At 42.3% G+C, this 144179-nt stretch overlaps 5 protein-coding genes and 2 long non-coding RNA genes across 10 annotated transcripts; 3 read left to right on the top strand and 4 right to left on the bottom strand.

The window, feature by feature from the left end:
* Positions 1-35051: 35051 nt before the first annotated feature.
* Positions 35052-42850, bottom strand: LOC115149253 (probetacellulin-like). The gene is made up of 6 exons (XM_029691932.1): positions 42643-42850; positions 40993-41097; positions 39383-39509; positions 38630-38776; positions 37991-38145; positions 35052-35735 (listed from the first exon to the last, which is right to left on the bottom strand). Exons 1-5 carry the CDS (start codon positions 42680-42682, stop codon positions 37995-37997), a joined length of 570 nt encoding a protein of 189 aa, XP_029547792.1. The 5' UTR covers positions 42683-42850; the 3' UTR covers positions 35052-35735; positions 37991-37994.
* A 20062-nt stretch (positions 42851-62912) lies between these two features.
* On the bottom strand, positions 62913-77193 carry LOC115149247 (heparanase). 2 transcript variants are annotated; one of them, XM_029691927.1, is made up of 12 exons: positions 76774-77193; positions 75863-76002; positions 75410-75538; positions 75083-75256; positions 73277-73448; positions 69234-69281; positions 65624-65717; positions 65355-65461; positions 64414-64528; positions 64123-64247; positions 63682-63834; positions 62913-63259 (listed from the first exon to the last, which is right to left on the bottom strand). In XM_029691927.1, the coding sequence occupies exons 1-12, from the start codon at positions 76989-76991 to the stop codon at positions 63100-63102; spliced, it is 1635 nt and encodes a 544-aa protein (XP_029547787.1). In that variant the 5' UTR covers positions 76992-77193; the 3' UTR covers positions 62913-63099. The 2 variants fall into 2 exon arrangements, with proteins under 2 accessions (XP_029547787.1, XP_029547788.1); XM_029691928.1 differs by lacking the exon at positions 69234-69281.
* Positions 76338-96718, top strand: LOC115149252 (uncharacterized). Its single transcript, XR_003866827.1, has 3 exons — positions 76338-76533; positions 96127-96509; positions 96635-96718. It is a non-coding gene; the product is annotated as an uncharacterized LOC115149252 (long non-coding RNA).
* LOC115149246 (helicase POLQ-like) lies at positions 79394-100666 on the bottom strand. The gene is given in 16 exon segments (XM_029691926.1): positions 79394-79597; positions 79794-79928; positions 89660-89755; positions 95227-95384; positions 96036-96243; positions 96389-96493; positions 96611-96752; positions 96923-97162; positions 97280-97425; positions 98356-98454; positions 98681-98778; positions 98862-98934; positions 99097-99297; positions 99469-99647; positions 99812-100470; positions 100577-100666. Coding segments are annotated over 15 exon segments (2283 nt in total). The 5' UTR covers positions 100131-100470; positions 100577-100666; the 3' UTR covers positions 79394-79513.
* Positions 100667-100712: 46 nt separating this feature from the next.
* On the top strand, positions 100713-103306 carry LOC115149251 (uncharacterized). 2 transcript variants are annotated; one of them, XR_003866826.1, is made up of 4 exons: positions 100713-100800; positions 102525-102606; positions 102845-102903; positions 103166-103306. It is a non-coding gene; the product is annotated as an uncharacterized LOC115149251 (long non-coding RNA). The 2 variants fall into 2 exon arrangements; XR_003866825.1 differs by lacking the exon at positions 100713-100800 and adding an exon at positions 102041-102145.
* A 73-nt stretch (positions 103307-103379) lies between these two features.
* abraxas1 (abraxas 1, BRCA1 A complex subunit) lies at positions 103380-107297 on the bottom strand. Its single transcript, XM_029691931.1, has 9 exons — positions 106613-107297; positions 106362-106452; positions 106242-106278; positions 106034-106100; positions 105644-105840; positions 104565-104684; positions 104389-104473; positions 104174-104282; positions 103380-104090 (listed from the first exon to the last, which is right to left on the bottom strand). The coding sequence occupies exons 1-9, from the start codon at positions 106697-106699 to the stop codon at positions 103669-103671; spliced, it is 1215 nt and encodes a 404-aa protein (XP_029547791.1). The 5' UTR covers positions 106700-107297; the 3' UTR covers positions 103380-103668.
* An 894-nt stretch (positions 107298-108191) lies between these two features.
* On the top strand, positions 108192-115996 carry LOC115149248 (glycerol-3-phosphate acyltransferase 3). Of its 2 annotated transcripts, none has more exons than XM_029691929.1 (13): positions 108192-108310; positions 108614-108812; positions 109177-109249; positions 111000-111294; positions 111486-111560; positions 111749-111838; positions 111945-112038; positions 112157-112272; positions 112513-112568; positions 112849-112934; positions 113319-113447; positions 113638-113717; positions 115172-115996. In XM_029691929.1, exons 2-13 carry the CDS (start codon positions 108645-108647, stop codon positions 115302-115304), a joined length of 1395 nt encoding a protein of 464 aa, XP_029547789.1. In that variant the 5' UTR covers positions 108192-108310; positions 108614-108644; the 3' UTR covers positions 115305-115996. The 2 variants fall into 2 exon arrangements, with proteins under 2 accessions (XP_029547789.1, XP_029547790.1); XM_029691930.1 differs by having other exon boundaries at positions 108192-108302; positions 115172-115304.
* Positions 115997-144179: the final 28183 nt, after the last annotated feature.

Here is a 144179-nt window from a genome sequence, read left to right as displayed (position 1 = left end):
AATCCACAAAGGTGGTTGGATCCACTTGACGTTAGTCCTCTCCTTTCCATTAACCCAAAGGTTTTTCCCTTGCTACATACACATTTTCCAATAAGCACGCAGGACATTTTTATTGTTCAGTCAAATCTACCTGCAGAGGATTTGTATTAGAGCGGGACTCCAGAGATTGCGTTCTTGTATCTTTGCAAACCAGTGATTATCAGTGAGAGTGGATATTTCCCCCCAGAAGTATGAAGATTGAATTGATAGCAGCACATTTTCATACCAACAGTGCATAGGAATACAACATTACTAGATCTTTCTAACAAAATAACATGCATGATACACAACATGTAGTATTGTTTACTGTATGTATGGCTATTCATCATGTCCAAACTATGAACAAAACGATGTTCTAGCAGATACTACAGTCATCAATCTTCATCACGCCATCAATTACCTTTTCCTATCATATCTGCTCCCAAATAGTCAGAAAGGGCTTAAAGGACCATACCATTTTCTTGTTAGAAGCTTATGAAAACAAACAAACTTGGCAGAGGATCCAGGCACCAACCTAGGAGTGTAATCTACCGTGTGCTTCGAATACAGTACCTGACAAAACATGAAGGTTTCTCTATGCACCGTTTCACTTCTCAAACCCATGATTTACAGTACTTTGCTCAAAGTTTACAATGCATAAAGCAAGATGAGAGTTATGTACAGAAAAGACAGGTCATAGAAAGAAAGAAACAAAGAAAGTTAGCAGACAAGTGGTACATTGGGGACATCGAGGCGACACAGACAGTCCTGTACGTGTCGGTTCAATAACACTGAGAATTGTGCCCACTGCAGGGATGTGTTCCTATCAATTCATTGAGGATCACCACTACTGTTCATTGTCCAGTACACTGCCCTCCAAAGGCAAAACGAAGAAACTACATTTTGTTTTACAGCAAAATATGAATTCAAAGTATTTTTCTGTCGAGACACAGCAATTTCCGATATTCCATGATATATTCTGATCATCCTGCTTATTATTGTGACAGAAAACTAAATATCACATTAATCAGATAAAATACACCATATATACAAAAGTAAGTGAACACCCCTTCAAATTAGTGGTTTCGGCTATTTCAGTCACACCCGTTGCTGATAGGTGTATTAAATTGAGCACACAGACATGAAATCTCCATACACAAACATTGGCAGTAGAATGGCCTTACTGAAGACCTCACTGACTTTCTACATGGCACCGTCATAGGATTCCACCTTTCCAACAAGTTATTTTGTAACATTTCTCTGCCCTGCTAGAGCTACCCCAGTCAACCGTAAGTGCTGAAGTGGAAACGTCTAGGAGAAACAACAGCTCAGCTGTGAAGGGTGCTTCTACACCTGCATTGCTTGCTGTTCGGGGTTTTAGGCTGGGTTTCTGTACAGCACTTCGAGATATCAGCTGATGTAAGAAGGGCTATATAAATACATTTGATTTAGATTTTTGATTTTGAAGGAGTAGGCCACACAAGCTCACAAAATGGGACCACCGAGTGCTGAAGCGTGTGGCACATAAAAATCTTCTGTCCTTAGTTGCAACACTCCCTACCGAGTTCCAAACTGCTTCTGGAAGCTACATCAGCACAACAACTGTTTGTCGGGAGCTTCATGAAATGGGTTTTCACGGCTGGAGTGGTGTAAAGTTCGCCGCGATTGGACTCTGGAGCTGTGGAAACGCGTTCTCTGGAGTGATGAATCACACTTCACCATCTGGCAGTCCGACGAAAGAATCTGGGTTTGGCGGATGCCAGGAGAATGCTACCTGCCCCAAGGCATAGTGGCAACTGTAAAGTTTGGTGGAGGAGGAATATTGGTCTGGGGCTGTTTTTCATGGTTCGGGCTAAGCCCCTTAGTTCCAGTGAAGGGAAATCTTAACGCTACAGCATACAATTACATTTTAGACGATTCTGTGCTTCCAACTTTATGGCAACAGTTTGGGTAAGGCCCTTTCCTGTTTCAAGATGACAATGCCCCTGTGCACAAAGCGAGATCCATAGAGAAATGGTTTGTCAAGATCGGTGTGGAAGGACTGGCCTGTACAGAGCCCTGACCTCAACCCCATCGAACACCTTTGGGATAAATTGGAACGCTGACTGCAAGCCAGGCCTAATCGCCCAACATCAGTGCCCAACCTCACTAATGCTCTTGCGGCTGAATGGAAGCAAGTCCCTGTAGCAATGTTCCAACATATAGTGGAAAGCCTTCCCAGAAGAATGGAGGCTGTTTAGCAGCAAAGGGGGACCAACTCCATATTAATACCCATGATTTTGGAATGAGATGATTGACGAGCAGGTGTCCACATACTTTTGATAATGTAGTGTACCTGGCCATTACAACAGGTCAAAGATTTTTGACCAAATTCGTAGTTCCTGCGTTTTGCCTTTGTAGGGCAGTACAGTAGCCCTGTAAGACAGAAAAGCTTTCCCTATAAAACAGTGTTGAGAGATCAATCGTCTGTCTGTCCCTTTCTTCTCTATCTTTGATCATGGTCTAAGTTGGCAGGCAGGCATGCTATGAAACAGATAAGTGGTTGGCATCAGGGGTCCAAGGATGGGAATAAGAGACTACAGAGGCCTTGATGGAAGAAGACATTAAACATGACTTAGAATAACTGTGCATCATGTAAACCTGTTCTAAAGATTCAATACACTATCTTGTTTGATCAAATATTACTGGAGTGCTTATAAGTCCTCTAATATTTGATCATATATTCAGGCGCAACCCGAATGTCTTTCATTTTAGATTATGCATAGTCTGATGTGATGACAGATGCATGTTGTTATTAATAACCCATATCTACAATTTTGTTTCAGAGTAGAGTAACTGTCAATAGTTCCAGCAGACTTCCTCAATTAACTGTCACAGGCTAATCATGTCAAATTACTGTAAAAGGTGGATCTTTTCTCTCTCAATGCCACTGAATCAATGAAACCTAATGACAAACGACCTACTCTCTACAGTTGAAAGAACCATATGTTCCTAAGGCAGGATTACACCTGCTGTATAGGTGGTGAAACTATCTTTCTGTGAAGACTGTGAACTCTATTTTCAAAGATTGGAATTAAATCTGTTTTTTTCTAAAACATTTGTTTATTGATATATTTGTGTGTGTGTGTGTGTGTGCGTGTTTGCGCATGCATGTGTGATAAGAGAGGAGGGGGTGGATGTGAGTTGGTAATGAAGTCTGCAAAGATGGTTGTGATGCTCATGATGCTGTCATACCTGCCAGTCATTGGCGAGGAGGATGGTTTTATAACAGCCATTAAAATACCATAAAGCTGAAGGATCCCCAGCTGCTCGACCCTCATCCCCAACCCCCGACAGTGCTGTAATTGAATGCTGGCTGCTAGCAATACACTACAAGAACACAGTTACAAGTCAAGCCTGAGTAAATTCTTTAATTTTTTTTACTGCCACCCACATAATATAAAAAGAAAAGTGAATAGACAACAAAAATCACTTTATTTTAACTTCTCAATGTTTATGAGGCCAAAGTTGTCAGCTGAGGGTAAATATTCTTATACATTTTGTTTTCCACACCAATATTACATTCTATAGAAGAACTGAAGTTGTCAAGGGGACGGCAGCATGTCAAATCACATCAGTTCCATAATCAGTGCAGAAACATTTGCTGTCATGGCCAACTGCTGGGTGACTAATTAATTTGATGTCACTCCATGTCCATGAATCTGATCTGGTAATTATTTGGAAGCAAGGTGAATATTTTGCAGCTCTAGGTAGAAAAGTTGACACAGACAAGTTTACATGGAATCACATTCACCTCATGAGAGCCAGTTACATCATAGCGCTTGATGGTTTTTGCTACTGCTCAAAGTTCTTGAAATTTTCCGCATTGGATGACCTTAAAGTAGTGATAGACTTTAATTTCTCCTTGCTTATTTGAGCTGTTCTTGCCATAATATGTACTTGGTCGTTTACCAAATAGGGCTATCTTCTGTATACCACCCCTATCTTGTCACAACACAACTGGTTGGCTCAAACGCATTAAGAAGGAAAGAAATTCCACAAATTCACTTTGAACAAGGCACAACTGTTAATTGAAAAGCATTCCACCTCATGAAGCTGGTTGAGAGAATGCCAAGAGTGTGCAAAGCTGTCATCAAGACAAAGGGTGGCTACTTTGAAGAATCTCAAATATAAAATATATTTTGATTTGTTTAACACTTTTTTGGTTACTACTTGATTCCATATGTGTTATTTCATAGTTTATGTCTTCACTATTATTCTGCAATGTAGAAAATAGTAAAAATAAAGACAAATCCTTGAATGAGTAGGTGTCCAAACTTTTGACTGGTACTATATGTATATAAGGTATTTCAGATTTTTATTTTGAATATATTGGCAACATTTTGTAAAAACCTGTTATCACTTTGTTATTATGGGTTGTTGTGTGTATATTGATGAGGAAAAACATTATTTAATCCAGTCTAGAATAAGGCTGTAACGTAACAAAATGTGGAAAAAGTCAAGGGGTCTGAATATTATCCAAATGCACTCACTGCTCATAAAGCCTGAGTAAAATAGTGTCCTAATGGAGTGTGTGTAATAGTGTCACAAGGAACTGTAGTGCATGTCGTTAAAATGGAACAGGTCCCTCCATGGATACATCAAACAAATGAAAGATGACACAATACCATTTCATAGCAAAGTAGCACTCCTGGGACATTCATTTGGGTTCACCTTCCCAAAGTGCATTCGTAAATCAGACCCTCAGACAAGGACAGAGAAGCAGGTAGAACTGGTAATGACATTAGTACTGAAACAGCTAAACACCACCATATGCCAATCATTACATTTCCCACGGCATTGTTATAACAGTATTTGAAAACAACAGATGAAATAGGATTATGCATATTTCTTCAAATGTTACCACATTGTTTCATGCTGATTGCTCATAATTTTTGGGGTAAATGAGTTGAGCTTCCATCAGCACCAGGTTTAATCCTCAGCTGGATGTGAAACCATTGGATACTAAGGCAGCAGCAGCCAATTATGCCAGTCCACCTGAGAGGTGATCACAGGGAAGGGACATCCTAAAGTCTATCTGCCAGACATGGACAACCTGGTCTTCTGTAAGAGATGGAGCCCTTTGAGGTTGCTGTATAGATGGAAGGTGCACTGGACTGGAGACGTATGAAAGGAGATGAATTACACACATCCAGGCGTCACATGGCACAGTCATGCAATAAGAAGAAATGTCTGCTTACTATTTTTTGCTAATCACTGACAAGACTCTAAAATGAAGAGTTTAATGTGAATCATGAGTATATGAAATGCTGCCTGTATACATGACTTACATTAATGAAGATAGTCAGTCTAAGGAACACTTGGGGTGGCAGGTACCCTAGTGGTTAAGCGTGTTGGGTCAGTAACTGAAAGTGTGCTGGTTCAAATCCCCAAGCTGACTAAGTGAAATATCTGCCAATGTTTCCTTGAGCAAAGCACCTAACACCAATTTCTCCTGTAAGTCACTCTGAATAAGAGTGTCTGCTAAATGACTAAAATGTAACACTGCTACCAGTTTATTCACATGAGGTGTCTCTTAAAGTTTGTACACTAGATGGCAGTGTGTACAGTTGAAGTTGGAAGTTTACATACACCTTAGCCAAATACATTTAAACTCAGTTTTTCACAATTCCTGACATTTAATCTTAGTAAAAATTCCATGTCTTTGGTCAGTTGGTATCACCACTTTATTTTAAGAATGTGAAATGTCAGAATAATAGTAGAGAGAATAATTTATTTCAGCTTTTATTTTTTTCATCACATTCCCAGGGGGTCTGAAGTTTACATACACTCAATTAGTATTTGGTAGCATTGCCTTTAAATTGTTGAACTTGGGTCAAAGGCTTCGGGTAGCCTACCACAAGCTTCCCACAATAAGTTGGGGGAATTTTCGCCCATTCCTCCTGACAGAGCTGGTGTAACTGAGTCAGGTTTGTAGGCCTCCTTGCTCACACACACTTTTTCAGTTCTGCCCACCAATTTTCTGTAGGATTGAAGTCAGGGCTTTGTGATGGCCACTGTAATACCTTGACTTTGTTGTCGTTAAGCCATTTTTCCACAACTTTGGAAGTATGCTTGGGGTCATTGTCCATTTGGAAATCCCATTTGTGACCAAGCTTTAACTTCCTGACTGATGTCTTAAGATGTTGCTTCAATATATCCACATCATTTTCCTTCCTTCAACGCCATCTATTTTGTGAAGTGCACCAGTCCCTCCTACAGCAAAGCACCCCCACAACATGATGCTGCCACCCCCGTGCTTCACGGTTGGGATAGTGTTCTTCGGCTTGCAAGCCTCCCCCTTTTTTCTCCAAACATAACGATGGTAATTATGACAAAACAGTTCTATTTTTGTTTCATCAGACCAAAGGACATTGCTCCAAAAACGATGATATTTGTCTCTATGTGCAGTTGCAAACTGCAGTCTGGCTTTTTTATGGCGGTTTTGGAGCAGTGGCTTCCTTGCTGAGCGGCCTTTCAGGTTGTCGATATAGGACTCGTTTTACTGTGGATACAGATACTTTTGTAGCTGTTCCCTCCAGCATCTTCACAAGGTCCTTTGCTGTTGTTCTGGGATTGATTTGCACTTTCGCACCAAAGTACGTTCATCTCTAGGAGACAGAACGCGTCTCCTTCCTGAGTGGTATGACGGCTGCGTGGTCCCATGGTGTTTATACTTGCGTACTATTGTTTGTACAGATGAAAGAGGTACCTTCAGGTGTTTGGAAATTGCTCCCAGGATGAACCAGACTTGTGGAGGTCTACAATTTTGTTTCTGAGGTCTTGGCTGATTTCTTTTGAATTTCCCATGATGTCAAGGGAAGAGGCACTGAGTTTGAAGGTAGGCCTTGAAATAAATCCAAAGGTACACCTCCAATTGACTCAAATGATGTCAATTAGCCGATCAGAAGCGTCTAAAGCCATGACATCATTTTCTGGAATTTAAAGGCACAGTCAACTTAGTGTATGTAAACTTCTGACCCACTGGAATTGTGATACAGTGTGTTATAAGTGAAATAATCTGTCTGTTAACAATTGTTGGAAAAATTACTTGTGTCATGCACAAAGTAGATGTCCTAACCGACTTGCCAAAACTATAGTTTGTAAGCAAGAAATTTGTGGAGTGGTTGAAAAACAATTTTTAATGACTCCATTCTAAGTGTATGTAAACTTAAGACTTCAACTGTAGCTCTGTAAATGATACAAAGTGAATATTGATGGGGTAACAAAATATGGTATCTTATTGTATATATGTAACCACTTCCCAATGAGTTAGTGGTGTAACAGGCTTAAAAATAGGTAATTAGGCCCTCCCAAGTGGCGCAGCGGTCTAAGGCACTATAGTGTTTGAGTTCTCACCACAGACCCGGGTTCAATTCCGTGCTATGTACCAGCTGGCTATGATTGGGGGACTCATGAGGCGGCGCACAATTGGCCCAGCATTGTCTGGGTTAGGGGAGGGCTTTGCCGGTCCGGGATGTCTTGTCCAATCGGGCTCTAGCAACTCCTTGTGGCGGGCGTGGAACATGCACGCTGACACAGTCGCCAGTTGTACGGTGTTTCCTCCAACACATTGGTGTGGCTGGCTTCTGGGTTAAGCAATCAGTGCGGCTTGGCAGGGACGTGTTTCGGGGGACGCATACCTCTCCCGAGTCTGTACGGGAGTTGCAGCGATGGGACAAGACTGTAAGTACCAATTGGGGAAAAAAGGGGTAAAAAAATACCACAACAAAAAGACCTCTGGACTATCATGATAAGACCACTCTAATATTAAGGAAGTGTCGAGGTTCTGCTCCCTAAGATAGAATACCTCGTGATAAGCTGTAGTCCATACTATTTACCAAGAGAGTTTTCATCTAAACTCAGCAAAAAAAGAAACGTCCCTTTTTCAGGACCCTGTCTTTCAAAGATAATTAGTAAAAATCCAAATAACTTCACAGATCTTCAATGTAAAGGGTTTAAACACTGTTTCTCATGCTTGTTCAATGAACCATAAACAATTCATGAACATGCACCTGTGGAACAGTCATTAAGACACAAACAGCTTACAGACAGTAGGCAATTAAGGTCACAGTTATGAAAACTTAGGACACTAAAGAGGCCTTTCTACTGACTGAAAAACACCGAAAGAAAGATGCCCAGGGTCCCTGCTCATCTGCGTGAACATGCCTTAGGCATGCTGCAAGGAGGCATGAGGACTAAATTGCAATGTCCGTACTGTGAGACACCTAAGACAGCGCTACAGGGAGACAGTACGCACAGCTGATTGTCCTCGAGGTGGCAGACCACTGTAACAACACCTGCACAGGATCAGTACATCCAAACATCACACCTGCGGGACAGGTACCCGATGGCAACAACAACTGCCCGAGTTACACCAGGAACGCACAATCCCTCCATCAAATCAAATGTATTTATAAAGCCCTTCTTACATCAGCTGATGTCACAAAGTGCTGTACAGAAACCCAGCCTAAAACCCCAAACAGCAAGCATTGCAGGTGTAGAAGCACGGTGGCTAGGAAAAACTCCCAAGCAAGTCCAGAACCTAGGAAGAAACCAGGCTTTGAGGGGTGGCCAGTCATCTTCTGGCTGTGCCGGGTGGAGATTATAACAGAACATGGCCAAGATGTTCAAATGTTCATAGATGACCAGCAGGGTCAAATATTAATAATCACAGTGGTTGTCGAGGGTGCAACAGCTCACCACATAAGGAGTAAATGTCAGTTGTCTTTTCATAGCCGATCATTCAGAGTATCTCTACCACTCCTGCTGTCTCTAGAGAATTGAAAACAGTAGGTCTGGGACAGGTAGCACATCCGGAGAACAGGTCAGGGTTCCATAGCCGCAGGCAGAGCTGTTGAAAATGGAGCAGAAGCACGGCCAGGTGGACTGGGGACAGCAGGCCAGGTAGTCCTGAGGCATGGTCCTAGGGCTCAGGTCCTCCGAGAGAGAGAAAGAAAGAGAGAAAGAGGGAAAGAAAGAGAGAAAAAGAGAGAGAATTAGAGAGAGCATACTTAAATTCACACAGGACACTGGATAAGACAGGAGAAATACTCCAGATATAACAGACTGACCCTAGCCCACTGAAACATAAACTACTGCAGCATAAATACTGGAGGCTGAGACAGGAGGGGTCGGGAGACACTGTGGCCCCATCCGACGATACCCCCAAACTGTGCCAAACAGGCAGGATATAACCCCACCCAAGTCGCTCTTATCCAGAGCAACTTACCCCACCAATTTGTAAGTCGCTCTGGATAAGAGCGTCTGCTAAATGACTTAAATGTAAATGTTGCCAAAGCACCCTACACTACTAGAGGGATATCTTCAACCACCAACTTACCATCCTGAGACAAAGCCAAGTATAGCCCACAAAGATCGCCGCCATGGCGCCACAACCCAAGGGGTGGCGCCAACCCGGACAAGAAGATCACGTCAACCCACTCAAGTGACGCACCCCTCCTAGGGACGGCATGGAAGAGTACCAGTATGCCAGTGACTCAGCCCCTGTAATAGGGTTAGAGGCAGAGAATCCCAGTGGAGAGAGGGGAACCGGCCAGGCAGAGACAGCAAGGGCGGTTCATTGTTCCAGTGCCTTTCCGTTCACCTTCACACTCCTGGGCCAGAATACACTCAGTCATAGGACCTACTGAAGAGATGAGTCTTCAATAAAGACTTAAAGGTTGAGACTGAGTCTGTGTCTCTCACATGGATAGGCAGACCATTCCATAAAAGCTCCATCAGTGCTCAGACTGTCCACAATAGGCTGAGAGAGACTGGACTGAGGGCTTGTAGGCCTGTTGTAAGTCAGGTCCTCACCAGACATCACCGGCAACAACGTCACCTATGGGCACAATCCTATCATCGTTGGACCAGACAGGACTGGCAAAAAGTGCTCTTCACTGACGAGGGGGTGATGGTCGAATTCGCGCTTATCATCGAAGGAATGAGCATTACACCGAGGCCTGTACTCTGGAGTGGGATTAATTTGGAGGTGGAGGGTCCGTCATGGTCTGGGGTGGTGTGTCACAGCATCATCGGACTGAGCTTGTTGTCATTGCAGGCAAACTCAGCGCTGTGCGTTACAGGGAAGATATCCTCTTCCCTCATGTGGTACCCTTCCTGCAGGCTCATCCTGACATGACCCTCCAGCATGACCCTCCAGCATGACAATGCCACCAGCCATACTGCTCATTCTGTGCATGATTTCCTGCAAGACAGGAATGTCAGTGCCATGGCCAGCAAAGAGCCCGGATCTCAATCTCATTGAGCACGTCTGGTACCTTTTGAATCGGAGGGTGAGGGCTAGGGCCATTCCACCTGAGAAATGTTCGGGAACTTGCAGGTGCCTTGGTGGAAGAGTGGGGTAACATCTCACAGCAAGAACTGGCAAATCTGGTGCAGTCCATGAGGAGGAGATGCACTGCAGTACTTAATGCAGCTGGTGGCCACATCAGATACTGACTATTACTTTTGATTTTGACCCCCCTTTGTTCAGGGACACATTATTCCATTTTTGTTAGTCACATGTCTGTGGAACATGTGAACATGTCTCAGTTGTTGAATCTTATGTTCATACAAATATTAGACGTTAGTTTGCTGAAAGTAAACGCAGTTGACAGTGAGAGGATGTTTCTTTTTTTGCTGAGTTTATATTAGCTGTTTACACTGAGTATACCAAACATTAGGAACAACTTTAATTGCAGGGAAACTGAAATCCATTTTACCTAATTTCTACCAGCATGTCACCTGTGCAACTAGAGGCGAAAAACTCTATATCACCTTTACTCCACACACAGAAACACGTACAAAGCTCTCCCTCAGCCTCTCTTTGGCAAATCTAACCATAACTCTATCCTCCTGATTCCTGCTTACAAGAAAAAACTCAAACAGGACGTACCAGTGACAAGCCCAAAAATGGGTTATCTGATAATGTCACGAAAACGATGTGCACGCTTAAATGGGGAAGAGGTCCGTGAGTTGTTGTGATTCTGGATAACCAACAATGACAAGAAACTGCCATGTGGGGAATCCCAAGTGACTCGTTTCAGGTAGTTTCATCTTGTTCTTGAAACCATTTCTTGTTTTGAGGTGTTTTGACTGATTTCATGTCAATGCTAAAATTTGCAAGCTATCGATGCATTTGAGGGACAACAAATGCTCATTGTGCAAATTTATTGACACTGAACAAAAATATAAATGAAACATGCAACAATTTCCAAGGTTTTACTGAGTTACAGTTAATATGAAAAATATAATTTTTTACCTTTATTTAACTAGGCAAGTCAGTTAAGAACACATTCTTGTTTTCAATGACAGCCTAGGAACAGTGGGTTAACTGCCTTGTTCAGGGGCAGAACAACAGATATGTACCCTGTCGGCTCTGAGATTTGAACTTGCAACATTTCGGTTACTAGTCTAACACTCTAACCACTAGGCTATGCTGCCACCCTTAATGAAATACATTCATTAGGCCCTAATATATGCATTTCACATGACTGGGAAAACATATGTATAAGGGCACATGGCGAGACCAAAATGCAGACACAGGAGGCAGATAGTTGAGCTCCAATATTTATTATACCAAAAGGGGTAGGCAAAAGGCAGGTCGGGGACAGGCAAGAGTTCATAAACCATTGATCGCCCCCCATCTATCTTCAGAGTTCGTACTGTTAGGTGACCTAAACTGGGACATGCTTAACACTCCGGCCGTCCTACAATCTAAGCTAGATGCCCTCAATCTCACACAAATTATCAAGGAACCTACCGGTACAACCCTAAATCCGTAACCATGGGCACCCTCTTAGATATCATCCTGACCAACTTGCCCTCTAAATACACCTCTGCTGTCTTCAACCAGGATCTCAGTGATCACTGCCTCATTGTCTGCCTGCGTAATGGGTCCGTGGTCAAACGACCAACCCTCATCACTGTCAAACGCTCCCTAAAAGCGCTCCCTAAAACGCTCCCTAAAAACATTTCAGTGAGCAGGCCTTTCTAATCGACCTGGCCCGGGTATCCTGGAAGGATATTGACCTCATCCCGTCAGTAGAGGATGCTTGGTTGCTCTTCAAAAGTGCTTTCCTCACCATCTTAAAGAAGCATGCCCCATTAAAAAAATTTAGAACTAAGAACAGATATAGCTCTTAGTTCACCCCAGACTTGACTGCCCTTGATCAGCACAAAAACATCATGTGGCGTTCTGCATTAGTATTGAATAGCCCCCGCGATATGCAACTTTTCAGGGAAGTCAAGAACCAGTATACTCATTCAGTTAGGAAAGCTAAGGCTAGCTTTTTCAAACAGAAATTTGCATCCTGTAGCACTAATTCCAAAAAGTTTTGGGACACTGTAAAGTCAATGGAGAATAAGAGCACCTTCTCCCAGCTGCCCACTGCACTAAGGATAGGAAACACTGTCACCTCCAATAAATCTATGATAATCGATCATTTCAATAAGCCTTTTTTCCACGACTGGCCATGCTTTCCACCTGGCTACCTCTACAATATCTCAGCACCCACTGCAGCAATTTACCTGAGTGTCTGTTGTCCGGACCTCTGGCAGTCTCTATGGGGGTGCCACAGGGTTCAATTCTCGGGCCGACTCTTTTCTCTGTATATATCAATGATGTCACTCTTGCTGCTGGTGATTCTCTGATCCACCTCTACGCAGACGATATCATTCTGTATATATCTGGCTCTTCTTTGCACACTGTGCTAACAAACATCTAAACAAGCTTCAATGCCATACAACAGTCCTTCCGTGGCCTCCAACTGCTTTTAAATGCTAGTAAAACTAAGTGCATGCTCTTCAACCGATCGCTGCCCTCACCCTCCCGCCCGACTAGCATCACTACTCTGGATGGTTCTGACTTAGAATATGTGGACAACTACAAATACCTAGATGTCTGGTTAGACTGTAAACTCTCCTTCCAAACTCACATTAAGCATCTCCAATCCAAAATGAAATCTAGAATTGGCTTCCTATTTCGCAACAAAGCCTCTGCCAAACATACCTGACTATCCTACCGATCCTTGGCTTCGGCGATGTCATTTACAAAATAGCCTCCAACACTCTACTCAGCAAACTGGATGTAGTTTATCACAGTGCCATCCATTTTGTCACCAAAGCACCATATGCTACCCACCACTGCGACCTGTATGCTCTCGTTGGCTGGCCCTCACTACATATTCCTTGCCAAACCCACTGGCTCCAGGTCATCTATAAGTCTTTGCTAGGTAAAGCCCCACCTTATCTCAGCTCACTGGTCACCATAGCAACACCCACCCATAGCACACGCTCCAGCGGGTATATTTAACTGGTCAACCCCAAAGCCGCCTTTCCATCCAGTTCTCTGCTGCCAATGACTGGAACAAATTGCAAAAATCACTGAAGCTGGAGTCTCCCTCTCTAACTTTAAGCATCAGCTATCAGAGCAGCTTACCTATCACTGTACCTGTACACAGCCAATCTGCAAATAGCACACCCAACTACCTCATCCCCATATTATTACTTATCCTCTTGCTCTTTTGCACCCCGGTATCGTTACTTGCCTCTATGTCCTATTTATTGCCTTACCTACCTACTCTTCTACATTTGCACACACTGTACTTGGATTTTTCTATTGTGTACTGTACGTTTATTTATGTGTAACACTGTGTTGTTGTTTTTGTCGCACTGCTTTGCTTTATCTTGGCCAGGTCGCAGTTGTAAATGAGAACTTGTTCTCAACTGGCCTACCTGGTCAAATAAAGGTGAAATAAAAAATTAAATAAGTAAAAAAATGGGTGACATGTCTTGTGAGCATGAAGGTCATGGAAGAAATGGGCCATTTTCAGCTTCCAGGAATTGTGTATTGATCCTTGCGACATGGGGCCGTGCATTATCATGCTGAAACATGAGGAGACGGCAGTGGATGAATGGCACAACAATGGGCCTCAGGATCTAGTCATGGTATATCTGTGCATTCAAATTGCCATTGATAAAATGCAATTGTGTTAGTGGTCCATAGCTTATGCCTGCCCATACCATAACACCACCACCACCATGGGGCACTCTGTTCACAACCTTGACATCAGCAAACCGCTCATCCACACAACGCCATGCACATTGTTTGCCATCTGCCCGGTACAGTTGAAACCGGGATTAATCTGTGACGAGCACACTTCTCCAGCAGGCCAGTGGTCATCAAATGTGAGCATTTGCCCACTGAAGTCGGTTACGATGCCAAACTGCAGTCAGGTCAAGACCCTGGTGAAGACGATGAGCACGCAGATGAGCTTTCCTGAGACAGTTTCTGTCAGTTTGTGCATAAATTATTCTGTTGGACGTACTACCAAATTCTCTAAACTGATGTTGAAGGTGGCTTATGGTAGAGAAGATAACATTACATTTTTTTGTGACTACAGCTCTGGTGGACATTCCTGCAGTCAGCATGCCAATTCCACGCTCCTGTGATGGAACATTTTATGTTGGTGCTTTTCTATTTACCGATTTCTATGTTCTATGTTTGTGCTTTTCTATAAACCAATTTCTGTGTTCATGCAAGTGACTGATTGAACGAATCCTCACTATCAGTGTCTGCAATTTTGGCAGTAGGCCCAGAACCTTGCTTAGAGAAAGGGATATCTCAGTTTCAAGGTTTCAGCTGTGAGAGAAGAAGCCTTGTGAGGTATTGGTCTGTCACATGCATGACCCAGTACTGGTCGGTCACACAAATTAAGCAAACGTTAACGATGAATTAATTAATTATGAATAAGCTAAATCATGCAAAAACGACTTGTCAGTATATAAGGGAACTAATGGGACTGCCCCATTAGATCTCCTGACAGACATTCACTGGTGCATCAAGTTTGTTGGAACATATCCAGCACGCTAACAAACAATTATTAATTTAAGATTGACTTTGAGTGTCTCTGTGAAACAATTTCTACAACACCCCTTAAAACATAAGACACCTGTGGCATTTACATGTTGTCAACAATCTAAGCCAACTACATCTGTTTTGCCCCATAGTTGTACATGTGCTCCTAGCTCCGACAGTGCAGTAATATCTAACAAGTAATATCTAACAAATTACACAACATATACCCAATACACACAAATCTAAGTAGGAATGAATTAAGACTATACACATATATGGACGAGCTATGTCAGAGCGGAACGGACTAAGATACAGTAGAATAGTATAGAAAACAGTATATCCATATGAGATGAGTAATGCCAGATATGTAAACATTATTAAAGTGACAGTGTTACATTCCTTAAAATGGCCAGGGATTTCTAGTCTATGCCTATAGGCAGCAGCCTCTAATGTGCTAGTGATGGTTGTTTAATAGTCTGATAGCCTTGAGATAGAAGCCGTTTTTCAGTCTCTCGGTCCCAGCTTTGATGCACCTGTACTGACCTCACCTTCTGGATGTTAGTGGGTGGAACAGGCAGTGGCTCGGGTGGTTGATGTCCTTGATGATCTTTTTGGCCTTCCTGTGACATCGGCTGCTGTAGGCGTCCTGAAGGGCAGATAGTTTGCCCACGGTAATGCGTTGGGCAGACCGCACCACCCTCTGGAGAGCCTTGCGGTTGCGGGCGGTGCAGTTGCCATACCAGGCAGTGATACAGCCCGACAGGATGCTTTCAATTGTGCATCTGTAAACGTTTGTGAGGGTTTTAGGTGACAAGCCACATTTTTTCAGCCTGCTGAGGTTGAAGAGGCTCTGTTCTTCACTACACTGTCTGTGTGGATGGTCCATTTCAGTTTGTCAGTGATGTGTACGCCAAGGAACTTGAAGCTTTCCACCTTCTCCACTGCGGTCCCATTGATGTAGATAGGGGGGTGCACCCTCTGCTGTTTCCTGAAGTCCACGAGCATCTCCTTTGTTTTGTTGACATTGAGTGAGAGGTTGTTTTCCAAGCACCACACTCCGAGATCCCTCACCTCCTCCCTGTTGGCTGTCTCGTAATCGTTGGCAATCAAGCCTACTACTGTTGTGTCGTCTGCAAACTTGATTATTGAGTTGGAGGCGTGCTTGGCCACGCAGTCATGGGTGACCAGGGAGTACAGGGGGGGCTGAGCATGCACCCTTGTGGGGCCCCAGTGTTGAGGATCAGCGGAGTTGAGGTGATGTTTCCTACCTTCACCACCTGGGGGGCGGCCCGTCACGAAGTCCAGGACCCAGTTGTACAGGTCGGGGTTCAGACCCAGGGCATCAAGCTTAATGATGAGCTTGGAGGGTACTATTGTGTTGAATGCTGAGCTATAGTCAATAAACAACATTCTTACATAGGTATTCCTCTTGCCCAGATGGGATAGGGCAGTGTGCAGTGTGATAGCGATTGCATCGTCTGTGGATCTATTGGGGCGGTAAGCAAATTGAAGTGGGTCTAGGGTGGCATGTAAGGTAGAGGTGATATGATCCTTGACTAGTCTCTCAAAGCACTTCATGAGGTGAGTGCTATCGAGGTGAGTGCTACAGGGCGAGAGTCATTTAGTTCAGTTACCTTTGCATTCTTGGGTACAGAAACAATGGTGGCCATCTTGAAGCATGTGCGGACAGCAAACTGGGATTAGGAGAGATTGAATATGCCCATAAAGACACCAGCCAGCTGGTCTGTGCATGATCTGAGGACGCGGCTAGGGATGCCGTCTGGGCCGGCAGCCGTTTGAGGGTTAACACGTTAAAATGTTTGACTCACGATGGCCACGGAGAAGGAGAGCCCACAGTCCTTGGTAGCGGGCCACGTCGGTGGCACTGTGTTATCCTCAAAGCGTGCAAAGAATGTGTTTAGCCTGTCCGGAAGCAAGACATCGGTCTCAGCGACGTGGCTGGTTTTCCTTATGTAGTCCGTGATTGTCTGTAGTCCCTGCCACATACGTCTCGTGTCTGAGCCATTGAATTGCGACTCCACTTTATGTCTTTACTGATGTTTAGCTTGTTTGATTGCCTTGCGGAGTGAATAACTACACTGTTTATATTCTGCCATTTTCCCAGTCACCTTGCCATGGTTAAATGCTGTGGTTCGCGCTTTCAATTTTGCGCAAATGCTACCATCTATCCACAGTTTCCGGTTATGGTAGGTTTTATTAGTCACAGTGGGTACTACATCTCCTATACACTTCCTTATAAACTCAGTCACCGTATCCGTGTATGCGTCTAGATTATTTTTGCAAGCTACCCGGAACATATCCCAGTCCACGTGATCAAAACAATCCTGATGCGTGGATTCCGATTGGTCAGACCAGAGTTCAATAGTTCTTAGCACGGGTACTTCCTGTTTGAGTTTCTGCTCATAGGAAGGGAGGAGCAAGATGGAGCCATTGTCAGCTTTGCTGAGAGGGCAGGGGAGGGCCTTGTAAGCATTCCGGAAGTTTGAATAGCAATGGTTGAGAGTCTTAGCAGCGTGAGTAGTACAGGCGATATGTTGATAATACTTCAGCAGCCTAGTCCTCAAATTTTCTTTGTTAAAATCCCCAGCTACAATCAATGCAGCTTCAGTATATGTGGTATCCAGTTTGCATGAAGTCCAGTGAAGTTCTTTCAGGGCTGTCGTGGTATCGGCTTGAGGGGGGATGTAAACAGCTGTGGCAATGACAGAGGAGAATTCTCTTGGGAGATAATATAGTCGGCATTTGATTGTGAGGTGTTCTAGGTCGGGTGAACAAAAGGACTTGAGTTCCTGTGTGTTCCTACAATTACACCATGAGTTGTTAATCATGAAACACACCCCTCAGCCCTTCTGCTTCCCGGAGAGATATTTATTCCTGTCTGTGCGATGTACTGAGAATCCTGCTGGCTTTACCAACTCCGACAGAGTATACCGAGAGAGCCATGTTTCCATGAAACAAAGTATGTTACAGTCCCCGATGTTTCTCTGGAAAGAAATCCTTGCCCTCAGCTTATCAACTTTGTTATCCAAAGACTGAACATTAGCGAGTAATATACTCGGAAGTGGTGGGTGGTGTGCGCGCCTCCTATGTCGAACCAACAGGCCACCTCGAGTGCCTCTCCTCCGCCAACGATGTTTTGGGTCAGCCTCTGGAATAAGTTGCTCTGGGGAGAGTGAACAAAGGATCTGCTCCAGGGAAGTCACATTCTTGGTTGTAATGCTGGTAGTTCTGGTGAGTTACCGCTGCTCTAATATCCAATAGTTCTTCCCGGCTGTATGTAATGACACAAAACATTTCCTGAGCAAATTATGTAATAAATAGTACATAAAAACCGAAATACTGCAAAGTTTCCTAAGAGCTAGTTGTCACGTCCTGGCCAGTATAAGGGTTAATTGTTATTGTAGTTTGGTCAGGACGTGGCAGAGGGTATTTGTTTTATGTGGTTCAGGGTGGTGTGTTAGTTAGGAGGGCGTTTGATTTATTATTTCAGGGTTTTGAGTTGTGGTCTATGTTTATGTATTTCTATGTGTAGTCTAGCGAGTGTGTTTCTATGTTGGGTTAATTGGGGTGGACTTCCAATTGAAGGCAGCTGTTTGGTGTTGCCTTTGATTGGAAGTCCTATATTAGTTGGGTGTGTTTGTCTGTGCATTTGTGGGAGATTGTTTCTTGTTTTGCTGAGTGAGCCTTTCAAGACTGTTTCGTCTTGTTATTTTTGTATGTTCATTTTGAGTAAATAAATGTCAAGATGAGCGTACACATACCTGCTGCGTTTTGGTCCTCCATTTCCAACGACAAGCGTGACACTAGTCACGATGCTGCCATCTCCATCGGCGCCATCTTATATTATCCTTTCAGGTGGATGCTTTTAGACTTTGTTGTGTATACAAATGACAATTATCGTTATCTGTGATAACAAAATGAATACATGGGAGTTCCATGTAAAAAGAAAAAAACGGGAAATAAGTCCTGTACATTTCAGGTACTGTATTACAATATATCTTAAATCCTGTACAGTTCAGGTATCGTATTATAGTATTTTTTATATTATACTTTAAACCTTATTTTACCAGGTTAGTTGACTGAGAACACATTCTCATTTACAGCAACGACAGCAAGTATATCTTAAATCGTCTAATTGATTTGTTGGGATTGAATAGAATTACAACATGACTCTGCTGCAATCCAGAGAGCCAAGCAATGGAACATTCCTCAGTCTAATGATCCCTCCCATGTGACTGCTGAATCCCTGAATCCCTTTAATCACGTACGTACACTAGGCTAGGCGAAACTATTTATGTACAGGATGAAGCGATAGGGCTGTCCAGCAGCACGGTTTGCTCTACCTTGTTATGGTTGGCATGAAAGGGAGTCTGTCGACTAGGCCAGCTGAATTTTCAGAGGGTATAGAAACCCTTCCAGACATTGCAGGGTTCTTATCTGCTGTCATTATCCTTTGCTGAGTGCCAGTAGAAAGGTGGTGAGAACTGGGCCAGTCAGGCAGAGTAAAGACAGAGCAGCAACACAACAGAAACTACACAAAGAAAAGTGCAATCAAGTTGGAGGGACAGTACCATAGTAAAGAAGGGTGTCAGGACCAGGGTCAACGCGGAAGAAACTACTGATGCACATAATGGGACATAAAAAGCTTTAGGTCACAGGTTTGTTGTTCAAAGCTCTTCTGACTATTAAATAATCATACAGTGGAGGCTCCTCAGAGGAGGATAGAGAGGACCATCCTCCTCAGTGAATTTCATAAAAATAAAATACTGAAACATTTAAAAAGTTATCCTTTTTAGATAAAACCATACTAAATATATTCATGTCACCAAATAATTGATTAAAATACATTGTTTCGCAAATAAAGGTCTACAGTAGCCTCAACAGCACTCGTAGGGTAGCACCATGGTGTAGCTGGTGGACAGCTAATAGTTCTGTTCTCCTCTGGGTACATTGACTTCAATACAAAACCTAGGAGGCGTGTGGTTCTCACTCACTTCCATAGACTTACGCAGTAATTATGACAACGTCCTCCAACCTATCAGAGCATGAAGTAATATGTTGTCCACCCAATTAATGGATCAGAGAATGAATCTAGTACTGAAAGCAGAAGCTACAGTTAGCTAGCACTGCAGTGCATAAAATGGGTTGAGTAGTTCATTTCTTCATAAAGGAAGGAGAAGCAAGAGCAGCAAGAGAGAGCGATTTATTTTCACTTTCACTTTCTTAGCTAGTAAATGCTGCTAGCTATGTTAGCCTACTCAAAAACCCGGCTCAAACAGAGAAGGATGCTATGTTAGCTAGATGGCTATGGCTATCCAACACTGGAACTCTTCCAAGTCAGGGTAAGCTTTTGGTTGTATTAATTTATTGCACCGGGACTGTTGGTGTAACTGTTAAACTGCTTGCTACAAATTGTACCCTGTACTGCATGATTGTAGTGTGTTTACTAACGTGTTAGGTTTAGTAAAGGAAAGGAAAGGGATTGGGGGTACCTAGTCAGTTGTCCAACTAAATGTATTCAACTGAAATGTGTCTTCCACATTTAACCCAACCCCTCTGAATCAGAGAGGTGCAGGGGGCTGCCGTAATTGACATCCAAGTCTTCGGCACCCGTAGCTATGTTAACTATAATAATTAATATGGTGACAACGATGTAGGTTGTGCATAGTGGTTTGCTGTTATGATATGAAGGTTTGGCTGGAAAGGTTTTTTCGCCTGGTCATAGATGGCTGATGTGTTGTGCACTGAAGTCCACAAGCGGAGGGAAAAGGTGAGAGGAGGAGAGTGCATAGATGCGAGAAGGAATTATACAATGATCAACGGGATCAAGCTGTTTGTATCTGGCTGCTATGAAAGTGAACTGTGTTTGCGTGTGATCAGGGGTGTAATCATTCTCTTGAAAAACTACTCTTAAATAGAAGCAAACATAACTAAACTGGGATAAACATACCTGAATTTGTCAAACCGAAACTTTAATTTGCAACTGTTGGACAAGTGATTACACACTAGATCAGCTAGATGCATGAGGTATTGAATGTGTCAATGTCTGTCACCTTGATTACGCCAATGTTCCTCGACTTGTGCACCTACGTTGTAAACTTTCATTAGCAACCTCATAGTGGCACTGAGAGGGCAACAGTGGAGGCCCCAGCGGAAATGGAGTCCCTAGAGAAAGCAAGAACAAGATAGTTGTCAGGAGTAGTGCAGTATTATCATATAGTTTGTTAACAAGAAATTTGTGGAGTGGTTGAAAAACGTGTTTTAATAACTTCAACCTAAGTGTATGTAAACTTCCAACTTTAACTGTAGATACCTTTTTCCTATTCCTTTCAATGATGGTTATAGGGTAGTGTGAGCTTTCTTCTGTGTACATAATTTATAATTGGTTTCTGTGTTTTGTGTCCCTCTTTTTGTGCCTGCCTTCTTTGAGTGGCATATTTGGGGGTGTATCTCTCTGGTACTGAAATAGCTCTCTCTCTAATATTACAAATGTTAGCCAGTAATGAAGATACTATATGCTTGGAGTATAACCAACTGTCTTTTTCTGAAGGAGGGATGAGATTCTGGAGGAAACTGGAGTGGTTGAGCTAGATGGGAGCACCATGCAGGCAACAGAAGGCAAAAGCAGGCTATACAAAAATTTTGTTTTGTAAACTATCCCCAGACATTACCATCCTATATGTGTATTGCCAATGTTGTACAGATCTTATTCAGTAAATGCTATCACTTCTATTTAGCCTGATGAAATTGAGCATAGTATTTGTGATGTGCTAGTGTGCTTACTTTTGTTGTTTGTATTTACAATTTACAATTGACCATTATATTATTATTCTGTCTTATTAGTGATAGCATCGATTGGGATGATGAAATTGGTGCTGACGAGAGTGGTGCTGATGAGACCTGGAGTCCCTCAAAGATTCTGATGAAGAGGAGTCTGACGAGTTTGAAGATTCTGGGGACAGCAGCTTGGACGAAGAACACATTCCTTCACTTTGTGTCCGGTATGTTTACCATTCCATGCCTTTAGCCATGTATACATTTTAAATGTGCATCTTATCGAAAATTATTTTGGCACATTATTTTCTGTGTTACATGACAAAGCCTATACCCCCTCAGGAAACTAAAAAGATTTGGCATGGGTCCTCAGATCCTCAAAAGGTTCTACAGCTGCACCATCGAGAGCATCCTGACTGGTTGCATCACTGTATGACTGTATCACTGCATCATAGTATGGCAATTGCTCGGCCTCCGACCGCAAGGCTCTACAGAGGGTAGTGCGTAAGGCCCAGTACATCACTGGGGCTAATCTGCCTGCCATCCAGGACCTCTACACCAGGCGGTGTCAGAGGAAGGCCCTAAAAATTGTCAAAGACCCCAGCCACCCCAGCCATTGACTGTTCTCTCTACTACCACATGGCAGGCAGTATCGGAGTGCCAAGTCTAGGACAAAAAGGCTCCTCAACAGTTTTTATCCCCAAGCCATAAGACTCCTGAACAGGTAATCAAACGGCTAACCGGGCTATCTGCTACTCTCTGTTCATCATATATGCATAGTCACTTTAACCATATCTACATGTACATACTACCTCAAATCAGCCTGACTAACCGGTGCCTGTATGTAGCCTCGCTACTGTTATAGCCTCGCTACTGAATATAGACTCGCTACTGTTATTTTTCACTGTATTTTTACTGTTGTTTTTATTTCTTTACTTACATATTGTTCACCTAATACCTTTTTTCCACTGTTGGTTAGAGCCTGTAAGTAAGCATTTCACTGTAAGGTCTACACCTGTTGTATTCGGCGCATGTGACAAATAAACTTTGATTTGATTTGAATTATTTTGCCACATTATTTTCTGTGTTAAAACAGAACGGGTGGATCTCTCCATTATCAGCTGTGCATTGATAGACTACTGGTCATCAGTGTGGAAGAGGCAGTGCATGACTCCATCCTTTCGGAAGACTCTTCTATCCACAGATGTACCTCCATCCACAGACACGCGTGACCTACATCAAGTGATTTACGAGGATGACATCATTAGCAAGCAGAGTGAGACCGAGAGAAACTCTGTCATCATGGAGAAAAGGGTGTTCATTAGGACCATGGATCAGCTGATTATGGAGATCCCACTAAAATAAATCTGCACATATGTTCAGATTTCTGCTCTAATGAGTAAGTTTGGTTATGATCATGCACATCTAAAAAATTTATTTTACAAGATTTAATTGTTTTAGAAATATATACAGTTGAAGTCGGAAGTTTACATACACTTTGGTTGGAGTCATTAAAACTCGTACTTCAACCACTCCACAAATTTCTTGTTAACAAACTAGAGTTTTGGCAAGTCGGTTAGGACATCTACTTTGTGCATGACACAAGTAATTTTTCCAACAATTGTTTACAGACAGATATTTCACTGTTTCACAATTCCAGTGGGTCAGAAGTTTACATACACTAAGTTGACTGTGCCTTTAAAAAGCTTGGAAAATTACAGAAAATTATGTCATGGCTTTAGAAGATTCTGATAGGCTAATTGACATCATTTGAGTCAATTGGAGATGTACTTTTTGGCCTACCTTCAATCTCAGTGCCTCTTTGCTTGACATCATGGGAAAATCAAAAGAAATCAGCCAAGACCTCAGAAACAAAATTGTAGAACTCCACAAGTCTGGTTCATCCTTGGGAGCAATTTCCAAACTCCTGAAGGTACCATGTCCATCTATACAAACAACAGTACGCAAGTATAAACACCATGGGACCAAGCAGCCGTCATACTGCTCAGGAAGGAGACGCGTTCTGTCTTCTAGAGGTGAACGTACTTTGGTGCGAAAGTGCAAATCAATCCCAGAACAACAGCAAAGGACCTTGTGAAGATGCTGGAGGAAACAGGTACAAAAGTATCTATATCCACAGTAAAACGAGTCCTATATCGACATAACCTGAAAGGCCACTCAGCAAGGAAGAAGCCACTGCTCCAAATCCACCATAAAAAAGCCAGACTACGGTTTGCAACTGCACATGGGGACAAAGATTGTTCTTTTTGGAGAAATGTCCTCTGGTCTGATGAAACAAAAATAGAAGTGTTTGGCATTTGAGCATTGTTATGTTTGGAGGAAAAAGGGGGATGCTTGCAAGCCGAAGAACACCATCCCAACCGTGAAGCACGGGGGTGGTAGCATCATGTTGTGGGGGTGCTTTGCTGCAGGAGGGACTGGTGCACTTCACAAAATAGATTGCATTGAAGGAAAGAAAATGATGTGGATATATTGAAGCTACATCTCAAGACATCAGTCAGGAAGTTAAAGCTTGGTCGCAAATGGGTCTTCCAAATGGACAATGACCCCAAGCATACTTCCAAAGTTGTGGCAAAATGGCTTAAGGACAACAAGTCAAGGTATTGGAGTGGCCATCACAAAGCCCTGACCTCAATCCTATAGCACATTTGTGGGCAGAACTGAAAAAGCGTGTGCGAGCAAGGAGGCCTACAAACCTGACTCAGTTACACCAGCTCTGTCAGGAGGAATGGGCCAAAATTCCCCCAACTTCTTGTGGGAAGCCTGTGCTGGGCTACCCGAAACATTTGACCAAAGTTAAACAAATACTAACTGAGTGTATGTAAACGTTTGACCCTTTGGGATTATGGTGAAAGGAATAAAAGCTTAAATAAATCATTCTCTCTACTATTATTCTGACGTTTCACATTCTTGTAATAAAGTGGTGATCCTAACTGACCTAAAACAGGGAATTTTTACTAGGATTAAATATCAGGAATTATGAAAAACTGAGTTTAAATGAATTTGGCAAGGGTGAATGTAAACTTCCGACTTCAACTGTATATCTCTCATATTTTTTCAGACCTAGGGAAAGGAAAATATAAAGACAGAGGAATACAGCACATAGTGCCATAGAGCCAAGAACGTGGCCAAGAAAATCCATGCAGTATGAAATGATAGATATTACAGTATATATATATTTTTTACTTTTATGATGTGAAGATGTTGATCCAGTGTTGGAATTGTTATCATATCTAGACAGCACAGATTAAAGGCCAGACAGAACTCATGCTGTGGACGAAGGAGGTTGTCAATCACAGATTAAAGGCCAGGCAGAACTCATCCTGTGAATGAAGGAGGTTGTCAACCACAGATTAAAGGTCAGGCAAAACTCATCCTGTGGATGAAGGAGGTTGTCAACCACTTTTGGTGGTGCTGTAAAAGGGCGGACACATACGAGGAGTTTATTGTAATTTATATTGTCTTATTTATTACTGTCATGTATGTGTTATGTTTGAGTGGTGACGTACTTACTGTATTGTGCTTAGCTGTGAGCTAGCACTTGTCACTAAATTTCTGAAATCATAACTGCAATAGGCAAAGTGGAGAATCACAAATATTTTTTTTTAAATGCATGCATTGCGGTTTTTATGCTTCAGGACCTGTGGAGAGGTATTATTCACCATGTGGTGAATGAACACATATGGACACTGGGACATTGTGAACATGACTTCCTGGGGGACAACCACACCAAGGAATGGATCAAAAAGGGCTCTCCAGCACATCAGGCTCTCACAGACATCGTCCTCAACACAAGGTGGCTGAAGGATCTTCAGCTGGGTTACATTTTTTCTCAAGAATCCTTCCCCATATTTAGCAATTGGTTACATGTAATGGTCCATTATTCATTACTGTCCTCGGGGACCACCAGAAAAGTTATAAAACATATTGGCCTAATAGTCACAGAGGAGAGGGTTAAGAAACCCTATGTTTGACATGCATACAGCCAAAGGAGGATTACAATTTAGTTTATTTCATGACGGATTTATTATGACTTGTCTGTGTTCTTTAAAAAAACGTCAACAGCTGATCTTGAGTCTTACCAGAAACATATTCTGATGTACGTCAGCAAACGTGTTTCCTTTTCACCACCAGTCTGAGGCCAGAACACGGCTGGCAGCACTAGATTATAACTTCCGCAGGCAGAATGCAGATGGCACCAAGATGTAAATCCCCACTCTATTTGAAGTCAATAGGTTAGAGAAGGACATTTTGAACAATAGAACTTCTCAAGTCTGCTCCACGCACCTGTTCACACTCACACAAGGCCAGCATCCCAGAGTCGCCTCTTCACTGTTGACATTGAGACTGGTATTTTGCAGGTACAATTTAATGAAGCTGCCAGTTGAGGACTTGTGAGGCGTCTGTTTCTCAAACTAGACACTCTAATGTACTTGTCCTCTTGCTCAGTTGTACACCGGGTCCTCCCACTCCTCTTTCTCTTCTGGTTAGAGCCAGTTTGCGCTGTTCAGTGAAGGGAGTAGTACACAACGTTATATGAGATCTTCAGTTCCTTGGCAATTTCTCGCATGGAATAGCCTTCATTTCTTAGAACAAGAATAGACTGACCAGTTTCAGAAGAAAGGTCTTGGTTTCTGGCCATTTTGAGCCTGTAATCGAACCCACAAATGCTGATGCTCCAGATACTCAACTAGTCTAAAGAAGGCCAGTTTTATTGCTTCTTTAATCAGAACAACTGTTTTCAGCTCTGCTAACGTAATTGCAAAAGGGTTTTCTAATGATCAATTAGCCTTTAAAATGATAAACTTGGATTAGCTAACACAACATGCCATTGGAACACAGGAGTGATGGTTGCTGATAATAGGCCTCTGTACGCCTATGTAGATATTCCATAAAAAATCAGCCGTTTCCAGCTTCAATAGTCCTTTGCAACATTAACAATGTCTAAAATGTATTTCTGATCAATTTTATGTTATTTTAATGGACAGAAAATGTGCTTTTCTTTCAAAAACAAGGACATTTCTAAGTGACCCCAAACTTTTGAACAGTAGTGTAGGAAGGGGTAAAGTGAGTATGCATAGATAATAGACAGCGAGTAGCAGCAGAGTTAAAAAAGGGGGGGTCAGTGCATTTGATTAGCTGTTCAGCAGTCTTATGGCTTGGGGTAGAAGCTTTTAAGAAGCCTTTTGGACCTATACTTGGTGCTCCGGTACCGCTTGCCACAGTCTTTGACTTGGGTGACTGGAGTCTTTGACAATTATTTGGGCCTTCCTCTCACACCGCCTGGTATAGAGCAGTGGTGTGAAGTACTTAAGTAAAAATACTTTAAGTCGTTTTTTGGGGTTTACTTTACTTTAATATTTATATTTTTTAACAACTTTTACTTTTACTTCACTACATTACTAAAGAAAATATTGTACCTTTTATATTTTCCCTGACATCCAAAAGTACTTAGACTGCTTAGCAGCACAGGAAAATGGTCCAATTCACACACTTATCAACAGAATATGCCCTGTCATCCCTACTGCCTCTGATCTGGCGGACGCATTAACCTCTTCAGCCTGGGGGGGCGGAATTTTCACGTCCGGATTCAAAAGCGTGCCCAAAGTAAACTGCCTGCTACTCAGGCCCAAAAGCTAGGATATGCATAGAATTTGGATAGAAATATTTGGATAGAAAACATTCTAAAGTTTCTAAAACTGTTAAAATTATGTCTGTGAATATAACAGAACTTATTTGGAAGGCGAAACCCCGAGGACAAACCATCCAGGATTTTTTTTGTTGTTGAGGTGACTGTATTTTCAATTGGTTTTCTATGTGAATCTAGATTTCTGATGGTTGCAGTTCCTAGGGCTTCCACTAGATGTCAACAGTCTTTGGAAATTGGTTGATGTTTTTCCTTTGAGAAATTAAGTAGTAGCCCTTTCCTTTCTGGGTGTATAACCAAGTGGACTGTTTTGTTTTGGGCGTGCGACCTGAAGCTCGCTCCACTTTCATTTTATCCACTATTGAACACAGTTTATCCCGTCTTAAATTTTATCGATTATTTCCGTTTTAAAATACCTAAAGATGGATTTTTTTGTAGTCATGTTGGGCGAGTTGGAACTAGTGTTTTTCTGAATCAAATGCGCCAAATAAATGGACATTTTGGAGATATAACGATGGAATTTATCGAACAAAAGGACCATTTGTGATGTTTATGGAACATTTTGGAGTGCCAACAGAAGAAGATCTTCAAAGGTAAGGCATGAATTATATCGTTATTTCTGAGTTATGTGTCGCGCCTGGCGGGTTGAAATATGATTGTCATGTGTTTGAATGATGGGGTGCTGTCCTCAGATAATCGCATGGTTTCATTTCACCGTAAAGCCTTTTTGAAATCTGACACGGTGGCTGGATTAACAAGAAGTTAAGTTTTAATTTGGTGTATTGCACTTGTGATTGTATGAAAGTTAAATATTTCTAATAATGTTTTTTGTATTTTGCGCTCTGCAATTTCACCGGATGTTGTCGAAACGTTCTGCTAGCGGAAACCCTAGCCATAACAGGTTTTAAGATACCTTAATAGAAAATGACTCAAGTAAAAGTGAAAGTCACCCAGTAAAATATTACTTGAGTAAAAGTATTTGGTTTTAAATATACTTTAGTATCAAAAGTAAATGTAATCGCTAAAATGCACTTAAGTATCAAAAGTAAAAGTAAAAGTATAAATCATTTCAAATTCCTTATTAAGCAAACCAGATGGCACCATTTTCTTGTTTTTTAAGTTTACGGATAGCCACGGCACACTCCAACATTTAGACATCATTTACAAACAAAGCATGTGTGTTTAACTTTTACTCAAGTATGACAATTGGGTACATTTTACACCACTGGTATAGAGGTCCTGGATGGCAGGAAGCTTGGCCTCAGTGATGTACTGGGCCGTACTCACTACCATCTATATTGCCTTGCAGGAGGCTCTTGATGGTGCAGCTGTAGAACTTTTTGAGGATCTGAGGACACATGCCAAATCTTTTCAGTCTGCTGAGGGGGAATAGGCATTGTCGTGCCCTCTTCATGACCGGCTTGATGTACTTGGACGATCCTAGTTTGTTGGGTGATGTGGACACCAAGGAACTTGAAGCTCTCAACCTGCTCCATTACAGCCCTCTCAATGAGAATGGGGGTGTGCTCGCCCCTCCTTTTCCTGTAGTCTACGATCATTTCCTTTGTCTTCATGTTGAGGGAGAGGTTGTTGTCCTGACACCACAATGCCAGGTCTCTGACCTCATCCTTATAGGCTGTCTCATAATTGTCAGTGATCAGGCCTACCACCGTTGTGTTGTCGGCAAACTTAATGATGGTGTTGGAGTCACAATTGGCCATGCAGACATGTGTGAACAGAGAGTACAGGAGGGGACTAAGCATGCACCCCTGAGGGGTCCCCTGTGTTTACAATCTGCATGGCAGATGTGTTGTTGCCTACCCTTATCACCTGGGGGCAGCCAGTCAGGAAGTCCAGGATCCAGTTGGGAGGTGTTTAGTCTCAGGGTCCTTAGCTTAGTGATGAGCTTTGTGTGCGCTATGGTGTTGAACGCTGAGCTGTAGTCAATGAACAACATTCTCAAGTACGTGTTCATTTTGTCCAGTTGGGAAAGGGCAGTGTGGAGTGCAATAGAGATTGCGTCATCTGTGGATCTGTTGTGGCGGTATGCAAACTGGAGTGGGTCTAGGGTTTATGGGATGATGGTGTTGATGTGAGCCATGACCAGCTTTTCAAAGCACTTCATGGCTACAGATGTGAGTGCTACGAGTCGGTAGTCATTTAGGCAGGTTACCTTGGTGTTCTTGGGAACAGAGACTATGGTGGTCTGCTTGAAACATGTAGGTATTACAGACTCGACCAGGGACAGGTTGAAAATGTGAAGAAACTTGCCAGTTGGTCAGCGCATGCTCAGAATACACGTCCTTGCTAATCCGTCTAGCCCTGCGGCCTTGTGAATGGTGGCCTGTTTAAAGGTCTTACTCACATCGGCTATGGCGAGCGTGATCACACAGTCGTCCAGAACAGCTGGTGCTTCATGCATGCTTCAGTGTTGCTTGCCTCGAAGCACGAATAGAAGTAATTTAGCTCGTCCGGTAAGCTTCTGTCACTGGGCAACTCGCGGCTTCCCTTTGTAGTCCGTAATAGTTTGCGAGCCCTGCCACATCCGACGAGTGTCAGAGCCGGTTTAGTAGGATTTAATCTTAGTCCTGTATTGACGCTTTGACTGTTTAATGGTTCATCTGAGGGCATAACAGGATTTATTATAAGTGTCCGGGTTGGAGTCACACTCCTTGAAAGCAGCAGCTATACCCTTTAGCTCAGTGCAGATGTTGCCTGTAATCCATGGCTTTTGGTTGGTGTATGTATGTACGGTCACTGTGGGGACAACGTCGTCGATGCACTTATTGATGATATCTCTGACGAATGTGGTATACTCCTCAATGCAATCGGATGAGTCCCGGAACATTTCCAGTCTGTGTTAGCAAAACAGTCCTTTAGTTTAGCATCTGCGTAATCTGACCACTTCCGTATTGAGCGAGTCACTGGTAGTTCATGCTTTAGTTTTTCCTTGTAAGCAGGAATCAGGAGGATTCAATTATGGTCAGATTTGCCAAATGGAGGGATAGGGAGAGCTTTGTACGCGTCTCTGTGTCTGGAGTAAAGGGGGTCTAGAGTTTTTTTTCTCTCTGGTTGCACATGTGACATGCTGGTAGAAATGAGGTAAAACGGATTTAAGTTCCCTGCATTAAAGTGTTGGAGCATGCCCCTGGCAACTCGTACATAAAAAAAGATATATATTTTATGCCGTCTGTCTCTCTGGTTGCACATGTGACATGCTGGTAGAAATGATGTAAAACGGATTTAAGTTCCATGCATTAAAGTGTTGGAGCATGCCCCTGGCAATTCGTACATAAAAAAATATATATATTTTATGCCGTTTGTTTCGGTTTATATAAGGAATTTGAAATGATTCATATTTTAGCAATTACATTTACTTTTGATACTTAAGTATATTTAAAACAAAATACTTTTAGACTTTTACTCAAGTAATATTTTACTGGGTGTCTTTTACTTTTACTTGAGTCATTTTCTATTAAGGTATCTTTACTTTTGCTCAAGTATGACAATTGGGTACTTTTTCCACCACTGGTTGTGATGCACAAAAGATGCTGCTGAATGTGGTAGCAAGGTGGCCTGGCGAAAAGCACGACTAGTTCATTCTGCAGAACAGAAATGTTGGCCTATAAGCCTCCAGGCGGGAGCTGTTGAGGATGAATGGCTTATTGGTGAGTGTTGCTTACTCATTTTAAGTACATTTGCCATTGCTAAAGGACAGATCGAAATTGACTGGGTGGTCCAAAATAGGGGAGGGTGGTGAAACTTTTTTTATTTGCTTTGGGGAGGGTTGTGTGGATTTTTGGTGGGCACAGGGGATGGTAGTGCTTTTTCTCCCTTGTTTGCATTTGCTCTTCTGCTTGTATTTTCCCTGTAAACAATGGCTTACTTTTGATCTTTATCAAGGCACAAGGCGAGACACAGATGCAGACACGGGAGGCAGATGGTTGGAGTCTTACAATATTTAATAATCCAGAGGGGTAGGCAAGAGAATGGTTGTGGACAGGCAAAAGGTCAAAACCAGATCAGAGTCCAGGAGGTACAGAGTAGCAGACAGGCTTGTGGTCAAGGCAGTCAGAATGGTCAGGCAGGCGGGTACAGAGTCCAGAAACAGGCAAGGGTCAAAACTGGGAGGAATAGAAAAAGGAGAATAGCAAAAGGAGTATGGGGAAAAACCCGCTGGTTGGCTTGACTAAACATACAAGAAAACTGGCACAGAGAGACAGGGATAAATACACTGGGGAAAATAAGCGACACCTGGAGGGGGTGGAGACAATCACAGGAACAGGTGAAACAGATCAGGGCGTGACAATATTACCCTAATAAAGTTTAGAAACATTTGTGAAGGTTTGGTATGGGGTGGCAATTATTAAGCTTTAGCTACTGCAGGCCTATGATACAGAGGCAATGTGCCCTGGCACTCCCACTGACTCCAACAGTTGAACTTGAGGTGAGGAAGACAGTTACAGGCCTACCAGAGTTACTCCTATAAGCTAACAATACAATGTTTATCTTTTTACAAAATATTTGGATTGAAAATTTTCGAATTACTCCCCTTCTGTACGTCTATAACTGTATAGCAGACACAGTAGCCATCTGACATAAAGAAATGCATGTCAGTGTCGTAGCATGCCACCGGCATATCTCTATCTCTCCGGGGATAGGCCAACACTTCTCTTCCCTTATCTATATAAGATAGTTGGGCCTGGACACTGTCCCACTCGATTCACCCCTCGATGCCAACACTCTCAACGGACAGCTCCTCGCCCGTGTCTGTGAGAGAACCATCCCTGTCATCGTGCGTCTCTCTGGAAACCACCAGGAAAAGATCAGTTTCCAGGAGGGACTGGTCGACTGTCCTTACTCCCCCCTGGTTCTTGGCCATCCATGGTTAAAGCTACACAACCCACAGATTGACTGGACTGCCGGAAAGGTAACCACTTGGAGTTCATTTTGTCACTCTAATTGTCTACATTTTGACCTTCCCCCTGCCTTGTCTGTGCTCCAGTCCATTCCAGAACCGCCGGACCTGTCATCAGTTCCTCCAGAGTATCACGATCTAGCTCCTGTATTCAGCAAGCACCGCGCCCTGTTGCTGCCGCCTCATCGGCCGTACGACTGCGCTATTGACCTCCAGCCTGGAGCTCCTCTTCCCAGCAGCAGGTTATTTAACCTCTCTCGCCCCGAGTAAGAGGCTACGGAGAGGTACATCCAGGGTTCTCTGGCTGCAGGACTTATCAAGCCATCTTCCTCCCCGGTGGGTGCTGGGTTTTTCTTTGTGAAGAAGGATGGGTCACTGAGGTTGTGCATAGACTTCTGTGGGCTGAATAATGTCACAATAAAGAACAAGTACCCCTTGCCACTCATCAGCTCTACTTTTGCCCCACACCATGGTGCCACAGTGTTTACCAAACTCGACCTCCAGAATGCCTACCACCTTGTCCGCATAAGAGAGGGGGACGAGTGGAAGACTGCGTTCAACACACCGCTGGGTCACTGAGTATTTGGTCATGCCTTTTGGTCTTACTAACACCCCTGCTGTTTTCCAGAACCTAGTCAATGATGTGCTGAGGGATGTAATGGGACGCTTCGTTTTTGTCTATTTAGATGACATCCTGATTTTTTTCCAAGGACTCTGAGGCTCACCAGCAGCATGTTCGCCAAGTTCTTCAACGACCGTTGGAGAATAAGGTTTTTGTTAAAGCTGAAAAATGTGAGTTCCATGCTGCCTCAATGTCTTTCCTGGGTTATATTATTTCACAGGGACAGTTACGTACGGACCCCGCCAAGGTCATGACAGTCAGTGGCCTGAAGCAGCTACAGCGTTTCCTGGGGTTTACACATTTTTACAGATGTTTCATCCGCAACTACAGCCATCTGGCTGCACCTCTCACCACCACCTCCACTCTGTTCCACTGGACTCCTGGTGCAGAGGCAGCATTCACCTCCGCTCCAGTCCTTACTCAACCCGACCCAGGACTCCAGTTCATGGAGGTGGACGCCTCTGACACCGGGGTAGGTGCTGTTCTGTCTCAACGGTCCTCCTCTGATCAGAAGGTCCACCCATGTGCATTCTTTTCCCGTAAGCTCTTACCTGCAGAGGAATTTTGACATCGGAAACCGGGAACTCCTGGCAGTTAACCTCTCTGGGCCAGTGGGACGCTTGCGTCCCACCTACTCAACAGCCAGTGGAATCCCGTGGCGCGTTATTCAAATACCTTAGAAATGCTATTACTTCAATTTCTCAAACATATGACTATTTTACAGCATTTTAAAGACAAGACTCTCGTTAACCCTTCCTCCTGGAGTGCTCAGCTACCCTGGGTTGAATATGCCCACAACACCCTCACCAACGCCTCATCAGGTATGTCACCTTTCGCGGGTGCTCTGGGTTACCAACCACCCCCTTGTTCCCCGCCCAAGAGGTTGACGTTGCGGTTCCCTCTGTCCAGGACCATCTGCGCCGTTGTCTTCGTACCTGTAGGAAGGCTCAGGCTGCCCTTCTTCGTGCCTCCAACAGGACCCAGTCCCAAGCCAACCGTCGCCGGGTCTCAGCCCAAGTCTACACCCTGGGTCAAAAGGTATGGCTCTCATCAAAGGACCTGCCATTGAAGGTGGCATTGAAGAAACCTTCCCCCCGATTCATTGGTCCCCTTGAAATTGACCCTGTCATTAACCCCTCTGCTGTGCACCTCAAACTCCCTGCCTCTCTCAGGATTCATCCTACCTTCCATGCATCCCTGATTAAACCTGTCTGCTCCAGTCCCGTCTCCTCCTGCAGCAGCTCCTCCACCCCCTTGGCTCATCGATGACTGTCCGGCGGCTTTTGGATGTGCTGGGAAGGGGGGTGTACTGTTACATCTGCTCCTGCCACACCCTCTACTGCTCATCCTGTTTCTCCTTGACCTGCCAACACTTCCCCAGTGCTCTCTCCCTCTCCCTCTCCCTCTGTCTCTCTGTGGTTGTGTGGGCAGAGACAGGTGTGCTAGAGTCAGAGCAGATCCCTACCAGCTGCAACCTGTTCCATAATCAAGACCTCTACAAATACTCAGTCCTGCCACTTCCACACTGCCAGATCATAATCTCTGCTCAGTCAGTCTATGTTTCTAACCGTTTGTACTACCTAGATCCTGTTGTGCCTGTTTTCCTTGCCTGACATGGTTTTCCTCTCCACTACAGTTCTGCCCGCTCTGACTCTGGTCTCTGTCTCCAGTCACACGTCTCCTCATCTTGCTACTCTGCCCTGGATTCCCCACTCTACTGATCCCTTTGATTCCCCTCCGGACCAGCTTACCCTGTCCCAACCCCTCTCGCCTCAGCCTCCGCACCTGCTTTCCTGCAACCCGCCCGAGCTTCCCCTGGCCTGCACTCCATCTTCCCCCTGTTTCAATAAATACCTTCGGTACTTCATCCCAGTCTCCTCGTCTGAGTCTGCTCTTGGGTTTCCCTGTTCCACTCCACGTAACTGCCACGACTTTGGTTGTACTCAATCTCTGAAACTAGCCCCTCTAATTCAGTCTTGAGGAAAACATTTTTTGGGGTTGTACTGTTGTATATCATTACTGCGTTGTATATTCCCCACGGGTTTTAAAGATCTGATTTTGAACATATATGGTTAATTAGAGGCGTTTCGAAACGCAAATAGCCAAGGTTATGCACAAGCACTGAGGATTAGAACAATTGGTATTTATCAATTTTTATCTCCTACCGGTGTGCGTATGACGCTGGTAGGATTGTTTGATAAATCACACCTTTTCAAGTGTACGAATAGTATGTTACATCATTTACCAGTATTAGACCTAGTATAATCTGTCCCACATAGGGGCCTACATGGCATGAGTCCTCATCCAGGAGTAAACATACCTGGACTGTTAGCTTGAATACATGTTAATCATTAAATCCAGGCCCAAATAAGAGTAGGTTACATTACACGACAGTTCATAAAAAGGCCTACTCCTTCAGAGCCCAGAGTCCATCAAAATATCCTCTAAATTATGGTTTTACTTGAACTTATTGTGATTTGATGACCTTGTATATTTTGCTTACACAAATGAGTCTTTGAGAAAAACCTTATCACATTATCACATTTTCCAAATGCACAGAGTTGTTGCTGTTCTATTGATCCAGCTACATGTTGACCATAAAGGTTGTATGAGTTCCCAGGAGCTGGTCCAGTCTTTCTTGTGTTCTCCTACATTTCTGCACAGAACAGTCCAGACTGTGGTTGGCAGTGAGAAGCAGCTGAAGAGTATACATCCGCAGTGCTGTTAGAGCACTCTCTCTCTTCCCAACAGGCACTTACAACCAAGGCCCTCATCCCGTCCGGCAGGAGAATACCATTTATAGTCCCCGCCGCTGGAATATAGAAGCAACGGCTGTTACTATACAAATGAAATATGTTTTTACCACACAATTACAGAGCAGCTTTTGTATAGCCACCAAATAAGCAGTTAAAGGGAGATAGCCCATGTTTAAAATGATCGCACATCCAGGTCATATCCAGCCTCTGAACACTACCGTAACAGTGCCACATCCATCACAATGCCTTGAGTCTTGTTAGGTCTGTCTGTTTTCATGATCCCTTTTTTTTAGAGAAAGCCAGGCAGGCACATTGAGGGACCTGCGGCACCTCTGCTTTGATCTGACGGTTACAGCCAAATTCAGACAGTAAGACACCATGCAACCAGCCTGGCCAACACAGAAAATGGGCTATATAGGCTGTCTGATACAGTGAGGGAAAAAAGTATTTGATCCCCTGCTGATTTTGTACGTTTGCCCACTGACAAAGAAATGATCAGTCTATAATTTTAATGGTAGGTTTATTTGAACAGAGAGAGACAGAATAACAACAAAAAAATCCAGAAAACACATCAAAAATGTTATAAATTGATTTGCATTTTAATGAGGGAAATAAGTATTTGACCCCTCTGCAAAACATGACTTAGTAATTGGTGGCAAAACCCTTGTTGGCAATCACAGAGGTCAGACGTTTCTTGTAGTTGGCCACCAGGTTTGCACACATCTCAGGAGGGATTTTGTCCCTCTCCTCTTTGCAGATCTTCTCCAAGTCATTAAGGTTGAGGCTGACGTTTGGCAACTCGAACCTTCAGCTCCCTCCACAGATTTTCTATGGGATTAAGGTCTGGAGACTGGCTAGGCCACTCCAGGACCTTAATGTGCTTCTTCTTGAGCCACTCCTTTGTTGTCTTAGCCGTGTGTTTTGGGTCATTGTCATGCTGGAATACCCATCCACGACCCATTTTCAATGTCCTGGCTGAGGGAAGGAGGTTCTCACCCAAGATATGATGGTACATGGCCCCGTCCATCGTCCCTTTGATGCGGTGAAGTTGTCCTGTCCCTTAGCAGAAAAATACCCCCAAAGCATAATGTTTCCACCTCCATGTTTGACGGTGGGGATGGTGTTCTTGGGGTCACAGGCAGCATTCCTCCTCCTCCAAACACGGTGAGTTGAGTTGATGCCAAAGAGCTTCATTTTGGTCTCATCTGACCACAACACTTTCACCCATTTGTCCTCTGAATCATTCAGATGTTCATTGGCAAACTTCAGACGGGCATGTATATGTGCTTTCTTGAGCAGGGGGACCTTGCGGGCGCTGCAGGATTTCAGTCCTTCATGGCGTAGTGTGTTACCAATTGTTTTCTTGGTGACTATGGTCCCAGCTGCCTTGAAATCATTGACAAGATCCTCCCGTGTAGTTCTGGGCTGATTCCTCACCGTTCTCATGATCATGGCAACTCCACGAGGTGAGATCTTGCATGGAGCCCCAGGCCGAGGGAGATTGACAGTTATTTTGTGTTTCTTCCATTTGCGAATAATTGCACCAACTGTTGTCACCTTCTCACCAAGCTGCTTGGCGATGGTCTTGTAGCCCATTCCAGCCTTGTGTAGGTCTACAATCTTGTCCTTGACATCCTTGGAGAGCTCTTTGGTCTTGGCCATGTTGGAGAGTTTGGAATCTGATTGATTGATTGCTTCTGTGGACAGGTGTCTTTTATACATGTAACAAGCTGAGATTAGGAGCACTCCCTTTAAGAGTGTGCTCCTAATCTCAGCTCGTTAGCTGTATAAAAGACACCTGGGAGCCAGAAAGTACTAAGTCATGTTTTGCATTTGTATTTCCCTCATTAAAATGCAAATCAATTTATAACATTTTTTACATGCGTTTTTCTGGATTTTTTGTTGTTATTCTGTCTCTCACTGTTCAAATAAACCTACCATTAAAATTATAGACTGATCATTTCTTTGTCAGTGGGCAAACGTACAAAATCAGCAGGGGATCAAATACTTTTTTCCCTCACTGAATATATCAATGTGTTCAAAGATGGGCTTAGGCAGTGCCAAGCACTAGGTTTTACTCCCATTCAGGGCCTCTCTTCAGATGAGCTGAATAATAATGGGATGCTGAGTTGATCCAACTGAGGAATATCACCTTCCAACAGCAAAAAAAGAGGACTAGTCTGTTTTCCCATTGTCTCTTACAATACCACTGTAGTTAGAACAGGCAGTGATGCTGTGTGTATTGACACAATGTCAAAGGCCATAAGTCAGAAAAATGTCAAATACCTCTGTACATACATACAGTACATACCTAGTCATACTGCATTGGTGTCTGAGGTTTCCACTGAATCTGATGAAGCTACATGCATTCCATTGGTGTTTATCATCATAATCATATTGAGCTTCTCTGTTCCATTCCTCATCTCCTCTTTCCTTTTCCTCTTCCGTCTGCAAAGTTTATGTCGACTGAGACACAAAAAGAACATTAGAAAGTAGATTTGTGATTTTAATGTAAGTATGGTATCATTGGTGTTGAATCTCACTTGAGTTATTCACCAATACATTTTCCCAGTATCACAGAGGTTAGGCATCTAATGTATTTTTGAGCACAGAAGACTCTTTTGTTAAACTGACGCTTAGCACTCTGTCTTGGTTTTGGGTAAAAATGAGAGGGGAGAGCAGGGCAGATACAGTTCATACAACCCGATGAAAACCAAAGGTAACATGGCCACAAGCGTTACATTATTACTTTTCCATTCACGGGACACACATATATTCCTCATCCCAGGGTTAGTATGACCGGCTGTGAGGTGATGAGTCTGTATGTCCACCTCTCACTCTCACAAACACACAAACACACACAAATACAAACACACACACACACACATCGAAGGTTACAACATAAAGTAATCTGGCTGTTTGATGCTTTAAGAATGTGTATTTTACTCACTGTGCACAGATGCAGATGAATGTGATGAGCAGTATGAGGAAGACCAACGCTGCTATCACACAGACTACGATGATCTGCCTCTTGTCACCTAGACGCGAGGCCAGATCAACATACTCACACCTGGACCCAATGTACCCTCTCTCACATCTAAAACAGAGCAAACATACCATACACCCACTGTAATAAAAATATGCACAACAAGTTTGTTTATTGGTTCTATCTCTTGTTGCCAAAAGAAAAACAAAGAAGTAACTTGAAGTACATGGGCTATGAGTTAACAAGCAGATGCTGAGCTATCAGATCTGCTATTCTAGCTGTTCCAAAACTAGCTGTCCCAAATGAGCTTGTCTTGCTGATTGTGATTCTATGATGCTTGTGTGGCTTGATGAAATGCAGTAAGACCATGTTAAACCAATCATTTATCTGCCTTGTTGTTTTGATTTAAGTATAATCTGGGGGTCACAGTGAACAAGGTTAGTACAATCATTAGGGTCAACAAGTGATTTGTCTTACAACGTTTTTTAAAAGTGTTTTACTTCTATTAGGAACTTGAACTTCATACTTGTAATAATGATGCGTAATAATTCTGCTACAATTATCAAAATAGACACATAAAGCAGGTTTTTAATACATTTTCACTGCAGAGATTGTTGAGTATGCAGCATGTCCTTGGCTTGAGACCTTCTGCCATGGATATATACAGATAAAGGATTGGGGACCACAGTAAGGGTCGGGTCGGGTGAGATGATTTACCTGCATGAAGGAGTATTCTGTTCCTTTACAAAGCGACACGACCCATGGATACAGTATTGCCTTAACTCCTTTGGACATTTGGTGAAATGGCCGCTCTTTTTGGCTTGAGTTGCAGTTTCTATTGAGTCTATGGAGAGTGCAAATAGAAAAATATGAGGGAAAGGGGGATTATAGAGTAACTATTTTGCCAATCCTTCTGATAAGAAGATTGCATTGCAAAGGTGATGTAGAATAAGATATGAGTTTGAAGTGAGAAGCTCCGGTTTTCCCTTAGTAATCCGACTCAGGGTGGCCAGTATCACCTGTCATATAAATAAGCTCCTGGCAATATGATCTGAGGAAGGACCAGGAACTGAACTGTCACCACGAGGACAGGACTGGTGTGGTTGAGGATAATAATGTGTCAATTATATGTAATGAAATACTGTCAAAGTAAAAGAAAACTGAGTAAAAGACAATCTTCTCAGCCAAATTTGGTTGTTGTGTAGAAATACACAAACGTAACATTCAAACATAATCGATTTGGCCACTGTTGGTAAAGAGAAGGGATACCTAGAGTTTTATTACATACTCCTCTTTTCCCATCCAGTGAGTCATGGCAAACTTGGGCCGGTAAAATAATAATGAGGCTTAGTTCCAGAGAGGGAGAGGGAGAAAGCCCCAATTGTAGTGTGAAACATTAGAGCATGCCTTTAAAATTAAAATGACCCATATTGAATAGTAGCCGAACTGGTTACAAACTAACAACAGGTGTAAATTGATGTAGGTATTTAGTTAAGTAGCTGTATGTGCAGCCAGTGATCACACTATACTTCACCGGGATAAGTGAGCAGCTGGGAAATGCTGCTGCTGTTTGATCAACAGAACATAAGAGGTATATGGCAGAGGGAACCAGGAACTACTTCACCGTAATAAAATGCACATCACTGCATCACTCTTCTTCTCCATGTGGGTAAATACAATAGTATGATCAGTAGTTGATTAGCCCTTTTAGGTGTGAGGGTTATCATCAAACAGCAACTGACAACTCCTGAACAGTGGAGGCCCCAACTAAGTTTGCTTCAACTGACACATGATGTCAGCCTGCCGTCCATAAAGGGAAGGTCTAAATCGCATCAGAGGAACCTAACCCAGGGCACATAACAAGCTGGTGGTACATTTCACAATAACACTCACAGGGGAGGTAATGACTGCATGGTCACTGGTGGCAAGAAGGCTTTAATGTGCACTATGGTCTCATTTGGGGCTGGTAGGTGACACCACCTCCTGTTACTTCAGGGCCAGGTGGGGATTGGAAAGCATTTGATATTCCAACTGTTTGAATGAATGACTGTGAATGACGTACTCCTGAAGCATGGCCTTCAATTTAACAACAGAGCACGAATACATATAAGAATAGTATAAGAATGTTTTTGAAGGACTTTTTACAAACGTCACAAACACATTACTTTTCTAATCCAACAGGTTTCTTCTAAACCTGGCTAATTCTAAAGTAAAAATGACTCAAAAATGATAACACGTGCATGTCAGATGATAAAAAACTTCAAACAAACTTTTATGGCATGATTATCCCTCCATAAGTTTATGTTTCTCTGGGGAAAACAATCTACCTTTGAAGTTGTTTGTGTTGCCTTGGTGATGGAGGGACACAGTGTTGTTCGCTGGCTGCTCAGTTGTATTCCATTCAGCCAGAGAGTATTTACACAGGGCCAAAGCTACGACCAGAAAACAAACAGAGCTGGTCACACAATGCACAAACATCAAGTCAAATCCTTACAATTCCACCAACATTGGTGTTAGAATCTGAAAGGAAAAGCACAGAGCAGGGCAATAGATTATGGAGCTTAATGTGATTGACAATTTGACAGTAATACCTCCTAGCTCAGGCTTTGGGTGTCTGTGATTTTCCAACACCATGATAACCTTTATAAAGATAGTCTTTGCATTCAATCCAACAACACTGTCAGTTTTTCATAATATTCAAAACAACACCCAGCCATGATATGAATGTGGTGAATGGGATAAGTGATCTATAAAAACAACAGATGTGGTTATTAATAGTCTATTCTATTGGTTTGGGTAATCTTGGCATGTGCTTTGGGGAACTCTATTTGTAAATAGAGAGTGTGTTATGGGGTGGTGGATCATTTGCTGATCATCTGACACACCAGCATGCTAATTGCTGCTGTCAATCACAGTATAGGCAGGTACATAGGAGTATTAAGTTAACAGTACACTACACTCCAGTATCTAAAATCAGTGTTGCAGACTCCTTTAAAGCACAGATAGATTAATCAAAGTAGCTAGACAGGGGAAATAATTTCAAAATTGGGCAGTCCTGTAAGGTTCTGCTTTTCTTTTCTTTGTCAACCTTGTGATCTGTTTCTTTGTGTACTGGAACGTAGCCCTGTCTTTCATTTTTGTTCATTGATTTCACCTGTGTTCGTTTCTCACCTGGTCTCATCAGCTCCCTATTTAGTTCAGTTCTTTCTGTTTGTATGGATGTGAGGTATTGTTTGTTTTTGACTGCCTACCTGTGTTTGACCATTGCCTGACTGTAACCATGATTCCTGCCGCACTCTGCGTGTGAATCTACACCTTTTTTTCCTGAGTATCCATTAAAAGTCCATTCATCTTTGCTGGCATATCTTTTGTTATAAAAACCATACAACTTTCTACTTCACTGAGTTGCACAAATAAATATCATATAAATGGTTTGTATTGTCTCTTCTGGTGAAAAGAGGCCAACAGAGACCTGAGCCAGATACCCAATTGCAATGGAACTGTAAGCCCACACAGGCCTCCTATCCAATTTTAGCATTACAGTAGGCCTATAATACGTACCGAATATTTTGAATAAAGGAAAACTAGTAAAGTTAAGAAAGAACATGTTAATAATACATGAAATATATTCATATAAAATGAAATACAATGTTATTTGTTAATCGAACAGTACTATTTCAGTTAATAACCAGTCTATAGGCAATTCTATTTAGATACAGTGAGTAAATCAGCGTTTCCCAACTTGGTTCCCAGGACCCCAAGTGGTGCACGTTTCGTTTTTTGCCTGAGCACTACACAGCTGATTCAAATAATCAACTATCATCAAGCTTTGATTATTTGAATCAGCTGTGTAGTACTAGGTCAAATACCAAAACGTGCACCCATTGGGGTCCCCAGGACCAAGTTTGGGAAATGCTGGTGTAAATAAAGTGAGGCTGAAGAGTTGTTCAACTTAATCACAGAATGGTGCCTCTTACCTGTTACCATTCCTACATACAGATTGTATGCCTTTGCCATGTTCGTGGGCAAGTTATCTACTTTTCCAGGTGGATAAATATAGTTAAAAGCAGATTGAGGTCATTTTATCCAATCCTCTTAAAAGTTCACCAAAATATCTTCTTAGTAGGATACTCTGTGTCCCAACTCACGAATAATGTAGTCCAGCAAAATCGCGCACTGGTGAACTACAGTAGGCTAGAGATTGCGCAGTTTAGAGGTTTGAATGGGTGAAATGGAATCTGAACCCATTGCTGCCACACCCATCTATGTATGTGTGAGTGCACTTGACCATTGCAGTTTATTATGGCATGCAGCTTAAACTGGAAATTGGCTACTAGGCTATTAAATGTGTAATCCGTAGATGTGCACATAGCCTAATGCAAGAAGTTCTTAATTAATATTATTCTAACATATGACAGAAGATGAATCTCCTTCAGAACATAATTTGAACATCATTCACATTGTTACAAACAGAGTTGGCCTGTAAACAAAAATGTAAACAATTAAAGAATATTTCAAGGATCATCCCATGATATTTGCATATTCAAATGTAGCACTTATGGATTTCACTAAAATATATATAGTTTTACCTGCATCAGCACATTTTAGTGACCTCTACTCTGAACTGTTGGTAAATGGCAGATGGCGCAGGCTAATGAGACCATGGGCCAGTCTAGAGCTGTGACCAGAGAGTTGGTTTGTGTTCATTGGCAAGCATGCCTCACTATTCCCCAGGAGGAAGAGGTGATGTGAGTCTGGCCAGGTCTACCTGTGTGCTCTTTCATTTCTCACCTTCAGACTACTCTCTATTGAGGCCTACTCAGTGCACAATGAGCCCTCTGCTAAAATGTGAACTCAAGTATAGGTAGTCTATGGACATCAATGCTGCAAGGCCAGGTAATAAATAGTGGAAATTGGAAATCATTTACAGGGGTAGAGTCATCCCTCGAAGGTACAATTCCAGGTGGTTCCTTGATATATGTAACCCTGCCAATATGTCCGTAAACATGTGCAGACCAGCTGGCTGGAGTGTTTACGGACAAATTCAATCTCTCCATATCCCAGTCTGTTGTCCCCACTTGCTTCAAGATATACACAATTGTTCCTCTACCCAGGAAAGAGAAGGTAACTGAAATAAATGACTATCGCCCTGTAGCTGTCATCATGAAGTGCTTTGAGAGGCTAGTTAAGGACCATATCACCTCCACCTTACCTGACACACAAGAGATCCACGGGCGCAGTAGCCATTGCACTGCCCTATCCCACCTGGACAAGAGAAATACCTATGTAAAAATGCTGTTCATCGACTACAGCTCAGCCTTCAACACCATAGTGCACTCCAAGCTCATCACCAAGCTCAGGGACCTGGGTCTGAACCCCGCCCTGTGCAACTGTGTCCTGGACATCCTGTCAGGCCGACCCCAAGTTGTGAAGGTAGGCAACAACACCTCCACCACACTGATCCTCATCACGGGGGCATGCTCAGCCCCTCCTGTACTCTCTGCTCACCTATGATTGCTTGGCCACGCACCTTTATTTGTATTTTTTCATTATTATTTATTTATTTATTTTCAAAATTGTGACGGCGCCGGAGGGGAAGGCTGCCGTCTTATCTGCTCTTAACCAACCAGGCTATTTAATTTTTTTTTTGCTTTGTTCGTAACTTGTTTTGTACATAATTTTGCTCCTAGTCTCTTATGACCGAAAAGAGCTTCTGGACATCAGAACTGCGATTACTCACCTCAAACTGGATGAAGAGTTCTTCTTCAATGAGTCGGACGGAAGGGATATAATACAGACGACCGACCAGACCCAGATCCCCGTTATTCGCTGGAGAAGGAAACTGAGATTTTGCAGAAAGAGATCAGGGTGCCTTGTGAGGATCAGGCGACGAGTGGCTAATCTGCCCTTGCCCTCCGTCCTGCTAGCTAACGTTCAATCGCTGGAAAATAAATGGGACAAACTGAAAGCACGTTTATCCTACCAACGAGGTATTAAAAACTGTAATATCTTATGTTTCACTGACTCATGGCTGAACAACGACATTAAGAACATATAGCTGGCGGGTTATACACTCTATCGGCAGGACAGAACAGCAGCCTCTGGTAAGACACGGGACGGGGACATATGCATTTACAGCTGGTGCACGATATCTAAGGAAGTCTCGAGGTTTTGCTCGCCTGAGGTAGAGTATCTCACGACAAGCTGTAGACCACACTATCTACCTAGAGAGTTTTCATTTGTATTTTTCATAGCTGTCTACATTGTGATGGAAAATTACATATTTACCTGATTTATTTGATATTAATGGTTAACAATTCATATGTAACTAATAGTAAGACATTTCTGTCCTACTAGTGTCTGTGTTTTTATGGTCTCCACTCTAGTTCCCTGCAGCTAATCTGGGTGTATGGTCACTGGAGATGGCTTGAGCTGACGAATGGGTTAAAGTCAGCATTACATAGACAAGGATTGTCACATCCTGACCAGTAAAAGGGGTTATTTGTCATTATAGTATGGTCAGGGCGTGGCAGGGATGTTTGTTTTGTGTGTTTTGGTGTTTTTGAGTTTTGTTCTATGTTTTCTATATCTATGGTTAAATTCTATTTTTCTATTTCTATGTTGGTTTTTGGGCATGACCTCCAATTAGAGGCAGCTGGTTGTAGTTGTCTCTAATTGGAGGCCATATTTAGTTGATGTTGTTTAACTTGTGTTTTTTTGGGTGGTTATTTTCTGTATAGCCTGGATGCCTTATGGAACTGTTTTTCATCGTTTGTTTATTTTGTTTAAGTGTTTTCATCAAATAAATGAAGTATGAGCACTTTACCTGCTGCGCCTTGGTCCTATCCTTACGATGCCTATGACAAGGATGTGCTTTACTAGAGATAGCTTAGGAGTAGAACAATCCCTCATTGTCTCAAAATCATCCTTGCATCTGGGAAACTAAGCCAGGGTGGTGTTAAGACAACAACCCACGTGCAGATAACAACAGGATGAACCCAGAGTGGCGTATGATGCTCCTGGGTCTACATGAGGGGGGTTAAATCAATCATGACTGAGCATTGTTAGTATCAGCTATATATATAGTCCTTGTGTATAGGTTAGGTTACTCGGTCCAACACTCAAGGGCGGGGGGGTCGACCAGCCTCCTTATTGCAATAATTAATCGATATTAAATAAAGATGATTGTTTGAAGAAATGACCAAATCTCTCTCAGTACTGAATTTCCCCGACAACATACCACCACAGACTGATGCTGGCACTAAAACTGCACTCAATGAGCTGTATACCGCCATAAGCAAACAGGAAAATGCTCATCCAGAGGCTGCGCTCCTAGTGCCTGGGGACTTTAATGCAGGGAAACTTAAATTAGTTTTACCTCATTTCTATCAGCATGTTAAATATGCAACCACAGGGAAAAAAATTCTTGACCACCTTTACTTCACACACAGAGATGCATAACAAGCTCTCCCTCACCCTCCATTTGGCAAATCTGACCATAATTATATCCTCCTGATTCCTGCTTACAAGCAAAAATTAAGGCAGGAAGCACCAGTGACTCGGTCTGTAAAAAAGTGGTCAGATGAAGCAGATGCTAAGCTACAGGACTGTTTTGCTGGCACGGACTGGAATATGTTCCGGGATTCTTCTGATGTCATTGAGGAGTACACCACATCAGTCACTGGCTTTATCAATAAGTGCATCGAGGACGTCGTCCCCACAGTGACTGTACGCACATACCCCAACCAGAAGCCATGGATTACAGGCAACATTCGCACTGAGCTTAAGGGTAGAGCTGCTGCTTTCAAGGAGCGGGACTGTAACCTGGAAGCTTATAAGAAATCCCGCTATTCCCTCCGACGAACCATCAAACAGGCAAAGCGTCAATACAGGACTAAGTTTGAATCGCACTACACCATCAAAGCCTGCAAAATTCTACAGACTACAAAGGGAAGCACAGACGAGACAGCTCTCCGCAGCTGATGTGAATAAGACCTTTAAACAGGTCAACATTTAAAAGGCTGCAGGGCCAGACGGATTACCAGGAGGTCTAGTCCGAGCATGTGCTGACTAGAAAGTGTCTTCATTGACATTTTCAACCTCTCCCTGTCTGAGTCTGTAATACCAACATGTTTCAAGCATACCAGCATACGCCCTGTGCCCAAGAACACTAAGGTAGCCTGCCTAAATGACTATAGACCTGTAGCACTCATGTCTGTAGCCATGAAATGCATTGAAAGGCTAGTCATGGCTCAAATCAACACCATTATCCCAGAAACCCTAGACCCACTCCAATTTGCATTCCGCACCAACAGATCCACAGATGATGCAATCTCTATTGCACTCCACACTGCCCTTTCACACTTGGACAAAAGGAACACCTATGTGAGAATACTATCCATTGACTACAGCTCAGCGTTCAACACCATAGTGCCCTCAAAGCTCATCACTAAGCTAAGGGGCCTGGGACTAAACACCTCTCTCTGCAACTGGATCCTGGACTTCCTGACGGGCCGCCCTCGGTTGGTAAGGGTAGGTAACAACACATCAGCCACGCTGATCCTCAACACGTGTGCTCAGTCCCCTCCTGCAGTCCCTGTTCACTCATGACTGCATGGCCAGGCACGACTGCAACACCATCATTAAGTTTGCTGATGACACAACATTGGTAAGCCTGATCACCGACAATGATGAGACAGCCTATAGGGAGGAGGTCAGAGACCTGGCCGTGTGGTGCAAGACAACATCCTCTCCCACAAACGTCATCAAGACAAAGGAGATAATTATGGACTACAGGAAAAGGAGGCCCAAGCATGCCCCCATTCTCATCGGTAGGGTTGTAGGGGAGCAGGTTGAGAGCTTCAAGTTCCTTGGCGTCCACATCACCAACAAACTAACATGGTCCAAGCACACCAAGACAGTCATGAAGAGGGCACAACAAAACCTATTCCCCCTCAGGAGACTGAAAAGATTTGGAATGGGTCCTCAGATCCTCAAAAGGTCTTACAGCTGCACCATCGAGAGCATCCTGACGGGTTGCATCACTGCCTGGTATGGCAACTGCTTGGCCTCCGACAGCAAGGCGGCAGGTAGCCTAGTGTTTAGAGTGTTGGACTAGTAACCGAAAGGTTGCAAGATCGAATCCCTGAGCTGACTAGGTAAAAATCTGTCGTTCCGCCCCTGAAGAAGGCAGTTAACCCACTGTTCCTAGGCCGTCATTGAAATTAAGAATTTGTTCTTAACTGACTTGCCTAGTTAAATAAAGGTAAAATATATATATTTGTAAAGGCACTAGTGCGTATGGCCCAGTACATCACCGGGGCCAAGCTTCCTGACATCCAGGACCTATATACCAGGCCCTAAAAAATGTCAAAGACTCCAGCCACCCTAATCATAGACTGTTCTCTCTGCTACCGCCCAGTACCGGAGCGCCAAGTCTAGGTCCAAGAGGCTCCTATATAACCTCTACCCCCAAGCCATAAGACTCCTGAACAGCTAATCAAATGGCTACCCAGACTAATAAAACGCTGCTGCTGCTCTCTGTTATTATCTATGCATAGCCACTTTAATAACTCTACCTACATGTACATATTACCTCAATTACCTCGACCCCGGTACACCGGCACCCCCTGTATATAGCCCCTCTATTGTAATTTACTGCTGCTCTTTAATCATTTGTTATTCTTCGCTCTTACTTTTTTTTAGGTATTTTCTTAAAACTGCATTGTAGGTTAAGGGTTGTAAGTAAGCATTTCACTGTAAGGTGAAATACAACCTTTTGTATTTGGCGAATTAGACAAATACAATTTGATTTGAAATCCTTACGTTTGCTGACGAAACAGCAGTAGTAGGCCTGATTATCAACAACAATGAGACTACAGGGAGGAAGTGAGAGCCCTGGTGGAGTGGTGCCAGGAAAATAACCTCTCCCTCAACATCAACAAAACAAAGGAGCTGATCGTGGACTACAGGAGACAGCAGAGAGCATGCCCCCATCCACATCGACAAGTTCCTTGGCGTGCACATCACTGACAACCTGAAATGGTCCCTTCCCACAGACAGCATGGTGAAGAAGGTGCAATAGCGCCTCTTCAACCTCAGGAGAATAAATGTGGCATAGGCCCTCTAAGACCATCACAAACTTCTACATATGCACCACTGAGAACCTCCTGTCAGGCTGTATCACCACCTGGAACAGAAATTAAACCTTCCGCAACCTCAGGGCTCTCCAGAGGGTGGTGCAGTCAACTCAACTGCCTGCCCTACAGGACATCTACAGCACCCGGTATCACAAGAAGGTCAAGAAGATCCTCAAGGACCTCAGCCACCCGAGCCCTGGCCTGTTCACCCTGCTACCATCTAGAAGGCAGAGCCAGTACAAGTGCATCAAAGCTGGGGCTGAGAGACTGAGAAACAGCTTCTATCTCCAGGCCATCAGACTGTTAAATAGTCACCACTAGCCAGCCTTCGCCCAGTACCCTGCCCTGAACCTTAGTCACCATTCTAGCCGGCTGCCACCCGGTACTTTGCCCTGCACCTTAGAGACTGCTGCCCTATGTACATAGTCATTAAACACTGGTCACTTTAAATAATGTTTACATACTGTATTCTAGTCATGGCTCATCCTAATATATAACTTTTTATTACATTTTTCTGGATTATGTGTGTATTGTTTTTTATTGCTAGGTGTTACTGCACTGTTAGAGCTAGAAATACAAGTATTTCGCTGCACCTGCAATAACATCTGCAAATCTGTGTATGCGACCAATAAACTTTGATTTGATAACTACGCAGAGGTGGCACCACAGGTCCCAGAGTGGTCAGGACATTTTTGTCTCCTGATGGTAACTAGGTATAACTCTGGAACACAAAAAACCATACAACACATAAATGCCCCCTAGCCTACCAACCATGCTTCTCTCTGTCCCTAACACTAAAACTAAATAATATATACATATTTTAAACATAACCTTTATTTAACTAGGCAAGTCAGTTAAGAACTAATTCTTATTTACAAGAGTGACGCCTCTTGCACTGAGATGCAATGCCTTAGACTGCTGCGCCACTAAAAACAAAATACAGATTTTTATCAAACTTTAACTAAATAAAAATGAGTAAATCAGATCTGAAAACTAACTGAAACTGTGCTGAATTTCAAACAAAAATCTTAAAACTAATAGTATACAATCATGACATGGTCTTGTCTCCTGCCTAACAATGGGAGTCGTTGTCCATTTGGAAGACCCATTTGCGACCAAGCTTTAACTTCCTGACTGATGTCTTGAGATGTTGCCTCAATATATTCACATAATTATCCTTTCTCATGATGCCATCTATTTTGTGAAGTGCACCAGTCCCTCCTGCAGCAAAGCACCCCCACAATATGATGCTGCCACCCCCGTGCTTCACGGTTTCTGAGGTCTTGGCTGATTTCTTTTGATTTTCACATGATGTCAAGCAATGAGGCACTGAGTTTGAAGATAGGCCTTGAAATACATCCACAGGTATACCTCCAATTGACTCAAATTATGTCAATTAGCCTATCAGAATCTTCTAAAGCCATGACATAATTTTGGGGAATTTTCCAAGCTTTTTAAAGGCACAGTCAACTTAGTGTATGTAAACTTCTGACCTAATGGAATTGTGAATTATAAGTGAAATAATCTGTCTGTAAACAATTGTTGGAAAAATCACTTGTGTCATGCACAAAGTAGATGTCCTAACCGACTTGCCAAAACTATAGTTTGTTAACAAAAATTTGTGAGTGGTTGAAAAGCGAGTGTATGTAAGAGGTTAATAAAATGAGTGTCAATTCACATCTACCTGTTTTTACTCATAATGGTATGTTGTTAACTAGATCATCTGAAATGGCTGTAGGCATAGGGATCAGCACTGCAGCAGTCACACAATGCAGTGACTGTCAGACTCCTGACAGTTGGCCTGCTTTGGAGTAGCAGCCTATTCCCAGACAGGGTTATAGCACCACAAGGTGGCCACATTGTGCTGTTGCTGCTTCTTTTCATGAAGGGAAGTATTTTGGGCAATTTTTTTGTAAAGGGGCGAGAGAAAAATATTTCTCTCTGTGCTATTACAGAAGTAGTAAAGGCCCAGTTCACTACTCTTGTGAAAGAAAAAAAATCCAGTGCTGCAGACGGCTATATTGTTCCATTAATACAGATGTTGTAAAGGACCAGTGCACTACTTATGTCAAATAAAAATATATACAGTACCAGTCAAAAGTTTGGACACACCTACTCATTCCAAGGTTTTTCTTTATTTTTACTATTTTCTACATTTTATAATAATAGGGAAGACAGCAAAACTATGAAATAACTCATATGGAATCATGTAGTAACCAAAAAAGTGTTAAACAAATCTAAATATATTATATATATGAGATTCTTTAAAGTAGCCACCCTTTGCCTTGATTACAGCTTCGCACACTCTTGGCATTCTCTCAACAAGCTATATATATATATATATACACACACACAATATTGAACAATCATATCCTATTTACTTTTCATACGTTCTTTGAGTAGGGCAGAAGCGATTGATGCATGCACCAGGCACCAGTAAGTTGAACTTTCTTTTCTTACCTAGCATACAGTGATGGATCAGATGTCACGTGTTGCTGCTTTTGACTTTGAACTGAACAAACACAGGGTTAGTTTACCATTGTGCTTGGGATGTTTGGCACATGGGCTTGTCACAAGGGGAAAGAGGAACTGTTTGTAAAGGCTTGCACTAACCAGACTTCACGAGTCTGTCAATGAGGGATGTACTTTTCAGTTGGAACACCATAGAATATGTAAATGTGTTTTATTTTCGTTCTTCAATCACAGACATTTTAATGATACATACACTACCGGTCAAAAGTTTTAGAACACCTACTCATTCAAGGGTTTTTCTTTACTTTTACTATTTTCCGCACATTGGCTAACCGGGCTATCTGCACTGTGACCCGCCACCCACCACCCCCTCTTTTACATTACTGCTGCTCTCTGTTCATCATATATGCAGTCATTTTAACCATATCTACATATACATACTACCTCAATCAGCCCAACTAACCGGTGTCTGTATGTAGCCTCGCTACTTTCATAGCCTCGCTACTGTATATACCCTCGCTACTGTTATTTTTCACTGTCTTTTTACTGTTGTTTTTATTTCTTCACTTACCTATTGTTCACCTAATACCTTTTTTGCACTATTGGTTAGAGCCTGTAAGTAAGCATTTCACTGTAAGGTCTACACCTGTTGTATTCGGCGCACGTAACAAATAAACTTTGATTTGATTTCTACATTGTAGAATAATAGTGAAGACATCAAAACTATGAAATAACACATATGGAATCATGTAATAACCAAAAAAGTGTTAAACAAATCAAAATATATTTTATATTTGAGATTCTTCAAATAGCCACCCTTTGCCTTGATGACAGCTTTGCACACTTTTGGCATTCTCTCAACCAGCTTCATGAGGTAGTCACCTGGAATTTATTTCAATTAACAGAAATACCTTATTTACATAAGTATTCAGACCTTTTGCTATGAGACTCGACTCAAAATTGAGCTCAGGTGCATCCTGTTTCCATTGATCATCCTTGAGATGTTTCTACAACTTGGAGTCCACCTGTGGTAAATTCAATTGATTGGACATGATTTGGAAAGGCACACACCTGTCTATATAAGGTCCCACAGTTGACAGTGCATGTCAGAACAAAAACCAAGCCATGAGGTCGAAAGAATTGTCCGTAGAGTTCTGAGAGAGGATTGTGTCAAGGCCAAGAACCCAATGGTCACTCTGAAAGAGCTCTAGAGTTCATCTGTGGAGTTGGGAGAAACTTCCAGAAGGACAACCATATCTGCAGCACTCCACCAATCAGGCCTTTATGGTAGATTGGCCAGACAGAAGCCAGTCTTCAGTGAAAGGCAAATGACAGCTCGCATGGAGTTTGCCAAAGGCACCATAAGAATCAGATCATGAGAAACAAGGTTCTCTGGTCTGATGAAACCAAGATTGACATTTCTGGCCTGAATGCCAAGCATCACGTCTGGAGGTAACCTGGCACCATCTCTGCGGTGTAGCATGGTGGTGGCAGCATCATGCGGTGGGGATATTTTCAGCTGCAGGGACTGGGAGACTAGTCAGGATCGAAGCAAAGATGAACAGAGCAAAGTACATAGAGCTCCTTGATGAAGACATGCTCCAGAGCGCTTTGGACCTCAGACTGGAGCGAAGGTTCACCTTCCAGCAGGAGAACAACCCTAAGCTCACAGCCAAGACAACACAGGAGTGGCTTTGGGACAAGTATCTGAATGTCTTTGTCACGGGTGTCGTAGGGATTGGACCAAAACGCAGCGGGAACGTGTAAACTCATCTTCTTATTTTATTAAAGAAGGAACACAAAAGAAACACGTATACAAAAACAACAAAAGACACTAAACAGTCCCGTCAGGTGCATGAACACAAAACAGGAAATAACTACCCACAAATCCCATAAAAAAATACCCCTCTTAAATAGGACCTTCAATTAGAAGCAACAAGGAGCAGCTGCTTCCAATTGAAAGTCAACCCAATAAACACCACATAGAAATAGACATACTAGAACTAACATAGAAATAAACTAACAAAAACATAGCCCAACAAACCCCGAAACACTCTAAACAAACACCCCCTGCCACGCCCTGACCAAACTACAATAACAAACAACCTCTTTTACTGGTCAGGACGTGACAGTCTGAGTGGCCCAGCAAGAGCCCGGGCTTGAACCCGATCGAACATCTCTGGAGAGACCTGAAAATAGCTGTGCAGCAACGCTCCCCATCCAACACGACTGAGCTTGAGAGGATCTGCAGAAAAGAATGGGAGAAACTCCCCAAATACAGGTGTGCCAAGCATGTAGAGTCATACCCAAGAGGACTCAATGCTGCCCAAGGTGCTTCAACAAAGTACTGATTAAAGGGTCTGAATACTTATGTAAATGTAATCCATTTTTTGGGATATATATAGATAAACTGACAAGACATTTCTAAAAACCTGTTTTTGTTTTGTCATTATGGGGTATTTTGTGTAGATTTATGAGGGACAAAAAACATTTAATCAAGTTCAGAATAAGTCTGTAAAATAACAATGTGGAAAAAGTCAAGGGGCCTGAATACTTTCCGAAGGCACTGTAGCTACTATAACTAACGCGTTAGTAAACCCGCTATAATCAGTGTACAGTCAGCAGCAAGCAGTTTAGCAGTATTGCCCCGGGGGCAATAAATTAATAAAACCAAAAGCTTACCTTGACTCCTTCATTTTTGAATAAATTCATTTGTTAATCTATTGTCTTTTCTCTCTTCGAGACAACTATCCATCCTGCCCTGCCTTTCTAAAATCTTCGAAAGTCAAGTTAATAAACAGATCACCAACCAGTTTGAATCCCACCGTACCTTCTCCACTATGCAATCTGGTTTCCGAGCTGTTCATGAGTGCACCTCAGCCACGCTCAAAGTCCTAAACGATATCATAACCACCATCGATAAAAGACAGTACTGTGCAGCCGTCTTCATCGATCTGGCCAAGGCTTTCGACTCTGTCAATCACCACATTCTTATCGGCAAACTCAATAGCCTTGGCTTCTCAAATGACTGCCTCGCCTGGTTCACCAACTACTTTTCAGATAGAGTTCAATGTGTCAAATCGGATGGCCTGTTGTCCGGACCTCTGGCAGTCTCTACGGGGATGCCACAGGGTTCAATTCTCGGGCCGACTCTTTTCTCTGTATATATCAGTGATGTCGCTCTTGCTGCTGGTGATTCTCTGATCCACCTCTACACAGACGACACTATTCTGTAAACTTCTGGCCCTTCTTTGGACAATGTGTTAACTAACCTGCAGACGAGCTTCAATGCCATACAACTCTCCTTCTGTGGCCTGCAACTACTTTTAAATGCAAGTAAAACTAAATGCATGCTCTTCAACCGATCCCTGCCCGCCCGTCTAGCATCACTACTCTGGATGGTTCTAACTTAGAATATGTGGACAACTACAAATACCTAGGTGTCTGGTTAGACTGTAAACTCTCCTTCCAGACTCATATTACGCATCTCCAATCCAAAATTAAATCTTGAATCATCTTCCTATTTTGCAACAAAGCATCCTTCACTCATGCTGTCAAACATTCCCTCGTAAAACTGACTATCCTACCGATCCTTGACTTCGGTGATGTCATTTACAAAATAGCCTACAACACTCTACTCAGCAAATTGGATGCAGTCTACCACAGTGCCATCTGTTTTGTCACCAAAGCCCCATATACTACCCACTACTGCGACCTGTATGCTCTCGTTGGCTGGCCCTCGCTTCATATTCGTCGCCAAACCCACTGGCTCCAGGTCATCTATAAGTCTTTGCTAGGTAAAGCCCCGCCTTATCTCAGCTCACTGGTCACCATAGCACCACCCACCCGTAGCCCGCGCTCCAGCAGGTATATTTCACTGGTCACCCCCAAAGCCAATTCCTCCTATGGCCGCCTTTCCTTCCAGTTCTCTACTGCCAATCACTAGATTTAATTGCAAAAATCACTGAAGCTGGAGACTCATATCTCCCTCACTAACTTTAAGCATCAGCTGTCAGAGCAGCTTGCAGATCATTGCACCTGTACATAGCCCACCTGTAAATAGCCCATCCAACAACCTCATCCCTGTATTATTTATTTATTTTTTGCTCCTTTGCACCCGTGTCTCTACTTGCACATTCATCTTCTGCACATCTATCACTCAAATGTTTAATTGCTAAATTGTAATTACTTCGCCACTACGGCCTATTTATTGCCTTACCTCCCTAATCTTACCTCATTTCCACACACTGTATATAGACATTTCTATTGTGCTATTGACTGTACGTTTGTTTATTCCATGTGTAACTCTGTGTTGTTGTTTGTGTCGCACTGCTTTGCTTTATCTTGGCCAGGTCGCAGTTGTAAATGAGAACTTGTTCTCAACTGGCCTACCTGGTTAAAGAAAGGTGAAATAAAAAAATACAAATAAAACTAATCGCCACATTTTATGCACTACAGTGCTAGCTATCTGTAGATTCATTCTCTGATCCTTTGATTGGGTAGACATGTCAGTTCATGCTGCAAGTGCTCCGATAGGTTGGAGGACATCCTCCGGAAGTTGTCATAATTAAGGGAGCGAGTGAGAACCACGCGCCTCCTAGGTTTTGAAGTCAGTGTAACCAGAGGAGGACAGAAACAAGCTGTCCTCTGTCTACACCATGGTGCTACCCTACAGAGTGCTGTTGAGGCTACTGTAGACCTTCATTGCAAAACGCCGTGTTTTAATAAATTATTTGGTGACGTGAATATATTTTGTAGAGTTTTATGTGTAAAGGTTAACTTTAATGCTTTACTATTTTTATAAAATTCACTGAGGATGGTCCTCCTCTTGCTTGTCTGAGGAACCTCCACTGCTACAAGCGCATACTGATGACACAAACAGCCAAGTTTACAGCCGAGTTGGTAAGAGGCAGATAAAAAGGTTTACAGTGTTAAAAGTTAAGTGTACGATATAAAGATGACTTTTGTGGACAATTTGGAGCATCCGCAGGTCAGGTGTACAGCAGGCTAGATAAACCCAGTACCACACTTACAGGCTGTGTGCTAACCTCTGTTTATTGTTTGACAATAAGTAACGTGAATACCCATAATACTTAATGTCTGCGATTCATTTTAGGTGAAATAGATGTTCCAGTCATCTACCACGACCCAGCAGGAAACATGGACTATAAAATACCTGTTACATCATCACACACACAAGGAGGAACAGGAGGAGTAAAGGATCTGTCAGCGTCATATCAACGTCCATGTTAGTGTTGTCAGACAGGGGCTGGTGGTACTACTGACTGTTCTGTGTATAAAGTCTGCATTAATGACCCTCACTGATTCAAATTAAGTTAAATAATGGTATTAAGAGAATATTAAACAAAGAATATAAAACATCACAGAATGACACACTTTGAATTCATTACTGCATTTTCACAATTCAACTATTAGGTGTAAACAGAATGTAAACAAGTTGTGTTTAGTCTCAGGGTTTTGGCATCAAATATCAAACATAAATGTACATTAATTATTGCCTAAAAAACATTGGAATATATGGAATATATAATATATACAGTTGATGTCGGAAGTTTACATACATTTAAACTCAGTTTTCACAATTCCTGACATTTAATCCTAGTAAAGATTCCCTGTCTTAGGTCAGTTAGGATCACCACTTTAGTTTAAGAATGTGAAATGTCAGAATAATAGTAGAGAGTCTGATTTATTTCAGCTTTTATTTCTTTCATCACATTCCCAGTGGGTCAGATGTTTACATACACTCAATCAGTAATTGGTAGCATTGCCTTGAAATTGTTTAACTTGGGTCAAACGTTTCGGGTAGCCTTCCACAAGCTTCCCACAATAAGTTGGGTGAATTTTGGCCCATTCCTCCTGACAGAGCTGGTGTAACTGAGTCAGGTTTGTAGGCCTCCTTGCTCGCACATGCTTTTTGGGTTCTGCCCACAATTTTTCTATGGGATTGAGTTCAGGGCTTTGTGATGGCCACTCCAATACCTTAACTTTGTTGTCCTTAAGCCATTTTGCCACAACTTTGGAAGTATGCTTGGGGTCATTGTCCATTTGGAAGACCCATTTGCAACCAAACTTTAACTTCCTGACTGATGTCTTGAGATGTTGCTTCAATATATCCACATAATTTTCATCCCTAATGATGCTATCTAGTTTGTGAAGTGCACCAGTCCCTCCTGCAGCAAAGCAGCCCCACAACATGATGCTGCCACCCCCGTGCTTCACGGTTGGGATGGTGTTCTTCGGCTTGCAAGCCTCCCCCTTTTTCCTCCAAACAAAACGAAGGTCATTATGGACAAACAGTTCTATTTTTGTTTCATCAGATCAGAGGACATTTCTCCAAAAAGTACGATATTTGTCCTCATGTGCAGTTGCAAACTGTAGTCTGGCTTTTTTGTAGCGGTTTTGGAGCAGTGGCTTCTTTCTTGCTGATCGGCCTTTCAGGTTATGTCGATATAGGACTCGTTTTTACTGTGGATAGAGATACTTTTGTACCCTTTTACTCCAGCATCTTCACAAGGTCCTTTGCTGTTGATCTGGGATTGATTTGCCTTTTTTGCATCAAAGTACATTCCTCTCTAGGAGACAGAACGCGTCTCCTTCCTGAGCGGTATGACGGCTGCGTGGTCCCATGGTGTTTATACTTGCATACTATTGTTTGTACAGATGAACGTGGTACCTTCACGTACCACGTTCATATCCTGGGTTATATCCTGCCTGTTTGGCCCTGTCCGGGGGTATCATCGGATGGGGCCACAGTGTCTTCTGATCCCTCCTGTCTCAGCCTCCAGTATTTATGCTGCAGTAGTTTATGTGTCGGGGGGCTAGGGTCAGTCTGTTACATCTGGAGTATTCTCTTTTCTTATCCGGTGTCCTGTGTGAATTTAAATATGCTCTCTCTAATTCTCTCTTTCTTTCTTTCTTTCTCTCGGAGGCCCTGAGCCCTAGGACCATGCCTCGGGACTACCTGGCATGATGACTCCTTGCTGTCCCCAGTCACCTGTCCATGCTGCTGCTCCAGTTCCCACTGTTCTACCTGCGGCTACGGAACCCTGACCTGTTCACCGGATGTGCTTGTTGCACCCTCGACAACTACTATGATTATTATTATTTGACCATGCTGGTCATTTATGAACATTTTATCATCTTGACCATGTTCTGTTATAATATCCACCCGGCACAGCCAGAAGAGGACTGGCCACCCCTCATAGCCTGGTTCCTCTCTAGGTTTCTTCCTAGGTTTTTGGCCTTTCTAGGGAGTTTTTCCTAGGGAGTTTTTCCTAGCCACCGTGCTTCTTTCACATGCATTGCTTGCTGTTTGGGGTTTTAGGCTGGGTTTCTGTACAGCACTTTGAGATTTCAGCTGATATACGAAGGGCTATATAAATAAATTTGATTTGATTTGATTTGAACACTGATTGACAATAAATTTCACATGCTGTTGTGCAAATGGAATAGACAACAGGTGGAAATTATAGGAAATTAGCAAGACACCCCCAATAAAGGAGTGGTTCTGCAGGTGGGGACCACAGACCACTTCTCAGTTCCTATGCTTCCTGGCTGATGTTTTGGTCATTTTTGAATGCTGGCGGTGCTTTCACTCTAGTGGTAGCATGAGACGGAGTCTACAACCCACACAAGTGGCTCAGGTAGTGCAGCTCACTGGAGTATTACTGGAGTAATATGATCAAATTTTTTGGTTCTAGTCAGGATTCTAGCAGTATTTAGCACTAACTGAAGTTTGTTTAGTGCTTTATCCGGGTAGCCGGAAAGTAGAGCATTGCAGTAGTCCAGCCTAGAAGTAACAAAAGCATGGATTAATTTTTCTGCGTCATTTTTGGACAGAAAGTTTCTGATTTTTGCAATGTTACGTAGATGGAAAAAAGCTGTCCTTGAAACAGTCTTGATATGTTCTTCAAAAGAGAGATCAGGGTCCAGAGTAACACCGAGGTCCTTCACAGTTTTATTTGAGACTGTACAACCATCCAGATTAATTGTCAGATTGAACAGAAGATCTCTTTGTTTCTTGGGACCTAGAACAAGCATCTCTGTTTTGTCCGAGTTTAAAAGTAGAAAGTTTGCAGCCATCCACTTCCTTATGTCTGAAACACAGGCTTCTAGCGAGGGCAATTTTGGAGCTTCACCATGTTTCATTAAAATGTACAGCTGTGTGTCGTCCGCATAGCAGTGAAATTTAACATTATGTTTTCGAATGACATCCCCAAGAGGTAAAATATATAGTGAAAACAATAGTGGTCCTAAAACGGAACCTTGAGGAACACCGAAATTTACAATTGATTTGTCAGAGGACAAACCATTCACAGAGACAAACTGATATCTTTCCGACAGATAAGATCTAAACCAGGCCAGAACTTGTCCATGTAGACCAATTTGGGTTTCCAATCTCTCCAAAAGAATGTGGTGATCGATGGTATCAAAAGCGGCACTAAGATCTAGGAGCACGAGGACAGATGCAGAGCCTCGGTCTGACGTCATTAAAAGGTCATTTACCACCTTCACAAGTGCAGTCTCAGTGCTATGATGGGGTCTAAAACCAGACTGAAGCGTTTCGTATACATTATTTGTCTTCAGGAAGGCAGTGAGTTGCTGTGCAACAGCTTTTTCAAAAATTTTTGAGAGGAATGGAAGATTCGATATAGGCCGATAGTTTTTTATAATTTCTGGGTCAAGATTCGGCTTTTTCAAGAGAGGCTTTATTACTGCCACTTTTAGTGAGCTTGGTACACATCCGGTGGATAGAGAACCGTTTATTATGTTCAACATAGGAGGGCCAAGCACAGGAAGCAGCTCTTTCAGTAGTTTAGTTGGAATAGGGTCCAGTATGCAGGTTGAGGGTTTGGAGGCCATGATTATTTTCATCATTGTGTCAAGAGATATAATACTAAAACACTTTAGTATCTCCCTTGAGCCAAGGTCCTGGCAGAGTTGTGCAGACTCAGGACAATGGAGCTTTGGAGGAATACCCAGATTTAAAGAGGAGTCCGTAATTTGCTTTCTAATGATCATGATCTTTTCCTCAAAGAAGTTCATAAATGTATTACTGCTGAAGTGAAAGCCATCCTCCATTTGCGAATGCTGCTTTTTAGTTAGCTTTGCGACAGTATCAAAAAGAAATTTCGGATTGTTCTTATTTTCCTCAATTAAGTTGGAAAAATAGGATGATCGAGCAGCAGTGAGGGCTCTTCGATACTGCACGGTACTGTCTTTCCAAGCTAGTCGGAAGACTTCCAGTTTGGTGTGGCGCCATTTCCGTTCCAATTTTCTGGAAGCTTGCTTCAGAGCTCGTGTATTTTCTGTATACCAGGGAGCTAGTTTCTTGTGACAGATGTTTTTAATTTTTAGGGGTGCAACTGCATCTAGGGTATTGCGCAAGGTTAAATTGAGTTCCTCGGTTAGGTGGTTAACTGATTTTTGTCCTCTGACGTCCTTGGGTAGGCAGAGGGAGTCTGGAAGGGCATCAAGGAATCTTTGGGTTGTCTGAGAATTTATAGCACGACTTTTAATGCTCCTTGGTTGGGGTCTGAGCAGATTATTTGTTGCAATTGTAAACGCAATAAAATGGTGGTCCGATAATCCAGGATTATGAGGAAAAACATTAAGATCCACAACATTTATTCCATGGGACAAAACTAGGTCCAGAGTATGACTGTGGCAGTGAGTAGGTCCAGAGACATGTTGGACAAAACCCACTGAGTCGATGATGGCTCCGAAAGCCTTTTGGAGTGGGTCTGTGGACTTTTCCATGTGAATGTTAAAGTCACCAAAAATTAGAATATTATCTGCTATGACTACAAGATCCGATAGGAATTCAGGGAACTCAGCGAGGAACACTGTATATGGCCCAGGAGGCCTGTAAACAGTAGCTATAAAAAGTGAGTGAGTAGGCTGCATAGATTTCATGACTAGAAGCTCAAAAGACGAAAACGCCATTGTTTTTTTTTTTGTAAATTGAAATTTGCTATCGTAGATGTTAGCAACACCTCCGCCTTTGCCAGATGCACGGGGGGTATGGTCACTAGTGTAACCAGGGGGTGAGGCCTCATTTAACACAGTAAATTCATCAGGCTTAAGCCATGTTTCAGTCAGGCCAATCACATCAAGATTATGATCAGTGATTAGTTCATTGACTATAACTGCCTTGGAAGTGAGGGATCTAACATTAAGTAACCCAATTTTGAGATGTGAAGTATCACAATCTCTTTCAATAATGGCAGGAATGGAGGTCGTCTTTATACTAGTGAGATTACTAAAGCGAACACCGCCATTTTTAATTTTGCCCAACCTAGATCGAGGCACAGACACGGTCTCAATGGGGAAAGCTGAGCTGACTACGCTGACTGTGCTAATGGCAGACTCCACTAAGCTGGCAGGCTGGCTAACAGCCTGCTGCCTGGCCTGCACCCTATTTCATTCTAGAGCTAGAGGAGTTAGAGCCCTGTCTATGTTCGTAGATAAGATGAGAGCACCCCTCCAGCTAGGATGGAGTCCGTCACTCCTCAGCAGGCCAGGCTTGGTCCTGTTTGTGGGTGAGTCCCAGAAAGAGGGCCAATTATCTACAAATTCTATCTTTTGGGAGGGGCAGAACACAGTTTTCATCCAGCGATTGAGTTGTGAGACTCTGCTGTAGAGCTCATCACTCCCCCTAACTGGGAGGGAGACAATTAATCGATGCCGACACATCTTTCTAGCTGATTTACACGCTGAAGCTATGTTGCGCTTGGTGACCTCTGACTGTTTCATCCTAACATCGTTGGTGCCGACGTGGATAACAATATCTCTATACTCTCTACACTCGCCAGTTTTAGCTTTAGCCAGCACCGTCTTTAGATTAGCCTTAACGTCGGTAGCCCTGCCCCCTGGTAAACAGTGTATGATCGCTGGATGATTCGTTTTAAGTCTAATACTGCGGGTAATGGAGTCGCCAATGACTAGGGTTTTCAATTTGTCAGAGCTAATGGTGGGAGCCGTCGGCGTCTCAGACCCCACAGCGGGAGGAGTAGAGACCAGAGAAGTCTCGGCCTCCGACTCCAACTCACTTAATGGGGAGAACCGGTTGAAAGTTTCTGTCGGCTGAATAAGCGACACCGGTTGAGCATTCCTACAGCGTTTCCCTACAGAAACCATGAGAAAGATGTCCGGCTGCGGGGACCGTGCGAGGGGGTTTATACTAACGTTACTATCTGTACTTGCTGGTGGCACAGACGCTGTTTCATCCTTTCCTACACTGAAATTACCCTTGCCTAGCGATTGCGTCTGAAGCTGGGCTTGCAGCACAGCTATCCTTGCCGTAAGGCGATCGTTCTCCTGTATATTATAAGTACAACGACTGCAATTAGAAGGCATCATGTTAATGTTACTTAGCTTCGGCTGTTTGAAGTCCTGACGAACCATGTCCAGATAAAACCTCCGGGGTAAGAAAGTTGAATGAAAAAAGTTGAGTGAGGGTAAAAAGTAAAAATATACGGTAATGAAAAAGTTAAAACCGTTAGGTAGCAAAGTAAGATCGGAAACAAAAACGCACAGCAGCGTAAACAAGTCTGCAAGTTGCTTCCTAAGTGGACAGTTTGATTTCACAGAAGTGTGATTGACTTGGAGTTACATTGTGTTGTCTAAGTGTTCCCTTTATTTTTTTGAGCAGTGTATATCGAATCCTTTCACCACATTCACCTGGTTAACATTCTTCGGCAAAAACATACAGCAGTGTTTAGAGTAATAGTCAAGTGTTTCCTTCTTAGTCAAGACAGTGAATATACATCCATCTTCTCAAGTCCTCCTCTCCAGTTGGGGTCATCGGCAGGCCAGTGCCTGGGCCTCGCTGAGGAGATAGAAGGCAAAGGAATAACCAGGGAGTCTGAGATGTTCTCCTGCAGCAAGAGGAGTTCCCTGGAGCGATGGAAGAGTTCGGTCATCCACCATCTTCAACACCTCTCCGTTGAGTTTCACAGACCTGGAGATCACAGCACACATCCTTTCTATAGTTTTTTAGCACGGTATTGTTTACACTGACAATGTTACAAGGCAAGACAAAAGCAGAAATAGGTAACACTTCCTTGTACAGGGTTCCCGAGTGGCGCAGCGGTCTAAGGCACTGCATCTCAGTGCAAGAGGCATTGCTAAAGTCCCTGGTTCAATTCCAGGCTGTATCACATCTGGCCGTGATTGGGAGTCCCATAGGGCTGCACATAATTGGCCCAGCGTTGTCCGGGGTGGGCCGTCATTGTAAATAAGAAATAACTGACTTGCCTAATTAAATAAAAGTTCAATAAAAATAAAAATTGCAATAATAATAAAAAAACAGCAACAAGGTTCAAGCAACAAACTTAAGGTTAGTGGCCCCATTGATGGGAATAAAGATTAATGGTAGCCTACTTCGAGTAGAGTCCCTCCTCGCCAGGCTGTTCAGACTGAAGAACGAAGGCCTCTACAGTGCTGTTAGAGACCATGGCAGGCACAGCGATCCTCGCAGGGCTCTTACTCAGGTTCAGAGCAAACAATGTGACTGCTCCACTTTTGTAGCTTGTACTGGAGAAGAGAGGAAGAGAAAATTGAGGGACAGGCAGGATGGTTGTCTCACAAACACAAGTTGTTGTCTCACATCTTAAAGCTGGAATGCATAATTGGTGAAACTCCCACGTCCGTTTGAGACACTACAACCAGGAAGTTACTGAAAACAGCGAACACTTTGTCACATTGCACGCGTTATAGAACAGCAGAATGTGCTGCAATATTTTTTACCACGCTGCCTGAGGTGGATTTACCTGTTTCGCCTAATGCAGATTCCATCTTTAATACAGCTAGATTGTGAAATACCTTTTCTTGTTAGTGCAGTGTAGGTAGACCCGTACTCTTTTCGTCTTTCCCAAAATGGAAAAGGCTTCTATACTCAGCACCTCTGGTCCAACAAGCCTCTTGTACAGAACTGATAGCCAGTAATCCTGCCAAAGTGATACAAATATAAACCAGAGAATTTACTATATATAAAAAAATTGAATATTCCTAGAATAGACACTTTTTTTCAATTAAAAAAATACTTAATTGGATCATTGCCGTTTTTTCAGGAATTCAAAAGACATGAGGAGAATAAACAAGAATTTCTCTTACAGGAAGTGGATCGAGGTTATCATCTACCAGGTGGTAAGTCCCAGATCCAATCAAAACCTGCCTGATTACAACATCTAAGCCAAGCTTTGCACCAAGGCCCAGTTTATCCAGCCACCTGTAACCATTAAAGAGTTATTTTACACCACAAATACAGTACTGCAGGGTTAGGCCACCCTGGTCCTGGAGTTCCACAGGCACGTCATGTTTTTGATTTAAACAACCAGGAGGACCAGGTGTGTTGAATTTAGGGAATCACTGAACTGATCAATTAGCTCAGTTGGTCAGGTGTGGTGCCTAGTTGGAACAAAACCCTGCAGTACCTGCAGCATTCCAGGAACAGGGTTGCCTACCTCTGCAGTACTGTTTCAAGATAAAATAACGTTTTTGGGGACAATAATGAGATTCAGCCACATATCATCTGATCTAGAAACAATCAACCGTATTCAGGCTCAATGAGAATTACATTAGATGTAATCCCTTGTAAGAAAATACTTCCCTCACACTGGATTAAGTCAATGTTGGATACATCATTGGACACGCATTTTTGTGACATTCCTTTAAAATAATTTGGCACGCGAGACCACTATTGTAAGTCTTCCTGGAACAGGGCATGGTTGAACGATTGATCATGAGATGCAGGCTGACAGGTGACCTGTAAATTCAATGAAATCCACGTTCCCAAATAATAGAGATTGCCTTCCATGAGAGTAGACTAACAACATAATTGACTCAACTGCTGCTAGTGCACTGAGCGTGCAAAGCTAGGCTGTCTATAGTCTCTCTTCCCACAGTGGAGCGCCATGAATCCGGCCAGCATGAGTAGGCTGCCTGTTACAACATCCAGACTCAGTCAGACTAAAATTATCACTCCGGCTCACATGGTATCAGGGTATGATTCTGAATGGGGCTATCTTTCTGTCCTCACAGACACACACACTCACATGAATCCAGCGACAAATGTGTCAGACAGCCCCTCAGCCCCGCCTCCATAGGCAGAACTAGTCTCTCCAAGCCACACCTTCTTCCCAGGGGATGCCAGATCAACAGTCTGAAGATACAAGACAGGACAACCAGTTAATTGCCTTTACTGAAATATAAAACATACACATTTTTTTTCCTGTGAAATTGCGGTGCACTGGCACTCATCTATAAAATGAAAAATATCTTATATACTATGATTAGACACGTATTCCCACATCTTTTCCATTACCTCCATGACTTCATGTGTTTTCAGGGCTAAAGTGTTTAGCACCTCAGGGTCTAGGAAATCGTTTAAAGATGTGTGTCTTCCGTTGACATAGTAACTAATAAAAATACAGAGTAGTCGATTAAAGATCAGTTCTTCAAATCAAAGTGACATGACAGAAACATACAGTACCAGTCCAAAATTTGGACACACCTACTCATTCAAGGGTTTTTCTTTATTTTTTATATTTTCTACATTGTAGAATAATAGTGAAGACATCAAAACTATGAAATAACACACATGGAATCAAGTAGCAACCAAAAACGTTAAATAAAAATATATTTTAGATTTGAGATTCTTCATAGTAGCCAACCTTTGCCTTGATGACAGCTTTGCACACTCTTGGTATTCTCTCAACCAGCTTTATGAGGTAGTCACCTGGAATGCATTTCAATGAACATGTGTGCCTTGTTGACATTTACTTTGTGGAATTTCTTTCCTTCTTAATGCGTTTGAGCCAATCTTTTGTGTTGTGACAAGGTAGGGGTGGTATACTGAAGATAGCCCTATTTAGTAAAAGACCAAGTCCATATTATGGCAAGAACAGTTCAAAAGAGCAAAGAGAAAGGACAGTAAAATCGAATAGAATTTTATTCGTCACATACACATGGATAGCAGATGTTAATGCGAGTGTAGTGAAATGCTTGTGCTTCTAGTTCCGACCATGCAGTAGTATCTAACCTAACAATTTCACAACAACTACCTTATACACACACACACACAAGTGTAAAGGAATGAATAAGAATATGTACATAAAAATATATGAATGAGCGATGGTCGAACGGCATAGGCAAGATGCAGTAGAGGGTATAGAGTACAGTATATACATATGAGATGAGTAATGTAGGGTATGTAAACATTATGTAAAGTGAAATTGTTTAAAGTGGTAAGTGATACATTTATTACATCCATTTTTCATTATTAAAGTGGCTAGAGATGAGTCAGTATGTTGGCAGCAGCCACTCAATGTTAGTGATGGCTGTTTAACAGTCTGATGGCCTTGAGATAGAAGCTGTTTTTCAGTCTCCCAGTCCCCGAATTGATGCACCTGTACTGACCTCGCCTTCTGGATGATAGCGGTGTGAACAGGTAGTGGCTCGGGTGGTTGTTGTCCTTGATGATTTTTTTGGCCTTCCTGTGACATCAGGTGGTGTAGGTGTCCTGGAGGGCAGGTAGTTTGCCCCCGGTGATGCGTTGTGCAGACCTCACTACCCTCTGGAGAGCCTTACGGTTGTGGGCGGAGCAGTTGCCGTACCAGGCGGTGATGCAGCCTGATAGGATGCTCTCGATTGTGCATCTGTAAAAGTTTGAGTGTTTTTGGTGACAAGCCGAATTTCTTCAGCCTCCTGAAGTTGACAAGGCGCTGCTGCGCCTTCTTCACCACGCTGTCTGTGTGGGTGGACCATTTCAGTTTGTCCGTGATGTGTACGCTGAGGAATTTAAAACTTTCCACCTTCACTACTGTCCCGTCAATGTGGATAGGGGGCTGCTCCCTCTGCTGTTTCCTGAAGTCCACGATCATCTCCTGTGTTTTGTTGACATTGAGTGTGAGGTTATTTTCCTGACACCACACTCCCGAGGGCCCTCACCTCCTCCCAGAAGGCTGTCTCGTCGTTGTTGGTAATCAAGCCTACCACTGTAGTGTCATCTGCAAACTTGATGATTGAGTTGGAGGCGTGCATGGCCACGCAGTCATGGGTGAACAGGGAGTACAGGAGGGGGCTGAGAACGCACCCTTGTGGGGCCCCAGTGTTGAGTATCAGCGGGGTGGAGATGTTACCTACCCTTACCAACTGGGGGCGGCCCGTCAGGAAGTCCAGGACCCAGTAGCACAGGGCGGGGTCGAGACCCAGCTTAATGACGAGTTTGGAGGGTACTATGGTGTTAAATGCTGAGCTGTAGTCGATGAACAGCATTCTTACATAGGTATTCCTCTTGTCCAGATGGGTTAGGGCAGTGTGATTGCGATTGCGTCGTCTGTGGACCTATTGGGGCGGTAAGCAAATTGGAGTGGGTCTAGGGTGGAGGTGATATGGTCCTTGACTAGTCTCTCAAAGCACTTCATGATGACGGAAGTGAGTGCTACGGAGCGATAGTCATTTAGCTCAGTTACCTTCACTTTCTTGGGAACAGGAACAATGGTGGCCCTCTTGAAGCATGTGGGAACAGCAGACTGGGATAAGGATTGATTGAATATGTCCATCATTACTTTAAGACATGAAGGTCAGTCAATACGGAACATCTCAAGAACTTTGAACGTTTCTTCAAGTGCAGTCGCAAAAACCATCAAGCGCTATGATGAAACTGGCTCTTATGGAGGACCGCCACAGGAAAGTTCATTAGAGTTAACAGACTCAAAAATTGCAGCCTAAATAAATGCTTCAGAGTTCAAGTAACAGACAGATCTCTACATCAACTGCTCAGAGAAGACCGCATTATTCAGGCCTTCGTGGTCGAATTGCTGCAAAGAAACCACTACTAAAGGACACCAATAAGAAGAATATACTTTTTGTGGCCAAGAAACATGAGCAATGGACATTAGACCGGTGGAAATCTGTCCTTTGGTCTGATGAGTCCATATTTGAGAATTTTGGTTCTAACCGCCGTGTCTTTGTGAGACGCAGTGTCGGTAAACAGATGTTCTCCGCATGTGTGGTTCCCACCGTGAAGCATGGAGGTGATGGTGTTTTGCTGGTGACACGGTCTGTGATTTATTTTCAATTCAAGACACACTTAATCAGCATGGCGCCTACAGCATTCTGCAGCGGTACGCCATCCCACCTGGTTTGCGCTTAGTGGGACTATCATTTGTTTTTCAACAGGACAATGACCCAACACACCTTCAGGCTGTGTAAGGGCTATTTGACCAAGAAGGAGAGTGATGGAGTGCTGCATCAGATGACCTGGCCTCCACAATCAACTGACCTCAACCCAATTGAGAAGGTTTGGGATGAGTTAGACCGCAGAGTGAAGGAAAAGCAGCCAACGAGTGCTCAGCATATGTGGGAACTCCATCAAGACTGTTGGAACAGCATTCCAGGTGAAGCTGGTTTAAAAGAATGCCAAGAGTGTGCAAAGCTGTCATCAAGGCAAAGGGTGGCTACTTTGAAGAATCTCAAATATATTTTGATTTGTTTAACATTTTTTTTGGTTACTACATGATTCCATGTGTTATTTCATAGTTTTGGTGTCTTCACTATTATTCTACAATGTAGAAAATAGTAAAAATAAAGAAAAACCCTTGAATAAGTAGGTGTGTTCAAACTTTTGACTGGTGCTGTATATGTATCATTAAAATGTCTGGAATTAAACAATGAAAATAAACCTTTACATATTCTATGGTGTTCCGACTGAAAAGTACATCCCTCATTGACAGACTCATGAAGTCTGGTTAGTGCAAGCCTTTACAAACAGTTCCTCTTTCCCCTTGTGACAAGCCCACGTGCCCAACCTTCCAAGCACACTAATAAACAAACCCTGTGTTTGTTCAGTGTCTGTGTCAAAGTGAAAAGCAGCAACATGTGACATCTGATCCATCACTGTGTGCCAGGTGAGGACAGACAGTTCAACTTACTGGTGCCAGGTGCATGCGTCAATTGCTTCTGCCCCACTTTCCAAGAACCTATGAAAAGTAAATAGGATATGATTGTTCAATATTTTTTTATATACAGCTCTGGAAAAACTTGAGACCACTGCAAAAGTATCAGTTTCTCTGGTTTTACTATTTATAGGTATGTGTTGGGGTAAAATTAACATTTATGTTTTATTCTATAAACTAGTGACATCATTTCTCCCAAATAAAAATAGTCATTTAGAGCATCGCTGTTATTTTGACCAGATGTCATTTTCTGCAAATAAATGCTCTAAATGACAATATTTTTATTTGGAATTTGGGATAAATGTTGTCAGTAGTTTATAGAATAAAACAAAACAAAAAATAATTTTACCCAAACAAATACCTATAAATAGTAAAACCAGAGAAACTGACAATTTTGATATCAGTCAAAAGTTTGAACACACCTAGTTATTCAAGGGTTTTTCTTATTTTTTTAAAATCTATTTTCTACATTGTAGAATAATAGTGAAGACATAAAAACTATGAAATAACACATATGGAAACATGTAAAAACCAAAAAAGTGTTAAACAAATCAAAATATATTTTATATTTGTCACGTCCTGACCATAGTAAGATGTTATTTTCTATGGTCGAGTTGGTCAGGGCATGACAGGAGGTGTTTTGTGTTTTTCTATGTTTAGTTCTAGTTTTCTATTTCTATGTTGTTTTTTGTGATGATCTCCAATTAGAGGCAGCTGGTCCTCATTGTCTCTAATTGGAGATCATATTTAAGTAGGATTTTTTCTACCTGTGTTTGTGGGTAGTTGTATTCTGTTTAGTCTATGTACCTCACAGAACTGTGAGCTGATCGTTTTCTGTTTGTTATTTTTTCCTTTAGTATTTTGAGTTATAATAAATATCATCATGAGAAATCATGGAAAGGAATGGACCTGGGAAGAAATTCTTGACGGAAAAGGACCCTGGTGTCAGGCTGGAGTCAGGGAGTATTGCCGCCCGAGGGAGATTGAGGCAGCAAAAGCGGAGCGGCGTTATTATGAGGCGCTGTACCAACCACGAGGCAAGTGCGAGAGACAGCCCCCCCGGGGCACACGGGTAGATTGGCAGAGTCAGGTTGGAAACCTGAGCCAACTCCCCGTGCTTACCGTGGGGGGCGAGTGATCGAGCAAGCACCGTGTTATGCGGGGATGCGCATTGTGTCGCCAGTGCGCAGCGACAGCCCGGTGCACTCGGTGCAAGCTTCCCACAGTTGCCGTGCTAGAGTTGGCATTCAGCCAGGAAGGAGTGTGCCTGCTCAGCGTTCCTGGTCTCCGGTGCGTCTCTTTGGCCCAGGTACCCCCAGTTCACCAACACAAACCTGTGCGACCTGTTACAACACCCCGCGCTTGCCGGGCTACAGGGGTTATCCAGCCAGGACAGGTTGTACCAGCCATAAGCTCCAGACCTCCAGTGCGCCTCCACGGCCCAGTATACCCTGTGCCTGCTCTGCACACCCGGCCTCCAGGATAAGGTTATGTGGACTGCACTAGAGCCGCCATAAACAGTTACCCACCCTAACCTCCCTTTTTCGTTTTTGTTTATTAGTAGCATTCGGAGTCTGCACCTTTGGGGGGGTACTGTAACGTCCTGACCATAGTAAGATGTTATTTTCTATGGTAGAGTTGGTCAGGGCGTGACAGGGGGTGTTGTGTTTTTCTATGTTTAGTTCTAGTTTTCAATGTTGTTGTTTTTTGGGATCTCCAGTTAGAGGCAGCTGGTCCTCGTTGTCTCTAATTGGAGATCATATTAAGTAGGGGTTTTCCCACTTGTGTTTGTGGGTAGTTGTATTATGTTTAGTCTATGTACCTGTCAGAAGTGTGAGCTGATCATTTGTTTTATTTTATCCTTTATTTTGAGTTATAATAAATATGAGAAATCAACACGCTGCGCTTTGGTCCCCTCTTTACGACAGTCGTTACAATATTTCAGATTCTTCAAAGTAGCCACCCTTTGCTTTGATGACAGCTTTGCACACGCTTGGCATTCTCTCAACCAGCGTCACCTGGAATGCTTTTCCAACAGTCTTGAAGGAGTTCCCAAATATGCTGAGCACTTGTTGGCTGCTTTCCTTCGCTCTGCGGTACAACTCATCCCAAACCATCTCAATTGGGTAGAGGTCGGTTTATTGTGCAGGCCAGGTCATCTGATGCAGCACTCCATCACTTTCCTTCTTGGTCAAACAGCCTTTACAAAGCCTGGAGGTGTGTTGGGTCATTGTCCTGTTGAAAAACAAATGATAGTCCCACTAAGCGCAAACCAGGTGGAATGGTGTATCGCTGCAGAATGATGTGGGAGCCATGCTGGTTAAGTATGCCTTGAATTAGAAACAAATCACAAACCGTGTCACCAGCAAAGCACCATCACACCTCCTCCTCCATGTTTCACGGTGGGAACCACACATGCAGAGATCATCATTATCTCACAAAGACACGGCGGTTAGAACCAAAAATATCAAATTTGGAGTCATCAGACCAAAGGACATATTTCCACCGGTCTAATGATCATTGCTCGTGTTTCTTGGGGTCCTTTAGTTGTGGTTTCTTTGCAGCAATTTTACCATTGAGGCCTGATTTCATGCACTCTCCTCTGAACAGTTGATGTTGAGATCGGTCTGTTACTTGAACTCTGAAGCATTTATTTGGGCTGCAATCTGAGGTGCAGTTAACTCTAATGAACTTGTCCTCTGCAGCAGAGGTACCTCTGGGTCTTCCTTTCCTGTGGCGGTCCTTATGAGAGCCAGTTTCATCATAGCGCTTCATGGGTTTTGCGACTGCACTTGAAGAAACTTTCAAAGTTCTTGAAATTGTCCAGATTGACTGACCTTCATGTCTTAAAGTAATGATGGACTGTTGTTTCTCTTTGCTTATTTGAGCTGTTCTTGCCATAATATGGACTTGATCTTTTACCAAAAAAGGCCATCTTCTGTATACCACCCCTAAGTGCTCAAAACTGATTGGCACAAACACATTAAGAAGGAAAGAAATTCCACAAATTAAATTTTAACAAAGGCATTCCAGGTGACTACCTCATGAAACTGGTTGAGAATGCCAAGAGTATGCTAAGCTGTCATCAAGGCAAAGGGGGGCTACTTTGAAGAATCTCAAATATAAAATATATTTTGATTTGTTTAACACTTAGGTTATTCCATGTGTTATTTCATAGATTTGATGTCTTCACTATTATTCTATAATGTAGAAAATAGTAAAAATAACGAAAAACCTTGGAATGAGTAGGTGTGTCCACACTTTTGACTGGTACTATGTATGTATGTATGTATGTATGTATGTATGTATGTATGTATGTATGTATGTATGTATGTATGTATGTATGTATGTGTATATATATATATATATAAAATCCCACATGATTGGTGGTTGTGTGAGAATAATCTAATGACCCAACGTTAACCAGCCCTGAGACCACTGGAGGGGTGATAGTTTTTCCTATACATTGTAAAATAAAAGAGTTTTCCCAATAGGGAAAAGACAGTGGAAATGTTTGATTTACTTTGTGCTGTTGAGATGAGAGATTAATGAGTTGGTGTTGTTAACAGTTTAGGTTTGAACCACAGTCTTTGGTATCAACATGCCAGAGGAAAATGAGAGAAGCAGTAATACAACTCTGACCATATTGTATAATATGGCTGTGAAAAGACAGAAAACGCCCATAAACTGGACAAACCAGTCTAAATCAAGTGGCCTATTATTCAGGGATTAGTCTCCTACTGCATTGGCAGTGATATTTAACCATGAATATAGACAAGTATGCACGTCATGTCGTAATTCAATAGTAGAATATCCTTTTAATTAATAATAATTCATAGTTTCTTTGCCTTAGTCGTTTTCCAGTTAGCAACGACTCTTTCATGTTTGGGAAAATATGTTTCTTACTTTGACCGAGGAAACTTCCAATACTATTGCTTTAGCTAGTACACCAGCATGTCAAATATGACTATATTGGGGCTACCTTATGTATAGGCTACATAAAAGGGACAAACTCTCACCCCTCCAGTAAGTCTCTCCGGTGCTCTCGGGGTTGGCTAATGTCTGGTCCATAGAGTCCAGTGTCATGGTAAAGTTTGGATTCCTGCAGAATCCTGCGGAGTTGAATGAAGTCTTGGCCCAGCTGGTATCCGTTCACCCGGATCCCTGCCTTCTTCTCATAACTGTTGGGCTCTGATATGAATGGAGACAGGATTTTTAGAGGACCAGAATGGACATAAGTCAGACTTTTTGATGTTATCCTTGAGGAGTTGTAATATGTGTTGCCATTGCATTGGTGTGAAGCTGACAAACTCAGCAAAAAAAGAAACGTCCCTTTTTCAGGACCCTGTCTTTCAAAGATAATTCGTAAAAATCCAAATAACTTCACAGATCCTCATTGTAAAGGGTTTAAACACTGCTTCCCATGCTTGTTCAATGAACCATAAACAATTAATGAACATGCACCTACGGAACGGTCATTAAGACACTAACAGCTTACAGACGGTATGTAATTAAGGTCACAGTTATGAAAACTTAGGACACTAAAGAGGCCTTTCTACTGACTCTGAAACCCCCCCCCCCAAAAAAAATGCCCAGGGTCCCTGCTTATCTGCGTGAATGTGCCTTAGGCATGCTGCAAGGAGGCATGAGGACTACAGATGTGGCCAGGGCAATAAATTGCAATGTCCATACTGTGAGATGCCTAAGACAGCGCTACAGGTAGACAGGACGGACAGCTGATCATCCTCGCAGTGGCAGACCACGTGTAACAACACCTGCCCAGGATCAGTACATCCGAACATCACACCTGTGGGACATGTACAGGATGGCAACAACTGCCAGAGTTATACCAGGAACACACAAGCCCTCCATCAGTGCTCAGACTGTCCGCAATAGGCTGAGAGAGGCTGGACTCAGGGCTTGTAGGCCTGTTGTAAGGCAGGTCCTCACCAGACATCACTGGCAACAATGTCGCCTATGGGTACAAACCCACCGTCGCTGGACCAGACGGGACTGGCAAAAAGTGCTCTTCACTGACGAGTCATGGTTTTGTCTCACCGAGGGTGATGGTTGGATTTGCGTTTATCGAAGGAATGAGCGTTACACCGAGGCCTTTACTCTGGAGTGGGATTGATTTGGAGGTGTAGGGTGTGTCACAGCATCGTCGGACTGAGCTTGTTGTCATTGCAGGCAATCTCAATGCTGTGCGTTACAGGGAAGACATCCACCTCCCTCATGTGGTACCCTCCTGCAGGCTCATCCTGACATGACCCTCCAGCATGACAATGCCACCAGCCATACTGCTCGTTCTGCACATGATTTCCTGCAAGACAGGAATGTCAGTGTCCTGCCATGGCCAGCGAAGAGCCCGGATCTCAATCCCATTGAGTACTTCTGGGACCTTTTGGATCGGAAGATGAGGGCTAGGGCCATTCCCCCCCAGAAATGTCTGGGAACTTGCAGATGCCTTGGTGGAAGAGTGTGTAACATCTCACAGCACGAACAGGCAAATCTGGTGCAGTCCATGAGGAGGAGATGCACTGCAGTACTTAATGCAGCTGGTGGCCACACCAATCCTGAGTGTTACTTTTGATTTTGACCACCTCCTTTGTTCAGGGAAAGATTTATCAATTTCTGTTAGTCACATTTCTGTGGAACTTGTTCAGTTTATGTCCCAGTCGTTGAATCTTATGTTCATACAAATATTTACACATTAAGTTTGCTGAAAATAAAACGCCGTTAACAGTGAGAGGACGTTAATTTTTTTGCTTAGTTTATTTAATTGTTTAGTCAATTCAATCAATGAACCAAACTGCAATTGTTACCATTGCCCAGCTCCCAGGCCATGCTGTACTGTTTGGATTCACAGTACTGTATGAGGGTCCTGGCATTGCTGCTGTCCCAGGAGTTGCCAGTGGTCCTGAGCAGCTCGTTGAGCCCAAAGATAAGGTCTAATCCAGAACAGTTTGTAAAAGAGTACAGTAGATCCACTGCATACTCTGCCAGGGAAAAAACAAATATTTTAAATGTTGTTTTCTTCTTCTTTCAGACTATTTGCTCAAGGGAAAATGGGTGGTTAGCTAAACAAAAAAGGCAGTCTATTGTGAGCTAGACTGATGCTGCCTGCATGACAACCATTGCTCATACAGTACCTGTGAACTTTACACTCCGGTACTTCCTCTGCAAGTCCTCTTTCTGGAGAAGTACTTCCTGTAGAGCCCATTCCTGCTTCAGCCTCTCCTCCAGTATTGGGGGCAGCTCCAGCCTTTCACAGAGATCATCTGACAGTAGAATAGAAAGCAGGAATCAGAAACCAAGTGGCTATGAGTCACTCAGAAGCTGATGACCTAAGATTTACCTCAAACGCATGATATTGTTTGAGATCTGCCTGGTCTACTGTGTGCATTCAAGCTGACTGTGTGTGAATCAACATACTGTTCCTTCTCAGTGTCATTAATGCAAAACAGGAATTGTGCTGCGGAAGTGAGTGATCACAATCAAACCACACACATCACAAGAGCTGCTGGTTAAATATATGAAACGACTCTCTGTGGTAATATGACTAGTAAGCAGTTGAAATGTGTGACAATGTATGCCATATTTACCTGCATCAAAAACAGAGTTTTTGTGATACTCATTTGAATGTAAAAATGCAGGGTTGAAGGTCATGAAATCTTGTCTTGTCCCTCCAAATCTTAGAAATGCTGGGGATAAAGCTTTAGCCAATGTCCTCAGCTTTGGAGACCTGGTGGATTTAGTTGAGAATTTATGCAGTTTTGGAAGATTAAGTTGAGCTGGAGTGTATTCATTAGTCAGATTTCAATGCAAAATGTTCTCCGTTGCAAAACGTTTACTTCAAATGGAAACTTCAAAAGTTTGTCTTGTTTTGCACGCTTTGTACAAAATAATAAAATGCAGTACTACAGGATATTTCTTAACGTAGCTCTTTATTAGCTAGCTACAACTGGCATGTTCACTTATCTCCAAACATGATCAACTGACCATGACCTAACCATCTGGGTGGACTTAACCAATCATAGCACAGTATGATATGGCAGTAAAATGCATCCAATTATAATTCAGTATGTTTACACATATGAATATTACAGTTTCTCTTGGGCACATTCAGCTCGTTCTGTTTGGTGGTTCCTAGAGTAAACTGTTTTGTGTGTTGCGAAACGTTTTGCAACAGAATCTAATGAATACACCCCTGGGGTGTAATCATTAGTCCAAACAGTTGTTTCGCAACTAAAACAAGTTTCTGTTGGAAATTCAGGTAGGTCTCTCCCCATTTCGTTCCATTTGCTTCTGTTTAAAAAACATTTTACAACATTATAGGCGTAATGAATACGCCAGACGTCTCTCTGAACTGTTTGTTTCTCCAGAGAGAAAATATGTATAGAACCTGACTGATTCTAATCTAGTGGTAGTCTGCTGGTTTTAAAAAAAATTGACTGAAGGCAATCGTTTTATAAAACAAATACATGTAAATTGTGCTAAAAGTAGTAATACTCACGTTAAAAGGTACATGAACTTCTCTTCAGCGACGAGACTCGCATCTATGGCCACAGACAAAAAACGTTCGTTCACTCTCTTGAGTACTCGAGAAAGGTCTACATTCAGATTTACAGACTCAAAATTCACCTCATCCCTCGCAGACCTGACACTTGCTCCGACATAATATCCATGAGATAGAATAGATATCACAAATGCCAAGATTAATATGCCTGACATGATAAGGCTAGACGGACACAGTTCAAATATTATTGTAGTGTATTCACTATAAGACAATTGTAACCCAAATCTACTGATGCTTTCTATATTCCCTCACTATCCCAATAAATGCGTCGATATGTGTAAATCCATCATCGTCATTAGTAAATTCGTATGCAGTTATGCTCAGACTCAATTGTGTGAGAGAACTGAGTTTCCTGGTTCACAAAATACCTTGGTCTATGGAGGGTGATCAGTGTCAGTTTGAAAATGCAATGCTAAATAAGAACGTGAAAATGATAAATGCATTTGTTTTTCTTAACAGTGCGCATGATTCATGCCACAATGAAATTGCAATGTTAAAATACAAATCTAAAATGGCTCATTGAAAATTCTATATTAGAATAGTAAACAGAAAATGAATGGCAAATTGTTATCGGTGCACTACACAGACATCACTGCGCCATTTCCTGTATGCAAAAATTCACATTTTCAGTTTGTGACAAAACAAGCAAGTATAATGTAGAGAATCCTTGTACCATCTAAACCTCTGTGAACTATATCATCTAACAATTTCACAACATATACCCAATATACAGAAATCTAAAGTAAAGGAATGGAATTAAGAATATATAAATATTTGGACAAGCAATGTCAGAGCAGCATAGACTAAGATACAGTAGAAACGTATAGAATGCAGTATATCCATATGAGATGAGTAATGCAAGATATGTAAACACTATTTCCATTTATTAAAGTGGCCAACGATTTCAAGCCTTTGTGTATAGGCAGCAGCCTCTCTGAGCTAGTGATGGCTATTTAAACAGTCTGATGGCCTTGAGATAGCTGTTTTTCAGTCTCTTGGTCCCCGCTTTGATGCACCTTTACTGACCTCGCCTTCTGGATGATAGCGGGGTGAACAGGCAGTGGCTCGGGTGGTTGTTGTCCTGATGATCTTTTTGGCCTTCCTGTGACATCGGGTGCTGTAGGTGTTCTGGAGGGCAGGTAGTTTGCCCCCGGTGATGCGTTGTGCAGACCGCACCACCCTCTGGAGAGCCTTGCGGTTGTGGGTGGTGCAGTTGCCATACCAGGTGGTGATACAGCCCGGGAGGATGCTCTCAATTGTGCATCTGTAGAAATTTGAGAGGGTTTTAGCTGACAAGCCAAATTTCTTCAGCCTCCGGAGGTTGACAAGGCGCTGTTGCTCCTTCTTCACCACACTGTCTGTGTGGGTGGACTATTTCAGTTTGTCAGTGATGTGTACGCCGATGAACTTAACTTTCCACGTTCTCCACTGCTGTCCCATCGATGTGGATAGGGGGGTGCTCCCTCTGCCATTTCCTGAAGTCCACGATCATCTCCTTTGTTTTGCTGACTCCCAGAGCCCTCACCTCCTCCGTGTAGGCTGTCTCGTCGTTGTTGGTAATCAAGCCTACTACTGCTGTGTAGTCTGCAAACTTAATAGAACATATCTACCGCTTCTTAGACTTGCTTTCAATGAGAATGACAGATCTATAACTCACATTTCTATGTGAATTTGGTCAGGTCGCCCAAAAATTTACATACTGCAGCGTTAACAGAAAACGGTGAATGCAAAAGTGCAAAGTGGCTGTTTTCCAACTGGCCTATTTAGCATTCTCTTTTCATTTTCAAAGTGTATGCAAATATTGATTACTGGAGGCGTACACCAGGAGAGAAAAACAACACCACCATGCAGTGACGCATCCTAGCCATGCCACACGCTCTGTGCATTGATTTTAGACAGGGTTTGAACCTGGTGTCTTGTAAATCAGAAGAACATATTAACCTGCTAAGCCAAAGCCTAGGAAATTTAGCTTGGGGAGCCAATGAAATTTGTCTGGTCTCAGGCAATTACATGTGCGTGTCATTGGAACCTGCAAGTAAGTAGGGGTGGTTTCAATACACTGTAGGCTGCCTACTTTACTATAAGGGAGCACTATTAATGCCCCGGGTGAAGTGGGTTAACTCTGTTGCATTCGTTTTAGAACCAAGCTGCTTCCCAGGTGTGGTGCCCCAATTTAGCCAACGGCAGTGACATAGGTTAAGCACGTGGAGTAATGAGTAGGATTCTGTGTTCACATGAAAAAGTGATTGCTTTTGTTAAAAAGCCTTTATCTTCATTTCCAATGAAAACTAGCACTAGAAGAACTCCCTATATGTCCGACTACTCACTGATAGTCAAACTCACTGATGGGTCAAGCACGTGGGAGCCTGTCGATAAATTATGGCAATGCTGTAATAGAATGTAATATTTCCCATCCCATCACTGGTGATCATTGATCACTGAGCTTGAATTCTTTCATGGTTTTGATGCACTGTTTCACATGAGCATCTTATTCATCTCTATGGGATGGAATTATTACTCTATTTTGAAGAAATCTTCCACATTAATCACAAAAAAATAGAGATACACACTATGTTTTAATAGCACTCCGATAAACAATATGTTACACCAAACAATATTAACACACCAGGCCAAATAAAAGTAATGTTTACTAAATAAATCCACCCCAGCAACATGTTTATAAAGAAGGGAGATCAAGAGGCATCATTAACAAGTCATCCACCTCCTCCTGAAGTGCATCAGCTTTCTCATTCAGCAGCATCTGAAACAAAGGAAGACCACCAAAAAGGACAACGATCACAGAGTAAATGCTCGTCACGTCTCATCACAATCCCATTTTCTACGATATTCAATGTTTTTATTTATTCTATATGGATTTAGGATGTAAACAGCGCAATTGTGTGTGTGTGTGTGTGTGTGTGTGTGTGTGTGTGCTAAGCATTTGACAACAGTCATACTTTTGCAGAAGCAACAATCTGATTGGAGAACCTCTTCAAGAAACAAGCCAAAGTCTTCATAAGAACGTTTGGGTCAGCGTTGGCCAGATGAGCCAGTGTCTTATATCCAGTTTTGTACAGCTGCTTGGCTCTTCCCTGTCAAAAGCAGATAAAGGGTTACAGCATGCAAAAATACTTCTGGAACAATGCCTGAATACCTTGGCTAGGACAATTGCTCTCATAACTGGATACCTAAGATGTGGATATGTTTTTTTGGGCCTTTTGTTGACAGGTAAGTAGGACATTGTCACCATTTTGAGGATGGTATAATGCCAATAACATGAATAGAGATTTTTTTAAAGTCTGACCTCTATGACTCCCGCTACCTCCATGAGAGGGATGAGCTCGGCGGTGAGATCAGTGGGGTCAAAATGGAAGGCAAAGAGCAGACAAAACTAAAGAGCTATTCTTAGTACTGAGAAGTGTTTGCAGTAACCTCAAGCCCTGTTACACTGAGGTGAAATCTCTTATGATAATCATGCATACGATATGGATCCATTTTCAGAGGGCCTCTATGAAAACACTGACACGAGGGACAAATATAGTTATATTTAGCTTGCCTGGTCCCCAATGACATTCACTGAGTATACCAAACATCAGAATGGCGCCGGAGGGCATGGCTGTCGTTTTACAGGCTCCTAACCAATTGTGCTATTTTGCCTGTTTTTTCAAGTTGTTTGTAACTTATTTTGTACATAAATGTTTCTGCCACCGTCTCTTATGACCAATTCTTATGACCAAAAAGCAGCTTCTGGATATCAGAACAGCAACTACTCGCATCGAACTGGAGATAGATATATTTTTTTTAATGAGTCAGGTGTGAAGGATTTACTGCTGGTACCAGACGAGGCCCAAATTCGTTGTTTGCAAAAAGAAGAGACGCCGATACAGGGGACGCAGATCCGGATGCCTTGTGAGAATTTGGCGGAAAGTGGGTTACCCGCCTCTACCACCCGTCCTATTGGCCGCCGTGCAAATATTGGAGAATAAACTGGATGAGCACCGTTTGAGACTATTTTACATTTTACATTTTAGAGACTATCCTACCAACAGGACATTAAAAACGAATATCTTATGTTTCACCGAGTTGTGGCTGAATGACGACATGGATAATATACAGTTGGATGGGTTTTCTGTGCATCAGCAAGACAGAACAGCTACCTCCGGTAAGACAAGGGGTGGTGGTCTGTCTATTTGTCAATAACAGCTGGTGCGCAAAATCTAATATTAAAAGAAGTCTCAAGGTTTTGCTTGCCTGAGGTAAGAGTATCTCATGGTAAGCTGTAGACCACACTAAATACCAAGAGAGTTTCTATATTTTTTCGTAGCTGTCCATTTACCATCACAAACCAGTGCTTGCACTAAGACCGCACTCAACAAGATGCAAGCACTCCGACGAACCATCAAATAGGCAAAGCTTCAATACAGGACTAAGATTGAATCCTACTACACCGAGTCTGACGCTCATCGGTTGTGGCAGGGCTTTCAAACTAAAAACTCAGCACTGTCAACTGCGTTTACTTTCAGCAAACTTAATGTGTAAATATTTGTATGAACATAAGATTCAACAACTGAGACATAAACTAAACAAGTTCCACAGACATGTGACTAACAGAAATTGAATAATGTGTCCCTGAACAAAGGGGGGGGGGGGGTCAACATCAAAAGTAACAGTCAGTATCTGGTGTGGCCACCAGCTGCATTAAGTACTGCAGTGCATCTCCTCCTCATGGACTGCACCAGATTTGCCAGTTCTTGCTGTGAGATGTTACCCCACTCTTCCACCAAGGCACCTGCAAGTTCCCAGACATTTCTGGGGTGGAATGGCCCTAGCCCTCACCCTCCGATCCAATTGTCCCCAACGTGCTCAATGGGATTGAGATCCGGGCTCTTTGCTGGCCATGGCAGGACACTGACATTCCTGTCTTGCAGGAAATCACGCACAGGACGAGCAGTATGGCTGGTGGCATTGTCATGCTGGAGGGTCATGTCAGGATGAGCCTGCAGGAAGGGTACCACATGAGGGAGGAGGATGTCTTCCCTGTATCGCACAGTGTTGAGATTGCCTGCAATGACAATAAGCTCAGTCCGATGATGCTGTGACACACCGTCCCAGACCATGACGGACCCTCCACCTCCAAATCAATCCCGCTCCAGAGTAGAGGCCTCGGTGTAACGACGATAAACGCGAATCCGACCATCACCCCTGGTTAGACAAAACCGCAACTCGTCAGTGAAGAGCACTTTATGCCAGTCCTGTCTGGTCCAGTGACGGTGGGTTTGTGTCCATAGGCAACGTTGTTGCCGGTGATGTCTGGTGAGGACCTGCCTTACAACAGGCCTACAAGCCCACAGTCCAGGCTCTCTCAGCCTATTGCGGACAGTCTGAGCACTGATGGAGGGATTGTGCGTTCCTGGTATAACTCTGGCAGTTGTTGCCATCCTGTACCTGTCCCGCAGGTGTGATGTTCGGATGTACTGATCCTGTGCAGGCGTTGTTACACGTGGTCTGCCACTGCGAGGACGATCAGCTGTACGTCCTGTCTACCTGCAGCGCTGTCTTAGGCGTCTCACAGTACGGACATTGCAATGTATTGCCCTGGCCACATCTGCAGTCCTCATGCCTCCTTGCAGCATGCCTAAGGCATGTTCACGTAGATGAGCAAGGACCCTGGGCATCTTTCTTTTGGTGGTTTTCAGAATCAGTAGAAAGGCCTCTTTAGTGTCCTAAGTTTTCATAACTGTGACCTTAATTGTCTACCGTCTGTAAGCTGTTAATGTCTTAACGACCGTTCCGCAGGTGCATGTTAATACATTTTTTAAGGTTCATTGAACAAGATTTGGAAACAGTGTTTAAACCCTTTACAATGAACATATGTGAAGTTATTTGGATTTTTATTAATTATCTTTTGAAAGGCAGGGTCCTGAAAAAGGGAAGTTTCTTTTTTTGCTGAGTTTATTACAGACTACAAAAGGAAGCCCAGCTGTGAGCTGCTCAGTGACACGAATCTACCAGACGAGCTAAATTACTTCTATGCACGCTTCGATGCAAGCAACACTGAAGCATGCATTAGAGCACCAGCTGTTCCGGACGACTGTGTGATCATGCTCTCCGTAGCTCATGTGAGTAAGACCTTTAAACAGGTCAACACTCACAAGGATGCAGGGCCAGACGGATTACCAGGACATGTACCCAGTGACCAACTGACGTGAAGTGTTGTCACTGATATTTTCAACCTGTCAATGTCTGAGTCTGGTATACCTACAGTTGAAGTCGGAGGTTTACCTTAGCCAAATACATTTAAACTCAGTTTTTCACAATTCCTGACATTTAATCCTAGTAAAAATTCCCTGTCTTGGGTCAGTTAGGATCACCACTTTATTTTAAGAATGTCAAATGTCAGAATGATAGTAGAGAGCTTTTATTTCTTTCATCACATTCCCAGTGGGTCAGAAGTTTACATACACTCAATTAGTATTTGGTAGCATTGCCTTTAAATTGTTTAACTTGGGTCAAACTTTTAGGGTAGCCTTCCACAAGCTTCCCACAATACGTTGGGTGAATTTTGGCCCATTCCTCCTGACAGAGCTGGTGTAACTGAGTCAGGTTTGTAGGACTCCTTGCTCGCACACACTGTTTCAGCTCTGCCCACAAATTGTCTATAGGATAGAGGTCAGGACTTTGTGATGGCCACTCCAATACCTTGACTTTGTTGTCCTTAAGCCATTTTGCCACAACTTTGGAAGTATGCTTGGGGTCATTGTCCATTTGGAAGACCCATTTGTGACCAAGCTTTAACTTCCTGACTGATGTCTTGAGATGTTGCTTCAATATATCCACATAATTTTCATCCCTCATGATGCCATCTAGTTTGTGAAGGGCACCAGTCCCTCCTGCAGCAAAGCACCCCCACAACATGATGCTGCCACCCCCGTGCTTCACGGTTGGGATGGTGTTCTTCGGCTTGCAAGCCTCCCCCTTTTTCCTCCAAACATAACAATGGTCATTAAGGCCAAACAGTTCCAATTTTGTTGCATCAGACCAGAGGACATTTCTCCAAAAAGTACGATATTTGTCCCCATGTGCAGTTGCAAACCGTAGTCTGGCTTTTTTATGGCGGTTTTGGAGCAGTGGCTTCTTCCTTGCTGAGTGGCCTTTCAAGTTATGTCGATATAGGACTCGTTTTACTGCGGATATAGATACTTTTGTACCTGTTTCCTCCAGCATCTTCACAAGGTCCTTTGCGGTTATTCTGGGATTGAGTTGCACTTTTCGCACCAAAGTACATTAATCTCTAGGAGACAGAACGCGTCTCCTTCCTGAGCGGTATGACGGCTGCGTGGTCCCATGGTGTTTATACTTGCGTACTATTGTTTGTAAAGATGAACGTGGTACCTTCAGGCGTTTGGAAATTGCTCCCAAGGATGAACCAGACTTGTGGAGGTCTAGAATTATTTTTCTCAAGTCTTGGCTGATTTCTTTAGATTTTCCCATGATGTCAAGAAAAGAGGCACTGAGTTTGAAGGTAGGCCTTGAAATACATCCACAGGTACACCTCCAATTGACTTGAATGATGTCAATTAGCCTATCAGAAGCATCTAACGTCATGACATCATTTTCTGGAATTTTCCAAGCTGTTTAAAGGCACAGTCAACATAGTGTATGTAAACTTCTGACCCACTGGAATTGTGATACAGTGAAGTATAAGTGAAATAATCTGTCTGTAAACGATTGTTGGAAAAACCCGCCCCCAGATGGTAAGGGTAGGCAACAACACATATGCCACGCTGATCCTCAACACAGGGTCCCCTCAGGTGTGCGTGCTTAGTTCTCTCCTGTACTCCCTGTTCATCCACGACTGCGTGGCCAGGCATGACACCAACACCATCATTAAGTTTACAGTGGTAGGCCTGATCTGATCACCACTACGATGACACAGCCTATAGGGAGGAGGTCAGAGACCTGGGAGTGTGGTGCCAGGACAACAACCTCTCCCTCAACGTGATCAAGACAAAGGAGATGATTGTGGACTACAGGAAAAAGAGGGCAAAGCGCGCCCCCATTTCATTGACGGGGATGTAGTGGAGCAGGTCAAGAGCTTCAAGTTCCAAGGTGTCCACATCACCAACAAACTATCATGGTCCAAAACACACCAAGACAGTCGTGAAGAGAGCACGACAACACCTATTCCCCCTCAGGAAACGGAAAAGATTTGGTATGGGTCCTCAGATTCTCAAAAAGTTCTACAGCTGCACCATCGAGAGCATCCTGACTGGTTGCATCACTGCCTGGTATGGCACCTGCTTGGCATCTGACTGAAAGGCGCTACGGAGGGTAGTGCGTACTGCCCAGTACATCACTGGGGCCAAGCTTCCTGCCATCCAGGACCTCTATACCAGGCCGTGTCAGAGAAAGGCCCTAAAAATGCCAAAGACTCCAGCCATCCTAGTCATAGACTGTTCTCTCTGCTACAGCACGGCAAGCGGTACCGGAGCACAAAGTCTAGGTCTAAAAGGCCCCTTAACAGCTTCTACCCCCAAGACATAAAACTGCTGAACAGCTAATCAAATGGCTACCTGGACAATTTGCATTGACCCCCCCCCCCTTTAAACACTGCTGCTACTCACTGTTTTATCTATGCATAGTCACTTTACCCCTACATACATGTACATATTACCTCGACTAACCTGTACCCCCGCACATTGACTCAGTACCGGTATCCCCTGTATATACAGTGGCTTGCGAAAGTATTCACCCTCCTTGGCATTTTTCCTATTTTGTTGCCTTACAACCTGGAATTAAAATATTTTCTGAAAAATATTTTCTGAAACAAACAAGAAATAAGACAACAAAAAACAACTTGAGCGTGTATAACTATTCACCCCCCAAAGTCAATACTTTGTAGAGCCCCCTTTTGCAGCAATTACAGCTGCATGTCTCTATAAGCTTGGCACATCTAGCCACTGGGATTTTTGCACATTCTTCAAGGCAAAACTGTTCCAGCTCCTTCAAGTTGGATGGTTTCAGCTGGTGTACAGCAATCTTTAAGTCCTACCACAGATTCACAATTGGATTGAGGTCTAGATTTTGACTAGGCCATTCCAAGCCATTTAAATGTTTCCCCTTAAACCACTCGAATGTTGCTTTAGCAGTATGCTTATGGTCATTGTCCTGCTGAAGGTGAACCTCCGTCCCAGTCTCACATTTCTGGAAGGCTGAAACAGGTTTCCCTCAAGAATTTCCCTGTATTTAGCGCCATCCATCATTCCTTCAATTCTGACCAGTTTCCCAGTCCCTGCCGATGGAAAAACATCCCCACAGCATGATGTTGCCACCACCATGCTTCACTGTGGGGATGTTGTTCTCGGGGTGATGAGAGGTGTTGGGTTTGCACCAGACACAGCGTTTTCCTTGATGGCCAAAAATATCAATTTTAGTCTCACCTGACCAGAGTACCTTCTTCCATATGTTTGGGGAGTCTCCCACATGTCTTTTGCTTATTTTTTACTTAAAGCAATGGCTTTTTTTCTGGCCACTCTTCCGTAACGCCCAGCTATGTGGAGTATACAGCTTAAAGTGGTCCAACGGACAGATACTCCAATCGCCGCTGTGGAGCTTTGCAGCTCCTTCAGGGTTATCTTTGGTCTCTTTGTTGCCTCTGATTAATACCCTCCTTGCCTGGTCTGTGAGTTTTGGTGGGCGGCCCTCTCTTGGCATGTTTGTTGTGGTGCCATATTCTTTCCATTTTTTAATAATGGATTTAAATGGTGCTCCGTAGGATGATCAAAGTTTCTGATATATTTTTATAACCCAACCCTGATCTGTACATCTCCACAACTTTGTCCCTGACCTGTTTGGAGAGCTCCTTGGTTTTCATGGTGCCGCCCGCTTGCTTGGTGATGCCCCTTGCTTAGTGGTGTTTCAGACTCCTTTCAGAGGCCTTTCAGAACAGGTGTGTGTGTGTGTATATATATATATATATATATATATATATATATATATATATATATATATATATATATATATATATATATATATATATATATATAGAGAGAGAGAGAGATTATGTGACAGATCATATGACACTTAGATTGCACACAGGTGGACTTTATTTAACTAATTACGTGACTTCTGAAGGTATACTGCACCAGGGCCAGGTAAAGCCGGCTCACCACCACCGGGTCCATATTCTGAGACAGAGAGCATAGGGAAAGTGTGTAACTGTTTGTTGTTGTTTGTGTTGCACTGCATTGCTTTATCTTGGCCAGGTCGCAGTTGTAAATGAGAACTTGTTCTCAACTAGCCTACCTGGTTAAATAAAGGTGAGAAAAAAAAGACCACAGAAATATAATTATTCCTACTACAGTAGGAAGGACATCATAGTACAAAAGAATGTCTCATTGTCCGTTTGGCTCATTACAGTATTACATCAATGATCACAGTTTAGAGCAGATTTGAATTCACATCACAGGAGATTTACAGTTCATTAGCTTCGATTATCTCAGGACTTAAATTATTTAAGTATGCCTTCCATCCAGTGGATAAAGTGGATGGGGGAAGCTACAAAAACAAGACAATTAAATAACGGTTTTAAGACAACCTACTTAAGTATAAGGCCTCATAATACCCCTTAAAAATGCCGGGGATTTAAAACTGCAATATTTTTTGGACGACCTGACCAAATTCATATAGAAATATGTGTTGTAGATCTGCCACTCATTGAACGCAAGTCTAAGATTCGGTAGATCTGTTCTTAAGTTTCGTTTTTGCATCATTTACTTTCAGTTTTGTACACCAGCCTCAAACAGCTGAAAATACAATATTTTTGGGTTATGGGAAAGTTATTTCACAGCGGTTTAGATGGCACAATTATTCTCTACACCAGGTATTACCAAACTGGGGTAGGCAATGCCGTCGGGGGTACGCCAAGTAAAATGTGATTCACATTAGATTTTAAAAAATTCTTCACACAACCAGGCTATACATTTGGGTGAGTTTTTTTTCCTCGCCTGAGTAGCCTCGTTTCACTGCCAAAAATACAATTAAACCATCTACTGTTCAGCGAAATAACAACACAATGTCAAATACAGGTAGCCTAGTCAAATAATTAACATCCAATCACATTAATTGTTACTCTTGCGCTGGGAAACCTTCACTCTTGCGCAGACATTTAGAAACATGACAATTTGGAAAAATAAGCCCGGGAGTTTTTTGAGCAAGAATAAAGACGACTTTCGAGTAGTAAGACATGTATAAAAGCAACAGATACCATTAATAGGAAAGGGGCTAGAAGCGTCTTATATGGTGAGCTAGCCCCATACTATTGTGGAGGATTTAATTATTCCTGCTGCCGTGGATATGGCTGGGACAATGCTGGGGGAAAAGGCGAAAAAAACTATACAGAAAATTCCTTCATCAAACAACACTGTTTCACGACGCATCAGTGACCTTGCAGGAGATGTTTTGAAACAAATACTGCTTCGCATTCAAGCCAGTGAATGCTATGCGTTACAGCTGGATGAGTCAACAGACGTGACGGGCCTGGCACAGCTCCTCGTATATGTCCGTTACGTTTATGGCGCGGGGTCAATTAAGGAAGACATCCTCTTCTGCAAACCAGGTCAACATGAGAGGATATTTTTAAAGTACTGGACAGCTTTGTGACATCAAATGGACTTTGGTGGTCAAGATGTGTTGGTATCTGTACTGATGGCGCAAAAGCCATGACAGGGAGACAGTGGAGTGGTAACGCCCGTGCAAGCAGTTGCTCTAGACGCCACTTCGGTACACTGCAGCATCCCCCGAGAGGCTCTTGCTGCCAAGGGAATGCCTGACAGCTTGAAAGACGTTTTGGACACTACAGTGAAAACGGTTAACTTTGTTAAAGCAAGGCCCCCGAACTCTCGTGTATTTTCTGCATTATGCAATGATATGGGCAGCGACCATGTAACGCTTTTACAACGTACAGAAGTGCGCTGGTTATCAATGGGCAAAGTATTGACACGTTTTTTTTTAAATTGAGAGACGAGCTTAAAGTTCTTCACTGGCCATAATTTTCACTTGTTTGACCGCTTGCATGATGATGAGTTTCTAATTTTTTTTTATTTTTGAAAATTATTTTACTCCTTTTTTCTCCCCAATTTCGTGGTATCCAAATTGGTAGTAGTTACAGTCTTGTCTCATCGCTGCAACTCCCGTACGGACTCGGCAGAGGCGAAGGTCGAGAGCCATGCGTCCTCCGAAACACAATCCAACCCAATTGTATGATTTTGTGTGCGCAAATGAACTCAAGCTTACGGACAATGTCAAATGTGACACAGCAAAGCACCTGAGTGAGCTGGGTGCGCAATTACGCAGCTACTTTCCCGAAACGGACGACTCAAACAACTGGATTATTATTATTTGTTTCCTGGTCCGATAAGAGCTCTTTGTCACTTCCCACGAGCCGGGTTGTGACAAAAACTCACACTAATTCTTATGTTTAACAAATGTATCGCATAGTGTGTGTGTGGCAGGCTTACAATGATGGCAAAAAAACAACATTTGAGAGTGCGCTGACCCTGATGCTGGAGGGGGTACGCAGCTGGAGATTTAATGTTTGAAGGGGTATTTGGAAATAAAACGTTTGGGAACCACTGCTCTACACTATACTTGCTTGTTTTGTCAAACTGAAATTAGGCAAATTTTTGAATTTTAGCAACCAGGAAAAGGCAGAGCGATTTCTGCCTAGTGCATCTTTAAAGCAAATGATGATCTCTAAACCTAGGGAAATGTGAAAATATTACACTATTATTATAACAGTATTTAAGATATTGAATATTCTTACCTTCACATTCTGGCCAGCAGCCTTTCTAGCAACGAAACTCTCAGGCACTCCAACTGCTGCACACATTTTTTGCTCCGCAGCGGACACCATTGTGAACTGGAATTGATGAGCAAAAAAAATTATATTTTACACAATAATTATTATGCTAAATACTAGGGCTGTTACAATACCAGATATTCAGCGGTATCGTGGCAAAGAAACAAAACATGAAGCGGACCAAATTTCCTGAGGAAAACAGTCCTAATGTTGGAAACAAGCAGCCTTATGTTGTTGTCAACCAGAATCAAATGTTTATTTTCCAAGCTAGAGCACACAAGATTTTACATACAGTAGGTTATTAAACCAACGAGTTTAGACTGCTTTGTGTTTTCCTTTGCGGTGGAAAATCAGGTATCGTAGTTTCGCGATACTGGTATCGTAAAGAGCCTACTAAATACTGCAGAAGAGAAACAATTACACAAAACAACATACATTTCATTATTTCATAGATATTGTCAAACACACCCAAAATGCATAAAATAAAAAAAATGTATGAGGTATTTTACCTACCAATCTACATCTAATGTAGAAAACCAAGAAGCACATAAAAAAGTATATACACTACTGTTGAAAAGTGTGGGGTCACTTAGAAATGTCTTAGTTTTGAAAGAAAAGCTCATTTTTTGTCCATTAAAATTGATCAGAAATACAGTGTGGACATTGTTAATGTTGTAAATGACTATTGTAGCTGGAAACGGCAGAATTTTCATGGAATATCTACATTGGCGTACAGAGGCCCATTATCAACAACCATCACTCCTGTGTTCCAATGGCACGTTGTGTTAGCTAATCCAAGTTTATCATTTTAAAAGGCTAATTGATCATTAGAAAACCCTTTTGCAATTACTTTCGCACAACTGAAAATGGTTGTTCTGATTAAAGAAGCAATAAAACTGGCCTTCTTTAGACTAGTTGAGTATATGGAGCATCAGCATTTGTGGGTTCGATTACAGGCTCAAAATGGCCAGAAACCAAGACCTTTCTTCTGAAACTCGTCAGTCTATTCTTGTTCTGAGAAATGAAGGCTATTCCATGTGAGAAATTGCCAAGAAACTTTAGATCTTGTACAACGCTGTGCACTACTCCCTTCACAGAACAGAGCAAACTGGCTCTAACCTGAATAGAAAGAGGAGTGGGAGGCCCCGTTGCACAACTGAGCAAGAGGACAAGTACATTAGTGTCTAGTTTGAGAAACAGACGCCTCACAAGTCTTCAACTGGCAGCTTCATTAAATAGTACCCGCAAAACACCCGTCTCAACGTCAACAGTGAAGAGGAAACTCAGAGATGCTGGCCTTCTTAGCAGAGTTCTTCTGTCCAGTGCCTGTGTTCTTTTACCCATCTGAATCTTTTCTTTTTATTGGCCAGTCTGAGATATGGCTTTTTCTTTGCAACTCTGCCTAGAAGGCCAGCATCCCGGAGTCGCCTCTTCACTGTTGACATTGAGACTGGTGTTTTGCGGGTACTATTTAATGAAGCTGCCAGTTGAGGACTTGAGGCGTCTGTTTCTCAAACTAGACACTCTAATGTACTTGTCCTCTTGCTCAGTTGTGCACCGAGGCCTCCCACTTCTCTTTCTATTCTGGTTAGAGCCAGTGTGTGCTGTTCTTTTAAGGGAGTAGTACACAGAGTTGTACGAGTTCTTCAGTTTCTTGGATTACATTAAAATGGCGCCGGAAGAAATGCGAGCAGTTTTACGGGCGCCCAACCAATTGTGCTATTATGTGGGGGGTTTTCGTGTTATTTGTAACTTATTTTGTACATAATGTTTCTGCAACCGTATCTTACGGCAAAAAAGAGCTTCTGGATATCAGGAGAGCGATCACTCACCTCGGATTAGACAAAGATTTATTCTTCAACAAACAAGACGCACAAGACATCCTCCAAACACCCGGCAGGACCGACATCCATGTTATTTGCAAGAGGAAGCGACACAGGTACAGAGGACAAAGAGCCGGATGCCTGGTCAGGACCCGAAAAAGGCGAGTGGGAAAGCTGCCGTTACCGTCAATACTACTCGCCAACGTGCAATCATTGGACAATAAACTGGACGAGGTACGATCACGAGTATCCTAACAACGGGACATCAAAAACTGTAATATCCTATGTTTCACGGAATCGTGGCTGAATGACGACATGGATATTCAGCTAGCGGGATACATGCTGCACCGGCAAGATAGAACAGCACACTCCGGTAAGACGAGGGGGGGCGGTCTGTGCATGTTTGTAAACAACAGCTGGTGCATGAAATCTAAGGAAGTCTCTAGATTTTGCTCGCCTGAAGTAGAGTATATTGTGATAAATTGCAGGCCACACTACTTGCCTAGAGAGTTTTCATCTATACTTTTCGTGGCTGTTATTTACCACCACAGACAGATGCTGGCACTAAGACCACACTCAGTCAGCTGTATACGGAAATAAGCAAACAGGAAACCACTCACCCAGAAGCGGAGCTCCTAGTGGCCGGAGACTTTAATACAGGGAAACTTAAATCAGTTCTACCAAATTTCCATCAACATGTTAAATGTGCAACCAGAGGGAAAAAAAATCTAGATCACCTGTACTCCACACACAGAGACGCGTACAAAGCTCTCCCTCGCCCTCCATTTGGTAAATCCGATCACAACTCTATCCTCCTGATTCCAAGCAAAAATTAAAGCAGGAAGCACCAGTGACTCGGTCTATAAAAAAGTGGTCAGGTTAAGCAGATGCTAAACTACAGGACTGTTTTGCTATCACAGACTGGAACATGTTCCGGGATTCTTCCGATGGCATTGAGGAGTACATCACCACATCAGTCACTGGCTTTATCAATAAGTGCATCGAGGACGTCGTCCCCACAGTGACTGTACGTACATACCCCAACCAGAAGCCATGGATTACAGGCAACATTCGCACTGAGCTAAAGGGTAGAGCTGCCGCGTTCAAGTTGCGGGACTCTAACCTGGAAGCTTACAAGAAATCCTGCTATGCCCTGCGACGAACCATCAAACAGGCAAAGCGTCAATACAGGGCTAAGATTGAGTCATACTACACCGGCTCCGATGCTCGTCTTATGTGTCAGGGCTTGCAAACTATTACAGACTACAAAAGGGAAGCACAGCCGCGAGCTGCCCAGTGACACGAGCCTACCAGACGAGCTAAATCACTTCTATGCTCGCTTTGAAGCAAGCAACACTGAGGCATGCATGAGAGCATCAGCTGTTCCAGACGACTGTGTGATCACGCTCTCCGTAGCCAACGTGAGTAAGACCTTTAAACAGGTCAACATACACAAGGCTGCGAGGCCAGACGGATAACCAGGACGTGTTCTCCGGGCATGTGCTGACCAACTGGCAGGTGTCTTCACTGACATTTTCAACATGTCCCTGATTGAGTCTGTAATACCAACATGTTTCAAGCAGACCATCATAGTCCCTGTGCCCAAGAACACAAAGGCAACCTGCCTAAATGACTACAGACCCGTAGCACTCACGTCTGTAGCCATGAAGTGCTTTGAAAGGTTGGTAATGGCTCACATCAACACCATTATCCCAGAATCCCTAGACCCACTCCAATTTGCATACCGCCCAAACAGATCCACAGATGATGCAATCGCTATTGCACTCCACACTGCCCTTTCCCACCTGGACAAAAGGAACACTTACGTGAGAATGCTATTCATTGACTACAGCTCAGCGTTCAACACCATAGTACCCTCAAAGCTCATCACTAAGCTAAGGATCCTGGGACTAAACACCTCCCTCTGCAACTGGATCCTGGACTTCCTGACGGGCCGCCCCCCGTGGTAAGGGTAGGTAGCAACACATCTGCCACGCTGATCCTCAACACTGGAGCTCCCAGGGGTGCGTGCTCAGTCCCCTCCTGTACTCGCTGTTCACCCACGACTGCATGGCCAGGCACGACTCCAACACCATCATTAAGTTTGCAGACGACACAACAGTGGTAGGCCTGATCACCGGCAACGACAAGACAGCCTATAGGGAGGAAGTCAGAGACATGGCCGGGTGGTGCCAGAATAACAACCTATCCCTCAACGTAACCAAGACTAAAGAGATTATTGTGGACTACAGGAAAAGGAGGACCGAGCACGCCCCCATTCTCATCGACGGGGCTGTAGTGGAGCAGGTTGAGAGCTTCAAGTTCCTTGGTGTCCACATCAACAACAAACTAGAATGGTCCAAACACACCAAGACAGTCGTAAAGAGGGCACGACAAAGCCTATTCCCCCTCAGGAAACTAAAAAGATTTGGCATGGGTCCTGAGATCCTCAAAAGGTTCTACAGCTGCAACATCAAGAGCATCCTGACTGGTTGCATCACTGTCTGGTATGGCAACTGCTCGGCCTCTGACCGCAAGGCACTACAGAGGGTAGTGCGTACGGCCCAATACATCACTGGGGCTAAGCTGCCTGCCATCCAGGACCTCTACACCAGGTGGTGTCAGAAGAAGGCCCTAACATTGTCAAAGACCCCAGCCACCCCAGTCATAGACTGTTCTCTCTACTACCGCATGGCAAGCGGTACCGGAGTGCCAAGTCTAGGACAAAAAGGCTTCTCAACAGTTTTTACCCCCAAGCCATAACACTCCTGAACAGGTAATCAAATGGCTACCCGGACTATTTGCATTGTGTGCCCCCCCTCCAACCCCTCTTTTTACGCTGCTGCTACTCTCTGTTTATCATATATGCATAGTCACTTTAACTATACATTCATGTACATTCTACCTCAATTGGGTTGACCAACCAGTGCTCCCGCACAGTGGCTAACCGGGCTATCTGCATTGTGTCCCACCCACCACCCCCTCTTTTATGCTACTGCTACTCTCTGTTCATCATATATGCATAGTCACTTTCTTTTTACTGTTGTTTTATTTCTTTACCTACCCATTGTTCACCTAATACATTTTTTGCACTATTGGTTAGACCCTGTAAGTAAGCATTTCACCTGTTGTATTCAGCGCACGTGACAAATAAACTTCGATTTGATTTCTCACATGGAATAGCCTTCCTTTCCAAGAACAAGAATAGACTGACGAATTTCAGAAGAAAGTCCTTTGTTTCTGGCCATTTTGAGCCTGTAATCGAACCCACAAATGCTGACTCTCCAGATACTGAACTAGTCTAAACAAGGATAGTTTTATTTCTTCTTTAAATCAGAACAACAGTTTTCAGCTGTGCTCACAATTACAAAAGGGTTTTCTGATGATCAATTAGCCTTTTAAAATTATCAACTTGGATTAGCTAACACAACGTGCCATTGGAACACAGGAATGATGGTTGCTAATAAATGGGCCTCTGTACGCCTATGTAGATATTACATTAAAAATCAGCCGTTTCCAGCTACAATAGTCATTTATAACATTAACAATGTCTACACTGTATTTCTGATCAATTTTATGTTATTTTAACGGGCAAAAAAAATGCTTTTCTTTAAAAAATAAGGACATTTCTAAGTGACCCCACACTTTTGAACGGTAGTGTATATATTATTAAAAATAAAGAATTAAGAAGCACATAAAGGCTCTAACCTATCTGAAGTAGATCATCCATTCAGGCTTGCACTGGGAGACCATGTCATAGGGTGTTACCAGGTAGACCAGGTGGAGGAAACTATCCAGCATCAGGCTCTCCAGGCCTTTAGACAGGTCTCTATACAGGACCCCAGAGTAGGTCAGATCCACTGAGCCTGAGGAGGAGAGGGCAGACATACTTAAGACTGTAGGATTGATTCATAGAAAAAGCATGTCTCTGTAACAGGATTGAGATGGATTCCTAAGCATGAAACACACCGAGAATCTCACTGTCAATAGACTGGCGATAGGTACTTATCACACTGGGAGGCCGTTCCTTCTCTTGCTAAAACAAAAGTGGTACCTGCTGCTTGCCGGGTGAAGAAAATACAATTTCTACTTGCAAAATCGCAATGCTCGTCAGTGGCCAACAACTTGACTTTGAGCCAAAACAAGAGCATGAACCCCCACGTGGAAGAGCAAATAGCAGTGACAACAAAAAGGAAAAAGAGGGCATTTTCTCCATGGATGAGCCAGTCACACTTCATATGTGATGTAGGCTATGGGATGGTAGCTAGCTAAATGCACAGACGCAATGCACGCAACACTAAATACTTCCTCCAAGCTAGCTAACCAATGTAGCTAGTATTGATATTATAATTATTTAAAAACAACTGTGGCCATCTGGCTAGTATCAACAAGGGCTTTCTACAAAATAGCAAGATTAGCACAGCTAGCTAGCTAGCTAGCTAACTAACTAACAGTGTCCTGCTATGGGAATAGAAATGGAATTAACACCAGCTCTGGAGTGTTTGAGAGTAGTTCACCTTTGTAAGTAGCTCTTCCTAGCTTGGTGACCTGCAGAGTCCTATCCTGTGGCTCTGTGGACACAGTGACAAGGCCTTTCTCTTTCAACAGCTCAACACACTCCTGTGTCACCTCCCACAGGCTCCTCTCCAAGCACACCTGTTTCTTCTGGACAGACAACAACGTGCCATCCATGAGGTCCATGACCTGCTCTAAGCTGTTTGTGATCTGAAGGGAGACAAAGAAAACAAACACAAAAACCATATCATCAATTCATTAATTAAGACCAAGTTCTTTGCTAAAAAGATACATTAAAAAAAGAAACTGGATTTTTCTGGAATTCACTTATGGATATTCTTCAAGAAGTGCTCACATTTAATCCAATGACTGACAGGATGAGACTCAGGACACCCATTCCGTTATCATGCATTAGGTTGCTTTTACAGATCTCCATTGGCACGGACACAAGCTTTTTGACCTGAAAATAAAAAAAGGTGGACAGGAACAATGCATTAGATGAGTCTGTCAGAACGTGCAAACACCTAATGTCATTACATAGTACTACATGCACATGTTTACAGTTGTTGCTCTTTACCATGACTTTGTCTTTGTCCTGTAGGATGAGGATGCTCTCTCCATGAGTGTCTATCCCGGCCCGTCCAGCCCTCCACACCATCTGCTTGTACTGGCTCCTCTTCAGGAAGTCTACTGCCATGTACGGAGAACGCAGAATCACCCTGGTTCAAACACACAATGATGGATCCAATTAAGTCTATAAGAACTGTCATTATCTAACACAGAGATGCAACTTATGTTATGACATGTCGCATGTGAGAACAGCTGTTCCTAGTAGCCTTAGTAGCAGTAAAGTAGTCTGAGACAGGTTAGCTTCTTTGCTTTGGCTTACCTCCGAGCAGGTAGGTTGATCCCTGCAGCCAGTGTGGAGGTGCAGATGAGGAGACAGAGAACCCCAGCAGAGTAAGCCTCTTCCACCAGCTTCCTCTCCTCACTGGTCAACCCACTGTGGTGATAGTGCCGTATGGCCTGGCCTGTCTTCTTGAGCACCGGACACAGGGAGCCGTTCCCACTGCTCCTTAGCTCCCCCAGCAACACAGCCTTCTCTGCCTGCTTGCACTGGATAAAGTCCCTAGAGAATTCAAGAAGAAGTGGCATGTTGGATCACAATCCACACAATCACAGCCACTGGACAGGCTTACCATGATTTGGAATACAGAGAGGAAGGATACAAAGATATGCCTCTTACTTTTTCATGTATTTGCAGATCATCTCAGCCATGTTCTCACAATTTGTCTTGGTGGGACAGAAGACAAGGCACGACTGGCTTGGAATGACCTCAGTTACCAAGGCAACAATATGATCCTGATCGATCTTCTGTATTGCACTGGAGTACTGGAAAACAGAAGGATTAGTCAGGTGTTAAGACTTCAAATACAATGTGTCAGCCTTCAACAGCCAACTGCCTGGTACTGGAGACAAGTATATATTTCATTATAAACCGGGTAGTTAGAGCCCTGAATGATGATTGGCTGAAAGCCGTGGTATATCAGACCGTATACCACGGGTAAGACAAAGCATTTATTTTTACTGCTCTAATTATGTTGGTAACCAGTTTATAATAGAAATAAGACACTGATAAGAGAATTATCTAATAAAGGCAAATTAATTAATAATCCATTATTAATTACAAGTTATGTAGCATGGATATATATAGCCTGTAGCAAGAGAAACTAAAGAGCTAAGTATAAGTCTCATGAGATTGACGAGGATAAGAGAGAAATGAAGGTCTGTGTGTTTAAGTAAACATAAAGAACTGTTAAACTGTGGTTGACCTGACCTAGCTTGAACCCTCCAGGTTTCCCTAATCTCATTGTACTAAAAACTGTCAGCTGGGTAAGAATTTACGGTGTTGAGAGTTCTGAGGAAGAACAATGAACTCTCCTTAGTGTGTTATGTGTAAATGAGGAGCCTGGTATATAATAGATGTTTTGTGTATGTTGGGCAGAATGTTCTCTGAATAAAGCCGAATGAACCTTTTGCAGAAAGCTGAGTCCTTGCCTAATTATTTAACCCATTGTCTTACAAACCTTGGGAATTAGTCAAGGATTATTGATTGTTGATTATTATCATTAAGATATAAAATTCCATTAACAGACACCTCGGTGTTTGTGGTATATTACCAATATACCACGGCTAAGGGCTGTATCCAGGCACTCCGCGTCATAAGAACTGCCCTTAGCCGTAGTATATTGGCCATATACCACACCCCCCTCAGGCCATATAAAATATGATGACTCTTCAAAATAAAATGGATGAACATACCTTAAAGTTTAGGAGCCGAGAGAACCTGAAGCACTCCTCCTCTTTTGGGTCCACCTCGTATATGCTGTCCTTCAGTTTAACATACTCCTTCAGCTCGACCTGAAACATAAACACCATGGCTATCAGTGGCCTACACAGAGACAAAGCAGACAAAGCAGTGCACAACCCGCAGTCTAACTTGTATCCATTTTAAGTGAGGTTTCAAAGAATATATATGTTGGTGATTTTCATGTTGCATGTAGACTCTCACAAACAAGAAGTAGGCATACCACAGAGGATAAAATAGCATTGTGTATATCAAGCCTATGGTTAGGAAATTACAAACCGGTCTGAAGTCATTAGTGTAGTTATCTGCACTCAGAAACCTCTGAAGATCTTGGACATTGCCCAGAGTAGCACTCATTCCTATGATCTGAGTTGACTCTGTGTAAAGGAGAAAATAAATGTTTCAAAAGATCTCCAATCTCCATGAACATGATGAGAGTAAGAATAGCAGTCACACTTACTGTTGACATAGAGCATTTTGGCTAGAGTCATCTCAATGATAGCTCCTCTGCTACCATCACCCAACATGTGGAGCTAATAAAAAGAGATAAATAATTAGACACTACTGTACAATATAATTGATTGCATCAAATACACAATGCATCAGAGGATTCATTTTTAGTGTTTAGTGAGTGGCTATTCTATATTTGCCAATGATAATGTCTTAGATGTTTATGTAATAAGATATTTGCATACCTCGTCAACAACCACCAGCCCCACATTGTCCAGTCTGTTGGCCTCTATGAGGGAGTTGATCAGGCTGTGGGCCTTCTCTACGGTGGCGATGTACAGGGACCTCTTGCCACTTCTCTTCACTGGAGGGAACCTGCCCTTACTGCCAGCATACTCCTCCACCATGAAGTCCAGCTCCAGGTCAAAACTGGCCAACCCTCAAACCTTGAAATGCATGCAATACAGTGCTCAGATTTGCCATTGACATGAGTTTTGTGACAATTTCCCAACCCAAATGTGACCTTGAATACTAAAATGTTGGATTATAATTCCTGTGTAGTTGGATGAAAGAGGAATTATAGATATTTTGTAAACATAAAATAATGACCACAATACCTTCTCCTGCACTAGAGATATGTATGGCAAGATGAAAAGAGCATCCCTCTTTCTGCTTAGAAGCTCTTTGAGGATGAGAATCTCAACCACCAGAGTCTTCCCACCGCTGGTGGGCAGAGAGTAGATGAGGTTTCTCCTCTGCTGAACTGAGTCCAGGTTTAGACAGTTCTTCTGCCATTCTGAAATAGAAGAGAGCATTGATTATGATCCTCTGTAATATGAAGCAGGGCAAGAAATCCAATTACTCAAGACAACCACACACTTTTAAAACATGGTAAAATTGACACAGAACTATAGTGAGGACATGCAATTAGACAGGGAAATGTGGTAGAAAGCTATTCACCATATAAATCTTTGATTCCTTTGAGATTACATATCAGCGCCTTCACTTTGGTGGGAAGACCGAAGAAAGGCCTAAGGTCCATTTTCTCCATGGAGACAGATTCCATAGCCTGCATGGCAACACTGATCTCCTCTGTAACTACGGCCTCCTTCTGCATTGCAGTCCGTGAGACACTAGAAGGAGCTGCTGCATTAACGAGCATGGCTCTCTTCAGATGATCTGACATGCTCTTCCTCGCCTTGGGGACCACACCTGCATTGTGCCTCTCATTTCCATCTTCAGTGCTGATAGACTCAGGACGTCTCGTAGGCGTGGACATTTTGTCCCCATCTGGACAGCAGATCCGCTCTGCTGTTTGGAGAGAGTCCTGTTGAAAGGCGAGCTTTGCATGTCTCTAAAAAAGTAATTACTGAAGCCCTTCAGGATTGTCTGTCATTGAGTCATCACGTGATTTTTTTCAGATAGTTGTAGGTTGAAGACTTCAGTGAGGTGAAGTCAGGGCTCTCATGCTGCAGAACCACAGGGCATTGGTAGCTGTTTGCATGGTCAATGTCATGACATCTCATGTTCTGCTCCTCTCTATCCAGCTTGGCCAGGAAAGAGCTGTCACCTACAATGCTGTCATAGTCCCCAAATAAATCCTCAGTGTCACTACAGTACTGCAAAAATATTTTAAAACTGTTAATACATGTGTAACGCACTACTAGACAATATATGATCAGACCACAAACAGTGTACTGTACGGTTGTTATGTTAGCTACCCACCTCACTGAACTTTGCATCCATAGATTGGTCCATAGCCCTGGGATGCTCCATTTCTCCTGTGCTGCTGTTAGGACATTTTCGTCCACAAGCACTGGGTATTTTCCTTAAGGGCGTGAGATGACTTCTGAGCCCATCTCTGGACCTCTTCCTCGAGGACAGTCGTTTTACTTTGATCTCGGCACTCATTGTCAAACCTGACTCTGTCTGACACCTAGCCTAAGCAAGTAAGTAACGTTGCATTCAATACAAGCATGGTGGCTGACAGGTTGAGCTCCCCAATTACTTGGTAAATTAGTCAACTTGGGTGAGTGAGTTAACAAACTAGCTTTAAAAAATGTTTTACTAGCTAACGTTAGTTAACGTTAAATAACGAAATGTTAGCCAGAAAACTCTACGTGTTTCGTTACTTTACGTTAGTTGAACGTAGCTAAATTAAATGAAGTTAGACATGGTTAAAGCTTAGCTTACTACCAAACGACTCAAAAAAATGTCTGTATATACAGAGGATAACTTTTTTAAATTAGTTAAATGGCTACGGTACAGAGAATGCAATTTTAAACGGTTAGTGCTATCGTGGCTCCTTGGGGCGTCCATACCCTAATTTTAAACCCTATTCTACCCCAACCCTAAATCCTAAACCCTTACCTTAACCGTTTTAAATGTCAACTTCAATTGGGTGACGTTAGAGTTGGATCCGTTTAGTAAACATTAATTTATTTAACGGATTAGCCCATCAGAGACGAGGAAATATATACATCTAACTTCAAATTGAGTCCAGTGGAGTAAATATACTGTATTTATTCCGACCTATTGACAGTGATACAATTAGTTCATATTTGCAGTACCGTATTTTTATATTTTAGATTCATTATATTTGTTATAAGGAAGTATTAAGATGTGTTATATGGAAATTTAACAAACTATCACTTTGAAAATCCATTCATTATGGGAGGAACTACTGATCATGCTCCATCCAACATTTAAACTTGAACAGGATGTGACGTCAATGTTTGTTTCTTCACACAGCAGGTCAAAAATGCTCGCTGTCCGAAGCGTTCGATCTTTATAATTAAACATTTCACGGCTTGGAGCCACATATAAGATTGCAGTTTTATTATTGTGTATACATTTCATTGCTAGGGATAAAAGCACAATCATACTGACGTTCGTAATGATTAAGATAACCTAGTATTAGCTAGCCAAATGGCTAACCTCTAACTAGCTATGCCATCCATTGTTAGCTAACGTTATCTAGCCACATGTGTTCTATAAACTAGCTAACTATCCAGCATCCGACCCGTTTACTTACAGCTGCATTAGGGTCGGACATCATTCCTGTGTAGATTAAGAAACCACAGAGCCAGTGCAGTAACATTTGGGATAATGAGACAATTCGGAGTACAAAGCATTTGTCATCCCTGGATTGATGTACATTTCCCGAACCATATATTTTGCCAGTTGCGCGGTGTCTTAATCTACACAGGAATGCTGTCCGACCCTATGTAAGCAAACGGGTCGGATCTGCTGGCTAATAAACTAGCTAGCTGGCCAGAGTAAACTATATTTGATGTAAGCTAATGTATTCTTTACTTTTATCGCAGAACAATGTCTCAGTATCCCAGGCTCGTCTAATGTAGTCTAGAAGAACGATGAAATTGTAAACGATTTAATCTGCATATGTAACGTTACTATTAGCTAGCTATCCATCTAGTAAGAGTGCACAAAGAAAATCTATATGGATGGACTAATTGGGTTTCGGATGACATTTGAAAATGCAAATATAACTTGATTCATATGCATTCTTGGTGCTCAAGGAGTGACATTCCACATGACGAACATTATTACCATTTTAAACAGGATTTGAAGCCATGTCTCATTTGTTTACGTCTATGGCAACTACATTGTTGGATGGATTCACATAACTTTATGTACATTTTTATCTCCCCAGCCATTATGGATGGAGAATCCATATGAACAACCACAGAAGGGCTGCATTCTGTGACATCACAGTGGACTTCAAGAATGTTCTGGTCTGTCAGACTACAGTACATAATACCTTACTGATGAGCAGAGATGCAATTGAGCAATGTTTCATTATAAAATGCATACATTTCCTCCAAACTTCTTTCCAATAGCTGCTGTCCCTGTTTATAAACCCCCACACAGGAAGAATTTACAGTAGGCACATAACATGTGAGAACTTGGTCAGATAAAGCTAAACATGTTCATATCACATGTCATATTAACAAGGTGTTTATTCCTTTCCAGGTCTGTGGTAAGAAACAGAGGGGAGATTTCCAAAGCCATAAAGAAAGCTCATTCTATGGGTAAGTCATCAAATCACTCATTTTATTATTGACTGGTCTTGGGACAGAATATCATATGATCCAATACTCTTGGGTCAGCAGCATTAAGCCTTGAGGTTGCTCTGTGATAGTTTCTCTTTATGAAACGTCAATGCACCATCTATCACTACTGACCAGAGGGTACTGATGACATTGTGTGCTACAGACCTGTCTATTGCTCAAAATGGCCATGTTTTGATCATTTAGGCCTTTCTATAATAAATACTCATATTTTCCTCCGCAGGATTCATATCTGGACCCACATTATGAAAGATCCAAACACCTTTGACAACCAGCACTTGGAGTAACTGTGTCAGCCTGTATTGGGGAACTAGTGTAGCATAGCTACTGTAATAATTGTATTAAAATAATTCTTAATGTGGAATATTGCTTGTTAATCTAGTCTTTGAGCTGCTATGCTTGGGTTGAGCCATGAGACCAATAATCGTAACTCACTACACGTGAAAATAATTTAATGCAATTATGTACAAGTTCAATAACAGCTTGAATATAAAAAAAAATGTGTTGATAAACACTAAAGTTATTATAATCAAGAACTTGGACAGTCACATCTAAATAAAACATGTTGCCCCTAAAAATAAGCTAATTGAAGGCATCCCTGCAAACATATCAGGTTTTCAGTTATTGATAGAGGACTGTTACAGGGGAATGTCACAGCATTTCCTATAATCCATACACAGTGACATTTGATGCAAAATGACCATTCTTGAGTGGTCCATTTGGTCCTCAGAAAACCGGGGAGTTGGACACATCTAAATTATTTCCGTTCCGATTGGCTGGGATCAAATCCTCCTCGGTTTCTGACCCACTGACTGACAAAGTCTCCTCAGTCTCCTCCAGCATGCCTTTCCTCCTCTTGGGCACCTCAGATGATTCACGAAGGGGACATTTTCTCCAGGATGTACCTCCGCCTCTCCCAAGCCTCCCCTTCCTGGCTTTAGGGAGTGTATGACTCAGGATCAAAGGCAGTGTTGTGGCAATGTCTATGCCATGGTCAGTGCTGCAGCAGAACTCAGGCAATGGAAACCCCTGGAAGTTTAGAGCCTGCGTTTGGAGTAGAGATGCCCCAGGAAATAGTGTTTTGATGACCTCGCAGAGCAGCACATTCTCCTGGGGCTGTGCCGGGGTGGAGGCTCCATCTGCTGAGACTGGAAACAAACGTAAATAAAATGTTCAATACACACAAGAGAATAAATCAAGACTGATTCATCAATAGAAACAAAGGTTATACTTTCTCTCAGCTCTTGTTTCCTCTCATTGACCATCCTTCTTAGATCAGAAACGTCTGCAAGCAGCTTCTCAACCAATCGTTCACTCTCCTCTACTTTCTTACATGCCATCTGTGAAAAGAAAAACAAGTCCCAGGTGACACATGTTTACCAATGGTTGTACTGTACAGTCTTTGGTACACCTTTTTACATTTCCCTTGCCATCAATTCAACGTACCCTCAGTTCACCCTGCAAGGAGTTGTTCATGTCATTAATCTCATCCACCTCATGCAGAGATCCATCGGAGGAGAAGAATTTAGATCTACACAGGACAAAAAGTGTAAGACTAGTCATACAGGTACCAGACAAACACACATATTACATTTTTCAAAGTCAATAGTGCCCAGTAGTACCTGTGTTTCCTAACAGCATGGTTGTAGTTGACTGATGAACAAGATGCAGAGAGTCTCCAGTAGTCCTGCTCTTCCAACAAACCCAGGTTGCTGACCAGGACAGGAACACTGCAGTACTGACTAATAATAATTTAAAAAATGGGATTTCTTGAAAGGTGCTTTAAATCCAAGGACTGTACAGCAAGAGTAAAAAACAAAACATGGATAAAACTACAGTGTACAAGACATTAGGAATACCTGATGATTCTATTTTATTTAACTAGGCAAGTCATTTAAGAACAAATTATTATTTACAAGGAAGGCCAAACCCTCCCCTAACCCAGACCATGCTGGGCCAATTGTGCGCAGCCCTGTGACTCCCGATCACGGCCAGTTGTGACACAGCCTGGGAACGAACCAGGGTCTGTAGTGACTGCCTTAGACCGCTGTGCCACCCGGGAGGCCAATAGACTGACCAGGTGAAGGCCATGATCCCTTATTGATGCATCTTGTTAAATCCACTTCTATCAGTGTAGATGAAGGGGAGGAGATGCGTTAAAGATTGATTTTTTTTTTGCCTTGAGACAATTGAGAAATGGATTGTGTATGTGTGCCATTCAGAGGGTGAATGGGTAAGACAAAAGATTGAAGTGCCTTTGAACAGGGTATGGTAGTAGGTGCCAGTCGCACCAGTTTGAGTGTCAAGAACAGCAACACTGCTGAGTTTTCCACACAACAGTTTCCTGTGTGTATTAAGAATATTCCACCACCCAAAGGACATCCAGCCAACTATGTGAAGCATTGGAATCAACATGGGCCAGCATCCCTGTGGAACGCCTGACACCTTGTAGAGTCCATGCCCCGACTAATTGAGGTTGTTCCGAGAGCAAAGGGGGTGCATCTCAATATTAGGAAGGTGTTCCAAATGTTTTGTACTCGGTGTAGAATATATATAAATTAAACTGCTTAAACTAGAGCCGAGTTAAGCAGAAAGCCATACCGAACAGATCAGTTTTTAGTGAAGGCAGTGAGACTACTCACAGTGCAACACAGTTTGATTCAAAACAGTGTGAAGGCCATCAAAATGTGAATGTACTGACCTGCCATGTGATCTGTAGACTGCATACTCCAGTTTGTGAGTGGAGCCTGATGTTGTGATCTCACTGGGTGTCAGTAGCAGAAAGATCAGCTCGTGATTGGAGAGTGCCCTCTTCAGGTTCTCGTGGACTACTTGCTCTCTGAAGGTAATTTGTTGATCTGTGTTTCTCCGCTGTTTATACCAGCCAATCACATTCTCCTGGATAGGAAAGTGAAATAGAAGAAAGTGGGTGAATACAAGTGTGCTTTGTTGGCTAATCAAACAAGATAGGAAGGAAAGGAAAGAAACGCAAACAACTTGCCTAATGGCACAGGTTCCTTTACTCCCTGGACTTAGTTGCAATACCACCATCTGTGACATCAATATTATCACGCTATATTCTTCCACTTACCTCCTTATAGTTGGATAAAATGTGCCTTATTTCATCCCGGTTCACCTCTCCTATTCTATTATAGAAGCTAAGGTAGGTGGAGAGAAATAGATTTGTTTAAGTGACATGCTTCCAGAAATAATCTATGATAGTAAGTGATATACTGTTGAAATAGTTACACACACAGCTGAATCACAATTTTAAGAAACCTTTAGTCTCTGCAGTTTACCTATTGAGCTTGCGACATGATATGTGTTTCTGAATGTCTGGAACAGAAAGCAGGGTGAGACGACAGTCAGCACACACCAAGATTATATTATAAAATGTAAGTACACAGCTGATGACTCACTTATCGTATGCTCAAACTGTATGTTGTCGATTTGAGAGTCAGTGATGTTGCTTCGCTCTTCAGCTTTGGTCTCCCCGAGAATGAGACCTTCCTGCAAAATGTTATGAGGTAACGTAACATAAATGTGTACAGTCAGTTTAATATAATAACCAGTATCTGAATGAGTAAGCTATTTGGACAGACCTATCTGTTGTGGTGTTAGCTAACTAGCTAACGTAGCTAGTTAGCTAGCGATCTAGCCAACTGCTTACCACATCAGAGTCACTGTTCAAGTGCTGAAACATCAATGAACCAAGAACAAATCCAGAGACGCGAATATAAGAGTTTGAGTCCTCCATGCTTCTTTTTGTCAGAAAGACAACATCAAAAGTGTTACCACACAAACATAAGGAGTAACCCAGACACGTCACTGGGGCTATAAAGCTGAAGCATCCGTTTAGAACGTTTTCTCACCACCAAATATGGTAGCGAGAGGAAGTTCAGTCGCGGGTAGTGGGAGAGGATGTAACTAGGTGAAACTGGACCGACATTCTGCTAATTTTATAATCGATGAAACATCTGATCTGTTCCCAAAACTACAATCTGTTACGAACACAGTGCACTAAGATGAATAGACTTGACGCTTTGCCAACTTTTTTTTTTTTAAATGGCGTTTTTAGAAGGAGTGCAATGTCGAATTGCATTAATGCACACGCGCATTTCATAGAGAAGACGTTCCCTAACTGAAATATGAAAATACACGCCAATAGGATCTCGCTAGCTCGTGTTTGGCTTTGCCCACCTCCTTGCTTGTTCTGCCCACTATGCTTCCTTTCCTCCAACTGTAAACGTCACAGATAAACTATCTCGGGTTAGTTATAAATATATTTGGTGTTACGATTGCGTAAAAACAGCGCTACCTGCAATGGCAGGCGCATCCCTTTTTCTGCGCAGCTGAATATGCACGAAAGCTGAACTGTTTTCGAGCAACTCGCCAGTGGGGGGAGTGGTTTTATTATTTCCACTAGTTACCACAGCCATAAAGTCAAAATGGCTTTTTCGTAAAAAATGTATATTAACAGAAAATTGCTTTTGTTCTTAATTTATGTTTAGGGTTAGGCATACGGTTAGCTGTTTGGTTAATGTTAGAGTTCGGTTTAAAATCACTTTTTAGGAAGATACAGTGGTGTGAATTACTTAAGTAAAAACACTTGAAAGTACTACCTAAGTCGTTTTTTTGTGTATCTGTACTTAAGTTTACTATTTATATTTTTGACAACTTTACTACATTCCTAAATACAAGTATGCACTTTTTACTCCATACATTTTCCATGACACCCAAAAGTACATTTTGAATGCTTAGCAGGACAGGACAATTGTCCAATTCACACACGTATCAACAACCCTGGTCATCCCTACTGCCTCTGATCTGGCGGACTCACTAACACAAATGCTTAGTTTGTAAATTATGTGTTGGAGAGTGCCTCTGGCTCTCAGTAAATAAAATAAAAAACAAGAAAAGTATGCCATCTGGTTTTCTTTATATAAGGAATTTGAAATGTATTTATACTTTTAAGTATATTTTAGCAATGACATTTACTTTTAATACTTAAGTATATTTAAAACCAAATACTTTTATACTTTTACTCAAGTATTATTTTACTGGGTGACTTTCACTGTTACTTGAGTTATTTTCTATTAAAGTATCTTTACTTTTACTCAAGTATGAAAATGGGGTACTTTTTTCACCACTGCGAAGATGTATTGTATTGTAGATGCATTGTAGAAATAGGCGCGGTTTATGACTTTGTGAATGTGGTAACTAGTGACGTCCTGGTTTTATTTTTACAGCAGATCTTGCGCACTGTCCTGTGGCTGACTACACTGTTGGGTTGCAACCTGCGACCACTACAGCTACAGCGACGTACAGAAGAATGGAAAACTCGCTAAGACAACGAAGAGGTCTTCAGGTTACTATTTCTCTTTAATACATTTGGAAACATTTCATGTTCTGCTGTCAAACTCGGATATGGTAGGCTCAATAATGTAAGCTATTTCTAGTGGTTCTCTTCTCGGCTTGGCTGTATAGTTAGCTAGGCTATTTCGGTGTTCATATCCCGTTTCAGATCCTGTTTACCTAGCTAACTTTACATAGCTAACTGCCTAGCTAGGCCCAAGTCAAAAATATGAATTCAGTCTCCTCTATTATAAAAAGAAAATATAATGCTTATTTGGAATGAATAGCTAATAAACGTTATGTCTCTCTTCTGTAGATAACTTGAACCCTATGTGCCATACCAGTGCATGACAGATCTCTGTGAGGGAGGGATGGATGACCTGTGGAGTATAGCGACTTTGTTGCTGCAGGTGTGGTTCTCCGTGATGATTGGGCTCATCATGATACCTGCTATGTTTGGCCTCTCCCTGGGGGTCACTTCGGTCTACATTCAGATTCTGGTCAAGATATTGGAGGTAACTGCTGGAAGTTCGATATAGCTCACTATTTCTTATTTTATTCTGAAACATTTTATTGAAGCATAACCTCATATAGCATCTAATAAAGAACTATGTTATTCTGTTTGCGAACAGATGATTTATGAAAAGATACATCTTTTTTTGTATAAATGCATTAATCGGATATTTAATGGATTTATATTCACTATTATATGTAGGATTTTGTGCTCTGTATACTGTATTCATGTTGCCCCCTGACCCCGTAGAACAGACTGACATAGTTAATGTTCAATGCGGGGAACGCGGGGCAGTTGGGCAAGATGCAGTATGTAGAAAGCATTGTGTGTGAGGTCAGCTGAAAATAAATCTGTTCTATGGGCAGTGGGCCACCCTTCGGATCCAGAGAGGACACAGGGATCGACCCACTCTGCCAGTGCCTGCTCCGCTACCCAATGGTGAGTGACATTACACTCACTACCCATCGATGAATGAGTTCATGCTGAGGTCTCGAGGGACCCTGTCTGTGTAACTTATTGTGGATGACTATCAAACTGTAGCCTAATCTTTATTTTTTTCATTAACTTTTGTACTAAGCAATTATTTTCTATGGTTCCTTCACTATGCTGAATGATACCATTTGAATCAATACTCTTTAGTTTGTATTTGCCCCTAACTGAAATGTGAATAGCCCTGTGATAATTATTAGGCTAATTACACAGTAATAAGGTAATTATACATCCAGTAAGTTGAGTTGAGTTCTGATGGTCTATAGGAGAAATATTTGAATTCAGCAGAACTGCATTTCCAACATCCCATTGGCATGTGGAGTCCTTGGTTCTGCTCTTAGAGCATATTGTTCTGTAGTATGAGGGGTTGAATGAATTCAGCTCTGTCTGGAAGGAGTAGAGTAGACCCTGTACATGTGACTGTGTGTCAGTGTGGTGGCTTATGATTGGTCAGCTTATGATTGGTCAGCTCAGCTGATGTGGGATTGCGGAGTGGTCATCACGAGCTTCTGTACCCACAATATCATAAATAAAGTCTGCCCATTTCTACAATTTATCTTCTTAAAAGTATATTTTATAAGTAACCTTAACCACACCGCTAACCTTACGCCTAACCCTAACCTTAAATTAAGACCAAAAAGCAAATTTCTGTAGCCAAGTTTTACTTTGTGGCTATGTAATCTGACTTTGGGGATATGGAAGCTAGTGGAAACCGTATGGAGTGGAGCAGCCGTGTCCCACTCTGATGATGCAATAGAGGATTGCATAACTTCAGGCAGAAAACTGACTCTCTGTGTATAGCTTAACCCTCAACCCATGCTGTGAAATACTGTATGCCCCCTTCATCTTCTCTTCCTGGAAATATACTGTACAACGTTTGAAAGACGTCACGTCACCGTCTTCAGTGGAGCTATGTTGAGTTAAATTTGATACTTGTTTGACATGTATATCATATTCTATTTTGAACTGCCTTGAAGATTCCAGAAGATCGGATTTATACTGGGGACTTTTTGTGGTGTCTCTATAAGTTGTCTATCTGCAATCCTACCCTATGTTGTTGAATTAACACTCAATCATCTTCTGATCACAGAAATATTGGTATTCTAAATCAGGGTTGACAGGAAACTTAAAAAATGACAATTTTTTTGTATGGAAGGACAAAATTGTCAAGTCAACACAATGTTATTATGCAATAAGATTTAGCAAACCATTCAGCAGCAGAGATGACAAAACCCACCATGCTTTTGTCTAAAACTCTTCTTCTGTGAACATAATACTAAAGCATATATAACTGTATAATCATGACACAAGAAAATTGTTAACCAGTAAGTTATTAGAAAAGTATTCATGTTTTACTGGAACTGGGTAAAATATAGTACATCAGTGCTGAGGACAGATAAAAGGAATCCAAGCTCAGTGCTCTCAGTGGTACCTGGTACTGATAGGCTATGCCACAACAGTCCTCCCATCGCATTCCTCATTGGCATTTCCTTCTCTGGAAATACCAATAGAGGAAGAGCATAGATAGATACAGTGCCTCAATTAGTAGGTGTATATTTTACTCTTTACATACAATCCTTCTTATACATCCCCCACTCTACAGGCTTATCCATCATATTTAATGTCCTACATCTGAAAATCTCTGACTATGCTACCCACTCAGTGATTTATCTGTGCTGTTCCCCTCTTCTCTTCCCAGGACTCATCCAGAGGGAGGGTGGCTCTATGGAACAGGAGATGGGGGAGCTGCGTCGGTATCGTACCCAGTCCATATCGAGGGGAGAGTTTGCGCTGAGCGACTCATTCTACTTCTACAGAAAGGGCCTGGAGAGCATCGTGGATGACCAGGTGACTCAGCGCTTCTCCTCTGAGGAGCTGGTCTCCTGGAACCTCCTGACCCGCACCAACCACAACTTTCACTACATCAGCCTGCGCCTCACCGTCATCTGGGGCCTGGGCGTGATCATACGTTACTGTGTCCTTTTCCCTCTCAGGTGACCTGACCACACCTCCCCTTTACTCTATCCATCTCATAACCAATCAACAGCCCATTTGTTAAGTTCAGTTTCTGTCAACTGATGTGGATTTATTGGATAGAGTGCAATTATTACTACTAATATTATTATTATTAAACACGATTTGAATGTTATTTAATTTTTTACATTTGTTTTGATGGTTCTTTCAGGATAACCCTGGCAATCATAGGGTTGAGCTGGCTGGTGATCGGGACAACTTTGGTGGGGTTTCTACCTAACAGGAGGTAACGATGTACACAACAAAGGTTTTAAAGAATGTTTTAGAACTTTCATAAACTGTGGTGATAGGAACATTGATAGTCACATTGAATGTTCCTATCTCTTATAACAGCTAGCTAGCTCGAGAGTTCATATACGGCTTGAGAGAATAGAATTTCCCTGGCTATTAACGTACATTGCTCTTGTGTTCTAGAGTGAAGAACTGGCTCAGTGAGTTAGTCCATCTGATGTGCTACAGGATCTGTGCCAGAGGCCTCTCTGCCACCATCCAATACCACAACAAGTTAGTATACGGCCAAACCTACCTAAAATAAACATTTAGGAAGTAATATTAGTATCAATGTTTTCAATGTCATGATGTCATTGAAATAAATACTTATTTTTTACAGAAATAATAAACCACAAAAAGGAGGAATATGCGTAGCAAACCACACCTCACCTATTGACATTGTCATTTTGGCCAATGATGGATGCTACGCTATGGTGGGTAACATGAACATGGCTGTGTCAACATATCACTGATTTTTGATATCGTATACATCACTTTTGGTTCTCAGCAGACTAGAGTTGTCATGCTCACTGTGTCTGGGTTTATTCCCAGGTGGGTCAAAGTCACAGTGGGCTGATGGGGGTCATCCAGAGATCAATGGTGAGGTCCTGCCCCCATGTGTGGTTTGAGAGATCGGAGATGAGAGACCGACATGCTGTTACCAGTAGGTGAGACAGAAAGTAAATGGGAAAAGATGGCAGGAGATGCATTTAGTATGTCTTTTTCATCTATACATTTACTCAGTTGTCTTCTGTAAAGTGAATAAATCGCTTGCCAATGTCGATTTATTGCTTGTATAACGATATACATTACCATTACTGCCACTCAATCATCTCATACATTGTATTGTTTTCATCGTGATTAGTTTTGTCCTGGTTATTGATCTCCCTCCCTCCGTCCTCTTCTAGATTGAGGGCTCATGTTGCAGCGAAGAGCAATCTACCCATTTTGATTTTCCCAGAGGGTAAGTCTCTATACTTTATTGTAATCTTTATACTTTATTGTAGTGCTTATACTAGGACTTTATTGTAGTCTTTATATTAGGTGTCTCGTCCAACTTTATCTGCTGTCTTGAAGGTATAGTTGGGGTCAATTCCATTAAATTCAGTCAATCCAAAAAGTCAACTCGTATACAATTTTTCTGATAAAATTTCAGTCTACTTCTTGAATTGAAATGCAATTGACTCCAATGCTCCTGGAAGTTTGTGGTTGTGGTAGTCTCGTGACCTTTTTATCTCCTGCAGGAACCTGCATCAACAACACATCGGTCATGATGTTCAAGAAGGGAAGCTTTGAGATTGGAGGGACAATATACCCAGTTGCAATCAAGGTACTCTGCAGTCTTCAGTAAATTGTCCATTGTCTGAATCTCTGAAATGCCTCTCTTGTGTTCTAACCCTGGCTCTGTCATCAATCAGCAGTTACTGTATGACATTAAACATTGTTACATATTGACATTCACTTGTTATGTGTTGACTTTATCAGCTATTGTTTTATTTAATTTCCATGTAAAAGCCTTTTGGTCATTTGAGACTGAGGGGAGAACAGCTCATAATATTGTCCGGAACGGAGCAAATGGAATTGCATCAAACACCTGGAAACCATTCCACTAATTCCGCTCCAGTCATTACCACGAGCCCGTTCTCCCCAATTATGGTGCCACCAACCTCCTGTGCTTTTGATTAATATACGTTTGGATCTCCTTCCCTGTTAGTATGACCCACGCTTTGGAGATGCCTTCTGGAACAGTGCCAAGTACAACATGGTGAGCTACCTACTGAGAATGATGACCAGCTGGGCCATCGTGGTCAATGTGTGGTACCTGCCCCCAATGACCAGACAGGTAGGGTGTCACAGTCTATATACAGTATTACTGCTACTCCTTCCCATGACCAACTGGTCAGACCTTATGTTGTGTTTTATTCCCAAACCTTCATCGAGTACACACTCCTCTTACCCCCAGAACCATAGACTCCTCTTTATATATATATATTTTTTTAAATCATATCCTTCTTCATTACCGCTTTGAATAGGAAGGGGAAGATGCTACCAAGTTTGCCAACCGAGTGAAGTCTGCTATCGCACATCAGGGAGGGCTGTTGGACATGGCGTGGTAAGGAAACCCTCAGCAAACTTTATCTTTCACTGCTTTATTCTCACTAAAGATCCTTTAAAACATGTCATTCTATCATAATAGAGTTCTGTGATCAAAATAAAATGTGCTGGGAACCATACTGTTCTATAATAATGTGTTACTATTTACAAGCTGGAGACTCTTACCTCCCTCACTAGCTTTAAGCACCAGCTGTCAGAGCAGCTCACAGATCACTGAACCTGTACATAGCTCATCTGTAAATAGTCCATCCAATCTACCTCATCCCCATACTGTATTTATTTATTTATCTTGCTCCTTTGCACCCAAGTATCTCAACTTGCACATTCATCCTCTGCACATCCTACCATTCCAGTATTTAATTGCTATATTGTAATTACTTTGCCACCATGGCCTATTTATTGCCTTACCTCTCTTATCCTACCTCATTTGCACATGCTGTATATATATATATTTTCCTACTGTATTATTGATTGTATGTTTGTTTATTCCATGTGTAACTCTGTTGTTGTATGTGTCGAACTGCTTTGCTTTATCTTGGCCAGGTCGCAGTTGCAAATGAGAACTTGTTCTCAACTAGCCTACCTGGTTAAATAAAGGTGAAATAAAAAATAAATAAACAAGTAGGCCGCAGCTAAAGTCTGAATTGCAGTACACAGCACATGGAAGTAAACATATCTCGAGGTGCTTAAAAAGCAAAACAAACATCAATACAAAAAATTGAATGACATGAGTATAGGTCTGGACTACAAAGTTCTGAGTAGGCTACTTCAATGTTCTGAGTAGGCTACTTCAATGTTCTGAGTAGGCTACTTCAATGTTCTGAGTAGGCTACTTCAATGTTCTGAGTAGGCTACTTCAATGTTCTGAGTAGCGTACTTCAAGTTCTGGGTAGGCTACTTCAAACCTCCAACAGATGGAGCGACAGTCAATAGCACAAGGCTTGAACAGAGGGAGGTGCAGGTGGTCAACAGGGAGAGCTGAGCAGCCAAATCAGGTCGTCCGGGGGCAGGTACCTGAAGCTGGGTGTCTCGCCTTACGCGTCTTCTCCGTGCTGTAGGACACTGCCGTTGGTTTTTTATCTTCACATGCACTCACTCAGGTTACAGTATACTCAACTTTAAAGGAATGCTCTTGAGCAATGAATTCCTCACTGCCAACTCGGCACTGCATTGTAGTCTTGGATCAAGGAGACCGTAGAAACATCTCAATGTAGGCCGACCGAATTCAAGTCAAAATAGCTGATTTTGAAAAGCTGTTTTGCCGTTCATTCTCGGGCAGGAAACAAGTAAGATGTAATCCAGACTAAATCTATACTCGTTTGGCTATTCAAAAACAAAAATTGAAAAAACATACATTTATGAAATGTTTACTAAATATACAGGAGCTCTCTGCCAAGGCTGCCAAAAGGGCGCCATGGCAACTGTAGAACATGTCTGTCTCTCTCTCTACAGGGATGGGAGCTTGAAGAGAGACAAGGTGAAAGAAGAATTTAAAGAGCAGCAACAGAAGATGTACAGCAGTATGGTCGTGGGAAAGAAAGCTAGAAACTCACAAGAGCCTCACACAGAGAGCACCAGGAGATAATGACATTGGAATTAACACTGGACAATCTCTGACAGTGGGCGATAACTTCAAAGTATTTTACATACTACAATGCATACGGACTGGAGTAATTCCAAATCAATGGCCTGTGTTATTGAATACGGATTCATTATAATTGTGTGGTATCAGACTCTGATACGCAACATATAGTGTATCAGTTTTTAATGCATAAAATGCCTTTTTTTTAAGAATTGTTTTATAGAAACATAAACATATCAAACTTAACTGCAAGTAGTACTAATCTGTATGATATTAAATGATCTCTGATAATGTTACAGTAATACTACGTTTTCAGATTGCACTAAACTTAACATTATTCAAGAATGTGTTTACGTTGACACAGAGTTTGTACTGGTATTAGTATTCATTTGTGCAATTTTCCTTCAAATGTTACATTATGCTCCTTACAATGCAACTCCTTACCCTAAATAGCCCCCTACAATATACACTGAGTGTACAAAACATTAAGGACACCTGCTCTTTTCATGACATAGACTAACCAGGTGAATCCAGGTGAAAACTATGATCCCTTATTTATGTCACTTGTTAAATCCACTTCAATCAGTGTAGATGAAGTGGAGAAGACAGTTTAAAGAAGCATTTTTAATCCTTGAGACAATTGAGACATGGAATGTGTATGTATGTCATTCAAAGGGTAAATGTGCAAGACAAAATATTTAAGTGCCTTTGAACAGGGTATGGTAGTAGGTGCCAGGCGCACCGGTTTGTGTCAAGAACTGTGACGCTGCTGGGTTTTTCAACAGTTTCCCGTGTGTATTAAGAATGGTCCACCACCAAAAGGACATCCAGCCAACTTGACACAACTGTGGGAAGCATTGGAGTCAACATGGGCGAGCATCCCTGTGGAACACTTTTGACATCCTGTAGAGTCCATGCCCCGATGAATTGAGGCTGTTCTGAGGGCAAAAGGGGTGGGGGGGACACAACTCAATATTAGGAAGGTGCCCATAATGTTTGTTCACTCAGTGTATACTGTTCGCTCAAGGTCATGTTTGAAGGTGCTTTGATCAAAGTCCAAAACAAAGACTGGGGGTTTATTGTTAATTATTTTCATAATTTAAATGTTATGAAATCTACATTTTGGCCTGGTCCAGAAACAACCACTTGCCCTGCTCTAACCCTTAGCCACTTATGCAGATCTGAGAGGGTAGATGTATATGTATAAAGAATATGGAAATGCCTATTTGACATTTACATGTTAGTCATTTAGCAGATGCTCTTATCCAGAGCGACTTACAGGAGCAGTTAAGGTTAAGTGCCTTGCTCAAGGGCACATCGACCGATTTTTCACATATTCAGCTCAGTTACTGGCCAAACGCTTTTAATCGCTGGGCTACCTGCTGCCTATGGAGGCTAATTAGAGGTTGTCTCTGGACCTATACTGAACAAAAACATAAACGCAACATGTAAAGTGTTTATACAATGTTTCATGAGCTGAAATAAAATATTCCAGAAATGTTCCATACACACATGAAGCTTATTTCTCTCAAATTTTATGCACATATTTGTTTACATTCCCGTTAGTGTGCATTTCTCCTGACAGTTGTGTCATATCAAGAAGCTGATTAATCAGCATTATCATTATACAGGTGCACCTTGTGCTGGGGACAATAAAAGGCCACTCTAAAATGTGCAGTTTTGTCAACCAACACAATGCCACAGATGTATCAAGTTTTGAGGGAGCATGCAATTGGCACACCGACTGCAGGAATGTCCACCAGAGCCGTTGCCAGATAATGTCATGTTCATTTCTCTACCATAAGCCGTCTCTAACGTCATTTTAGAGAATTTGGCAGTACGTCCAACCGGCCTCACAACCGCAGACCACATGTATGGAGTCTTGTGGGCAAGCGGTTTGCTGACATCACGTTGTGAACAGAGTGCCCCATGGTGGCGGTGGGGTTATGGTATGGGCAGGCATAAGCTACAGACAATGAACACAATTGCATTTTATCGCTGACAATTTGAATGCACAGTGATACCGTGACAAGATCCTAAGGCCCATTGTTGTGCCATTCATCCGCCACCATCACCTCATGTTTCAGCGTTGTAATGCACAGCCCCATGTCGCAAAGATCTGTACACAATTCCTAGAAGCTGAAACCTTCCCAGTTCTTTCATTGCCTGCATACTCACCAGACATGTCACCCATTGAGCAGGTTTGGGAGGCTCTGGATCGACGCGTACGACAGCATGTTCCAGTTCCCGCCAATATCCAGCAACTTCACACCGCCATTGAAGAGGAATGGGACAACATTCTACAGACCACAATCAACAGCCTGATCTACTCTATGCGAAGGAGATGTGTCACGCTGCAAATGGTGGTCACACCAGATACTGACTGGTTTTCTGATCCACACCCCTACCTTTTTAAAAAGATATCTGTGACCAACAGATGCATATCTATATTTTCCAGTCATGTGAAATCCATAGATTAGGGCCTAATGAATTTATTTAAATTGACTGATTTCATTATATGAATTGTAACTCAGTGAAATTGTTCAAATTGTTGCTTGTTACGTTTGTAATTTTGTTCAGTAGAGTTCAAATTCTGCTTGTACTGTCGTAAATGAAACACTAGGAGTCAGTGTTTGCAAACAAATAACAATCATGTCACCAACTTACTCGGTCAACGATCAGAAGGATCCACTCACACAAAAGGATCTCACTACCTTGACTAAATATCAACACCTCATTTACAATCCAAAAGTTTCAATATAAGAAAGAAAGATATGCTATTAAGTTGAATAGTATGGGGTGTGGGGATAATGTTAGACGGTGGCTGATTAAAACTGTAGTTTACCGTAAAGCTTTGGTTTTACTCATACAAAACACAAACTATATTTGATTTAATTTATTTAAATTTTAACAAATGTTATATAATGATGACAGATTACTAAATAAGCTGAGGTCTTGGTGTGTAAAAGTCATACATTCCTGTTCTGTTACTTTGTGAAAGGATGATGGTAATGATGGTTGACCACTTGATAATATTACTTATTTTACTAATAGCCTGATACATATAACAATATGACACCTATCATCTAACCAGGTTCACTCTTTTGGGACACGGTTTCTTGTCTGTGAGAACCTGTATGTGCCCTGAAAGTGACACGGTGGGTTAGGGAGGGGGGAAGAGAGAGAGAGTGAGGGGGTTAGATGATCCCAAATAAAAAGGCTGTACAGATAAACGTGGGTAAGACATGTTTACTGTGCTGGTGCTTTAATAAAGAAAGCAGATACTGTGAAATAGCATGGAGTTATTCTTCCGCACACAGCGAGCTGGAGCCAGCTTAAATTTCACAGCCTCTCCTCCGTCGCAGACCCACACCGAGACCATCTCCCAGCACGGCTCAAGCACCCGGCTATAATAACAATCCCACAACTTAAATTGCTTGAACAGAAATGTTTGTTCTCTTCTAACAGGATTGTGAATTATTAATCGGATCTAAAGCCGATTTTATAACCTGATTGTTGAGTTGGGACTCTTGGCGAGTGATGCTGCACCACACCATTTACTGTGATGAATGTGTGTGCACATCTTTATATCCAATTTAATGTGATTCGGATAGATTTCGAAGGGACATCATATAGAAAGCATGGGAGTGACCCATGCTGGACCTATATAACTGCAGACTCCATACAACTGCCCAGTATGTCTTAATATGTTGATTAGATTTTCTCCATTTCATTTTTACTTTGAAGTGATCTATACAATTGTAATGCAGGTACACTCAGTAAATATGAATACATTGTCAAATTGAATCATTTCCTCCAGAGAATGTAGTTCATGGAGGACATCATTTTAAATCGAAGTTTGTCTGGAACTGAGCATCTTGACCAGTCAGGAGGTTAAATGACTCTAGCTCTGTCTAAGACCTGACATTAGTTAGAGCATAATGTCTTTAAAAACATTGTTCTGCCATCCCTTCTGTGCTTCGAGTGGAACTCCTACGCTAATGTAGGGCTATGTTATGTTGAGGAACAATGTGACTCACAGAGAAATCAATATAGAGGCATTTGTATTTATTATGGATCCCCATTAGTTCCTGCCAAGGCAGCACCTACTCTTACTGGGTTCCGGCAAAATTAAAGCAGTTATACTGTACAATTTCAAAAACATTACAATACATTTATTACAGAATTCATAACACACCGAGAGTAATATCTGGAAAGACTATTCATTCAAGACCCATGATGCACCTCAATGAAAATAGTCTTATTTTTTTATCTCTGCCCACAGCCCACCCTAATGTTATTGCATTAAATTCATCACAAACTCCCCCTTAGTGCATTTTGGGTTTAGTCAAAAGACAACAGTCGGGTACATGGATGGGCAGAGTATTCAGATGAGCTGGAGTGTGTGTCCTACCTCCAGCAGTCATCCGTCGCTTAAATCCCACTTCTTCAGACTGTGTTTCTGACTGAGAGAGATCAGTAATTATTCATCAACAAGCCAATTTATTGTTTGCTTATTGTGTGATTTGACTTCATTCTTCATAAGAAAGAAGAAGTAAATTACAATGTATTCAATACCTGCTTTTTTCCATCACATACTTAATCAGACTGATATTTATCAAATATGATATGTTTTGGGGAAAAGTAATTGTTTTTATTATTTTTGTTGCACGGCACCAGTGAAAATCTGACTATAAAAAAAAGAGATTCCTGCTACAATTGGAATGAAGGATGTCTGTCTGTCTGTCTGGCCGATAAATAATACAACGTGACAATCCTTCAGTGTTGTGGACAGTGTGTCTGCTGTTCCTAGGCATGGCCTAGACTGGACCCTAGCTCCAGTCACAGGGTGAGCGTGATGCTGTGACATGTCACATTATAGCCAGGACCAAATCAGGCTGAACACAGGTCAAAGCAAGCCTGTCACATACAGACAGATAGTATTACCAGGGTTTTTGGTTCTTAACAAACAGCACAAAACATAAAGTGTGAAAAAAAAACATCTTCAACAAAGTTGTGCAAAGTTTCAAGGATTTCCATGTCCAGTTGTTTTTAGTGTGTGAATGTGTCTGTGTTCATTCCCTCTATACAGTGACTTGGTGGCCAGGAGGGGGAATATATGATTTGCCTACACTAATGAAACAGGCTATAATTGGTCCACATTGATCTCTTTGATTGAGCTGCAATGGAGTCTGAAGTTGTTCAAGTGGAAAGCTGATTGATTTGTGGTTAAATTCAAGATCATTTAGTTTGGGAAATAATTCTGTTCTTATCTAGTTATCTTCAGATGCTGAAAGGAATCTTTTTGACTAGATTGTATGGTTGACTTGAAGGAATTTTATCTCCTTTTCCCTCCACTATTTGCAAATCTATTGGTGAAAATGGCATAAAGGAATATTATTTTGCATAAGATAACTTGTACAGTCTAGTAATTTAGCAGATGCTCTTATTCAGAGCAACTTAGTGCATACAATTTCATACTTTTTTCATACTGGTCCCCCGTGGGAATCAATCCCACATCCCTGGCATTGCAAGAGTCATGCTCTACCAACTGAACCACACAGGACCACAATGTAGCCATATTATATGAGGAAAAGGTGTTGCCTTATAACAATATCATAACCATGAATATAACATTTTAATACATCTAACAGTGAAGCAAAGTTTTGTTGTGCCCAGTAATTTTCATCACAATCCTAAAACACAGTTTAGAGAGTCCACAGATTTTTTCCCTCATTTTGACAAAAAATAAATAAATGCATTGTGTTGGGGGGGAAACAGAAAATGGTGAGGTACATGACAAATGTCCTTTGGTGAGGTATATGAAGGTGTGTAATTGCAGACTACACTTTGCCCTCAGCCCTGTGCCTCAAAAGGTATTTCTTCTATTATTGACAGAGTTAGAGCTGGGCTGGCAGTGGCTCCCTGCGTCCACCCCCCTCCCTCTGATTGCTTTTGTTTCCAGGTCACCTCCTATCTATTGCAGCAACTTTTCCAATTTCATAGGACTTGTTATATGAGGATAAAAGACATGGCCAGTGGTTGCTGAAGGCAGACTGAGACCGCTCTCTGGAAATGTACATAAACCTATAACGAAACAATACCAAAAAAACAGATTCAACACTCCTCACTTTCATGCTCACTGAGCAATGGAGATGATCTAATCTAAGAATGGGATTCAATGAAACTCACTGTGGTGCAAGTTCATCAAATAAATAATCGAATAAAAAATGTTGTCCATTAATATACAATTATCTTTAGCCTTGATGATTAATTGCATTAAACTTATGAAAGTGTGTTTTGTACAAATCAAAGGAGGGGGGAAATGATGGATGAGGAGGAAGGGTATGATGAATGAAGAAAGCAACAGAACTAAATTGAAAGTGTACTCATCCATTCTCTCTTTCACAACTAATGATAAATTGAGCATGTCACATTGAACAATACATGTTCAGGTTTAAACATCCTCTCCTCCATAGAGCAGTAATGTGGACCGACGGCAAGGCAAGCAGGTAGCTCACTCTGACGGAATTCTTCACACTTCTCAGATGGCTTTTCCATTGCAGGCAGGGCGTAGAGGCAGGCAGGGCGTAGAGTAAGAGAAACGCTACTTGGCTCTGATTTGCAGGGAATAATTGAGTGCCTTTGATAAACGACATATCCTTTGTGTACCTACAAGGGTCATGGCCTGTGGGAGACCAGTATTCAGAAGTAGATTTAGACCTGATTCACGATCTGATCCTAAACTACATTTAATTCATCAACATGAACAATACGTATTCATATACAGGTAACTGCCAAAATGATAGAAACACTTGAGTAAATGAGGGAAACAAAGTATATTGAAAGCAGATGCTTCCACACAGGTGTGGTTCCTGAGTTAATTACATCACATCATGCTTATCATTTATAAAACTGCTGGGCAGAATTAGTTTGTCTATCATGGCTAGGATGACAATGCCCCCATCCACAGGGCATGAATGGTCACTGAATGGTTTGATGAGCATGAAAACGATGTAAACCATATGCCATGGCGGTTTCAGTCACCAGATCTCAACCCAATTGAACACATGGGAGATTCTGGAGCAGCAAGTGAGACAGCGTTTTCCAACACCGTCAACAAAACACCAAATTAAGGAATGGTGTCACATTCCCCCAATAGAGTTACAGACACCTGTAGAATCTATGCCAAGGTCCATTGAAGTGTTCTGGCTTGTGGTGGCCCAACACCCTATTAAAGACATGCTCTGAAACTTTGGCGACTCCTCAGTATTTTTTAAACATCACGCTATGGCCTGGATGTGTCAATGTGTAGTTCATACATGCACAATCTATGAGCAGAATTACTGTCTTACCACAATTAGCCACGAAGTCCCTAGTTTGAAAGCAATTGTTTTTCTGTAAGCTGTGCTGCGCCATTTTCCCCAAATTTCCCCCAATGTGAGCCAGCCCCCTAGGAATTTGAGTTCAACCAATGAGCTTCAGCCCCTTGCAATTTGAGTGACAGCTAGCAAGATGCAAATCATGCACACACAGCAGAGTGAGAGAGAGAGGGCAATGACGTTGTGCACATCTCCTCACATATGTGAAGTTGTACACAATTTACGGGGACCACTTTTGGCTCGTGAGCTCTTTCAGAACTACTGGCTAAAAAGTATGCAAAGATACTGTAGAATCTCTTTAAGACACTTTATGTTGGTGTTTACCTTATTAAGGTAGTTACCTGTATCTCTAATGTAAACAAGTAGCATATACTGTGTACTTATTCACTTGATTTATGCAATTCCCATTTCCTGTGGAGATTTCGTATTTGTGCGTGCAACTTTCTCTTGCACAGCCTTTTCACAGAATTCTCAACCTTTCACTTTGTCTTCCCAGAAAAGTTGAAACAAGTCAAAAGAACTGGGTGCTGCCATATTGTTTGCTTTGCTTTGTTAAAAAACTAACTAATTGACACACAGCCAAAGTTACAGATGATCAAATTCCTATTAAGATTGCATCTGGCTTGGCTCCAGGCGACAGCCTATATTGTAAATAATATTGCCATCTGTGAGATGGCGACAGCTGGGAAATTAAGAAGACACGACGAGGATGGAATTAATAGGGAGAAAATAAGGATGGTTTCTTGGGATCTCTATAAACATGCAGTAATGCAACTTAAATTACATTACTCTTAGTTATTAATTTTCAAATAAACACAATTGAATAACCATTGTTAACCATACACATTGCTGCATAGTATGGATATCTCTGCTACAGATAACAAATGAACAAAAGCTATGTCAAGGCTTAGTCCCCAAAAATGAAAATGTTAATCCTTCCATCCCAGCAATTGTGTGAATAACATTTCCCCCTGCTTTAAACAATTATTATAGTCACAGTCAAAAAATATTTTATTGAGCATATACAGTAGTAAAAGCAGGGATGGACTGACATACCAGACCATTTTTGTCTTTGAGGCCCCCACACCAGACCATTTTTTCCATGAAGCCTCCATTGTTTGCACGATAATTATCATTTAAAAAAAACAAAAAAACAATTAGACAGGCCCATTGGGCAAAAAATGGACCAGCCCATCCAGTGGCGTAAAGCAGTTTCGTGGGGCCCCGCACAAGGATCGAGCAAGTCCCCAGCTCGTGCTAGGGTGTGTGCTATGCCAGTGAGCCCATCTGCCATTTATGGCCAGTCCGCCCCTGAGTAAAAGTCCAGACTAACATTTCCCATCGTTCCTACAGAATGTAACCTAACATACTGTATGTAGCCTTTCCTGATCATAAGGAATCTCTCATAATAGGTCTCTTAGGCATTTGGGGGATTCAGCTCCATTTTTCTCTCCAGCAGCACCATAATCCACAACTCCACTGCTGTAATTTCATTCTCTAAAGCAGCTCTGCAAATATCAGTTAATCGGAGCACTTTGCAACTTCTAAGCGAAATGGATACTATTTAATTTATCTGCCTGGGATGGCCTGAGGCCCCAGGACAATGTTGATGGATGATATTTTAATGCTGATGAATGTTATTTGTACGGAACATGGGAAACCGTAAATGTTACTTCATTGGCAATGATCATGCCCTATGCATAAAAGTGTGGCGGGTGTGCGTTGCTCATGAATAATTGCCTTTAGCAGCAGATGTTACTTTGCAGAAACCAATTCCTCGGATAAGATTTGCAAAGATTAATTGTCTACAGCTGTTTCATGGCCCGGTGCAATCTTAATACATTTATGATAAGTTTAAAAGCTCACTAGAGGCAATGGAGGCTCCCATGTGAGACTGCAGAGAGAAAAGGCTGCTTTATTCCTGCATCTGGATTCATATCCTCTGTCATATTCATCATTAGCCTTTATGCAAGCCGATCCAAGGCACTGTGGATCATTATTGTGCAAGGTGCAACAGTTTCCTCCTCCTTCCCCTCTTTTTCATTTATTTATCCTTCCTCTCTTTCTCACTCATCATCCCATCATATTTCTTTTTTTTGTGAGCGAATTATTCAAATTTGTGCAAATGAGTTGTTTCCATTTTTCTCCTCTCCGAGTGGAAATTGAAAGTGACCTGGAGTGACCCACATCTATTACTGGTTCTAAATTGCAGGGGATGTGCCGTCCGTATCACTCTAATGGCACAGGGCCGCGCCAGAGATTCGTTAACGACTGAGATATGACCCTGCTCATGAATAGCACCTGCAGTAGTTAGGAACAATCAGAGTGTTATGGCCCATACTCCAGGCTTTATAAAGCACTGTTTGAATATTCCACAGAGAACCCTGGCAATCATGTTCACTATGCCAATCGTGTGTCAGGGGTCGCACTCAACAGGACAGTCATTTAAAAAGGAGAGTTTTAAAGAATCATTTCATGTTTAAAAGTTCTTGACACAAGCAGCAGGAACACAGATTGTCTGTGGATTTCATTTGCTCTGTGTTTAACCCTGTGCAGCTAGTCCCTCTAAGTCATTGTGTGCTTTTCATTCCACATTAGCTCATATAATAGCATGGCAGGGTTTTCTCTCCCAGATGACACAGCTGCCGATAGATTGTCTGCATCCATTATTTATATGTGAATCCTCAAAACACTGTGACCTGTGAGTTACGTTACTCTCCTGCACTGTGACCTGTGAGTTAAATTACTCTCCTGCACTGTGACCTGTGAGTTATGTTACTCTCCTGCACTGACCTGTGAGTTACGTTACTCTCCTGCACTGTGACCTGTGAGTTACATTACTCTCCTGCACTGTGACCTGTGAGTTACATTACTCTCCTGCACTGTGACCTGTGAGTTATGTTACTCTCCTGCACTGTGACCTGTGAGATACGTTACTCTCCTGTACTGTGACCTGTGAGTTACGTTACTCTCCTGCACTGTGACCTGTGAGTGACATTACTCTCCTGCACTGTGACCTGTGAATTACGTTACTCTCCTGCACTGTGACCTGTGAGTTACGTTACTCTCCTGCACTGTGACCTGTGAGTTACGTTACTCTCCTGCACTGTGACCTGTGAGTTACGTTACTCTCCTGCACTGTGACCTGTGAGTTACGTTACTCTCCTGCACTGTGACCTGTGAGTTACGTTACTCTCCTGCACTGTGACCTGTGAGTTACGTTACTCTCCTGCACTGTGACCTGTGAGTTGCGTTACTCTCCTGCACTGTGACCTGTGAGTTACGTTACTCTCCTGCACTGTGACCTGTGAGTTACGTTACTCTCCTGCACTGTGACCTGTGAGTTACGTTACTCTCCTGCACTGTGACCTGTGAGTTACGTTACTCTCCTGCACTGTGACCTGTGAGTTATATTACTCTCCTGCACTGTGACCTGTGAGTTACATTACTCTCCTATACTGTGACCTGTGAGTTACGTTACTCTCCTGCACTGTGACCTGTGAGTTACGTTACTCTCCTGCACTGTGACCTGTGAGTTACGTTACTCTCCTGCACTGTGACTGTCACGCCCTGACCAGGTGAACTCTTCTATTTTGGTCAGGGTGTGGCATTTCTATAGTTTATTTTCTATGTTTTTGGTATAGCCTTGCTTTGGGGCTTATTTCTATGTTGGGTTCTGTCGATTCCCAATCAGAGACAGCTGTCGCTAGTTGCCTCTGATTGGGGAATCACATTTAAGTTCCTTTTCCCCCACGATGTTTGTGGGGTGTTGTCTTTTTTTGTTGGAGCAGTAGCGATACGTTTATTCTCTGTTTTGACCGTGTTATTTCAGTCTGTAATAAATAACATGTGTTCGCTCCCAGCTGCGCCTTGGTCCACTTCTTCCTTCCTGCACGACGATCGTTACAGTGACCTGTGAGTTACGTTACTCTCCTGCACTGTGACCTGTGAGTTATATTACTCTCCTGCACTGTGACCTGTGTGTTACATTACTCTCCTATACTGTGACCTGTGAGTTACGTTACTCTCCTGCACTGTGACCTGTGAGTTACATTACTCTCCTATACTGTGACCTGTGAGTTACGTTACTCTCCTGCACTGTGCCACTAGCCACATGTTTATTTATGCCACAGATAGAATTTGTCTCTTGATTTCCTCAAAACTATATAACCTCACCTGTACTATACCATATCTCACCTATAGTGTTATTGTATAATGTGCACATTTTGTCACTCTGTCTGTAGATAATGTATCACAGTCCTGGTTCAGTTAAATCTAGGGCCTATTGTTGATGACCATTTTCATATAAGAAATGTTTTTACAGGTGTACAACAGTTTGAAATGTAATTGAGGCCTATGTCTAAAGCCCTTTTACCTAACCAAAGAGCCAGTGTGATTCCAACCTATCAACACAATGCAGATATTTTAGGTGAGGACATTGTAATGACCCGGATGTTGTCCATGCGAGAGTAATCAGTGTGTGTTAGAGGCTATGTGTAACCTGTAGCGTCTGTCTGTCTGGTGATCTTTGTCAATGCCCTCACCTTCCTCTATAGCACATTTAAGTGCAATAAAAGCCAGATTAGTATTAATTGACAGGTAAGCCATGAATAACACTGGTTAACCTTGGGTATTGCTTCATTTCCACACCAGCTCCTACATCGAACATGACTTAATATACTGAAATAAAACTAAACCTTCAGTTCATACATTTGCATGATTTATATGTGGGATATAAAATTAATTTAGCGTAATAAATATTCAACAAAAGGAAAACGATGTAGCTGCATAATGTTAATTTATTCTAATATGATGATGGCCATGGGAATTAATTAGTAACTAGCAGTGGTGGAAAGTATTGTCATACTTGAGTGAAAGTAAAGATACCTTAATAGAAAATGACTCAAGTAAAGTGAGTCACCCAGTAAAATTCTACTTGAGTAAAAGTCTAAAAGTATTTGTTTTTAAATATACTTAAGTATCAAAAGTAAAACTATAAATCATTTCAAATTAATCATATTAAGCAAAGCAGACCGCAGAATTTTCTTGTTTTTAAACTGTATCGAAAGCCAGGGGCACACTCCAACACTCAGATATCATTTACAAATGAAGCATTTGTGTTTAGTGAGTCCACCAGATCAGAGGCGATAGGGATGACCAGGGTTGTTCTCTTGATTAGTATGTGAATGGACCATTTTCCTATCCTGCTAAGCATTCAAAATGTAACAAGTACTTTTGGGTGTCAGGGAAAATGTATGGAGTAAAAAGTACATTATTTTCTTTAGGAATGTAGTGAAGTTAAAAGTTAAAAGTAGAAATAGTAAAGTACAGAAACCTCAAAAAACAACATACAGTAAGTAGTACTTTAAAGTATATTTTTACTTAAGTACTTTACACCACAGGTAATTGGTTCCTCTTTCTTTCTCCGCTTTCTGTTCATTATCTAAAATAATTAACTCAATGAATTTAATATTTGCCTCTACCTTTTATTATGTTTGCAAGTAAGTAGAACCTGGTGTATGTGCTGAGGATGGATGAAGGTAACTGGTTATAACATCACGGTAGAGGGCATCATCACCATAATGTGTACACAACAAAGGGTGTGCCGACATAGCCATACTCATATTCATAAATTGAAAAAACTGAAGTGTTTTAATATGCCTAAGTAGATGTTGGCTAAATTCCTCCCAGCACATTCTCACTGCAAAAAAAACTGCAGATTAGGAGCAGCGTGCTGTGTGTGTGTGTGTCTATGTGTGTGTGTGTGTACTGAATTTGTAGTGGGCAGCCAAGTTAGCTGCCACTCAGTCAAAATGCTCATCAGCCTTTCATAATTTTTCCATACCCTTGCCCCGCTTGTTAGATATTATACACATTGATAGCAAACGTCCTCGCCATGGGATTTATCATAATAGCAGGCAGCAGCAATCTAAATGATCAGACTGAAAACATGCGAGGAAAACTGATCGGGTGAAATTATTAAACGAGTGGATGGAGAGATACAGATTCACTCTATCCATTCAGAACAGCAGGATCAAAGTACAGCCCACCCTTCTCTTTACAGACATTCAAACTTGCCAGTTGATTTATTTAGACCACGTAGAACCTCGCACATGACTGACTGATTGACTGACATGAGAAAGATGTGTGCTGGGACCTGAATTATTTTTCTATCGATCACGAATAATAATAATACAAAAATACTTGGATTATAATCGTATCCAGAAAATTGTCCATATCCTGTTACGATACTCGTTTTGTCTGACTACTCGGCACATCTCTATGCACAAAATGTTTAACCATTTGGTTGCCATTAAGCAAAGCAAGGATGACCAGGGACCTGGAGAATACTAACCCTTTGGTAATCTACCAGTAACACCTTGGATGGTTTGACCAGGGACCTGGAGAATACTAACCCTTTGGTCCTCTACAAATAATGCCTTGGATGGTTTGACCAGGGACCTGGAGAATACTAACCCTTTGGTCCTCTACCTACAGTATATGAATAGCAGTGAAAGAAGCCAGAGCAGATCTGGACATGAATGTGTATCCTCTTCCTCTCCCTGGAACAGTTAACTTCATCATTCCCCTGTGCCTCCCTTCCTCCCCCGCCTGCTCACCTTCCCGGCATATAAGAGGAGTTGGATGCCTCCTTAACAAATGCCTCATTCTTTGCAGATTATTTACTTTTAATGGGTGCGAGGATGAGAAAAGCACTTAATATGTGCTCACACGAGGCGTGATGTATGGGGTCACCGTAACGCTGGTGGCATCGCCCCCACTTTGCTCTTTTCATATAAATCTATCAGAGGAAAGGAGAGGGGTTGAGTGGAAGGTAAACTGTATACTACAGGGACCTGGGAAAGCTGTGTTCTCTCAGGACAGAGAGGACGATCAACACCTCAGAGGAATAATACATTGTTTCTTTTTCCCCCTTTTGGGTGCGCCCTTGCATGTGTTTCGTCAGTTGTGGTACCTTTTTTAGTATGTCACATTCTTGAGAAGGGATTTTTCTGAGAACCAAAAATATCTAAAAGAGGCCATTTATTTGCAATTTGCTAATAATATGAACATTAAATAGCTGAATATTATCAACAAGATATCATAGAGGCATTAATACTATCTTATTAATGACTAGGTTCACCTAACCCTTTATAACTACTTGCCCCACTGCTTCCATTCATTCATCTCTGAACTCTTAATGATCAAAGTATTAATTCCCACAGTATTCTATTATTAATATCCTGAACAGAGATAAAAGTAATATTAACATAAAGACATAGTCATTACTTTATCCCTGTCACCATTTGTCTTATTTAAATATCAAAAGATAACACTTTATCACAATAAAAAAAAGACATTCAATTTATTACATTTTTTGTGCCAAAAAATCAAAATAATGTTTTGCAGAGTGCTAATCAAAACTTGTAAAGTTCTATTATAAATCTTCTGAAAGATATGGATAATTTATACCATGTATGTTTTGAATTCATTTAATTTCTCTTTAGCCCTATCTGAGTGGGCAGAGAAAGCATCCTTAAAACAGTCATCAAAGCTGATTTTATCCAATATGAATATGTACAGCAAATAAAACATGTTTTTGCATGAAATCAACAATTTAATTTGTCAACATTTCAATATTTAATCTGACACTTAATTTAGTCATATTTTTACATGTCTAAATTACATTTGTTGGAGCTTCTGATGCATAAAGGTCAAATATTATAATGTCTTTGAGGTCCCACGGGTAGCTACGTCAAATCAGAAAATAATACAATTTATTTAATCTTTCTGTTTTAGTTTAGATTCAATTGTGAAAATACTCGTTTCCTTAGCTGTGTTTGTGTGGAAAGACAACTAGTAAAAATCCAATTTCTTCAAGACAATGCCATCTGAGAGGGAAAAAGCTACCAATAACACACTTACTCTCAGACTTGGATCAGAGCTTTGGCAAAGACGTAAATCTTGTTCTGCTGTATTCTTCAGCTTAAATGTTTAACACACACACAGACTCTGTATTGTATGCGCTTTGCGGTTTCCTTATAAATTCTTCTCTCTACAGAATAATTTTTGACAATGTATTTTGCTACACTGTCTGCCCTAATCTTGACTGGCTTTATTATAAATTGCAGGGTTGAGGTCAATTGACGTAATCATTTAAATAGGAACATCTGCTTAAAGAGTTAACTGTTGATTGCTGATTTTGGAATATTAATGTTTTTCCTTTTTATTATCAAAATCTCCATTTTGAGTCTGAAATGGAAAAGGCATACAGACAGACTCCAGACAGTGTACTGTACGCTTTATGAGAAGGTCACTGTACTCTCACAGAGAGGACCTCAACTGGATTGAGAGGCATTTTGGCTGGCTGGTAAGTACTGGGGGGCTGCTACACTTGCTGATGGGGAGAGTGAGGATGAATCACTAGATAAGGGATGGGCATCCTTCAAAAAATCTGAACTCAATGTGAGGGGCCTCAGTGGCTCGCAGGTCTGCGTACCCACATGCAGTCAGTTTGCTTCAGTTCATGGAGTTTAGAGAAGGGTTTGCAATTTCATAACTCATTTCATGCAATTCTACTCATTTTGCCATGGAGCATAGAGAAAATGTTGCAGTTTTAAAGCAAGTTTGCTTCAATTCTAAAAATTTTGGAATGGGGAACAGAGAAGATGTTCCAGTTTTATAACTCAGTTAATGCAATTCTACTAATTTCACCATTGGGTGGAGAGATAAATGTGCGATTTTACAGCTAATTTCCTGCAAATTTTTTCATAAGCTGGAGAGAAATATGTGCAGCTTTTAAAATGATATCTGAGTGAGAGTGACTAACAAAATCAATGTGGGCCACCCAGGCGGTAATTCCACCATGAATACTACAAGTTTAGAAAGCTGGCTATACAAAATTACCCATCAAACATTTTTTTACTGACATGGGCGAGTCACTGACGTAACAAGAGAAACTGCTGATGCACAAACAAATTTCAAAATTGCACCTTGTGTATTCTACTATTCTAACTGTCAACAATAAGTTGAAACCCTGAGTTCCAAAAATGATACACTTTATTTTCTTCCGATTTTTTTTTATTTGTCCGCGGGCCTACAAAAGGGCCGCCAGTTGCCCATCCCTGCACAAGATTATGCGCCGAGCCATGCACTCAGAAAATGAGAATAGAGGCCTCAGCCAACACCACCTTCCTATCATCCTTTTATAACATGTAGTATTGTAGCAGGAGATTTCTGTCATGCCCAGTCAGATTGATGGGCTTGCCAATGAAACATTACAAGTGCAAGTAGACTGACCAAACATCTAAACATATATATTTTTTAAATGGGGTTACTCTCTGGACCCCAGGAGGAGAGCAGATAGTCTTAAGTTAAGATGATCCCATTTCCAACAGCAATTTATAGTCTATTGACTGGAGACAGTGTCTTTTCAGATGTACGGAAATTGTCTTACATTGCAGATGAGATGCTTTGCTTGACACCGGATTCTCGGGCCACGGCAAGAGCAAATACTGTATCACATTAGATGTCCGGGAGAGGGAGAGATGATATCACAGTGAGATTCTGGTCTGGACAGACACAGGCTCATATCCGCCCATCTCCAAAACACAATTTGCACCCACACTCCCTTGCGCACACACACACACGCGCGCGCACACACATAAACACGACATACCATTTGAAGCCAGACAATCCCACTGATTGGTAGGAGAAACAATGCCTTTTGTGACACCTATCATATTGTTAAGGGCCGCTGAGACTTTATGCTCAAGTGGCGTTTCTCATTACCTCTCAGGCAGAGCTGTTTTGACAGGGGGATCCTTGACGGCCACTCAAGTCTATCAATGTCAGGAAAGGGCTTAGCGGCATACCCATATATTTGGATTAAATAGTCAGAGTCATTACGCCGAATGTTATTGACCTTTTAAGATACAACTTTAATAGCTTTTATTTCCCCTCTCTGTCTGTTTGCTTCTGAAACATGAGAGGCTACAGTGCTTATGAAGTCCCTCTCAGGGTTTTGTTGGAATTGGACTCAAATGCTGTAGATCCCCTCTTCCTTGTGGATCATTCCAAGTGCTTTGTTGCTAAAAAAGGAGAAATTAAACTGCACCACAATGGGAAAGAGGAACAGGTGATCAGGATTACACGACAGGCTACTCATTTTCCAGTAGTTAGCCAAGCTAGACAAAGCCTGGCTAGGACCACATCAATGGGTTTTCAATATTGTGCAGTTGAGCCATCTATAAAATAAATATTCAAATGGGAAAGTAGTCAACCTCTTTGATCAGAAGAAATATGATTTTAATTCAGTACAATGTTACACCATGAATTCATTGGATTCAAATGAACTTTGTTGCACTGTGGTTTGTTTTGCATTCCTAAAAGGGTGTGTGTGCATGCGTGCGTGTGTGTGTGCATTTGTTTGCGTATTAGAGAGAATGGGTTCTGTGAGGTTAATATCCTGCCCTGTCAGAAGTTACATTTTTCATTTCAGGTGTTTTTATCTTAAGTGGATGGTTCTGGAGGATGACTAATATGGGATGGTGATAGTCACTGTGAACCAAAACACAGAGTACACTATGTGATTTATCATGGCTAACATGAGCTATGTACTATTTCATATAGCCTCTCACTACATCACAGTAAAAGATAGATAAACAAAAAACTTTCTCTGAAGTTATTCTGTTCTCAAACTACTCTTACTCCTACAGACTGTTGTTTGATATAATATTTCACGACTGTTAGACTGTTTGAAACTATTCAGTCCCAACGACATGTATCCCTTTTTCACTATTAATTTACAATCACTTCACCTGTGCTCCATACATTCACCATTTCACCATCTGTCCATCTGTCCATACCAGAGCAATAATATTCACTTGTCTCTGTCCCTTTTCCACCATTTTACCTGTCTTGACTTCTGTCAAAGCCTGTCCTGTTATTCACTGTCACCAGCCATCAGCTTTTTACAATATCAGGCCCAGGGAAGTCGCAGCTCTTTGTACAAGCAGCTACAGTAATTGAATTTGCTGCAGAAATAGTGAGCTGGAAAATGTCATTTTCTTCCCCATCGTGGGTGTATGTGAGGGGAGGAGGCAGCAGGCGGGTCATATCCCCTCCTTAACTTATCTATCCTCTCTTCCATGTCCCACTCTCTCCTTTCTCACATATACCCATCCCACTCCATCCTACTCCCTCTCAAAATCTCCTCTGTCCTCCCACTCCATCCTACTCTCTCCCAAAACTTCCTCTGTCCTCCCACTCCATCCTACTCTCTCCCAAAACCTCCTGTCATCCACAGGTAGCCTAGTGGTTAGAGTGTTGGACCAGTAACTGGAAGGCTGCTGGATCAAATCCCTGAGCTGACAAGGTAACAATCTGTTGTTCTGCCCCGAGCAAGGCAGTTAACCCACTGTTCCCTTGGTGCTGAAGACATGGACATGGCAGCCCCCTGCACCTCTCTGATTCAGAGGGATTGGGCTTAATGCAGAAGACACATTTCAGTTGGACAACTGACTAGGTATCTCCATTTCTACTCCCTCTGTCCTCACACTACATCCTACTCTCTTCCAAAACCTTCTCTGCATTCTATTCTCTCCCAAAACCCACTCCATCCTATTCTCCTTTCTTCTTCCAACCTCTCTGTCCTCTTGCCTGCCCCCTCTCTGCCTCTCCCATCCCTCTGAACCACTCTTCCCTGATATAGAAACCTCTCTGGCAATTTTCACCCAAATACATTCCACAAACAATAGTTTTCAGAATGAGCATTAACAGGGTTGATCACACGAAATGGCCCTTTTAATTTACAGCGGGATTCTATGGATCACAGGGGGCGTAGATTAAAGCGTTCAATGAAGCCAGTGATGAGGTATTAACCAGCTAGAGCCCCTCGGGTGCCTGGGGGAGCAGGAGGCTGGCCAGAGCTCTGCCTGCTGTGTACAGTTATTCCCCTGTAATGAAGTGCCTCTATGCGCCGGCATGGAGCAGAGGCAGGAAAAATAGATTGAAGATGATGAGCTCTTCAAAGTCATTTCTCGCTCTCTCATTCCACCTCATGCCCGGCCTGCTCCTCTTGTCCCGAGCTCTCGTCTCCCCAAAATGCCTGGGATTTACTTAGCTAGCTGAACAGACAGATGCAATTTTTATGACCTTATTGCTTTTTTTACCCTGGTAATAGTTTTGAATCAATTTATCAATCTGCAGGAACCATCAGGCATGTTGCCCTCAAAGATCAAGTCCAGGTCATTCCATCAATGCACTCAGGTGCACTGAGATGGAAAGGGAAAGGGTTTAATGTGCCTCCCCCACAGACCCCCATCTCTGGTGCCGCCCATATGAGAATGTGCTTCAAACGGCTTAGCAAACATGCTCTTACCAGTTTAACCCCTCATCCCAAACCCCCACAATCATGCTGTCTTTAAAATCAGTTGGAGGTGAGGTCGGGAGCACTGGGATTTCTTAATATCTATAGCAGCCTGGGACTGGAAAAGAGGACAGACAAAATAAGGGACCTTCCCACTCCTACTCTATGACAAAGAGCATCTCTTTCAATTCTGTTTTTGTATAAATGAGGTTTACCGTGATACTACTATAATCGCACAAGATAATATTGATTTATGTTAATTCCCATAAATATAGAGGAATATGAGCACTTTCATTCAATTAGGATGAATTATCTGAGGGACTGGCTACTGTACACCAAATAGTGGTAGCTCAATAATGTGAAAATGGCAAACTAGCTTTGTTTTGCATTACTCTAGATTCATTCTCCCTCCCACTGCTTCCAAGATACACTGGTATGTTAACTGTAACTATGATATCATGTCTACTATTTTGCTTAACAATATATTAATGATATTTTAAGTTAAAAAAAGGTAAAAAATACAATCGTTTTTTTTGGCAATACATTTTGGTCAGATTTTTTGCTAATTCATTTGGTTGTCCACACATCTTATGTCAACTGCGTCTACGAACATTAACTAGCACATGATGGATATTTATATTTGAAATATTTTCTAACTGCTGCAATATGTCCTGCATAAACAAAAACAGTGTAAGCTTGTGTGTGTAACTGTAGCTATATCATGCATGTCTCTGTGCCCTCTACAAGTTCTAGAAGTGTGTTCATACATTGTTGCGTCTGTGGTATGTCTCCATGTGCGTACGTGTGTCCCTGTTTCTCTCTCAGAACCTGTGGAGGACCCTGAGCCACACAGACTGAACTGGGAGAGGCTTCTCAGTCGGGGCGCTCTATATTTAGCCTATCCTGTGAAAGCCATCTGCCCTCCCTGTATCCCTGTCCTTTTGCCTCCCTCACAAACGACCCATACATCTCAGACCTTCTAGGCAAATCACACACTAATGAGCCTCTTTAAGGCTCTTTGAATTTCTAATGAATAACACTGTGCAGGAAAATAAACACATTGCTATTGATCATGCCACAAAGATTTAGACTAATTTAATAAGTGGACCAGAGCTTGGCTGGGGCTTTGGCTGGCCTGTTGTCTGGGCACCCTGTTCCTCTCTCCTCAGCCACACCACGGGGTGCTGCTGTCTCTGTTGTTAATGTACTGATCTGATCATCAGGCTAGATGGTTAGAGACCGCAAACCCCACTGTTCAGGAAGACTCTCTTTGTGGGAATTGTGATGTATAGCTACAGTATACTATAATGTAGACAAAATAAACCTACAAGATGAAATGTTTTCTGTGGCATCATTTCTGCTCTGTATTATCACGGGGTAGCAAGGGGTTGGTGTCCCACCCTCTTGAACTGATCTAATACCGATATATATGGATACAGTATCTTAGCTCCTGAGTGGCGCAGTGGTCTAAGGCACTGCATTTCAGTGCAAGAGGTGTCACTACAGTCCCTGGTTCAAATCCAGGCTCTGTCACATCTGACCGTGATTGGGAGTCCCATAGGGCGGCGCACAATTGGCCCAGCGTCATCTGGGTTTGGCCGGGGTAGGCTGTCATTGTAAATAAGAATTTGTTCTTAACTGACTTGCCTAGTTAAATAAAGGTAAAATAAAAAATATATGATCTTGAATACAGTTACCTTTTTGTTTGATATTGACTGGTGGGCAGTTTGGTATCAAAGGTTGTGAGACACAGTATGATCCTCATTAGCTAGGCCACTGAATTCATCTGGTACTGAGCTGCTTCCTGAGCTGCATTCTGTAAAACCAAAGGAGCCCAACCACCTTGTGGTCCCTATTAATTCTCTCCTAATATATTGAAATATTATGCAACATGTTTAAGTCATAGATGAGAAAGATCGAGGTGGAGGCAGGTGATTGATTATTTGATGACACTTGTTGGTAGTTTTTAACTCATCCTTTTAAGGCAGTGCTTCTGGGCCACTGGGGTATTGGGCAGAGGACAGTGGTCATTCTGTAGGGCAAAGCCTGATAAATATTGGAAATGTATCATACATGCAACTGTGCCAAGGGAGCTTACAGTATACCCTGTAGTGGTGCATACTGGAGCTACCAGACATGTAGTTGTAAAGCTGTTTATATTGAAAAATGAAGTAGGCTAGATTTCCAACGGCAAAAATCTATTGATAGCGATCAGTTATCAATACATATTTTTCTTGTTACTCCATCGTTACATTTAGACAATTGTATACCATCTCAATTGACTGATGAACATTCTGTATACCTCATAATGTTATCCACAGTCCATATGATGCAACATATGGAATCACTTGTTCACTGAGGTGGTCATATAATTGAATGTCATCTAGTAAATATGGACCGGCCCTTTGAGGTCCAATGACTTTGTTGATGGGCTACAGTACATTACAGTATGTCTGATGAGGAGGCTAGTGATGAGTGGGTCGGCATCCAAAGCCCTCTTCCAGACCTACACCATTCCCAGAAAGAGGCCCTGTTCTCTGGCCAATATTAGACTAATCGCCCCTCTCTCTCTCCCTTCTTGGAGGTCAGCCTTAAAAAGAGCATTAAGCAAAGAGCTAATGGAATTCAGGGTATAATAATATAGGGATATAGTGAGACAATTCTATTAACAAGATATAAATCATGTTCAGTGTGAGGTAAGTGTTTTTTAATTGATTGATGGAAACGGATATCCATAGGTTTTCTGAAGACTAACAGTCATTTACCGTAACCTGCACAGTAAAAGAGGCAAAAAGGGAGCAATAAGGAAATTACAGTGGGCTGGGGATAAATTATTCAGAAAATATAATAATTTTCTGCTGACATTACTAATGTGAAGAAGCATTTCATCTCCCTCCTGTGGAATGGGATGGGGGACCGAGGTGAAGGTTTTCATAAAGATTAAAACTGCATCCTGAACACTGCTACATGATTATCCACAGAATTAGTACCTTTCTGCTGTAATCAACAGAGGTTGCAGGGATAGAGGAAAAGTAGATTCCCCAAAACAAACACATACTGTAGGCCTACATACATATCCCTTCCATGTTCAAATAAATTGTTTTATTTAGTATCATTAGTACAGGCGTTGAGAAGTGTATGTTTAGAGTTGACTGACAAGGAGACAAATGTTAAGGTAGAAATAATGATAGCATGCAAGTCAACAAAAAGAACAGATCTGTCTGAACATCGACACCCGCCATCTTGAATCTTGAATCAACAGATGTCCAATATGTTCAATCACCGACACCTAGACATTTTCATTAGAATAACACGAGTCACACATACACACACAATTGTGAACACCAAAATACCTCATAAACCAATATGTGGTGTCAGCCCAGACCCGTTGTTTCAGAGATAATGCACATTATTTACAGGTCTTCATGTTCCACTCCTCTCTCTCCCCCTATATTTCACCATGCTCCTTTTCAGAGGGTGAATTAACAGAGGAACAACACTGGTTGCTCAGAATGACAACAGAAAGCAACCCCCTGATTACCATCAAGTGGAACAAATTATAAGTGTTACAAAATAAGATGACAAAGGGGGGTGGAGGGGAGTTGTAGTGTAAGTTAACAAGGTTGTGATCAATAGCAGACAGCAGGACCCTGTCTCTCTGTGCCTGCCTGCCTAGTGTTATCTCCCCTTCATGTTCATTACAGTCAGCCTCTTGTTCCCTCAGCCCAGACGCTGACATTGATCGACAGCTCCTATTAAGAGCCTTTCCCTTGCAGCTGGCAAGAGCAGATACATGAAATCAAACAGTTATTGCTTGTCATTGGGCCTGGCAAGTAAAATATGGCCACTAAATAGTTGTTGCCATCAGATGCGGTTTGATACAAGATTTTAATTTGGGAGACTGCTCCATTACACTGATGCAATTGACACCAGCCTTTTGTTTGGGGGCGATATGATTGTGTACACGATCCCTGAGTTTTGATAGGCTGTTTCCTCAGGGGCTTTGTTTTGCTTTTTATATGTTTTTCTGCTTGTCAGAATACGCTCCCTGCCTGAACAGGGGATGTTATCACCCTCCTTCTCCTCCTCCTTTCTTCTCCTCCTCCTCCCCTCGTCTTTCAGCCCTCTGTCCTTGTCCCCTTATCAGGAGGTGTCTCGGTGTAGAAACCCTAAGCTCTCGCCTGGCTACAAGATAAGACATTCCTTACGAGCAGTAGGTATGGTGACAACAATAGCCGAGGTTGTCAGGCTCAAATTACAGCTCTCGTCTCTTCCTGTGCCAGGACGATATCTAACCTCCCCTTCTTTGAATTACAACCGTGAAATGGGCCCTAAACGCTCATCTAATAAGGATGTATTAGTAACACCCCCCTGCTGTCACACACACACACACACACACTCCCCCCTAAAACTCTATGCTGAACATGATCACCGTGGCGACGTCAGGACAGGAACAGGACAGCTGTGTGAGGACGGGCAGCGGGTGGTGTGGGTGGTGTCCTGTTCCCTGCTTTGTGTGCTGCATATTAAAAGTTTTATAGAGGCAATTAAATGTGTGCTTACTGGCGAGGAGTTGGCAGAATGGATGTACAATTGAATTAGTAGTTATGATGGGCCACATTTCAAGATTAAGTAAATGCAATTACCTCTGACGTTGTCTCTCTCCTCCCAAAAGGTTAGGCTGCACCATGTGACTTAATTACCCTTGTCACATACACTTTTCCACTGATGTCATTTCACAGCAGCTGGAAGGAAGTGTGGCTAAAGTAGAGAGGCTGGCCGGTCTCCTCTGTTCTGTGTGGAGAGTGAAGAGAGCCATTGATATTCCTCTCTGGGCCGTTTTTACAGCGTGATGCATTGAAGCTGACTCATCCCAATAATAAGAGCTTTGCAAAGACACCTCGGCAGAGAGATTCCTGGGCTCGTCTCTGGCTTTACAGGTTAAATAAATTACATTATGGGGATAATGCTAAGTTATAGTATTGGACGCAAACTGGGACTGGACAGGGCAATATGACAGCTGGATGGTCTACACAGTGTCAGACTTCAAATCAATTCAAATTTTATTGGTCACATACACATGGTTAGCAGATGTTTATGTGAGTGTAGCGAAATGTTTTTGCTTCTAGTCAGACAGTGCAGTAATATCTAAAAAGTAATCTAACAAATTCACAATGACTACCTTATACACACAAATGTAAGGGGATGGAATAAGAATATATACATTTAAATATATGGATGCACGATGGCCGTGCGGCACAGGCAAGATGCAATAGATGGTATAAACTACAGTATATACAGTTGAAGTCGGAAGTTTACATTCACTTAGGTTGGAGTCATTAAAACTCGTTTATCAACCACTCCACAAATTTCTTGTTAACAAACTATAGTTTTGGCAAGTCGGTCAGGACATCTACTTTGTGCATGACACAAGTAATTTTTCCAACAATTGTTTACAGACAGATTATTTCACTTACAATTCACTGTATCACAATTCCAGTGGGTCAGAAGTTTACATACACTAAGTTGACTGTGCCTTTAAACAGCTTGGAAAATTCCAGAAAATTATGACATGGCTTTAGAAGCTTCTGAAAGGCTAATTGACATCATTTGAGTCAATTGGAGGTGTACCTGTGGATGTATTTCAAGGCATACCTTCAAACTCAGTGCCTCTTTGCTTGACATCATGTGAAAATCAAAAGATATTAGCCAAGACTTCAGAAAAAGAAATTGTAGACCTCCACAAGTCTGGTTCATCCTTGGGAGCAATTTCCAAACGCCTGTATGTACCACGTTCATCTGTACAAACAATAGTACGCAAGTATAAACACCATGGGACCACGCAGCCGTCATACCACTCAGGAAGGAGACGCGTTCTGTCTCCTAGAGATTAACGTACTTTGGTGCGAAAGTGCAAATCAATCCCAGAACAACAGCAAAGGACCTTGTGAAGATGCTGGAGGAAACAGGTACAAAAGTATCTATATCCACAGTAAAACGAGTCCTATATCGACATAACCTGAAAGGCCGCTCAGCAAGGAAGAAACCACTACTCCAAAATCACCATAAAAAAGCCAGACTACGGTTTGCAACTGCACATGGGAACAAAGATCGTACTTTTTGGAGAAATGTCCTCTGGTCTGATGAAACAAAAATAGAACTGTTTGGCCATAATGACTATCATTATGTTTAGAGGAAAAAGGGGGAGGCTTGCAAACCGAAGAACACCATTCCAACCGTGAAGCACGGGGGTGGCAGCATCATGTTGTGGGGGTTCTTTGCTGCAGGAGGGACTGGTGCCCTTCACAAAATAGATGGCATCATGAGGGATGAAAAGTATGTAGATATATTGAAGCAACATCTCAAGACATCAGTCAGGAAGTTAAAGCTTGGTCAGAAATGGGTCTTCCAAATGGACAATGACCCCAAGCATACTTCCAAAGTTGTGGCAAAATGGCTTAAGGACAACAAAGTCAAGGTATTGGAGTGGCCATCACAAAGCCCTGACCTCAATCCTATAGAAAATTTGTGGGCAGAACTGAAAAAACTTGTGCGAGCAAGTAGGCCTACACACCTGACTCAGTTACACCAGCTCTGTCAGGAAGAATGGGCCAACTTTCCCCCAACTTATTGTGGGAAGCTTGTGGAAGGCTACCTGAAATGTTTGACCCAAGTTGAATAATTTATAGGCAATGCTACCAAGTACTGATTGAGTGTAAACTTCTGACCCACTGGGAATGTGATGAAATAAATAAAATCTGAAATAAATCATTCTCTCTACTATTATTCTGACATTTCACGTTCTTAAAATAAAGTGGTGATCCTAACTGACCTAAGACAGGGAATTTTTACTAGGATTAAATGTCAGGAATTGTGAAAACTGAGTTTAAATGTATTTGGCTTAGGTGTTTGTAAACTTCTGACTTCAACTGTGCATATGAGATGAGTAATGTTGGATATGTAAACATTATTAAAGTTGTATTATTTAAAGTCACTAGTGATACCATTATTAAATCCATTTATTAAAGTGGCCAGTGATTTGAGTCTGTATGTTGGCAGCAGCCTCTCTATGTTAGTGATGGCTGTTTAACAGTCTGATGGCCTTGAGATAAAAGCTGTTTTTCAGTCTCTCGGTCCCAGCTTCGATGCACCTGTACTGATCTCGCCTTCTGGATGATAGCGGGGTGAACAGGCAGTGGCTCGGTAGGTTGTTGTCCTTGATGATCTTTTTGGCCTTCCTGTGACATCGGGTGCTGTAGGTGTCCTGGAGGGCAGGTAGTTTGCACCCGGTGATGCATTGTGAAGAGCGCACTACCCTCTGGAGAGCTTTGCGATTGAGGGCGGTGCAGTTGCCGTGCCAGGCTGTAGTACAGCCCGACAGGATGCTCTCGATTGTGCATCTGTAGATGTTTGTGAGGGTTTTCGGTGACAAGCCAAATTTCTTCAGCCTCCTGAGGTTGAAGAGGCTCTGTTGCGCCTTTTTCACTACACTGTCAGTGTGGGTGGACCATTTCAGTTTGTCCGTAATGTGTACGCCGAGTAACTTAAAACTTTCCACGTTCTCCACTACTGTCCTGTCGATGTGGATAGGGGGGTGCTCCCTCTGCTGTCCACGATCATCTCCTGTGTTTTGGTGACGTTGAGTGAGAGGTTATTTTCCTGACACCACACTCCGAGGGCCCTCACCTCCTCCCTATAGGCTGTCTCGTCGTTGTTGGTAATCAAGCCTACCTCTGTAGTGTCGTCTGCAAACTTGATGATTGAGTTGGAAGCGTGCATGGTCACCCAGTCATGGGTAAACAGGGAGTACAGGAGAGGGCTATGAACGCACCCTTGTGGGGCAACACTGTTGAGGATTAGTGGGCTGGAGATGTTGTTTCCTACCTTCACCACCTGGGGGCGGCCCGTCAGGAAGTCCAGGACCAAGTTGCACAGGGCAGGGTCTAGACCCAGGGTCCCAAGCTTAATGATAAGTTTGGATGGTACTATGGTGTTGAATGCGGAGCTGTAGTTAATGAACAGCATTCTTACATAGGTATTCCTCTTGTCCAGATGGGATAGGGCAGTGAGCAGTGTGATGGCGATTGCATTGTCTGTGGACCTAATGGGTCCACAGAGCAAATTGGAGTGGGTCTAGGTAGGGCAGAGATGATATGATCCTTGACTAGTCTCTCAAAGCTCTTCATAATGACAGAAGTGAGTGCTACGGGGCGATAGTCATTTAGTTCAGTTACCTTAGCTTTCTTGGGAACAGGAACAATGGTGGCCATCTTGAAGCATGTGGGGACAGCAGACTGGGATAGGGATTGATGGAATATGTCCGTAAACACACCAGCCAACTGGTCTGCGCATGCCCTGAGGACCCGGCTAGGGATGCCGTCTGGGCAGGCAGCCTTGCGAGGGTTAACACATTTAAATGTTTTACTCACGTTGGCCATGTTGAAGGAGAGCCCACAGTCTTTGGTAGCGGGCCATGTCGGTGGAACTGTATTGTCCTCAAAGCGCACAAAGAATTTGTTTAATTTGTCTGGGTGCAAGACGTCGATGTCCGCGACGGGGCTGGTTTTCTTCTTGTAATCCGTGATTGTCTGTAGATCCTGCCACATACGTCTCGTGTTTGAGCCGTTGAATTGCGACTTTACTTTGTCTCTATACTGCCGCTTTGCTTGTTTGATTGCCTTGCGGAGGGAATAGCTACACTGTTTGTATTTGGTCATGTTTCCAGTCGCCTTGCCATGATTAAATGGAGTGGTTCGCGCTTTCAGTTTTGCGTGAATGCTGCCATCAATTCACGGTTTCTGGTTAGGGAAGGTTTTAATAGTCACAATGGGTACAACATCTCCAATGCACTTCCTAATAAACTCACTCACCGAGTCAGTGTATACGTCGATGTTATTGTCTGAGGTTACCCGGAACATATCCCAGTCCACGTGATTGAAGCAATCTTGAAGCGTGGAATCCAATTGGTCAAACTAGTGTTGGATAGACCTAAGCACGGGTGTGACCTGTTTTAGTTTCTGCCTATAGGAGGGGAGAAACAAGATGGAGTCATGGTCAGATTTGCCGAAGGGAGGGCGGGGGAGGGCCTTGTATGCATCGCGGAAGTTAGAGTAGCAGTGGTCTAAT

This window comes from Salmo trutta, chromosome 15, assembly GCF_901001165.1.
Source record: "Salmo trutta chromosome 15, fSalTru1.1, whole genome shotgun sequence".
NCBI classification, from domain to species: domain Eukaryota; kingdom Metazoa; phylum Chordata; class Actinopteri; order Salmoniformes; family Salmonidae; genus Salmo; species Salmo trutta.
The sequence above is the reverse complement of the archived record's forward strand: the minus strand, read 5'-3'. Positions and strand labels throughout refer to the sequence as shown.

Coding starts and splice junctions, on each gene's coding strand:
- LOC115149253 (XM_029691932.1), bottom strand. CDS start 42,682: ATGGCAAAGGCATACAATCTGTATGTAGGAATGGTAACAG. Junction 41,098..42,642: donor GTATGTAGGAATGGTAACAG/GTAAGAGGCACC, acceptor TTCTGGTCGTAG/CTTTGGCCCTGTGTAAATAC. Junction 38,777..39,382: donor CAGAATACTCCTTCATGCAG/GTAAATCATCTC, acceptor GCTCTGTTTTAG/ATGTGAGAGAGGGTACATTG.
- LOC115149247 (XM_029691927.1), bottom strand. CDS start 76,991: ATGTCAGGCATATTAATCTTGGCATTTGTGATATCTATTCTATCTCAT. Junction 64,529..65,354: donor ACATTTGTCGCTGGATTCAT/GTGAGTGTGTGT, acceptor TAATGGTTACAG/GTGGCTGGATAAACTGGGCC. Junction 63,260..63,681: donor GAGGAGGGACTCTACTCGAA/GTAGGCTACCAT, acceptor TGTGATCTCCAG/GTCTGTGAAACTCAACGGAG.
- abraxas1 (XM_029691931.1), bottom strand. CDS start 106,699: ATGGAGGACTCAAACTCTTATATTCGCGTCTCTGGATTTGTTCTTGGT. Junction 105,841..106,033: donor TTTTATCCAACTATAAGGAG/GTAAGTGGAAGA, acceptor TTTCCTATCCAG/GAGAATGTGATTGGCTGGTA. Junction 104,474..104,564: donor CATGCTGTTAGGAAACACAG/GTACTACTGGGC, acceptor TGTCCTGTGTAG/ATCTAAATTCTTCTCCTCCG.
- LOC115149248 (XM_029691929.1), top strand. CDS start 108,645: ATGACAGATCTCTGTGAGGGAGGGATGGATGACCTGTGGAGTATAGCG. Junction 111,839..111,944: donor ACCATCCAATACCACAACAA/GTTAGTATACGG, acceptor TATTTTTTACAG/AAATAATAAACCACAAAAAG. Junction 113,448..113,637: donor TGCCCCCAATGACCAGACAG/GTAGGGTGTCAC, acceptor CGCTTTGAATAG/GAAGGGGAAGATGCTACCAA.